Here is a 120,842-nt window from a genome sequence, read left to right on the forward strand (position 1 = left end):
AGCATCCATCGCAATAGAATGCTTCTTTTGGATGCGAGATTATTAGTTTTGTTACCTCATCCCACGTGAATAACCTTTCAAAATCTCCGTCCGGCCATGGGTCCCACAGGTCATCTGTCAGGATCTGGTCACCAGCGGCAGATTTGGGACGTAGAGAGTCGGATGGTTGATCTGGACCGCGGCGTTGATTTGCTCGGGCTGTAGAAGGACTAGCACTTCGGGTACGCCGGTGTGGCATATGTTTTGTGTCTGTGCGAAGATCAAAGATCTCCTGGGAGTGGTGTCTCATGAGTCGAGGGAGGGATGGAGCGTTTGAGGCGGAGTGCACAGTTCTATGTGTGATAGGAGTCGTTGGAATGTGTGGAGCACCTATGTGTTAGCTATAGTGTCAGGGAGGCAAGCAGAGAGTCACTGAAGCATTGCTCACTTAAAGCATGTGATGGCCGAGCGGTCTGCACAGAGGCTGGAAGATAAGCTATTACATTACCTGTTCTACAGTTCGAATTTGAGTTCGCAAAGAGCATCAGTGGAACGGCGCACCGGAGCGGTCATAGCAGGGAATGAGGTCCCCAACCAGCGGTTGAGCTGGACGATTTTGATCCCCCCTCTCGCTGGGATAGAAAAAATTGAATATATGTTTGATTAATTCCTAGAGTATGGTTAAAACAAGTGCGCTCTGTATCTCAAAGCACTCACGATAGGCATGGTATATATAGATTTCCAACAGCGCGATACCGGTTCTGCTCTAGGCCATAGGAGTTGAGGGTGGAGAAATAATTTTTTGGAGTGCCACTGCCCGTAGAAATGCTTAGATTATGTCCCTAAGTGACACTGACAGTTATTGACGCGGCACTGAGGTTTGACGCGGCATGTATAGATGTGACGCGGGCAGTGATGCGGCATGGGTGAAGTGTGACGCGGCATGGTGAGGTGAGACGCGGCAGTGACGCGGCATTGACGAGGAATGGCCGCGTCACAACTTGCTTGACTCGCCTGTGACGCGGCATGTGCTATGCTTGACGCGGCATGCAAGTGGGCCTTGACGCAGCATAGATAAGTGTGGAGGTTTACATTAGTGCGGAGGCTGCGAATATGTTGGGGAGAACTTGTCGTAGTGTGAGTAGTGCTTGATCCAGCCTTACTGAAGCCTTGACATGGCATGGTTGGGGCTTGACGTGATAGTACAGAGCACAGAGGAGGGCTGCCGGACTTGATAAGGTGGGGTCGAGACTTGACACAGTGATACAATAATTCACACTGCTGTCTGAAAACAAACTTTGGATCAATGATTAGAGACCATACAATACAAACACAAGATGCACAGAATATTCCCAGTAGTACGAACACAGAGGACAAGCACTGTGAAATTGGTGAGAGGTGAATGCAGCATTCCAGGGCCTGTACACAGCTGAACATTCATATGTTGATCATTAGCGAGGATACAAAGTGTTTGGAATTCATTTCGAGCGACATAAGGTAGTGTTTGAACATAATCTGTACCCTAGTATTTGTGACGGAGCCACGTCACATATGCCACTTCAGTGCCGCGTCACAGGTGCGTCACGACCGCGACAGGCACGGCAGGACCGCGTCAATTTCACCTGGCCCTTGGTCCCGTGATGAAGAATGAACGTTCGAATAACCATCCTCATTCTATTTCAAAGTCTGCCTGCGGGACAAGTTGGTCCCCGGGAAACGGAAACAATGATGACTTCTTACAGTCCGGGAAAGATGGCCCATCGGAGTTGAAGTGATGTTTGTGATTATTTGTATCGATCGATCCATGTATCTTCGACTCATCTACCAACCTGGCCTCGAGCCCCAGGCGCGCCAAATCGATTCACAATGAATGCGCAGGACGGTGGTTGCGATGGTGAGCATTTTTTTTTAATAGCTCGAGCTCCCCTTGCGTTGTCCGCCTCCCCACCCACGACGCTTGGTATGGCCCGTCCCTGCCCCAGGCTGAGTGAGCGTGGCTTCACTGCCCCCTTCCTCCACACCCACGCCCTTAGCACGCAAGGGCCATGAGCCGCTCTCGTTTGTTGAACACGCCTCTAGTTGCAGGTGGTACGATGCATCCCTGCTTGCTGGACGACATCGGTGAGGAGCGCCCCCTACCTCCTCTGGAACGCCGCGCCTTACTGACCTCTTGATTGCTGTAGCAACAATACTTACCGAGCGGTGAGTTTCGCGAGGCTCGTTCACACGCATTGAATCTCAGTGCTTCGTACTCGCAGTAGTCGTGGTCTGGTACACTGACCAATGTTTCGGATGGAATTTTGGAGATTACTCTTAATAATCCAGGGTTCATTGGATGAGACGACGTCTACTTGAATATGTCTGTTTTTTTTTCTCACCTTTTACTTGCCTCTCCTCTCTAAATTTTAGTCGTCGCACAGGTTCAGGATGCTCCCTCTGGTGCAGAACGAGGCGCCAATCCCCAATCGGCACTTCAGAACACCGAAGGGGCCGTAAAACTCATAAAGCTACTTTCAGGACATGTAACATCTGGAGCATCCACCGTCCAAAATGCATCAGCGGACCTCGAGGCTGCATATAATTTCCAGGATAGATATCTTCAACCACTCAGGATATTCGACAGTGTTATCGGGACGCTCGCGGACTCCGAGGTGTGGACCATATATCTCGATGGAACCGAACTTCCTGCTCCATAGGTACATCCATATGCAAAGATGGCACTGGGCGTGTTGTCTTGGGCCGCTAAAGTATGTTTGGTTTGGTCTCATTCGTATCTTTATCTCAGTCGTTATGCGTGCAGGTAGTTTCTCGCTCAAGCGGATCGCGATACAGCGATACGCGGCCTTCTCCAGAAGTTGGGTGACATTCATTTACAGAAGACAAGAGGCTTCACCAGATTTCGTCGATGCACATTATCCTTGGACAGATTTCTGAGCAGACCCTTGAATGTGCCCATTTTATCAGAGATTATTCGGAGACCATGAACTTTTGTGAGTCTTTGCAAGTCACTGCGCTTTTCACAGTCTCAATGTTCTACTATTATCGTAGGGGGTAGAGCTGGAAAGAACATAGGCCAGGAAACAGATGATGCAATTCGAGGCTACGGTGAAATGTTGGATAAGCTGATGGACAACTTCCAGAAGCAAGTTACTCGCGATGTAGCCATCTATGTCCATCTTACAGGTAAGGGTTTGTACGTTGTTCTGACTTGACGTCTATTCATACGTCTCCAGGCGAAACGCTAGATCTAAGCAGCATGACGTATGCGGATGGCGCGGGATGAGATACTGGGAAACAATGCCTACCAGGCACGTGCACAGAAATCATATCCGAGATCACAGACTGGGTCAACACCGCCGGAGATGATGTTCAGCGTGTGCTCTGGCTATCTGGCCCTGCAGGCAAGGGCAAGTCGGCCATCGCCCACACGATTGCTAACTGGTTCAACGATGTGGGAGGGCTCGGTTTATGTTACTACTTCGATCACTAGCGAGATGCCGACCGTGATCCGGAGATGAGACGAGCATTGGCAGAGGCAGTCAAAGATGCGAGTTCGTTCAAGACTACAGCGGATATCGTCCAGCAGTGGGACAAACTACTCATGAAACCACTGGGGAAGCTCTCAGGGTCAATTGTAAGACCTGTCGTCATCGTAATAGATGTACTGGAAGAGAGCGGTGCAGTCGAGAGACGGCTCCGCCTTCTCCGAATTCTTGCGGGCAAACTAGGCGTTCAACGAATCACAGAACTCCCAGCCAACTTCCGGATCATCATCACTTCTCGCCCGCTTCCTGATATCGAGGCTGAGCTTTCAGGTGCTCAGCATATCCGACGGATGTCCATGGACGATATTTCATCAGCTGCCGCAGAGCGCGACATCCGCACTTACGTATCGAGGAGCTGGAAGGGCTCCCGCGTTTTGGGGACAGAGAATTCGCAACCCTGGCTGAAAAAGCTGATGGACTTTTTGAGTGGGCGCGTCTCGCCTGCGGATACATTCAAAAGCCAATTATTGGATCATCACCAATCGCTTGCTTGCACACTTGATAGCGCGCCGCCCTAGGGTGGCCCACCCTCTCCGACTCAGAATATAATCTTATTGTTATTACAGTCACGAGCGAAAAAAAATCTCAAAGTTCCCTCTATCCTCATACCCGCACAGGGCTCCCCCAATCATTTCGTATCTCTCTATTATCTTACAGAAGCGCTGAATTTAGCGCTACAAAAGAAACGTACCATGCCACACTGCAATTGACCGTCATGCACTGCCGTTTTCGCCTGACAGAGATCATCTTGCGTTCAATGCTCGATTTGTTGACTCAGTTTTCGCCAGGTATCATTTAAAAAAAATCTAATTTATGTCCATTGAGGTATGATAGTTATTATTTGGGACTGGTGTCTGTAATCTTACCGTTTCCTAATACTGAAGGTCAACGCTCCGTCCTCAACCTCGCACTCACCTGTCGCGACCCAAGACTAAACGTCATTCACTCACACATGAGTGAAATCTAGTTTCTAATCAAGTCCCTGCGTAATGAACTGGTCCTGTCACCCAGTCCTTCCCCGGTTCACCCGACCAGTTCCGTCCATCAGTCCTCTGCACACGCATTGCTCCTAGCGAGTGCACCCAAAGACGCCCCGCTCTTTTCAAAGCTGCGCTCTCTCTTATGGTACGACTCTCGTGTTGCATCCATCCGCGCCCTCAACCTCCTCCTGCCCACCGTCGATACCCGCCCTGAACATCTCAGACACTCCATTTCGCAAGGCCATTTTCTAAAGCTCTGTACTGCCTCGGCACGCCTCAAAGCTCTTGAGTTCGTAGACGGGGTTGACACCTTGGAATTAGTGTCATTCTTGCTCAGTTATCCTGAGGGTTTCACCAGATCCTTCGGTGGCGATATCTCAAACGGCTTGCTCGAAGCTATCGCTCTATGGCCACGCCTCCGATACCTCACCCTCCACATAGGATTCAAAAGCACGCCTCTCCATGCACCCCAGGCTTTTCAGGCACTCACCGACCTGCATATATCATGCGATAATCTCACAACTTTGCTGCGTTCTATCCCCAGGACGGATTCCGATACCCCAAGATGCCCAAACCTCAAAATAGTTTACATTATCGCACACAGATGCAGCCCTACCAGCATCTGGTCCGAACTCCTCACTATCCTCACACGCACCAAGCTAGAGCACATCTCGATCATCGAGAACTGTGACTATGAGGATGTGCCCTGCCACACAAGGCCATCGTCCTTTGAGCTCCGCCCCTTCCTCGCCCGCCCTACCGCTCTCGCAGACCTCAAAACTCCCCCACCCACAACATCTCACTGACGCTGATGTCCACATGCTCGCTCGCGCATGGCCCACACCTATTTTGGCCTTGGGTTATCCACCGAGTTATCCACGTGGATAACTGGGTGGATATCTACATCGGTGGATAACCAGGTGGATTTCCACGGAACACTACGAAGAAGTACAGTCAGCATTCGACCGGGGTGTACGCTTTGAGGGATTGGCTAAGTTGACCTCATTGGAATCGGAATGTACGGGAGATGAAGCAAGTAACGGGTATGTGCAGGTCTTCGTTAGAGCAATACCTGCGATTGTGGGCGACAAGGTACGTGCAAATATTTGCATGGTGTTGCGGGCTCATTATCCTGTGGTATAGTTACTCATGAACGACGAGCTGCGAGATCTTGTCAAAGGCTACCTGGGAACTCTCGAAAGCGAGGGATCATCCCCTCCTAACCTATCGCAGCAAAAAGATGCCGATAACACCAAGGACGACGAGTCGCGGTGGCTCAAGGCTCTTCGCTGGTGTCCACAGGAGCTTCTGGATTGATCAACTCAAAAACGTGTCGAGGTATTGACGTCAAGGTGCTCTCGATACACTTTTACTCATTACTTGATCACTCAGGCGCGGTCATGTTCAACGATCCACTATCACTGGAACAGTGTGAACGCCTTGTGAGACATCTTGCTGCGACTGCGTTTTCATTTCAATGCGCCCATGGAAGGCTAGTAGTATCTTTGATTGTCTTCGAATCACGTGTATTCATTTCTGCCCCTCTCCTAGACCTTCCCTCGTTCCTTTGACCCATGTAAGTATCAAGAGCGGCAGGCGATCCACACCGGTATTGGCTTGGACAAGGCTTAGCTGACTCGCGGTAGGCTAAAGCATCATTATTGTGTTCGCTTTGGAGACCTTTATTGAGAGCCGGCCGTATCTTGAACACCTTCGTTACATACCTGATGTCTCAGACCACGATGAAGAGTCTAATGACTCTAATCAGGCCCCCCTGCAACGTAAACTCAAGAATCGTCACATCGCCATGATCAGGTGTGTTGACTGGTCTTCTTTCTCCTGGTGAATTCTCACCTCTGTCAAGTATTGGTGGTGTCATAGGCACTGGTCTTTTTGTTGGAACCGCAGACTCTCTGATGTATGGGGGCCCCGTCGGTCTGTTGCTCGGCTACATGTTCATGGGCACCATCGTCTATTGCGTCATGATCACTTTGGGAGAAATGGTATGCTTGCTGCACGTCTCAGGCGCAGATTGCTTTCCTGCCTATACCTGGTGGTCAAATGAAACTGGCCGAGCGCTTTGTTGACCCTGCATTCTCTTTTACCACGGGTTGGAATTACTGCTATAGCTGGATGATTACCTGTACATTCCATTCTTCCTCGTTCATTTTTCGCAATTACTGACCTCTTACTTTTTAGCACCTAGTACTTAGGTTTAATGCATCTTCTTAGCGTGTCCGCTGACATTGGTTATCGTCCCAGCCGAAATTTCTGCTGCTGCATTATTGATAAACTATTGGAATGATACTGTCAATGACTCAGTATGGGTTGTCATGTGTCTTGTCGTCGTTCTCACCATTAATATGCTCGGTGCTGGCGCTTACGGCGAGACGGAATTCATCTTCGCGTGTGTACCGAGTACTATATCCCGATCTCGTATTCTGAGATTACTACAGATCCATCACAATCACCGGTCTTATTATTCTCGGTATAGTCGTCGATTTGGGAGGTAGCCCAACCCATGACCGTATTGGATTCCGCTACTGGAAAAATCCCGGACCATTCGTTCGGTATAATGGCATCGAAGGTGCCAAAGGACGATTCCTTGGCTGGTGCGCTGTTTTGACGCAGGCCGCTTTCTCGTTCATTGGAACTGAGATTGTTGCTGTACGTTGTATTCTAGGCCTATCAATCTATTGATCACTAATATCACCTAGATTGCTGCTGGAGAAGCAAAGAATCCTCGTCGTACCTTGCCCAAAGCCATCCGTCGAGTATATATCTGTATATTGGTTTTTTACATCGCTGGCACACTCGTCATTGGTCTGCTTGTGCCATCCAACAACCCATTACTCAAATTGACCGGTAGCACTGCCCGGTCTCCATTCGTCATCGCTATCGAATTAGCCGGAATTCAATATCTTCCTTCAGTAAGCCGCACATGTCTCTCCTTTTTTACATCGAAATTTCTCATCGCTATTCGAACCAGATTGTCAATGCTTGTTTGTTGACCTCGGCATGGTCCGCCTCATCTAGTGACTTGTACACTGCGTCTCGTGCAATTTGTACGTATACTTATCTGGCAGCCAACTCATTGAAATTAATGCACTTCGTAGACGGTCTTGCAGCCTCAAGAAATGCTCCGAAGGTCTTCCTCAAAACTACACGCAACGGGTTGCCTTACGTTACTGGCCTCTTCTGCGCCACTTTTTCCCTTCTTGCCTTCATGGCTGTGTCAACAAGTGCGGGCTCAGTGTTCGTTTGGTTTTCCAACATGACAGCCGTCGCTGGCCTTATATCGTGGTTTGGTATTTCGATGACATATCTCCGCTTCTACAAGGGCATGCAGGTCCAAGGCATCGACCGCAAGACGCTCCCTTATTACACAAATCTCCAGCCATACGCAGCGTGGTGGGCAGTCGTTTTAACGATCACCATCTGTTTTGTATGTTAACTTTTCATATCCGCTAATACTGCTTAGACTGACTATTCCTATACTCTCTAGTTCAGCGGATGGACCGTCTTTCTCTGGAGTACTGTAACCTTCGTCACCAACTACATCCTTTTTATTACCTGGCCAATCCTGTATGTTGGCGCTCGCTTCTACTATGGTGTCAAGTACAGTTTGGACAGGCAGGGAGTATGACGAACAGCGATAGCGAGACTGCAGATGCCAGGAACAAGGCTATGCGCGAGGCAGGCTTCATTGTGCCCGCCACCTTCGATCGGGTCCCAATGCCGTTTCTGCAATGTCAAAAGCTATGGCAGGGTTAGAACAATAGGATTGCTGCATCGAAGTGCTAGGGTAATGAACGGTAAAAAGTATATATCACACAAAAGAATGCATAGTGGTATTGTTCGCCCATCCATTGTGATCCCTAAGCCAGGCCGCAAATTCTCTATCGGTCTGGAACACCAGGGAAGCCCTTGCCCCCCTGTAGTTGAGATTAAAATGAGTAACCTCGCTGGACCTGAAGAGGGCGATATCACCAGACCGTAACTCAAGGACGAGCCCGTTTTCCAGCAAGCACAGGGCTCCGCCTTCAAACTGACCAATAGGTATGACCAGGCACAAATGTCGATCAGAGCTATCACGATGGGCTTTGGTACAGACATTGATGTTGATTACCAGAGATATGAAAGGGATAGTGGGTGACGTGCAATTGCCTGGTAAGGTGGCTGCAACCTCCATGAGCATTTCAAATTCATCCGTTAAGTAAGTTTCCATCTTACAGAGATAGTGTCAGGGTATTGGTTGCGCTCAAGTGTAAACCGCTTACCAGAGTTCGGACCCACTCAAACAGTTGAGCGTATACCCTTGTCAAGGTCTCATAAATCTGTTGGTGTTGCTGAAGATCCTTAGAAACATAAGGTATCATCTGGCTGTAGTTGGTGCGCATGCCCTCCTTCTCAAGCAACCAGGGCTGGACATGGGAGGGGGCGTCATGACCCTGATACATCATTGATCATCATCAGCTGTCAATAATATTGGGGGGATCGAGGAAGCTTACAGAAGTGCAGTGCCTATTGTACCATGACAGGTGCATGGCCTGAAATGGTTGGCCGCCAGGTAAACTTGAGTCGTTCCCTTGCAGTAAGTCAGGATTTCCCAGAGCGGCCAGCAGGTTCACATCGAGCAAGGATCTGATATGATGGGGAAGCCCTGTTGACACAAATGCCATCAACGACCCATCCGCATTCCTTAGCTCTAAGTGATGGCTGAATATCTCGTGTCAATGAGGGAAGGCTTGAGACAGCGGTTACACACTTGGGAATAATTGACATTGGGATACGCAAGTATGCGTCAGGTGATTTCTTGACACCTCCGCAGTACATCTGTGCAAGCTGTATAGATTGAGAATACCGAAACACTGCAACCTGAGCAGAACCGTACACACCTTCCCGCGCAAGTCGTTGATGCTTGCCGCCTTCTCACCTGACTCAGCATATGACCTTTCTTTCACAGTCCATTCGGCATTGAGAGCTTTATCTCGAGGTGCCTTTAAGCGCTTATTGGAGGGAGATTGTGGATTATATGATGTATGAATGATGATGTGTTCAATTTCGTCAATTTCGTCCTCTGCAATGTCAGACAAGCTCTGCAGTGGAACTCTGCATACATCCGCTAGTACCGGGGTGGAGCAGGTAGCCCAAACACTCTGACTGCGTGGGAGTGGTATAAAAGAACTTAAGCAATAATTGTATTAGTTGATACCTGCTATACCACAATATCAAAGACGCACTTTAGTATAATGGTGTCGAAGAAGCGGTCTGAAACTTCAAGATTCGTGCAGTCAATGTGCCTGCGGACCGCAAATTTCTCAATCATTGCGCTATGGAACATGGAGTTCATGCTGAGCGGGAATGTGTGACACATGAGTGCGATGGTGGGTGCAATGTATTCTGTAACAAGTTTCCTTTGAGGAGAGCCTGCATGCGTGATGGTGTCACTGAACATCCCATGCTGAAGAACTGTGGCAGCTTACCTTCTGGAGGCGAACGCAGCATGTTTGCCAACTGCAAATGAACAGTGCCAACCATGGTTGCAACGGAAACCCGGAGGCCAAGTCCAGCGATAAGCACCAGCGCATAGATGGAACCGCCACTAGCTATGGCAATGAACTTGCTGCCCGTGGCATGCCAGTTCACAAATGTGCGGTATGTGATGTTGGTAGTTGCGGGACAAGTCTGGAGTTCATTATCGTATATCTCTTTTACTGACCATCCAGTCTTGAGCCGCATGCTGTGAAAGATGCCCTATCAATAACAGTGAAGCGAATAAAGCGGGAGATGTACATTTGACATTTGCAGACTAGGGCCATGCAGTTGACCATGAGCAGGAAGCTGATTCGAATGTCCTTACTTGCCACCCCTCTACATCTGACAGCAACAGATGTTAGTGATTCATCTTCCACATGCGGGGTCTGCACATGATGGGCAATATCCCTCAACCAGGTAAGCGGTTTGTGGACTGTTGACAGAGAGTGAGCCGAAGCCAGTTCCGCAATAATTGTGGTGGCTTGTTCACTATATGGAATCATGGGGCCAGAAGCCCGCATTCGCCAAGTGCCTTGTCCAGTTCCCTCCTCCCCCCCCTCCTCCTCTTCCTCCTCTTCTTCTTCAGGGTACAGAATATCATGCTCAGATGCACTGGCAGGTGCACCGTTAGCACGTATACGCAAAGGGCGGGCTCCTCGAGGACAATTGTCCTGGTTTGCTCTAAGCGGGGGATTGAAACCAGGTTCGGGAGGTTCGGAAGGTTCCTCAGGAGTTTGCAACCTTGATTTAAGGCGTTTTGCGGGAGGAGAATCATTATCATCCGAACCCTCGTCATCGCTTGTTCTACGGCGAACAGCTGATGTGGGGTTGTAAACTTCAGGAATGGGAGATGGCTCCGGGGTTGGAAGCACATGTCTTGGATCTCGAGCCTGCAAAACCATATATCGATGGAGGCGATGCAGTTCACCGGAGAGAGGTATGTTGTCTTCCAACAGCCTTAAAAGATTGTTGGCCTCAGTGGGACTGAGAACAATAGCCAGATTGCAATGAAAAGGCGATGTCATGATGAACACGTCCTGTAATTGTAGTGTGATATTAAAGGTGGACAAAACTGTGACACTGTGATGCTCGAACTGTGACACTAGAACTAGTCTAGGGTTCGGAGTGCAGCGGCCTGCACTCCGAACCCTAAACTAGGATCATCTAAACTAGGATCATACAAACTTGGTCACCCATTCCCATCCTTTCTGCTTCCTCTTCCTTCCTCCCATGTGCATCATCCATGATAGAGGTGAAGGTGTAAGTGGAACATGGTCTTGGGGGTGAATTGAGGATTTCACTGTTGTTCTGGTTCACTGATAGAGGTAAAGGATGACACAGGGACTTGGACTGCCAGATACTTTTGATATCACTTTGGTCACCCCCTTACAGACACCTCTTAGGTTGATTGTCACCTACAGAGGTTTTCACCTAAGAGGTGCTTTTCTGCTGGTCTGCCGGTGTTCTGTGGTCTTTCCCTGTTGTGCTTGGGGACCAAAGGCCATGGACCATACATGAACCAAAGACCATTGGGAATTATGTTATGGGAGTACCACAGGATGATTTGGACCACTTGAATTCTATATGATACAGGGGTGTCTGGGGTCCTCAAATGCCAATTTCTTTGGAAAATTCTCACTATATGTATTGCATCTATGCTCTGCACCCTCCATAAACCTAACAAATATTCTTATATATAATTGAACAATATATCTGGTGGGTATATGGAAAAAATGAAAGTCATTACTTTAATTGAACTTCTTAATGAAAGTTGTAGTATGTGTTAAGGCGAGTCTATATGTGATCATACCTTATCAAAATTTTGAAGGGAAGGTGAGATATGGCCATAACAAAAATTGTTGTCAGGCTTGTTTACAAAAAACAAAAGTCATTATCCTTGATGAAAGTTGTAGTCCTAGTGAGGGTAGGTCTATACCTGCACATATTTTGTCAATTTGCTATCATTTGGAAAAGATATAACCTTTGTGCAAAAACAATAAACAGGGAAGACCATTTCGCAATTTTGATTTTTTCCCAGGGAGTGAACCATCAGGAGAGGGTGGTCACACAGCACCACAAAGGCTTCACCTGCTGTCATGAGCTGCTGATACATTGTTCATAATGTTGAACTGATGCTGGGGACAGTATTTGCAACTACATATAGCTATAACTATGTAGATCCCCCTGATGAAATCTGATGTAATGATCCTGAAATTGCATAATCATGCTGTGTGGTAATGTCCCTGACTGTGGGGTGACTTATGAAACTATGGGGAATGACAAATTAAGGAGAAATTCCCACAGGTGCCTGAAATTTCGAAATCTGCTGTGTGGTAATGCCCCTGACTGTGAGGTGACTCATAAGAATGGCAAAAATAGACTATGTGTTCATAACATAATAATTTCCCATGGTCTGATGCTTTGATAAAATATGTAGTACTACTTGGGGTGGGAATGTATGTTGTATTATCTAAGCAATTGCATGTGATTTCAGCAAGTTATAAGCAATACAAAAAATTGTTGTCGGCTTGTCTTTTAGACCACAAGTGAGTTACTGTGGTCTTTAACCAAAGTGTGGTCTTTCCCATTAAGCATGCGTTCTTCCCTATTAGATGAATATTATGCCTATGGTCTTTCCCATTAAAAATGTGGTCTTCCCTATTAAATGAATATTGCACCTGTGGTCTTCCCTATTAAATGAATATCACACCTGTGGTCTTCCCTATTAGATGAATATTATGCCTATGGTCTTTCCCATTAAGCATGTGGTCTTCCCTGTTTATTGTTTTTGCACAAAGGTTATATCTTTTCCAAATGATAGCAAATTGACAAAATATGTGCAGGTATAGACCTACCCTCACTAGGACTACAACTTTCATCAAGGATAATGACTTTTGTTTTTTGTAAACAAGCCTGACAACAATTTTTGTTATGGCCATATCTCACCTTCCCTTCAAAATTTTGATAAGGTATGATCACATATAGACTCGCCTTAACACATACTACAACTTTCATTAAGAAGTTCAATTAAAGTAATGACTTTCATTTTTTCCATATACCCACCAGATATATTGTTCAATTATATATAAGAATATTTGTTAGGTTTATGGAGGGTGCAGAGCATAGATGCAATACATATAGTGAGAATTTTCCAAAGAAATTGGCATTTGAGGACCCCAGACACCCCTGTATCATATAGAATTCAAGTGGTCCAAATCATCCTGTGGTACTCCCATAACATAATTCCCAATGGTCTTTGGTTCATGTATGGTCCATGGCCTTTGGTCCCCAAGCACAACAGGGAAAGACCACAGAACACCGGCAGACCAGCAGAAAAGCACCTCTTAGGTGAAAACCTCTGTAGGTGACAATCAACCTAAGAGGTGTCTGTAAGGGGGTGACCAAAGTGTTGGGGTGACCAAAGTGTTGATATTGACGTTGTGTACTCCAAACATTGAGTCTACTAATCTACAATAGTTGATATATGTATAATCTGCAATGGCCTGGGTAGTCTGTATTTGCTCCTCATATTTCATGAGTTCTGTAGCATGCTTTGAAGCGGTGGCATCAGTGTCATTGTGATCTGGGATTGATTTGATCAAAATATATTCAATACCTGAAAGACAAACACTCTGAATGGATGATTCAAACAGTCTACTGCACCGGACTCATCCTCCACCAAGGAGCCAATCCATTGTCCATGACCTCGAATACCTGAAAAAACCAGATTGCAACTTAATTTCATCTAGCCAGAACAAATGTACTGAGTTAACTGCAGAGTGCAGTTTCCAGTGCTTCTGCAGCTCCCTACCCAGTGGAGGATTTGAGTGAAGGAGTTTACTGATGGTTGTAGACATTTGTGCGCTTTCATCATGAATGGCAGTCCACAGACAACAAACTTTGATGTTGAGGTGCTTAACCTCTTCATGCACACCATGAAGCTTGAAGAATTTGACCAGGGCTTCTCTATGCATCAGCTTGGTCCAGTCAAGTTCACGAGTGTCAGTGCATGAATATCGGAGAACATCAAATTCTCCTAGGAAGCTATACTCGGTGATATCCCTCCATGATAAGTGTGGTCGGAGGATTAAAGGCAGTAGCCTGTGCATTGTACTTGTTGATGGCATTCCGAATTGCATCCTAGTGTCTCTGTAACACCTTTCCTATTTGTTGTTGTAGCTTGCACCCTGCCAACAGTGATCAGCTTCCCTCAAACACAATATCATTTACTTACTCATCAATGAAAGTGAGAGCTTGGATAGCTCGAATAAGTGCATGACAACAAGATGTTCTAACTCATCAAGAGCTACACGATACTTCTGGAGCAATGACTTTGGATGTCGTTACCTACATGGATACCTAGAAGTCCGAGATTGTTTTGAAAGAACAATCTGCTGTATTCCTTATTTGCTCATAGGGGCTAAAGGCTCTGGGCTCAAGATCTCAAGCTTGTGAATAAATATATCCCATCAGCTGGACCTTTCCACAGGTGGGTCATGAGTTCGGATGGCAGATTGCTTTGCCTACACCATGCTAGGAAGGTATATCGTGCATGGACCATTTACTCCCACTCGACAGGCTTAAAAGGGAGCTTCCTACATAGAACTAGAAGTACAAGCAGTCGGAGCAGTGGTAGCCCCCTGACGAGAGCTTTCGCAGGCTCGAAACTGCTGCCCTACTGCTTTACTAGCTTCTCGATGCCCTACCTACCAGCGCTTTATCTTAGGAGACAGTGGTCTGCAGCACTGGGTGCTGGAAGTGGTCTGCCTAGTACACTAATTCAAAGTCAATATTCTTTGCCCTCGCTGTGCTTCAGGCCGAGAATTGCCACTTCATCCCTGTACTTGTTATATTCATCGCCTCCGATTGTCCACTACTCTTCAATTCTAAGCCGACCCTCAATATGGGCAGTGAAAGTTTCAGTGTGCTATTAATTTGGTGTAAGTCACCAACAGGGATACACGTCAGCACCTGATTGGCAGCTTCTTAGGCCTTCTCCCATTCTAACCTAAAATTTATGAATCTAGTAAAGGAGGAAGAATATGCGATGACTACTAGAGTCAAACTCACCGCTGTTCAGCCAGATCATCAAGAACCTTGACATAGCGAATTTGAAGTCTGTCATTGAGAGGCTGCTCTTTCAGAGATTTGAGGTAGGATCTTTCATCAGTATGGAACTGAGCAAAGTCAGCATCAGTCAGGTTGAGAGCTTGTTTAACAGCCGACACTTCAGTGGAGACTTCATGTATGAGAGTTAGCGCTTCTCTGTAATGATTTCGTAAAAGGATGCCTATCAACACTATTAGTTGACCAAATGTTTGGCAGTGTGTGAAATGAGATGTACTTAACGCTGCATATTTATCCTGGTCCCAGAAGGTGAAATGCTCCTCGATTATTTGATGGAGATGAAATGGAGACACATGTCTGGTGCTCCATGCAAGATTGTTTGAAGATGAAAATATATGTTCACATCCCTCACCCTTGGTCGGTCCGGTCCCTTCAATGTACATAGGGTGCCAATCTAGTTGGCACATTCAGTTATGAGCATGACCGTGAAATGTGCCAACCATCATGCGCAAATTGAGGTTTGGGGCAAGGGGACCAACACTGCTGTTAGCTAGAGTCTTTGTGAACATACACCCAATATTGTAAGCACATCCACCATTCGTACCAAAATGGATAGCAACTGGTTTATCAAAGCTAAGGGGTATTTTGCACTAAGGTTAAATTTAGCATAATGCATGGATAACGAAACTGGAACCTACAGTTCACCACTCTGCACCATATCGCAAGCAAGAAGTACAAACCAATGCCAACATGCTGCAATGAAGATGCCAGACTCATCAAAAACAGAAAACATTTTCTTGCGCTGCTCGGGCCCAGCATTTCGCCACTGCTGTGTGCAATTGAAAGTACCCTCAGACTCCACTGTCTCAGTTACTGAATCTTCCCAGTCATCTTGTAGATCTGAGTTTGATTGGCTCAGCTACTTGAGTTAGCTTACCATTGCTACACATATGAATAATACATACTGCCGATCTTCAACCTTCATCCTTGAATATATCAACACTTGTGCGATCAACCCAGTAGTCAGAACAAGGCTTTCGAGAATCTTGCAGTGGAGTAACACCATATGTTGAAGATGCCCATCTTTTGAGGCTGTTGTTGCCATCAATAGAGACAAGCCACTGAAGTGCTAGCGGAGGCTCATCTTTGAGTTTGTAAGTACAACATGGACATCCATTGAGTAGACGCCAATTGGGCGTGTTGCGATGGAGTGCTTCATTCAAGTGGTGGTCAACGTGATGCAAAATTTCAAGATAAATGTTGTATGCATTGGAGAACTGAGAATTTAGGTATGGTCGATATGGCATCTATAATACAAATATTGGTTCGGATGTAAATAATGACACATACAAGCGCATACATTATGAAGATGGCATAGCGCCTTGCATTGTGCCTCAATACTGAATTAAGGACAAGTTCGGTGGCATTGACAATAGTTTGCAAGGGTACAAATCGAAATTGCAATCATCAGATATAGAGGGGAGCACCCCAGGTAACCATGGTAGATGAGCATCTTGTTGGGATAGCAATGGCATGGTTGAGGTTCCAATGACATCCATTGATGACCTGCAGAAGGTCAGGTGAGCATACCAGAATAAACAAATACATACCAAACAAATCAACGAGGTCAATACCAGTCAGTGACAGCCAATCACTACCCTCAACAGCTGGGGCAGCATCTGCAATGCTTGGCATTCCATCACTACAATTGCATAAACAGTAGTCCAGATAGGAATCAACCAATCAGTTGATTTGGTTGTGCCATTGCTCAGTTTGAAGTTCGATGTGATCATGCCTTGTGCGAGGATCAACATAGCGACTGAAAATGAAAATGAGAAGTAAAATTGATTGCCTACTGACAATACTCACACATGTGATAAGGAAGCAACTTGCATTGATAGACCTTCAAAAGCTTCATACTCACCAGAGACAGGACTGTTGAATGATACTAAGTCAGTAGATAGGTAGGTATAGGCCCTAGAGTAGCGACATACCAATAGTGCTGATATAACTCTCAGTGTAGGTGTCGTCTGCGAAGCGGGAGAGGAGAAAGGACTGTTGAACAATACAAAGTCAGTAGATAGCTAGATATAGGCTTCACAGTAGCGACGTACCTTGCCAGCACCAGGTTTGAAGGATGGTTCAACAACGGTGAGCTCCAGGTTGAGGAATGGGCGTTGAAGGGAGACAAGTCCACAAATGATGGTAAGCCCATCAAGGGCAATGTCCGGGACCAAGCCTACATATCAGTGGAGAGCTCTGACTGCCTCGAGATCACAGACAACGATGAGGGAGGGGAGGGGAAAACCATGAGAACAGTTCATATAATGGAGCAGAAGGATTAGTGACGAAACCGGCACAGAACAGAACTTTCCCGCACCTTATGCATAGATATACCTAAGGACGTGCAGGGTTTGGGGCAAGGTTTATGGCTGGCATTGGCATTTGAGGAGACTGATGGTTGGTCTTCATGACCTCTGGTGCGCTTGCCAAAGCTTTTGGCACCGGTCGATCATCAAACCGGTCAGTGTCTTCAGCATTTGTGCGGCCATGCAGGTGTTGTTCAACTGCAGGCAGAGATGCCCCTGCTTTGGTCTTGTCAGATTTGTCCTCAGTTGAACTGATGTAGGGTCGCTTGGTGGAACTCAGCTACCCTTTGGGAATTGAGGTTAGTGACAATGTTGTGGTTGCCAATGGCTTTCTTGTCGGCCTTGCACTGGTACTCACATCATCAGCATCGCCATAAGATTCATCCTTGGCAACAGGAGAACGCATTCAGCCCTTTTCATCCATCCAGGCTTTGAATTTGAAGGTTGGTCCAACCTGGGTTTCCTGTCGGTCCCACCAAAAGTCCAAGATTGCATTGGCATCAGTGTGGAGCATTTTGGATGGCTCCAAGATCTTGGTATCATCAGGTAGGTATATGCTGGAGATAAATTTGAACTGCCCCTTCATGATGTTGCTCCAGGGCACTGGGACCTTGGGCTTTCCACAATATGTTCCTGTTCCAGCCAGCATCAGATGATGAAATGGGTATTGGTCATCTGGCTTACTGTAATGAATGGTAAGGAATGACCAAATTATTGCCTTCTTGGTCTCGAGGAATAAATCTTCCATCTCAGGCAACATTGGTGAACCGAACAGTCCAGCTCAAATTTATGGTATGGTTTTGGGACCCGCCAAGTGCCTCTGAGCAGTGTGGTGTCCTGGTCTTGATCTTGGCCTTGGAGACATGGATTGAATACAAGTCCTTCTGAAAGGACTGGAGAGACTCACCAAATGCATCACCAATGAAATCTTCCCATACTGGTAGGATGGCCTGCTAGTCCTTGCCTTTCATGAAGCTGGATCCCTTACTAAGCTGCTCATTGAAGTCAAACCTGCAACAAACAAAGTTAGCACAATGACCAACAAACCAACCAACCAACCAACCAACCAACCAACCAACCAACCAACGAGTGACTGGAAGAACTCACCCAGATGTAAGCAGCCCCCCCTTCTCATCCTTCCAGGAACCCAAAACAAAGACTCTCATACCGGCCTGAGTAAACATTTCTTTGGCAAAGTTCTTGACCATTTTTTCACCCTTCTTCCTAGCTGTCTTGGCCTGGACAGCAGCATTGGGGGCTTGATTTGTCCACTTATCAGCCTTTGCCTCAGCTTCCTGCAACTCCTTTTTGTCCAGCTGGTACATGATTGCTGTCATGGTCGGCTGATACCTCCTCAGTACTTCCTTGTGAGCAGGCTTCTCTCCAGTCTCTTCCTCAATTTCTTCCTGAATTTGCTGAAGAATCTTGGCCTTGCACTCTTCCTCAATGACTCACCGTGCCGTCCATTTCTCTTTTGGCTTGGTGGGTGCTTTGGAATCGGTCTGGACCTTCTTGTGATTGTGGAACCACTGTCGGTATCTCTGTCAAGGGTGACTGAAATGCAGCATGACTCGGTATCAAAGACTAAACACTTACATATTTCCTTTCCTTCAACAGCTCTTTGTCCATCTTTGGAGCCAAGACCTTGGCCTCCCTGGCGGCTGCTTTGAATATCAGTTGTTGTTCCTTCCCACTTGCCTTCTCCCAATCCTCAATATGGACTGCAGAGTGGTGGTCTCTCGGTCATTCAACTGAGGCTGAACACCTGTGCTCATCTTTGTCCGAGTCATGTCACAGCAGGTATGTAGGAGGAAAGGACCTGAAAAAAGGAGACCATTGATATGGTGGATGGAATGAATCAAAAAAATGCAGATGTGTCATGTGAGTAATAAGTGACATACCCAATGTCATAAGTGCACGTAAGGGTTAGATTGTGCCGACAATAGATGAGTCTGAGTCAGACATGAGCATCTCTCAAGGATATAGGATATGAGTGGCTAATATCAGAGATAAGAGGTGTGCTGGCATTCCTTGCCAAAGGTCATGTGAGTAGGTCACCTGACACATAAATTGAATTCTCATTGCGAATTTCTTTTTGAATTCAATGTCCAAACAGACTCCAGAGCCTTAACAAGTTGTTAACAAACATGTGACCCAAAATTCAAAATTTTCTCTGAGCCTCTTCTCTACCAGTTGGCCCACTCGGTGTCTGCATCCTCCAAGTCACTAGTGCTGTCAGTACTACAGCCATCATTCTCTAGAGCCTGGTCAGGTACACTCTCACATTCATCTGACAAGATCCTTGTCACAATTGGTGCATGGATATCCACTTCGGCCTCAACCTCGAAGGCTGAATCTTGAGCTTGCACAGATGCAACTACCTCATCCAGCCAAGTGTATTCTTCATCAAGCACCTCTTCCTCTCCATCAGCGGTGTCCACGGATAAAGAGCTCCCTATTGATCCATGCTTTTCTGTCCGGTCCACAGGGGACTTAGTAGGTGCAGAAATTAAAGACTTGATGTCACAGAATGCAACATCAGGTCACCGTCTTTCTGCGATTTTCTGTGTATGGTTGGTTCCAGCTTGAATTAGCTCAACACAAGACTAACCTCAGGATCATACATGTGCCACTGCCGAAATTGTGTCATATCAATGAGGGTGCGGACTTGTTGACGATTTCTTGCAGGCGTGTTCATCTTTGTGAACACAGACATGGTACATTTTTCTGCCGTCCAGTGACTGTTGTTGATGTTGCACAGGAATGCAAGAGTTTCATGCTGGCAATCCTGGAATAACCCCTCTGCAGCATTGCGAAGGCACTGTGTCTCCCGTGAGGAGAGATAGGTGCCCTGGGCACGGTCATGGTATGCCATCAACAGCATGGAGACAAAATATGTCTGCTCAAAGGTATGCTTCTATACTGCGTCCTAGCCTGCATAGATAATATCAAGCATCATATTTAGATTAGTATCACTTAACCATTCCCTGCATGCAAAGTTTGCGAAAGTTGGAAAAATGATATTGCAATACTTTTCACTTGCTCTCGCTGTTTTCTTAATACAAATCATTGTGAGTTTCCTTGGCCCCATCTTCTCTATATCTTTTATATCGTCCACAGGGGCTGGAGACAAAGAATACTTCAACCCTACCTTTCTTTATGGAACTCATATATCACCCACTCAACACATTTAGTGCTGCTGCGGTCTGGTTTGATCTGGTTCATAGAGGGTTGAGCAAGAACTGAGAACTGAACCTAGGTCTGGTTCTACTAGACTCGCCGAACCTCGAACTGGACCTTTGTGAATGGTTCAAAACGGTCAGGTTCGTTTTTTTTCAGTTCGAACGTGAACCAAACCCAATTTTTTTACAGCTACCAGAAAAAACATAGACAGAGTATTTGTACGAATAGCTACATGTCCAACAAAGCTGCATGTCCCTCAGCCTCTACTGCTGCAGAAAGGTGCCCATTCCTATATGCTCCCTTCAACACCTGTTACACCATGAATGTGGAGGTCGCGAGTGCATTGTGTCACACAGTGGAAGTGATTCCTCCACTTGAGAATGCCTGCTCGGAGAGAACGGAGCTGCCTTGAATAGGTAGATAGTCTTGTGCGATGCATGCAAGTGTAGGGTACTGTAGCGAGTGAAGCTAATAAATAGAAGTTGAAAATGGCCTTTATTACTGATAGATATATCATATCAGTGATCAGTTGAGAGAAAGAAGACATAAACTTACCGACAAATGTGCGTGCGTAGTGTAGAGATACCTCTGTGAAAGGTTGTATTTGCTTTCAAGTTCACCAGCATCCCCACCGAACATCAGCAAGTAACCACATGTAGTACTAAATACGTACTTGCAAGGTTTGTATACCCAATGTTTGCTGTCGCAAGTGAAGATGGTGCGAACATCAGCGGTACGCTCAGTCTTTGACAATGCGGCTCGGAGAGTGGTGTCTAGAAGATCTTCAGGTTTGTCCTCAGGTTTATCTGGTGCATCTTCATCTTCGGCCTCATCTGATTGACCAGCACCAGGAGCACCAAGATCAGTATCAATATCCGTGTCGGCACCAGCCAATTCATTGTCAGATAATGGAGCTGAGAGCTGTAACACAACCTTTTTCCTAACTAGCTGCTCAGTTGCACTAGATAACGCGCACTTGCGGCTTGTTGAAGAACAAGCATTGTCGGCATCACAGAGGCAAGCAGAAGGTTTGGAGGTGCAAATAGAGCATCGAGAACCTGCAGTAAGTGGCGCCGGTTTGCGCCCAGTCTGCAGTAGCACAGAGAAGGTGTCTAAGCCTGTGGGAGTAGTACTAGTAGATGAGGCTGGCTGGGCAGAGGAGGGAGCGCTAAGTGGGACAGTATCGTCAGGATCGTTGTAAAAGACCATATCCTTGGCATCCTTAAGAGAGCCGTCCACATTGAGGGCACACTGTGCATCAGATTCAGACATTGTATGAGTAGTCGAAATATCACTCACAGGTAGTGATGTTCTGGCCTGGCTTGGCCTAAAAGTCACGGCTTTGGCCTGGCTTCAGACGGCTTTGGCTTTGAAGAACTGCAGGCCAGGCCAAAGCCATCAATGGCGGCTTGGCTTTGGCCTGGCTCGGCCTGAGCCGCAGCCCAATACAAGTAAACAAGAACATAATGGGTAGCAATGAGTAGTGGCAGGTAGCGGGAACATGAAGCACGAGACTTTCAAGGGATCAGCAATGTGTTTGGTCAGCAAGGCCCGAGTTCGTCAGAAGATCAACACACTCACTTTCTGTCAAGGGATCAGCAATTCGTTTGGTCAGCGAGGCCTGAGCACAGAGGATCAATACACTCACATCCTGTCAAGGGATCTGCGACACATTCAGTCAGCGAGGCTTGAGCTCAACAGAGATCATACGCCAATATGCACGAACACTATGTGCTGGTCCAGGGGCATGTCCTTGTCATGAGTCAATGAGTGGACCACTTGGTACAGCACTTGGGCAGCTCCTTTGGGATTCATTTTGCCATCCCCGCACAACTTTCTGTAGAATGCCTCGACTAAGCGCTGGACAGTACTATTGTTGACCACCCATAATGTTCCAACGACACTCTTAACCCCAGCGAATTGCAGGCCAGCCGCAAGGTGTATCACTTCGTCGGGCGTCTTAAAGTCACCGACTGCAGTTTCACAGGCAGAAAGAAATGCAAATTGATGGCGAGAGAGATCCATTTGGGCGATATCAAGGGGTGAAAGTGGTTGGTTGCGCATGAGAAAGGCTGGCTCAAAGGAGGATCAACATGTTACGGTCATCCATCATAGTCGTTCAAGTCCCGGGGTACATTCAAAGTGGGTGAAAAATCCGAGATAATATTAGGGTATGATGAAACATGTAGTTCATTGCAAGTGTTCACTGTACAGTACAGCATGTAATTGTGACATCCATGATGAAAGCGGGAGAATGGTATGGGCAAGATTTATATGAAATAAGCTGCTGCCTGAGCTGGCAGCTTCGGCTTTTCATAACATCAAGCCAGGCCAAAGCTGTCACAAGGCCGTGACTTTGGCCTGGCTTGGCTTTGCCTATTCAGACCCGGCTTGGGCTGGCCCATGGCCTGAGGCCGGGCCATGCACATCACTACTCACAGGCTGGTGGGGCTTGCTCCTTTTATGTGCAAACAAAGCAAACAACCAATCTCTAAAGCCATATGCATTGAAGCATCCTAAAAAATATATCAATGTAATATATCAATCAGTTTATTGAGTTTATTGCGGTTGATTTGATGGTTAATTCATACCTGGAGCTTTATTGGACAGCAGGAGGTGTGGGATGCAAGCCTCCGGACAGAATTCAAAGTCAATACAAATCTCGAGGATCCCAGAAGTCAAAGTGACCATGGGGAACCAGACAGAATTCAAAGTCAGTGCAAATCTCGAGGATCCAGAAGTCAAAATGACCATAAGTGTGTGCCTCACCAATGTCACAAGGAAGCTTCGGTTCGCGGTTCAGAACGGTTCGGGAAAGTCCGAACCTACATCCGAACTGTCCGAGAGACAGCAGACCACCAACCTCACTCCAGTTCGGTCCACACAAAATGCAGAACTGTGGACCAAACCAAGGACAAACCTGACCATTGGTCAGGTTCAAACCGCAGTTCGGGACTGGACCACAGCAGCACTAAACACATTGGAACGCTTGTCAGAGGCATTTTTGCTGTGTTTTCAGTTGTTCACCATCCATATACTCACAATTCCTCTTCTTCCAAATCAAATCCTGATCTCGTCACTCACAGCCCTTTCAGAATGTCTGTGATCTGGCCACTCGGGGGCCAAAGTTTGGGGCCCTTCGGCCAGTGCGGCTGACCTAAGCGGAGCTTTAACTTATTCGGACATACCTTTGCAATGCCACCACTACCATCCTGCCTCCCACCAGTATTCCTCCCACTGCGGATGCCTGCTGATGCACTCGTCATCCCGCCCACTACATGTAGATGGCACACTATATTCGTGCTCTGATCAAAATGCACCACCATATTGTGGTTGCTCATTGCCCATCCCACCTCATCTTTCCTGCCGGCCTACTTTGTCTCTTGCCCGCCCACCTACTCTTCTCTCTGGCCCCCTCTGTGCACATCATATCTCTCGTTATGGCCATGTCTTCCTTGCAGCAAGCGGACATCGTGTTTCTGGCCAGCTTACATAGCTGTGCGTGAATCCCTGAGTGGTCTCACCTTCAATTGTGCAGTCTGTGGAGGTACTCTTCCGCTCACCATCTGTCGGAGTGATAAGAATGGGAACTCAGGGAAGCCAATGGTCAGGGTATGTGATATGTATATTGTGCTATCGGCCATCATGTTAACCTTCCTTGTCAGCATCCATCCTGTTCCTTCTTCCACTGGTTTCCTCAGATTCTATCGCATCCAGATATCATGGCTCTCATCCCAGGAGGTTCTCCGACTCTTGGCGCAGCCTCTGCAGCTCCTTTCCCTTCAACACAGCCTCTAGCCTTGGGTTCTCAGCTACAACCCAACAGCAAGAAGTTATGCAAGTGAGGTGCCCCATGCATCAGTGCCTTTTATCGCCGAGCTCGTGCGCTGCGATACCCACATGGAAAGTGTCTTACCCATTGCACTACTGAGGATGGGGGATGTCCGGTGCATGTCGCTGATAGCGCAGACAACCAGCACCCTCAGGCTGATATGCAGCAGGAGTGGGATTGGGGATTTGATCAGGAGAGTTTTGCTGACTTGGAGACCAACTGGCACGATTCGTCACTCGACACTGGAGTTGAGATGAATGATGGGTTGAGGGCGCTTCAACATGCACTTCAGTCTGCTGGCACTGAACAGCCTATGTTCCCATCATTCCATTACATCTTGACAGCTCCTGCGCAACCACCTGCACCATCACAGCAGTCTGGTTTACCCTCACTGTCGCAACCCCCTCATCTGCCCCCACTGTCACAACCCCTTTGTCTGCCCCCACTGTCACAACCCCCTCGTCTGCCCCCACTGTCACAACCCCCTCATCTTCCGATGCTCTCTCAGAACGACAATGCCTCTGCCATGCACGCCTTCCCGGTTCATAAGGTATCAAAGGCCCCCCACATAACGGATCAACTTGATCTGCTATGGGCAGGTGATCTAAATACACGCGCACGAGAGGAGATTGAGAGTAAGAGGGTGGCAGATCGTCGCAAGGAGATGGAACAGGCAGCTAAACAGCACTTTGTCTTGTACTGGTTTGATGCTGTAAGTCAGTTCTTAGGTTTGCTTTTATGGCACTTACTCAGTTGATATCTAGGACGATACGCCAGTGTTGATGCAGTGGGTTGTGCACTGCCCATACTTCCTGCAATACCAGCTCTCAGACGATCCCACCCTCATCGCATCCCTTGGCACCGACATCCAGAAGATTGATATTTTTGAGGAAAGCTTTATGCGGTGGATTCTATCAGCACTCACCCACCCCTTCACTCTTGACTCAGGATGTCATGTTTTCATCCGATGCCACAGCATCACTGACTGCAACGACTTTGACGACCTATTCAAGTCTTCCAAGCTGTTGGCTCGCCCCTCCCACATGTGCTTCAACATGAAAGGCAAGCATGATAGTTTGCGCAAGATGAAAAAGCAGCGACAAGCATCTGCTACTGCTTCCTCATCAGACATTGAGATCATTGACGACACACAGCTCACACCAAAACCCTCCTTGGGAAAGCGCCACTGGGTGTTACGAACTAGGATGATTCTGACGTATGGCTACTCGATAAGAGTAATCAGCCAAGGTCGGTTCATGGCTCTGGCGTATACCAGAGTTTGATATTCAAATAAGACAAGACAAGGAGAGTGTCCTCAACTTGAATCAAGTTCAATACGACTTAATATTGGAGGTCTTAAGCGAAGGAAGTTCCAGGTAAAACCTAGTAAGATTAAAGTAAAGAACTACATAGTACAAAGCGAGTTTATATAGTGAACAATAACTGCTTTAGGGCCGGTACAGTGAAGTCGGAATGAGTCAGAGATAAGACAGAGTCAGAGATAACAAGAATAGATCATCTAGCGACGGCATGATGCGATCGTGATGGAATACAATGATGATAAGAGACGAGTCTAGCGATGGCTTTGATAGGGATCATGACGTAATACAATGTGAAGAGAAAATGAATAGGGGCGTACTTGATTGTAACACTGGGTTCAAAGCCCCAGCCGAGAGCAAGGGACACACATTGCTACCCGGGCACGACTGGCACAAGATGATTTCAATGCTCATCTTGCTACCTCGATGTCACCAACACCATCACTACTACCCACTCAACTATCAGACTCAGAAGACAGTTTTGATGCCTGTCAACTGCCAGAGGATGATTTCAATGCTCATTGTGCTAACTCAATGTCACCAACGCCACCACTCACCATGTCAGCGTCGTCCTCATCCTCATCCATTGAGTCTATGCCCATTCGTCGGCAATCAGCACCACCTTCAAAAACCCTCCATTTGGCTCAGGCTGCTCCATGCATCATTCCCATGCATATACTGATATATGATCTGGCCAAGCCACAGCGAAGGTGGCCACATGGGATGTACACAATTGATATGGCCATTGGCTTTCAGCAGATGGTCATCACAAAGCTTTGTGGTTTCTATGGTCAGGAGCAGCTCTTTCATCTAATCTTTGGTGATACCCCATTTGTCAAGACCACATATCATGATAATCACAAGGCATGGCGCGAGACGGAACTGACCATCCTTGAGACACACAAGCAAGCCAGACGCACTGAAGATGGCCTCTGGGCAAACTACCTTGCAGCACGGTGCACTGCCTTGGGTCTGGGCAGCAAGAAGCATAGTGGGCGGAAGTAATTTTCGTTATGTCAGTCACTTGTTACTCATTATCACTCATCCATTCCTCAATGTGCATCTTGGTTTGTCCGATTGCCTTAGCCACCTACTACATACTATACACTTCTCATATGTACCAGCTTGTCACAACCCTTTTAACGAATTAACACAGGGGCAGAGACTAGGACTCAAACGAAAGGTATCACAACAAAAAGATGATAGTGAGCAGGGACGTCCTAGGATTGCTAGCAGTGAGCTAATACAAAAGAGGTTTGAACTAAAGAACTACTGACTACAACGGGCTACCTATATACATACATTGAAGCGGAGACTGAATCTGAATCTGAACTAACTAGCCAATCATAAAATAGAAAAGGGAATCGTACGATGATCTAAATATAACTACCTATGATGTCATGAAACGTGTAACAGCTGTGCAAGTGTTCTCGGGGGTTCTAGAGTCACGTGACTTGATCGCTTGAGTAAGGAAGTCGAAATCAGGGATGTCGGAGATAAGGGTAGTAGGCACTAACGGAATAGAGAAGGTCGGGTATGTAAAGGATGGGTTCGGGTTAGGGTTTGTGAATGTGATAGGTACAGACGCTGACTGAGCGTTAACGACGGGTGCTTGTGATGGGCGCTTAACGGGTGTCTTACTAACGTCTCTAGAGGTCTCACGAGTGTTCAAGAAAGAATAGTGATTTGTGTTAGGAATTCGTGACATTACCCCCTCTCTAGGATGAGCGTCATCGCGAATGTAAGATGGTCGGATATTTCTCTTTCTCCACTGAGCGAATTCTTCTGTGTCGAGAATAGATCCTAGAATTCTTTTGGATTTGGCAGCCGTGGGGTTCTTCTTATGGAATTCTGCAATTAGAATCGGGGAGTTTTTAACGTTCTCTTCTGGCTCCCGTGTCGACTCTTCTATCGGATATCCTTCCCATTTTACTCGGTATTGCACTTTTCCTCGGAATTGTCGGCTATCTAATATTTCTTCTACGACAAATTCTTCCTGTTCGTCAACAATGTCTGGAGGTGGTCGGGTGGGTTGAGAATGAGGGATCAATTGAGATGCATAGTATGGAGTAAGCAATTCCACATGGAAAACCGGGTGAATCTTATAGCTCTCTGGCAATTTCAATTTGTAGTTCACTTCACCGGTCTTCTCTAGTATTTCAAAGGGCCCAAGACGACGATCTGACAACTTTTGATTTGGACGACGTTGTTTAATATTCTTTGCGTCTAGCCAGACCTTGTCTCCCTTTTGATACTGAGGTGCGTCTTTAACTCCTCGGTCATAGAAGTGTTTCATGCGTTCATTAACCATCTTCAGAGTGTTTTCCGCATCATCTCGTGCTTCTCTCATCTGATTTGCTCTCTCATCGGCGGCGGGAATAAGGGATGTAGAGTTCGGAGATACTGTGAATTCAGGATTATATCCATAGAGGACTTTGAACGGACTATGACCGGTTACTGTGACTGCATTGTTGTGTGAAAACTCTGCTATTGGCAGCCAAGATACCCAATCATTCTGTCTGTACGAGGCAAACATGCGCAAGTACTGTTCAACTTCTTGGTTTACATGTTCTGTTTGTCCGTCTGTTCTGGGGTGATAGGAGGTCGACGCAGACCATTTCGTTCCTAATCTATTCGATACTTGTCCCATAAACTTCGAGATGAACTGTGTTCCTCTATCTGAAATCACTTTCTTTGGTGTACCGTGATGTTTCCATATATTTCGTAGAAATAGCTCGGCAATTCCCTTCGAGTCTACGTCTTTGGTGGTGGGAATGAAATGTGATTGTTTCGAAAATCGATCAACGACAACGAATATACTGTCACATCCTTCACTCTTCGGCAAATCCACTATCAGGTCGCATGAGATCGTTTGCCAAGGTCCTTCTGGGACTTCATTTGGCTGTAAAGGTCCCGTTGGTCTACTGGGGAACACTTTCGTTTGCTTGCATCGATCGCAACCGTCTACGTAATCATGGACATACTTCGTCATTGAAGGCCACCAATAGTTTCTGGAAATCAATTCTAAGGTTTTGGCACGTCCAGGATGTCCAGCCGGTGGAGAGTCGTGAAACAACTCCAATATCTCTCGGCGGATCTCTTTATCGTTTGGAACGTATACCAGTCCTCGGAATAACACCAATCCGTCCTCAACATTCCATTCTTCGATTCCTCTGCGCAATTGTACCGGTGCTGCTTTTAGTGTCTCTAGCGCTTTCATTACTTCGGGCTCTCGTTCTGTGCTCTTTCTTATCTTCTTCATGAGTGAACTTTCTCCTTCTATGAGAATTTGGCCTCGTTTAGCAGCATTGATCTTGAAAAATTCCGGTTTCAACAAAATGCGGTCAGAATTATTGTTTTCTACCCCCCCTCTGTGGTCTTCTCTCCGAGATAGACGGTCGGCTTTGTCATTGACTACACCAGGCTTATGTTGGAGCGTAAATTCATACTCCGCCAGGAACAAACTCCATCTGGCTTGCCTTCTTGTCAACTTCTGACTCGTCATAAAATACTCGAGATTCTTGTGATCCGTCCAGATCTCCACATGTTGGGGTTTTCCCTGCACATAGTGCCTCCACTCTTCCAACGCTCGAATGATTGCTAATAACTCTTTGTCGTGGATGTCATAATTTCTCTCTGCATCATTCATCGACTTTGAGTAGTAAGCCACTGGGTGCCATAGATTATCTTCCATCAATTGAGATAGAACTGCTCCTGTTGCGTAATCGGAAGCATCTGTTTCTATTTTCATTTTCTTCTCAACGTCAGGCATGACTAAGACGGGAGCTTCTGTAAAACGCTTCTTTAACTCATCGAAGGCGTTTTGCTGTCTCTCTGTCCAATCCCATTTGGCATCTTTTCTCAGCAAATCATTCATTGGTCTGGCAATGTCTGAGAACCCAAGTATAAATCTTCGGTAGAAGTTGGCAAAGCCCATGAATGCTTGTATTTCTTTTACGCATTTGGGAACAGGCCATTTCAATACTCCTTCTACCTTGACGGGTTCCATAGACACACTGCCCTTTCCACAATCAACCCAAGGAACTCGACTTTAGACTGCTCGAAGCTACATTTCTCAGGCTTCAAGAACAGGTCGTTCTCTTTTAATCGTTTGAGTACTTCTCGCACGACTTTCTGGTGTTGCTCTCTACTTCCATTCGTAAAGACCAAGATGTCATCGATATAAACGACCACTGTTTTGCCGTCTATTAAATCTCTGAATATCTCATTCATCATGGTCTGGAAAGTTGCTGGAGAGTTCGTCAACCCAAAATACATTACAGTTGGTTCGTGGTGACCAAAAGGCGTTTTGAAAGCTGCCTTCCACTCATCTCCTTCTTTCATCCGAATATTGTTATACCCCCATCGTACATCCATCTTGGAGTACATCGTGGCACCAGTAAGGGCATCAATCAGGTCTTGAGATCTCGGTAGCGGATACGCATTTTTAACCATCTTCTCATTAAGCCTTCTATAGTCCATAACAGGTCTCAGTTTGCCATCCTTTTTGGCCACAAAGAAGAAAGGTGCTGCAACTGGAGATTGTGAATCTCTAATACGTCCTAGTGCAGTCTCAGCTTTTAACCAATCTTTCAAAGTGTCCATCTCCTTCGGTGACAAGGGATAAGGTTTCGCATTCGGAGGAAGATCATTGTCATCCTTAAGATCCACAGCATGATCCCATTTCTTTCTTTCAGGGAATCGTTTGGACTCTTCTTCTGAGAACACTCCCAGGTAATCATGAAGCCAGTCTGGAACCATCTCTTCAACAGACTTCTTCTTCTTTGTAGCTTCTTCTGCTACCTTCTGCTCCGTGGCAACCGAGGCTTTGTATCTAATCCATCTTTCAGGACTATCCTCGTCTTCTACCTCTTCACAGGTCGCCTTCCTCGTGTTCATATCTTCATCGTCATCCTCTTCTGTGGGAATCAGATCTGGGACCACATCTGTCTGTTTTTCTGTTTTTCTGTTTTCTCTATTTTTTTGTCTTTGCTCCTTTTTCGTAATACATTTAAGCAGACATCTAGATAACGAAAACTGTCCTGCATTCCAGTCTATTTCTGGATTATGATATCTTAACCAGTCAATGCCGATAATAACATCATCGCTTCCCAAGTCTGTAACCATGAAGGCTGCTTTGTCTTCTACATGGTCACCGATCTTTAGACCTAGTTCGGCGAAATGAGTCATCGATCCAGCGGCGTTTAAAGAACCATCTATGTTCTTGACCGGAATAGGTTTTAATAATTTACGACACCGTACGTCATTGTCCAACACAAACTTCCTATTAATAAATAAGGTAGATGCCCCACAGTCTACAAGGGCTCTAACGTCCACAGTCTTCTTCTTTCCTTTCAGCGTTATTGGAATGTAGAAATGTTCTGATTTTGATCATAGATATATTTCTTCTACATCCGCAAAGTTTGATAAGATCGAATATCTGCTTCCAGACACGTCTTCTTCTACTGTTTCTTCTAGGATCTCTTCTTTCCTAGTGGCTACCCAATCTCTAAACCATTTCGGCGGTTGATTTCTTTCGGCCTTTTCTTTTGCCAAAAATTCTTTGCCTTGTGGTGAAGCGGCCAAATCTTTGAACCACTTAGGTGCTTCTCCTCTAACTTCTCCGTGAGTTAGGGATTCTATGAACCAACTTGGAAGGGTGTCTTCTTTCGCGGGAATGTTATGAGGTCGTACTGTTGTCTCTCTCTGTGGAGACGGAGTTCTGCAATTTCTCGCAATGTGATTTGGTTTTCCGCAACGGTAACATGTAAAGGGCTCTCCGTTGAGCGCTTCTCCCATTGCATTGAACTCTCGCAAGGAATACGTTCTTCTTGTCATTGTGCCAGCTGTATTCTGGAACACGATTCACAAATGACTGGTGGTAGACTAGTCGTAACGGTCTACCCGAAAAGGAATAATGAATGATGAGCTAGTCGTAACGGCTCATCCGAAAGGGAATGGTGATGAAAACGGAAGGTGAGAAAGTAATACGTAAATGGAAAACTGAAGCGGTCCCCGATATCTGATCGGATCTACCTCGTACTTCAGGGTCAAAGGGTCCTGGTAAAACCCAACTGACTCTTCCCTAGATACTAACTACAAAGATGTGTACGTAACAACTATACTCGCCAAGTGAGAGAAACTAGGTGCCTTTGCCAACACTTCCCAAGGGAACACACTAGAAGGACACGTCCGCTCTTCCAGCCAAAGCTTACAAGCGACAGTTCTCGACTAGATGCGTTTCTAAATCCTCGGTAGGATCTGTGCGTAGGACTTATCGCTAGACAACTCTTCTAAACTTGGGTAGAGTAGCCTACGTATCATACAAAGAAAAGGTGATAGGTAAAAAGAGAAGTTATAGTAACGTTGAGCAGGCAGGGTCTTGGGCCAGCACTCAAAGTTGCAGTGACACGCCTAATGTCGTGAACACCTCCGTATACTGGCGGCTGCAATGTAAGGCAGGGCCTGGTATAGGACTACTAACTACGAAAATGGATAGGTATGAATGCGCTCAAGCGAGCAAAGGGGAGAATGATGAAATCAAAGGTTGCAGTTGTTAAGCCGGGCAATATAGAATGGTTTTTGTCGTTTAACCGTTGACTCTATGAGTATAGCAGTCAAGGATTAAAGAACACGTGAAATGTTGATGAAGAGTAACGGATCGTTTGAACGTTTATCGAGCCTAACTTGGCTGGACAAAGTTTCAAAGGATAAAGGTGTGCAAGCGGTAATGCGAGTCGGAGTCCCCTATAGTTCAAACCTAATGTCACAACCCTTTTAACGAATTAACACAGGGGCAGAGACTAGGACTCAAACGAAAGGTATCACAACAAAAAGATGATAGTGAGCAGGGACGTCCTAGGATTGCTAGCAGTGAGCTAATACAAAAGAGGTTTGAACTAAAGAACTACTGACTACAACGGGCTACCTATATACATACATTGAAGCGGAGACTGAATCTGAATCTGAACTAACTAGCCAATCATAAAATAGAAAAGGGAATCGTACGATGATCTAAATATAACTACCTATGATGTCATGAAACGTGTAACAGCTGTGCAAGTGTTCTCGGGGGTTCTAGAGTCACGTGACTTGATCGCTTGAGTAAGGAAGTCGAAATCAGGGATGTCGGAGATAAGGGTAGTAGGCACTAACGGAATAGAGAAGGTCGGGTATGTAAAGGATGGGTTCGGGTTAGGGTTTGTGAATGTGATAGGTACAGACGCTGACTGAGCGTTAACGACGGGTGCTTGTGATGGGCGCTTAACGGGTGTCTTACTAACGTCTCTAGAGGTCTCACGAGTGTTCAAGAAAGAATAGTGATTTGTGTTAGGAATTCGTGACACAGCTATCAATTGATTTGTCAGAGCAGACCTCTTAATGCGAAAGTAAGGACTGAAGAAAGGGAAGTTAACAAAGAAAACTCTGAAGGTGGAGCCTGAGGCAGAACTCTTAATGCGAAAGTAAGGACTGAAGAAAGGGAAGTCCATGCCGTGCGCTGCAGGTAAGGACTGAAGAAAGGGAAGTCCATGCCGTGCGCTGCAGGTAAGGACTTAAGAAAGGGAAGTCCATGCCGTTGCGCTGCAGGTAAGGACTGAAGAAAGGGAAGTCCATGCTGTTGTGTAAGGACTGAAGAAAGGGAACAGACCTTTGTCATCTCGGCTCTAACAACGCCTCCTGAGGAAGGTGAGGAATGGGTGTGAATAAATGACTGCCATTGTGCTATGATACAGAAAATATTGAGATAACTACAAGACAGGTGGATGGTGGGGGAGTTTACCTTGTGTCTGAAGGGTAGCAACAGTTATATGGTTTTGACGGAGGATCATCTCGTCAAGGAAAAAATCATACTTGACCGGCGTCATCTCTCAACAAATGTTATGAAAACCACCAAACCAAATGTTCATTTGCTCTGCGATTGATGAGTTGAAATAGTACTTCCCATTGTCATCAAGGAGTTCAGGGTATGCCTTCATGTCACAGCGCTCACGGCAGAGCATATCGCTAGCCTTGTGCTTCGTTTTGTGATGGAAGGCGTCTACACACATACCCATCCCCTCAAAGAATGCGATATTGCGACTCTCCACTTCACGCAATGCATTACAATTGGAGTCATAAATCATATGCTGGGGTTTACAAGCGCATGGGAGGGTAAACATTTTCTTGATCATGATCTGGCGAAACCTTGGTCAGCATGAGTTCTCCAACAATGAGACTTGAACTTACCAGCACATTTGAGACAGCCTCGTGGTGGTACATTGTGCCACAGCCACAGATGACTCTGCATGGGCGAACAACAAGTTGTTCGTTGTTCGTATGCTGACGGCGAAAGGTAGCCTTGAGTTTAGGTGGCGTGTCCTTGGCGCTGCACCCATCGGCATCCAAATCAGAAGCAACACAATGATCTGATACTCCAGTTGAGGTTGTTGTGGGTGCCTGACGAAAAGCACAGCGCCAGAGGCCTCATCATGCTCATACCATTCTTCAACATCTTGAAGAGGGACATCTTCATCTGCTGAAGTCGCAGGGAGGTGGACGGTGATAGCATCGTTTAATTTGGTGAGTTTTTGACATTGTGTCTTGCTCTTTCCATGGCGTGATGAGTCGATGTTGGCAGCTTCCATGCGGAGATGAACTGGATCGTCGCATGCCTTGCGATTTCTTCTGGTCTCAGTATCAACCATGACTGGCCAATCACAGCCATCGACGGCACAGACAGCCTCAAGGTGATGATGCTCGGCACAGAACCGGAGCCGATTGTTGTCGAGAGGGCTTTTGCACCGTGGAATAGCACAGCAGGGGCGTCCGACGGTCACGCCATCGGTGACGATGACCTCAGTACGGTGCAGTGTACCGTCTGGTCACTCGAAAACGCGCATGCATCCGAAGCAAGCATGAGGGAGTTCATCTTGTCCTTGAAGAACCATCCGAGTGTTGCGTGCGTACATAGCGCCTGTGAATCGATTTTTCTGTTCGCCATCATGAGGCACAACAAGCAATTCATTACGTCGTTGATGATCGTTGAGCAGGGCAAGAAGCGTAAAACAGTCCCAGACTTGCTCTGTTGTCAGAGCGTTGCCAAACTGCCAGCGATCATGATCATCATTGTTGCAAAGGTTGTGACGGGTCTGGGCAATTGCATATAGGTTGGCATAGTTTGTCACCGATACACTAGCGAATGGACCAATCACAAGTCAATGTCTGCACCCCCAAGAAGTAAACGCAAAGACGTACGCAATCTGCATCAGATCCTTCCAGTGTATGGTGAGCTGTAGCTCGACAAACTGATGATCAGTGACCTGTATGTACTGCAGCATGCCTCAGTAGTATGTTTGGAGGCCGCCTTTGACGCTATAGTTGGCCTGATAATTCGTATTGCATTCTTCATCAAAGTTAGCGACTAGCGCATGGACTTGAGTACAGTGGACTTACCTCGGCACTTCAGGTGTACTGTCCAGCCAGGCTTCGCACCCTCACCATGAGTGAACAAAACAATGCGACGTGGTTCCTCCTTCTTCAACAGCGATCCACGCTGCCATGCAGCGCACTCATGGTTGGCGCATATCTTGATGGGAGGGTATAATGTACGTTTTGCTGTTCATCACGTCAGAGAAATCAAGAAGTGCGAAACAAAAACAAACTTACTGAGTCCTAGCTCATGACCATAGGTCCTGAATGCATCTTCATCATCCGCACTTGCCTCAGCGCTACTTGGGAGCTCCCATACAATGTCCTTTGTAAAAGACCACAGGACATCAACTACATCCAACGGCATGTCAAGAGAGGCTGCAAGGAAGGCTTTAACACTTTGTGGAAGAAAATTGGGAGCACAGAAGATTGAGACATTGTATGGCTGAGGTTGGAGGATGTCCTCCTTGAGTATCTTAGTACGGCAAAGGAAGGTGGCGAAGTTGTTGAATGAGAGGTTAGCCAGCAATGTATGACTTTGTACTGAGGCAAACAGTTCACTGATGTCGGGTGGGTCTGCAGCTGTCGTCAATGGCGCCGACATCGATGGGGGCGGCGCAGTGGCTGACATGAGGGCGGCGCAGTGGATGACATCATCCGCCGTTCGATTGCTTACGTGGTACGTCAACCTCACCAATTTAAACTCCGACTAAAATACTCACGTGCCCCGAACTCTGACCCCGGAGTGGCCATTTCCTGGATGTCCTCAGCCCTTTCCGCAAAACTTCCTCTATCTTCTTGTCAGTCTTGTCGACTTCTATTGCTGACCTTGTCTCCACAATCCCTCTCCAATCTCATGTGCATCTCATAGCCAACCTGTACGCTTTTACCTCCCCAAGATATGCGATTCTGCCTACTTCGTCTTTGAAAACATATCTCCAGCTCATGACTGCTTCATTGAGCATCCTCCCTGTGCACGCGCTCAATCCACCATCAGCATCCGATACTCGCGCCCCCGCAATGTCTTGGGCCGACGATGGTGATTCGGAATCAGAGCAACCGCAAGTCACAGTTGTTACATCTTTTGCACCGACGCAAAGGCTGCCCCCGCTGGATGCTCGGACACAGAAACGCCTCCAGACTCTTCTGAGTCCTTCGCACTTGAATGCCTTGCTGAAGGCAGCTCAGCATGATCGTGGCGCACTTCCCGATCTCGTATCATGGCTTGTTAACTTGTGCACCGTATGGCCTACCCGGAAGGACAAAATACTCAGTACGTTGCTGCTATATGGAGGGGGTGGGCTTGTGTGTGAGATTTACCGTGTCTATGTATGGAACTCTCCACTTGGGAAAGATGAAAATATGTCATCTTTGATGGATTCGTCTTTGTACCTCCTGCGGTGAATCATACTGATCATAATCAAGACCCCTTGCTGGCATCAGCGTGGCCACCTCTACTACTGCTCACCGAGCTTTGTACTCAATCGCTCTTGACGATGGGTGATGACGAGTTTTTCTCCAACTCCCGGACCTCGTTGACTTTGGACCAACTGGTGGCCTTTTCTCGTGCACTGTTTAACGTCGCGTTTATTCTTTACTGGCGGGATGACCAAACGAAGATTCAGGAGAGCGGTGTACCGGGCCTGAATCTCCGTTGGGTAGGTGTACGAGACAAGATAACGAAATATCTACAGGCTGTACATGCACGGGAGTAAGTCCGTACATATCATCGCAGTCGCTCAGTAACTCATATCAACTTGGTGTCTTCCAGCTCCCGCAAACCGTTCATGCCCGAGATCCACTGGCATGTAAGCTCTCAAATCGACATGAACTCTTTCATAGATGCTGCTGTGTGCGTCGCACTTATGAATCTATCATCCCTAACTTGTGCTGACCGACGTCTTCACAGGTTCGAAGAACAGCAACTTGATGAGTCCTCAGTGCCGCGGGCCATGACGACGAGACAGCTTTCACACTTTTCCCCTCGTCTCGGGGTTCTCAACGATATTCCATTTGCTATCCAATTCGAGACTCGTGTATTGATTTTCCGGCGCTTCGTAGAAAACGATAAGTGGAACTGCAATAGGGACACAAGTGGGCGGATCGATGTATCCATTCGAAGAGTCCATATCGGGCAAGATGGATATGACAGACTGGCCGAAGTAGATCTAAGGGTCCCGATCGCCATAACATTTATCGATCAGTTTGGAGTGCGTATAAAGCATAAAATTATTCAATGTACAGATGCATACCGATGGGAGTGACCATTCGTTATGGCCGGAATTGACGGCGGTGGTGTGTTCAAGGAGTTTTTTACTTCCTTGTGCAAGGAAGTATTTGACACAGACCGCGGACTATGGCTGGCGAATAAGAGGAATGAGATTTGCCCTAATCCCCACTCGTACGCCACAGAACGTAGGTTGTCCGCAGATTTGTGCTTTGATACTCACACTCACGTTCATATCCGATGTAGCGCACAATTTGAACTGGTATCGCTTCATCGGACGAATTCTGGGCAAGGCACTTTATAAGGGCATCCTAGTCGAGGTCGCATTCGCAGGGTTTTTCCTGGCCAAGGTAATCGCCGTGTATTTGATAACAAGCTGCCACGTTATTGATTATCGATAAAGTGGCTAGACAAACAAAGCTTTCTGGATGACCTTGCTTCTCTCGATCCTGATTTGTACCAGGGTCTGATATTCCTCAGGAACTACACCGGAGATGTGGAAGCCCTCGCATTGAACTTCACAGTTGCGATCGAAGGTTAGTCATATGTGCTCGAATTATGGTTTTTCTGATGCGGGATGTCGCCAGAGTTTGGAGTTGCCAAAGCTGTGGACCTCATACCAGACGGCAGCAATGTTCCGGTCACCCGGGAGAACCGACTGCAATACATCTACCTCACTTCTCACTACAAGCTGAGCAAGCAGATCAAGCTCCAGAGCGAGGCGTTCTTTGAGGGTCTTTCTGATATGATAGACCCCAAATGGTTTCGGTATGTTAGGTTCAAATTAACTCTGCCCTGGATTGTTGATGTAGTTCCTTCTAGAATGTTCAATCAGCAGGAACTTCAGATATTGCTAGGTGTCGTGAACGCACCTGTGGATGTGCAGGACTTGAGAGCACATACCCAATACGGGGGCTTGTATGATAATAACGAACCCACCATACAGACTTTTTGGAAGGTCAGTATCTTCAAGGACTGCGATTGCATTATTGATATCAATCTTCATCTGCAGGTTTTGGAGGATTTCGATCAGGAACAACGACGGCTATTCCTGAGATTTGTGACAAACTGTAGTCGACCGCCATTTCTGTGAGTTCATGGCCTCCGCTATTTCCCCTTGATACTTGTTTTTGCAGGCGCTCATTATTTTCCAGAGGCTTCAAGTAGCTAAACCCCCTCTTTGCCATACGCGACGCAGGGAGTGATGAGGACCGATTACCAACTTCAAGCACCTGCGTAAATCTTTTAAAGGTGAAATAACTTTGTACTGACATTTATAGCGTGACTGACTGGTTACGAATCAGCTGCCCGGATATATCAGCGAAAAAAAGCTTCATGACAAGCTCCTGAAGGCAATCTCCTCTGGTGCTGGTTTCGATCTCTCATAGTACCCTTCTACAATCACCGATTTCACCCACTGCATTGTTGTCGCTGTACCACGGATATATCTAACATATGTATGTACGAAACGTTTGGTTCCGCGGAACCAAAACGCGTGACTCTCCTGTCTGCGCTCCACTTGAGCTCCACCTGATCTGCCTTTTGTGCATCTCTCTCCTGTCTGTGCTCCACCTGAGCATCACATGCCTGCCTTTTGTGCGTCTCTCTCCTGTCTGTGCTCCACCTGAGCGTCACATGCCCTCCCGTTTATTTCAACGCTCGACGTCGATATCACATGTCGTTAGCATCGGTTTCACCTCTCCTGTCTCTCCTTCGCGATATATTCCGTTCACTGCCATCTTTTCTTCAGCATTGACTACCATGGCATCCGCATGCACTTATCACGGCATCATTGGCATTCAAAACGCTGCTCGCTATATTCTCGATCGATATGTGATGGTATTCAATCACGACAGCACTGCATGTTCTTCGTCGAAGGTCGGCCAGGTAGGGGAAAAACATTCATGGTCAATGCATTGTCGTCGACACTGCGCGCTGAGGGTCATATCATACTCATCGTCGGAAGCAGTGCACTTTGTGCGACTGCATATAAACGCGGACGTTCTGCTCATTACTTGTTCGGAATTCCCGTCACGGAGGACAACGTCGACCTACATTCCACCATACATCCCTTTTCAGCACGAGCAGATCTCATTCGCAATGCAAGTGCAATCATTTGGGACGAATTGCCAATGGCAAATAAAGCCGCATGGGAATGCGTCGACGACCTGTGCCGTCGAATCATGAATGTATACGACAAACCTTTCGGTGGTATCCCGATCATCGGCTTGGGAGACTTTCGTCAAGTGGCACCCGTCGTCAGTGGAGCAGGGGAGGTTGCATCCCTAGCAGCATCCGTCAAATCGTCTCCTCTATGGAAATTCATGCGCGTTTTCACACTCACCACTCCCATTCGAAGCATCGGCGACCCGTGTTATACTAACTTCGTCGATACCTTGGGGGAAGACTGTTCAGGTGCCCGTCAATCTCTCGATCTCATTCCCAAACTTCACGGCATCAACGACGCCATCGACTTTCTCTTCCCTCCTCACATTCTCGACGATCCCGCATCTTGCATCCAGCGCGCGTTCCTTTCTCCGCTAAACATCTTCGTCGACGAATTCAATGACATTATGTTGGAAGCTTTACCCGGAGATTTTGGTGAGCATTGATCACTGCCAACCGCAACGAACCAACTCAGGGAGAACACAGAATCTTACTTCAGCTCCGACTGTCTCAAAGAAGCTGAGCAAGCTCCTCCAGATGCTCCAGAACAAACTCTGGACTATCTCGCCATGTTGACTCATCCAAACACGCCACCTCATCGATTGGATCTTAAAGTCAACGCCGTATGTGCAATACAGCGCAACATGTCCGTCGAAAATGGACTTGTGCGTAACGCACGTGTGCGCATCACTGCACTTCATCGAAGATTTGTAGAGGTACAGATTCCTAACACTGGCGAGATATATTGCGTGCCTCGGATCACATTTGCTTTCAATCCACCACGCTCAAGCTGGACAGTCAATCGAAAGCAGTTTCCACTGCGACCGGCATATGCAACGACTTTTAACGGTTGTCAAGGGCTGACGTTGGAAAAAGGAGTGCTCGACTTGCGCACGGATTCGTTCGCGCATGGTCAACTATACACCGCCGTATCGAGAGTGCGTTGTCGAAGAGACATTCGCGCACTATTCGGAGAAGAGAACGAGGAAAAGGCGACAGCGAATGTGGTTTATAAACATCTATTATTGTAATCATTCGAGTCATCTGTTAAAATAAGACTGCTAAGGGACGTCCGAAGGCGTAAGGAACGAATATTCTTCCAAGTCATATTTTTGCTCGTATGGCTCAACAATAATGGCCCGTTCACTTGTTCCTGATGCAAGAAACAAGTGCCACAACAAACTACCAATTTTTGCATATCATTTCCATCGTTACATGTAGGGCGCCATCGCGGTCCACATGAACGGGATTCCTGCCGCAACACAGTCAGTTAAATTCGACAAAGAAGGAGTCACAATATATGTCGTTAATACGATTGCTCCAAGCACATCATATAACATGGAGCGACTCGGAGCTAAGGAACCTAAAGACTTACTCGTGCATCACCCAATCGCCCAAAGACCACTGAAGGCAGTTGGCAGCCTTGCCAGCTACCCCGCTATATATCATATCGTAATAAGGTCTGTGCAGCCGGCACGGGGACAAATAATAGCCCACAGGAATCGTAAATCCATCAGTACCTTTGAATGAGTCAGAGCAGATAAAGTACAAACTTACACATCTGGCACAACCGTCTCGACGAACTTAGTGTCTGTTAGGTGCAAGGATTTGCGGCCGGGTTCTCCATCGTCTTCTATCCGAAAAGAAGCTTTTGGGCAAGCTGGAAGGCTGGGCGGAGCAAGGCCAAACTTGATGCGCCACTTCCACTGACTGTCCATAACAAAGCGGAACCACCATATACGTCCTGCAGGTCGTAGTGTTATTATATCAGCATGGCGAAAACCTCAAGAGGCCTGCGTCACATACCGCCTGCAACAAATTCATAATTTAACTTGTGCGTAATGCGCAGGCGTTTCTGGAACATCCTGATGCGGACAGAAGCGGCGAACTGGTAGTCGTTTCACTCTCGGGTAGGCCGCCATCACCGATAACTTACCATCAATATTTGCCAATTTCAGCTGCGTAAACGACGCATGGTCGCTAGCTAATATGCATGCGAGACGTAATTCGGAAGAGCATGCAGGCGAACATTCGGAAATGAATGCAGCAAAGGCCGACAAGACCTCTCGCTTGTACAGCTGTATGATATGGATTTTACAATTTCCATTGGATTACTATGAGATTATTTTTCTTCCTCCAAGGGCAGCATAGATACCGTTTTCTCCTTTGTCACCAAGCCTTTCCTCCTTGAAGTAGTTCGATATAAGGAAGGCGACGTCTGTCAAATGTGTCAGCTGAAACTAATTCTTTCCTTAAATTTGGCTCTCCATACCTATTGATTGCTCGAAATTGAGTTGGGGGTCACAGAATGACTTCGTTAAGATTGAGGGTAAGAAGAGCAATTGAATACGAACGTAGTCTGGCACACATGATATCTGAGCCCCAGTTGTTCTTCGCTGAGCTCCATGCTTCCGCCAAGACACTCTGTCACGCTGAAGCCTTCGTCATTAAGCTCGCCTGTGAACTCAAGACTAACTCCACCAAGCCGAGAACCACATGCAGCATGGATACGGATGCAGGAAGTCAGCTCACTTATGACAGTTCCAAAGTTGCGTATTTTGAAGCCGCTGCTGGAAGTAAGCGTGCTCAGAATGGCTCAGTCCGCGTTCCACAACATCAAGGATATAAACGTACTTTCCATGCATGGGATCACACACCCATGCGACCGGGTGTTGAGAGCACTTAACGGCTTCGATGTGGCCAGCGAGGTGGTCCCCGATCTTGACAGCTTAATCAAAGGTTGTTTGAGACAGTTGGGAATGAACAACGCACTTTTCCTGCTCCATATCTTGTGATGAGTGTCACGCGACCACTTTCTTTGTTTGGATTTACGACTATGAAGACGCATGTGATAAGTGCGTTCTGCGAGACGTACGCCATGAATTAAACATACTTTGTAGGAGCCTGATTAGTTCCTCGTTTTGTAATGAAGGTCCGACCTTGATGCCGATGGGATTGCGGATACCTCGGAAATATTCAATATGGGCGCCATCCAGTTGTCGCATACGGTCGCCAACCCATAGAAAGTGGGCGGAAGTATTGTAGAAACCCCTTTCCTTCAGAGACGATCCTGACCCAGTGATATCGACTTCCCGTGACATTGCTTGTTCCCAGTCCAACTTTAAACCTTCATGGCTGCAATTTCCGATACCATTAACTTGATCCACTACACTATACCATGCCATCAGGGAGCTGACCTTGTATAAAAGTCAACCTCGCCTAGAACACCTCGACCACCACCCCGGTCGAAGGGATACACTTTCCCTACCTAAGTCAGCGCCTATCGTGTGGCTGAAGTCAAGCGCGTCAGAAAGACCTCGGGTGATTATTTCAAACTCGCTCCTGCGGTGGAGACGATATCCGAGATCAGGCGTGCAAGAGCATGTGCGAAGATATACTGACCGTAATGCTGGCGAACGGACATGTGAGAGGAACCAGTCCCACGGGTGATGAAGCGAATCCGGATGTGAGGAGGCCACGAACGTAATTGAGGGTAGCGGTGGAATGAAAGTAGGCACTAATATGGGGGAGGATGTTCGTGTCGATTATGATGAGGTAGTCAAGCACAAACCTGAGGAGCCTTTCAGGATCCGGGGTTCGATCATTGGGATCAAGCCTGATAAAAGTTTAGTTTTCAATCAAGATAGGTTCTCTTGTTGTACCCATTGACGTTGTCACCACTGTAATAGGAATTGGAATCAGATGGTGTCCGACTTATGCTTGTTACTAAATTTGTATACCATTCAACGTAGTGCTTTTCTCAGTCATGTGACAGCTGTTCAAACGTGCCAGCGATGTCAGAAAACGAAACTCAGAGCATCAAATCGAAACGCTCAGAACACTGTCAGAAAGCCTGGGTGCGATACAATTTCTCTAACAACCGTTCCTCTGGCTACAACCAGGCTGTCCTCAGGGTAGAAATCGGAGTGGTAGAGGTCGAGAATGAATCCATCCGCACTCCAGCCTGAGCTCGAAGCAATGGCAATGAAAACCGATAAGCTCGATCTTCTGCGAACCGATCCAATTCATAAGGGTCGGGAGATCTGCCAGTGGCTTGGGAGCTGAGCTCCCAATCCGAAACCACTTGCTAAGCGCAAAGGCAATCGCATGATCGTGAGAGAACGTACAAATTGTGTCTCAGCTTTCTGCCCACTTCCAAGAACGAAACACGCGTCGTCATTACTGAACAGATTATCAGAATCGAGTAGTAGTAGATCAGTTTAAGGAGCATACCTTCGACTGGCAAGTGAACAGAGTCAAGCCCAAGAATACACCGAGCGTGATCAGTCTGACGGATTGCTCAGCCCTGAGTGGAACGAAGAGATCGATCGGGATATACAGTGCTTGCAGAACGATGATGTTATCAAAAAACGCAGTTGCGATACTGAGCATGAATACTTTCATTACCGTGAAGGTGGCCAGGATTCAGCAGCACTTACCAGGTTACATAACGGGATGCTATGACGCTTCCAGTACAGCTTCGAGGTTGAATAAGGTACCAAAAAGGGGGACATAGAATAACCAGGTGGTGAGAAGCATCACAAGTAAATCAGAAACATAAACTGTGGAACACGCACCCCCACTCGGGATCAGTCGACCGGTAATCGAGCTCTTCTTCATCTCGATGACTCCCAGTAGTACGCTCCGTGTAATATCTGAAAATCTCTGCCACTTCCTCCATCCGGCCCATATCCAAACTCACAGTAAAATTCATCCATACGGTACTATCGGGCGAACAGATGAATCCACCATGCTCATCCAAAGACGCAGGAAGGCCTAGGTGTACTTCGAGGAACGCCTGGTCACAGCCAGATACAATGTACACAATATTGTTCGGGTCAGATGTAAGTCTCGCGAGCACTGTGAGTGCATCAGGGGAAGGAAGCGCCATCAACGGCATCTTGACGATCAGCATGAGCGTGCCCTATCCACCAAATGTCAACGTCCAGCACCATATCCCTCGCCCACCACTCATGTAGTAATCGAACAAGAAGAAATGCTTCCCGGCGTTATCGTATAGCTCCTTGATCTTGTCTTTGGGGATGTATGGGGTCTGACGCATGGTGTTTTATCTGTTGATATGAGAGAGCAGCATCTTGGCAAGGAATGCAGCTCACGTGTGGGATGTGTGAGTTGTTATGACCTTGTGTAACACCGCGTGCCTTGACGCTTTCTCCTGCTCCGACATCACCAGCCCGCGGTTCATCGCAGCCGTTACATCCTACCCGCCACACAGCCGCCAAACGCAGAAGCCCTGAATGAGTAGATATTACGCACCCCGAGATCTCAATGGTTCAACTGGAATGCATCAGCCATATGCTGGCTGATCCCCATAAACTCGCTCAAAACGAGCGGAGAGCACTTCATGCGCCCTTGTGCGATCACGAACTCCATCGAGGTCGTGTTCATTCCATCCCTGAGGGGCATAATCACTCCGAGGTCTGCGGCGCTCAGTAGCATGTAGAATCCGTCCTTTCTGAGAGTTTGGTGGCTGTTGGGAGTAGCGTTACAGGGGTTAGGTGTGGTATACAAAATGATAAAATATGCACGCACTACGAGGTCGCCGGGTTGGGCGATGCTGGCGAGGCGGATTGCGAATGCTAGGTTGGCCTTTTGTGCGTGGTGTTTGATGTGGGGGTTAGATCAGATGGTCGGTTGGATGTGAGCATTGGATAGGATGATTGGATGTGCGAGTGTTAGATGTGCGTGTGTGATGATTAGATGTGTGAGCATGACAATTAAATGCACGGTAGATGAGTAGATGCAAGGAAAAATGATCAGATGCGAAAAATCTAAAACAAACGAACGCACCTGCTCGTAATACTCATAATTAGTGTCAGCACTTGCATGTTCTGTCGCTACGTCGTGCCAGAGGAGGTAACGGAAGAGAGGCCATAGAGCTGTGCGAGCGTCGGCGTCGTGTTGACTGTGTGTCAACAGTTAACGTTTGAAAGGAATGATGTTTGGAAGGAGGAATGTCATTTGAAAGGAGGCATCCCCGGGTCGGGATTATAAAGAAGCGAAAATCTGGTTGGGAAGTCGAAGGAGAAAATCAAGGGATCGATTGGTCGAGATGAGTGAATATCAAACAAGATCGGAACAGATCAAAGTGTAATCAAATAAGAATAAGAATAAGAAAAAGAACGAGTAGATAGAAGCGTAAAATTATGTGAGAAAGACGCAATTGGAACAAGGAAGGAGGACCGAGTATCCAGGTGATGGAAAGAGAAACGAGGACCAAAAAAGAGGGCAAGGAAGGATCGGAAATGAAGGAAGGAGATAAGCGTCAGAGCCAAACAAGTAATTGGTAATGAGAAGCGAGTGAGAAGGGCTAAAAGTAGACGATGGACGTAGCTCAAGAAGAGGTGTGCCGGAGCTGCGAATGTTGAAGAAGATGGTGCTATGTTGAGCGCAGCCTGAGAGCACATCAGATTTGTACGATTTATGTTATTTAGCAGGAGTGTAAACCTGCCAATTCTGGCCTGCGAATTTAGCCAAAGCTTGCTCCAGCATTTTCTCCCTAATCTTCACCCTAAGGGTCTATGACAATGTACCGTCTTGAATGAATAATAGGCATGCACGTATGTGCTCACCTGTCCAGCTCTGCCATGCACCTTTCATTCTGTCTCTGAGTTCCCTGCAGAATCAGATCAAGATTTTTATGTTCTTTCTCCAGCTCTTGGATCTTTTCGATGGGTGGCCTCAAAGCCAGTTGTTGTAACCTGTTGTGGCGTTGATATCGTTGATTGAAGCTTGAATAAGTCCAACTCAGCTCATTTTCGCTGCATAGATCGTCGCTCATGACTAATTAAGCTCACCTTATCATTCTCGCGATCTTTGTCTAGGAGCTGCCGTCGCAATACATCTTCGATAGCAGGTTCGTCCCCCTCACGAAGAATGCCAAGGTCATCCACAAGTAGTGCAAGAGGCGTTTTCCGTAGTTGCGCACACTCTGTACACGGCACATGTTCACTATCTGACTTCAGGTCGTTGTCCAATGAAAAACCCTTCTGAGAACGCGTGTTGAGGGAAAACTGGTCATGGCAAGGGGACCGTTGTACCCCTTGCCATGAGTCATGACGCAGCTGCCGCCCCCTTGTGTCACGTGACCGTCTTCGAACTTTCACTCAGCCTGAAATATCGGTGCTCTAGCTCGTCACTGCAAATGACACCCAATCCCTTGAGTACTGGATGTCGCCTTGCTCAACTACAATAACTCTCATGGATGTCCGTGGCGCATGTTGTGAGAATGTTGTCGGTTTCCTCTTGGTATTGCCGGCCAATCAACATCGATGGCGAACTCGTCCGAGTCCACTTTCCTGTCATGGCTACCACTGAGGTTGCTGCATTACAGCAGCACGGGATATAGTTTTTTTCTGTCAGGTATATAATCGCGGACGATGTCTCGATTGGCTCATGCATCTAAGTATCAGTGAGCACATGCCCAAGATTGCAGCGCACCGAGAAATCGAGGCGCAGTGAGACTTCCTATCTATCTGAGTTGTTAGCTATGGTCCCCTAACAACTAGACCTTCACGCAGAAGTTATATCCGCGCACCTGATGGCGCGCCGCCCTAGGGTGACTCACCCTCCCCTACTCAGAACATTAGCCATCAACTTTCTCCTGGGAGCCGTGAGTACCTCTACGTGATATCTCTTTCTATGGTCCTGATATGCAAACCCGAAGGGCATGCTCAAAGTCCTGTCCAACGCGGCAGGTATTATTTCGTTCCGAGCCGTAATGAAAAAGGAGATAGAAGTGTATGTACCATATCTCCATCGCGTCTTCCCCTAGAATCCCCTGACATGCAGAACACAGGAAAAAGATATGAGCGGTGAAGAAGCCATGGTGCTCGGTCATATCCAAGCTTCCGCAAACGAAGGTGAGTTCTGCGCCTCGAATCGGACACCGAACGTCAAGACTTATCTGATGTCGTGTAACGCACAGGAATCTGGACCAAACACTTAAAGACTAAAACCGAACTGCACCAAACCGTCATCGACAGGTGCCTCAAATCACTCGTTCAGAAGCAGCTCGTGAAGGCTATCAAAGCCGTCAAGGTATGTTTCACCTTTCAAATTTCTGGGCACCTTTTTTCATATACGGTTGCACTAGCACCCAACGCGCAAGATCTACATGCTCGCGCACCTAGAACCTTCAGTCGAACTTACAGGTGGGCCATGGTACACCGACAACGAACTTGACACGGAATTCATCAAGCTCCTCTCAACCGCATGTCTGCATTACATTCGTGACCGTGTACGTCCCTCTCCTTCTCCCTACAATTCAAACTTCAACATTATTTTCTGGCAGTCCTTCCCCCAAACAAAGCTCCAAAGCCTCCTCCCAAAACGAAAACAGACTCTACTCCATAAGCGCCGCACCCACCTACCCATCTGCTCAGCACATACAACATTTTCTAAGTAAAAGCAAGCTCACGGAGACGCAATTGGGCGTCGAACATGTCGAAATGCTTTTGAGAGTACTGGAGTTGGATGGGGAGATTGAGAAGGTTCGTCACTTGCTTCGCTTCATTCCACTTGTTATCTGATGGATTGATTGATTGGTTTATAGTTACCCGCATTCACAATGCCATGGGACGCTACAGTCGACTCCGACAATGCAACTTCTTCAGACTCGCACTCGGACTCAAGCTCGGACTCAGACTCGGACTCGGACTCGGACTCGGAATCAGACTCAGCTACTCGCAAGAAACGTAAACGCAGCTCGTCCGAAATCCAAATCCAAAACGCGAAAACGGCGTCGTACGGACAGTTCCAGTGACAGCGACGATGACGACGAGTCTGAAGAAGAGCATTTCTGCACCCTTACTGCAATTCCTGTCGAGATTTTTCACGGCCGTGTTTCCTGCATTGGACCTGCACATCGTGACTCAGCTGCAGTCTACTGCACGAAACTTCGTATGAGTGCCTTCTCAACATGACACCAGTACATATTACTTACTTCTTCCCACCATGGTCAACACTATCTATTCGAACGAGACCACGAACACGACCAAAAGTCTGGTATTTAACCAGTCTTCGGGTGCGGTTAGTGCAGACTCCGCTGTACATTTTAGCGCCAAAGGTCTATCCGCCCTCGCCCGGCGCCATGTTACATCATCCCCCAATCTCCTTGTTGCCCGCCACGTATCTGGTCATGCCCGCCACGTTCTCCCAGGCACCTTCACGCATGACCTGCGGGAGATACAGTGATGAGGGGCGCCCTTGTGGCAAGCAGTATAATTATGGGCATGATGCCCGGCGAGCAATTGGACCATAAAATGCACAGTAAGTGGTGTCTACGTCTTGTTTGCCTTATCGTTTCTAGATGAAATGAGGCATCTGCTGACTTCTGACAAGGACAAATGTGCAACAGGGTACTTTATCTGTCTAAACTGACATCGAACCACAGTATTACCACTTCATCCGCTGCTCCGGATCTCACGTATTGCTTGCAGACATTGCCACGTACTCAATTCTCCGCACGAGGTGACAAGCACTCTGTGCTGGCCACGAGTTTCTAGCAAGCCACGCCTGGCAAGAGCATCATTCGAACATCTATTTCTCGCCCGACATCTTGTCGGTAGTACGACAATGTTTCTATGGGTTTCAAACAATATGGTGTCGAGTGCTGGCTTGACTGCCCTCTGTCACCACAATAGGATGTCCCAATACTATTGGACCAGGCGAAGAGGAATGTACTGGGTTGGACACAGAGGAGTGGTGGATGGCAGTGAGGTCAGGAGGGCAGCTAGGCTACTGGGCGGGGTGGTGGGTTGCAGCGGGTCGTGTTTATTGTGTCTCGTTCGGCATCGATGTATATCCATCTGTAGCCCTATTTTTTCCTGATGTATATTACCTGAACTTGCAATCCATATATTGTCCTCGCAAATTTGAGATACGTGTTGATTGTGTATCAATGATTGACACGTAAAGTACATGCTAATGATCACTCTTGCAAAGACGTCTATCACAGACGTGATTGAGGACTTCTCCATGACGACTCCGAGTCACTGCAAGGCTGGTCTGCATTGATACACAGCTCATCAGCAATGATCATCGCAGCCTTCTCTCCAATGAGAAGCGCTGTCGAATATGTGTTCTAGAGAGACGGTTAGACTGCACATCAATAGTCCCTGACCAGTACCCACTGTGCCAACATTTTTCGGCGCAATAGACATGTCCGCAACTTTAATGTTTGTCACGCCATACACGTTTAACCTAGCGTCAACGACCCCTTGATCTGCCCTCGGCTTCATGGCGCAAGTTCCGAGCTACACACGCAAGGTTCAGGTACCTCATGTGAAAGCATGAACGTTTCAGCTGTACATACCGAATGCCCTGTCGTTTGCACTGAGTATAAATTCAGTATTTTAACACTAGTAACGATAGGGATACGACATACCGCGGTCACGATGGAATCGATCGATCGCCTCGTCATCTTCTGCTGTGTAGATCAAGTCAGGCGCATTCAAATCCACCGGCCCGGATGTTTCTCCGCAGACTGCAGCGCTCCCCTCTTGGAAACAAGGATGGCTGGCGAGGGGTTCACCACAGTATGAAGGCATGCGTCGGCAGATTTCGCGCATCTTTTTGTACCCAAAGTTAAGAGGTATGATATCGGATGGACTGTGAATTATCGTAGTCACATCGGTGGGATGAAACTGCCGACTCACTCATCCAGGTAGCCTGCATTGAAGTCGATTCCTTCCTGGCCGTTCTTGTCCAATTTGATATGAACGCTGCCGGCAGATGTAGGGTACAGCTATTTGAAAGTTCAGAACAAGATCGCGGGGGTAGCAGATGGGGGGTATTACTGTACAATAAAAAGCAGCCAAGTAATTGCGAGGAGGAAGGATACTCAAGGGTAACTCAGCGTATCTGGTTATCGTGAGCATTCGTACGTCAAAGCAAATTAATGTGCACACACCCCTCAAAAAGGGAAAATATTGCAACAGCCTTGTCTGGGCGGTTTTGGAAGAACTCTTTCCATCGTGGTTGAAAGGCTGGGCCCATGGCTTTCAGCTCATCATTGTCAGGACGCCATTTGATTTTTACATCGCTGCCACTGAAATGCCAGTCAATACGTCACCGGCATCGAAGGTTTTGTACCAACTTTTGGGCAATAAGTGACTTGCCATTAAGTTTCCATTGTGCCAGGTTTTCTATAATGTTTGGGTGGTTAAAGGGGCTCGGAATATGGCAAGAACATGTTTACCCTGGACAACACTCTCCTTCCCACGCCAGAGGGGGTCCATAGTAACAGCTCCGTCACCAGCAAAGTATGGAACAAAGATGCCGTTGTGATCTAAGACTTAACCTTAGGTTAACATCATGAGATAAATGGTTGAACATGGACCTCGATAATTTTCTACGACGCCAGGTAGGTCCACCAGTTGCTCAATATCGCACCGCTTGAGAATCGCTTCGGCACCAATCCCAGACCTCTCGAGAATGGCCGGCGAACCGAACGCCCCAGCAGAGACAACAACAAGCTTTGATGCTCTCACGATGCTTGATGACTGACCCGCGTCTGGGCAAGATACTGGATCGCTCGACTCCTATGGCACGCTTATCTCTTTCATTCGAAACAGGCATCAGCAGTTGCAATCCAACTTGAATGTGCAATACTCACTGGAAGATCACGCGCTTCACTTGCTTGCCAACCCATATTTGCAAATTTGCATTGTGAGCTTGGTTGTAGACATAGTGGTGGGCCGCATCAGAACGCCTTCCAGTTGTCCCGTCAATGTACCTTCTCAACTATGAGCCCAATTCACAATAGATGACGAGTACAAGCTCACTTCGCCCATGGCTGAAATGGATCTTGTTAGCGGACTCCGCACACGGAAAAAGAAAATCAGTGGCGCACACTGTATGTGTTACATGTTTCTAAATCATCAGTGTCTTCCATATATTGCCTCTTGTGATACGTCATGCCAACACGGATGAACTCTTCGCTGGCACCTAGTTTGCATCCGCCAGAGGACACTTTGATAGGTCCACTGTACCCGTGGGTTGGGCGATCGGGTTTCACCTCATATGTCTCCAGCTAAGCAATGAATAGTTCAGCTTGAGAAATATGGAGATTATTCAATGAAGGACCTTCTTCATGAGGGGAATCAAGTTCTTAGATTCCCACCCGTCGGCTCCCCAGTCATCAAAATCTGAGGCAGGCGCACGAGTGTAAGCCATAGCTGACCAAGTCAACGTATCAGAGCCATGTTATTCAGTGCAAGAATACTACGAACTATTCACACTTGAGCCTCCACCAATGCAATGGGCGCACGGAACGATCGGAGCACGGCCGTTGAGACGTGGACTTGGATTTCCAACATTGAATGTCATGGTGGTACCCGTAGGCGCCCGAAGGCTTAGAAATCGGTAAGGCTGTGCATGCGCAGCTTGATTGAGCGTGTGTTGGCCCCCTTCGAGAATTAAGATACTAAGCGAGGGATCCCATGCAGCCAGACGGCCTGCGACAACACAAGCTGTGGTACCACCTGAACCGCGATACAGCGTTACGTCAAGAGAATCGCCACCATGTAAGATATATCACTCACCTCCAGCAAAAATGATATCGAATTCTGATATGATTGGATGAGACATCGAAGGGTGCTTCAAGCGGGAAACCAATCGTCAGCCTGAGTGCGTCCTGAAGTTTATATCCGGTCACTCACTGAAGCGAACGACAAAGACAGCGCTGACGTTCGAAAAGATAAGAGCGCTACTAGTGCGCTATTGTGATGCATTGTGCTCTCCCGCGTTCATACTAGGCCTACTCAGCTACTTCACTGCTACTCTTTCTTCTTCAATATCAACGCCTTCAGCATATCAAAACCATTCCCATCAGGCTGTAGATCAATGAACTCCCCTCCACCCATTGGAACCGTGCGCAACAACCCATGACCGGGAGTGATACGACGATGCGGACGCTTCGGTGGGGAGTCCGATTCGTTAGTGTGACGAGCTGGCCTCTGTCCGAACCACGAATAAGTACGAGTAAGTAAACGGACGTAAAGCAAAACATAACAGAGACATACGAATGCAACCATGATCGGAGGTATTGGTGAACGGGTGAAACTCCTGTTCCTCATTCTCCAAAAAAGAACTCCATATGCGCTCAAAGAAGGTTAGAACTGCTGCTGCTACGGATTATACAGAGCCCTGGGGTAGGTGTAGATGCGAGTTGGGCGAGTGAGGCGAAGGGTGGTGCATTTAGGACGTTGAGGCCACTTCCTATTTATCGATGAGCATTAGCCTGTAGGTCACGATAAGAAGGGGATGGACGGTACCGTACCGATTGTCACATCTGCCACGCCCCCGGCAAAATTCCTGTTTACCAGTATCTCCCAAAATTCCCCGGTTCTGGTTTTAATGTTGGTTTGGAGGACGGGAAGAGGGTATACATGTCGTTTAGCCATTTGAGACGGACTTTGTGGACCCATCGGGAGGTGAAGTCTACGTGGCATGCGTTGATGATGGCTAGTACATAGAGGTATTGAATGGATACGAAGTTGTTAGGCCTGGTACTGCTCAATATCAGATAATCGAACACTAATGAATAAGAGGTGTGTAAGTCTCACCTGGCCCTGGCGAAGACCCTTTCAATCCAATACAGATCTTAAACAACATCTGCAAGCACCCTGCAGGCGAGAGCCACGTGTTACCACCCCTACCGCGTCCTGCTATTTAGATTGTGGTGAAGGAGACGATGGGAGGGGGAAGTGCACAGAGGAAGGGTGGGTTTCTGGGGGTGTCTTAGTGGGTGTTGCGATGGACGTGATTGAATAAGACGCAATTATCAAACATTGATTGTGTGCTGGAGACTACTTCGCCGTATATGAGTGATGAGCCAATGTACCAGGAGTCTGTGCTTGTGCCTTGGTCGGTGATTTCTGTCCGTGAGCGGAACTCGTCTATGGCACGGAAGAAGGCTGTGGGAGAGAATTGAGGGGTTATGAAGGTACGACTGCGTGTTTAACTTTCGGGCTTGTTCGAGGATGAGAATTATGAGGTCGAGTATAGAGTGATCTCACTAATCTGTGGATCCAGTATCTACGGAAGGGAAGGATGAAAAGTGGAAGTGGAAATCGTCGTTGGCTTCTTCGGACACAAAGGGCTCCCGAGTCCCTCCCGCATTGGGATTCCTTACCGATAGCCGAACATGGATTTACACGATCGAGAAGTGCCACGACGACACTATGCTGGACATGCCACGAATCGGGGCGAGCCAGAAGAAACTGGGACAGAAAGTGAGTTCAAGACCGAGATCAGCTTTGTGAAAAGCGCAGGCTAAGTTTGACAGCAGGACATCGGGAAGGGGTAGTGTGCAATTCCATATCACGACAAGCCCGCTTTGAGATATGGTACCGGCAGGTGCATTCCCTTCAAAGTGACAACCGAGGATGTGTGCGTCCCGATCTAAAAGACATGGGGGTAGTCTGGATACATATAATGTCGTGTCGATCCGCGCTTGTTCCAGTAGCAGTTGGGAATGAGATGTAGAGGAACTCATTTCCATCAGCAACTCTGAGTTACATTTGAGTTACATAGTGGTTCTTTCACCATGCCAAAGCCAAGACCCGCGGATAACGATCCAAAGTTATGACTCGGTCCAAATTGAGTGCCTTTTCTGACGCCGACACCGAATGCTGAGTCCTGACATCCTCCGGACTCGGAGTATTTATGGACAGTTGTATGAGTGAAGTGAGTGCTCAAGCGCTCACCCTCGGCAAACACCGGAAAGTCGACCTAGACTCCAAGGACTCCAGCATCTGAAGGTACTCTGAGGTGTGATCACTCCAACCACCTACGTAAGAGTAGCCTGGGTGTCCCGTTTTCGCGAATACAGTGACCTTGTCACCTTTGTTCTAGGCGCTCAGTGTAATCTCAGGACAAGCGTCTATCGTGCCGACCAACCATCAGTGGTATGCAAATGCACGTGGAGTATGCCTCATACCCTCACTTCCAACAAGCTTGATCCCCAGTTCATATCCCTACCTATCATTGTTCCACCACTCATTCCGTACCTCTCAGCCCATCCACGTCCTTGTGCCATTTGCTTCATTGTGTCATTATGACTGCCAGTACATCGGAAGGCCAATCTATCAGACTTGAAGGTGGGCCACTCCGTATCACCTTGTTCTATTTGTTTTACGATCTTCACAATCTATTTACAGTCATTAGCGGAAAAAATCTCTGTGCACCCTCTAGCCGCATACCCGCAGGCATTTACGTGTCCGTCAACGTCAAACCGAGGAGATGCTGGAAATCAGGCACCCAAGTCCTACATATTTGGTGCGTCGGGCCCACCCCTGCAAGTGTCACCCTATCACCCCTACGGATATACAGCTCGCTCCCGCGCTACTCCGCTCGTCTCCCGGGTCAAAACTGCTGGAGCTATGCCCCAAAACTTCACTCTGGGTGGCTTAGGGGGGGAGGAGGAGGTAATCCATCCATATCTTTTTTTCATCGCACTTCCTGACCTCTACCTTTTGTCATCCTACTCTACAGACCCATAGCTCGCTCCCGCTCCACTCCGTTCGTTTCCCGGCTCAAACCTGCTCGAGCTATACCCGGAAACTTCGCTCTGGGTGGCTTAGGGGGGGAGGAGGAGGTAATCCCTCCACAACTTTTTTTCCGTAGCACCGGCTGACTTCAATCTTTTGTCATCCTATTCTACAGACCTACAGCTCGCTCCCGCTCCACTCCGTTCGTCTCCCGCATCAAAACTGCACGACTGGTGCCCAAAACATCCCATCCCGGGTCCTGCACGCTTGGACTTTGCAACCAACCAGACTCAGATATCGACGTAAACTTCCAGCCATTCGTCACGCATCGATCTATAAGTCCACATTCATCATTCCTCATAGACACGAGCCCTCATATGATATCTAGCCCGTGCAAATCTCACCCAGACACTCGAGTACTCGGATATCCCCACGCACAACTACGACTACTCCCGTGTTCTCCGCTCGTGCGTCGTCTGCTACATCCCTATTCCTCTTAGTGTTGCCGGCCCACTCAACATCGACGGCGAGCTCGTCCATATCCCCGTGGCTACTGCTGGGGGTACACTCATTGCCTCTACTTCAACTGTCCTTACCAACGACGCCGTGACGCGTGGACCTGCCATCGACTTCCCTTCCATCGTCGTGGCTGCAGGAGATGCCGAGAGCGAGAGGCACCCAGATTGGGGATTGGAGGGAAGAAGCGAGGCGCTAAAAGGCTGCGTGCCATGAGCATTGGGGTTGGAGATGGAGAGGATATTATACAGGTGTTGGGTAGGGAATCAGGATGGTTATTTTGGTTATCGACTAGCCCTTGGAGTTCCGTTCCTGTAAGAGTAATTATAATCGAGGCGGGATGTAGAGATCGTTTCCAGAGACGAGGTTAATCGATTGCCGTTGCACATGTCTCTGAAATAAAGAAACTCTCTGCAGAAGGATTTCAGTTTGCAAAGGTCAGCGTGATAGTGACACGTCGATAAAGTTAGTCGTTGATCTTTATAACGTGGGCACAAGGGGATGGCAGGGTGGATATCATATTCGATTGATGCAAGGGCACGCTACCACAGACCTAAATTACATGTAAACAAAAGGTGACCGTAAGGCTTTCAAGAGTGAGGCTGCGGTAGGACTCGAGAAGTTGGCTGTATGCAAAAATGGGCATCTCTCGTACATAGTAACGGGTATGAGGCGAGAGAAGTCGCGAGGGCAGATACATCTGCTCGAGGGTCGCTATGGGCACGACATGTCAGTCATTATCAATCACATCAGACAAACAGGGGCCTCGGAAGTGGATTGTGGGCGCGAAGAAACGTACCAAAGTCGTAAAGGTTGTTTAAGAGGTCTCCAAGGATCGGAACTTCGGGCAAAACAGATATAACTTCTGGTGCAGTAATGAGCTACAGGAAATATAATCAGCGGCGGAAGATACCAGTTAGGCAAACGAGCATACCCGTTTCTTGATATCTATACTATATATCTTGCCCGTCTACAGGCCTACAAACGCCTAAACAGAAAGATAGAGCTAACATGAGAAGTTCCAGCACGGTGGATGACATTAACTTGAGGGTGATATCGGACGGGGTGTCACAACACGTGTCTTCGTCAAGGAGCTCTTCGATAGTGGGTTTCTGGAGAGTCACCAAGAAGGATCTACAATTGAGTTCCATAAGTCTGCATTGAACTCGTGATAGATGCGTGGCATTGCATGAGGCTAGGAGAAGTAGACTGCGTCGCTGCGACTCACGAAGCTGTTGAGAGGGCCTTCATAATACACTTACTACGCGCGTCTGAGTTAACGCACGCAGGTCCGGAGTCCTTGGTCGCAAATTATAGTTATTGGGTGGTGCATATTGACAATTTCTGTGGCCCACTTCATCCTCTCCAATGCAAAAATAGGAGGGTCGGCGTAACGGTGTCTTCGTTTCCGCTCCGAAGGCAGGTCAATACGAAAGCGATCATCGTTGGAGGAGAGAATACGACGGTCTTGATGTCTGCGAAGTTTGACGCGTCGTAGTTTGGGAGGAACTGACAGTGATGCTGTGGAGTCAGAGGATGTGGCAGCGCCGTAGGTTCAGGACATTAATTGATGATGCGTATATCGCGTTCGGTGGGTGCGATGAGGACGGGGAGAAGGGTGAGAATTACGATATCGATAATGGAGCTTATAGGCTGTTGATACTCGCGAGAAACTTGAAAGCATTCCAGGACCGACATCTCTAAGCATGCATGGTTACTTGTAGGGCGTAAAAGATGAAATGCGTCGGGGAATGTATACCCTGGCCTTAGCAAGGACGTCGGGTGCCGGTGCACGTACGTGAAGTATTGCATATGTAAATCTCGTCAGATTCAGAACGTCGAAGGAATCAAGAGTCATTTATTTGTCTTTGTTTGTCCAGAACGAACGTAGTGGGAGCCTGTGCACTGCGGGCACATCACTGCCCTTCAACTGAAAGCTCGACATCTTCAGCAAGTGTTTCTCTCCCCCAGCTAGGCATATTGATATCAATGACAATAGTATGTATTACTCTGGCAACCCATCATGCACATTTTAGATTACTACATAGCCAGTACATTTCGTACATACAGTATACCTTCTTCCTTTAATAGTAAGACGAATTGTGTCGCGGAGTTCGATTTTTACTGGCAGACACAAGTTCACAAGTTGTCCGTCCTGCAGAACTTGGTCCAGCTAGGATTTCGAAGACTATCATGTTTTGGTATGGTTTCAGACCCAGGAGGATGCGAGGACTCTCACATCGTGTGGTAATGGTCATATTCATCTGTGCTACTGTGATCTGGCTCTGGTCAGCTTCAACACCAGTCTCGAAACCCAAGAGCGCTGCCTGGACTGTGGCAGCAGAGATACTGGACACACTGGATACCGTTGTGGATGACTACGTGCGTTCTGCTATGAATCCGTCCGTGCAAGTGGGAGAGATCTTCTCGACCCGCCTCCTCGAGCAATGCGACGCAGCTACTCAAGAACTCCTACAATGTTTCTCTGACCTCTCTCAATGTGGTTCATGCTCCTTGTCATCTGCATCGCCTGTCCTGCCATCGATAATGCCCCTTTGAGATGACACTCAGATCCACGTGTCTGGTTCTCCCATCAAGCCCATTTCGTGTCTGTGCTCTTCCCTCGCAGGAAAAAGACTGACAATAGTAGGCGGCAATCATGTATACCGCCTCCACAACCTCCTCCTCGATCACCAGAAGAGATCCGAAGGCAAACGATTTCCATGCCTCGGGAAGGAGTTCTGTACCCACCACCATCTATGCTTACGGGCCACCCGCAACAATCCCCTCCTTAAGGAGGAGCCTATGCGCTATATCAGTTCGCCATCCGTCGAAGAGCTCGTGCAAACTGGTTCATCGCTGGATAATTACGTCTTGTCGGATACCCTTCTTACCTTGCCCGACCCTGAAGCACCAGAGTATTCTGTCCCATACATCCATGCCTTCAGTGGTGTAAGGTCTCGCGAAACATATTGGCTAACTTCAGCGAAGAAAGCAGACGTTCTTATACTGGGCAGGGGGCCGTTTAGCGCACCGCCCTCGATGTACACAGGGAACTGGTCATTGCTTTTAGATTTTCCGTCTCACGTGGGGAGTTATCATGCGAAGATCCCTTCATTTGCTGCATCAATACCGAACCCCCTTCAGATTGTGGATGCTGCAGTACATGCCACTCTCTCGGTGTTTCTCCCTGAGATCAAGCAGACGCTAGGCGCTCTCCGTGTTAATGGTTGCTTCAACAGGAAAAAGAAAGTCATCTGGTTGGTCAACCAGCCGCGGTTTCCTGGGGACGGCCGCGGTCAGAAAATCCCTCTCCTTCGTACATATTTCCTCCCCAATGGACAGGATGAGCCATCGCCGGGCGACTTGAAAGCAGTTCTCCTTCGCCTTGTTGCATTATCGACCAATGAGCGCTTAGATGATCCCTGGACACTATACTACAACGTTCAAGGTATGTTTTTCAGTCACTCTAATCGTCATCTATAGACTTATGAAGTCATGTCTTGCACTTTGCATGTAGTTTACTTGCAAGATCGTCTCCTTCGTCAAGTTCTGCCACGCTTCGGAGTTCACCTCTTGCAAATTGAGAGTTTTGTTGAAGCTGGTTCGAACGTCGCTGGACCTCAGCTACAATATCGACGTTCACACACATAACGGGCGCGACTACCTCTTTTCAGGATCATGAAAAGCGATAACGATAGTAGTATATCTCTTTGTGTTGTAAACCCTCCGAATATTGATGGTAATTTTCTTCTTCCTATTGATGTGGATTTGGAAGCGACAGGCCCGTCAGCCTAAGGAACGTCGCGGCGTGCCACATAAAGAATCTATTTGTCTCCAACCATGAGAGCTTAGCTGTACTGCCCTCAGAGCTGACTGGACGAAGTGATGAATTTTTGATCAGTGACCACTACTCACGTCTTAGCCAGCCTAAAGTGACAATAAACGGAATAAATGCACTCAACGCAGAGTTCTGCGCGAACAATCGTAGTATCATCAAATTTATTAGTGTCCGTGACTGAAGCTTGAAGCATGATGAGCACACTTAAGCTACATGGAATTGCTCGAATGATAAAAACATTGAAGACCCCCTTGGGGAACTTAGTGGCTTGAAGGATTAATGAGTCTTGTACTACAACCCGAAACGCCAAATCAACCATTCACAGCCCCTTAAAGGCGCTGTCAATGACAGCCAGCTGCTGTGCCCCATACAACTTTCCAATCCCTGGCGCAGCCACTGCGTCTTCCTTCCTCCCCCTATACGCCACGCCACCATCTATGCCCAATCCCTTCAATACCTCCTCAATACGCTCCTGTACATGACTCCACGCGCCCTGATTCCTAGGTTCCTCCTGCACCCATAGCACCTCCGATTGCATATTAGCATTGACATAAGGCGCAAGCGCTTCACTAAGCGCAGCAAATGGGAACGGCGCGAGCTCTTCGATGCGGATGAGGGCGACGTGCGATTGGAGGTTGCGTGTTGCGCGCTCTTTTGCGAGGTCACAGTAGATCTTGCCGCTGAGCAGCACGACGCGCTGGACAGCTTTGGAGTCGGTGACAGTTGCCAGGTCCTGGAGAACGGGCTGGAACACTGTTCCGGGGCCTATGTCAGTCAGCTTCGACGACGCGGCCTGCGTGTCTAATGTTAGTAACGCAGGAAGGGCATTGGGACAGCACGTACAGGAAGTCGAAGTAGTCCCTTAGGAGCAGACGATGAGTGGTTTCCTGTAGCTACGTTTGATCTGGCGGCGTAAAATATGGAAGTATTGTGCAGGCGTGGTCGGGAACACTACGTGCATGTTTACGTTCAATTTCCCTTGGGCAATTTATGAGTCGTTGGTGAGCTAAAACAAAGTGTTGATAGATATTCATTAGAAACCGAGAAACGGATTTACCTGCAACATCCGCTCTATACGGCAACTGGAATGCTCAGGGCCAGCACCATCTAGACCATGAGGGAGGAGCAGGACGATACCGCTCTACTTCAGCCATTTAGCTGAGTGGGGAGATAAGCCATTAACGAAAAACAAGCAAGCACAAAGACGTACTCTCTGAACTCGCAATGAACGTGTCAATAATGATTTGTGCGCCGTTAAAGAAGTCACCAAACTGAACCAAAAATAAAATTCTTTAGCTTCGAGTTTGGCAGTCGCAAGGAAATAATGACGTACCTGTGCCTCCCAGATGGGCAATAGATCAGGTCGTTCCCAAGATGCTCCATATTCAAACTACAATACTGTTAGACTGAAACTAGGAAGGGAAAAGAGTCTTACGCTAAGTACGGCCATCTCGCTGAGAGAGCCTTTCAAAAAAAAATAAGACAACATCTCGAAGAAAAAAATTGATACTCACTATTCGCTAGTTCCAGCTTGCCCTTCGCCTCTGTAAGAGCGTGGTTCAGCGGAACAATCACGCCCTCTGTCTTCTGGTTCACCAACATCGCGTGGCTACAGGTGTGTCAGTTTCCCTTATACACGAATGTAGCATTGACGGCACCGATGACTAAATGTCCCCCTCCCAACATCCTGCCCCGCGATACGCACATCGCAGCCCCCAAGCATCAGCGAGCCGAATGCCATCGCCTCCACACTTGCCCAGTCGACGCCTTCGCCGACCTCAATGCTTTTGAGGCGGTTTTTCACATGCCTGTTCAACCGCGGATGGGTTTCCTGCATCGGGCGGGGCCTGTGTCACTTTTGCTCGTACATGGAATACACAGCACTTACGAACTCCTCAGGGACATGTACGCTGGCTTTGCCAACGTCCTTGAGCACAGTACTGCTCATGCCTGTCTCGTCTTGACGTGCTGCAGGAGATGCTGGCCAAACCATGCCTTTCCACGCTCCCTCAAAAGTCACGGGAGGGAGGAGATACGACGCTACATCCATTAGCGCAGCATTCAGCGAGGCTTTGTAACTGTCTCGGACAGCTCGTGCTGCTTCAGCCGAGATCACACCGTCCGACTGGAACACACACCCGTCAGCACACCCTTCAAAAAAAATACAACGGAACCAGACATACGATGAGCTTATCCTCATACAACTTCGGGACAGAACTCCTGGAACGAATTTTGTCGTACATGAGCGGCTGCGTGAATGCCGGTTCATCAGGCTCATTGTGTCCCCAGCGGCGATAAACAATGAGATCGATTACGATGTCCTTGCGGAAGTGGTTGCGGTACTTGAAGGCGATGTCGACAGCGCGAACCACATCTGCGTGAACTCAGATGGGGATTGTGAGTAATGATTGAGGTAAGGACGGACCTTCGAGGCAGTCTCCATTGACGTGCAGAACTGGACAGTTGATCATCTTGGCAATGTCGCTACAGTAAAAGGAAGAGCGGGCGGAGGAGGCGGGAGTAGTATATCCGATGCTACAACCTATGTCAGTATCAATTCAAGGAAGTATGTATCAATTGACTTGTTACTGTGGGTAGAGATTAGAACAGTAATTCAAGAGAGTTGAAAGACATACTTGACGACAATGTGGACACTTCCGCCGCTTGTGAAGTGTGGAAGACCACCTGTGAATATCACGTTGAACTTTTACAACTCGTGAGACCTGTATTGAGGCTACGAACTCAAGCCAAGGGTTTCCATTACTACTCCTTGTCCTGTGAAGCTGGCATCACCATGCAGCTGGACGCACATAACTTAGCGGCCCGTGTGAGCACTTCGACCAACAAAAGACACCCCATAGCAATACCTTATCACCAAGCATGCAGTCTTGGTTATTTTTGTCGTCAGATAGGGTCTTGAGCAACCTAAATTGCTTCGCTCTGGCTTTTCCAAGCGCAACAGGGCTCACGGCCTCCAAATGGGATGGATTTGGCAGCAACGAGACTTTTATGTCATCAGCTTCGCCGTACTGCAATGTCGGGGATGCAACTTGAGTGATAGTCAGAACTTCCGCAGATATTGGATGTAGGATGCGCACCAAGATGACTGAGGACGTCACCGGAAACACCCAAGGATTCGTCCACTTCACAACCGCCCTTGACTTTGTGAAACAGGGAAGTAGGGTTGTATTCCAGGAGCCCAGTAAGCAGATTAAGGCGTCCTCTGTGAGGCATAGCAAGGATAAGCTGAGTTATGCCAGCTACATGCGCGTTAGCGATAATATCAAAGAACGAAATGAAACCGACCCTTGGATGCTGCCTCAAATAGGGCGTCCAATGCAGGCAGCATGGATTCCCCGCCCTCAAGACCATATCTCTTCAAATTCGGAAACTTGACCTGTAAGAAATTGTCCAACACCTCTGACTTGGCGAGCAAAGCGTGTATGTTCTTCTGTCTACCCGCATCGATGACAGTCATTGGCTCTAAAGCGCTCTGAGACTCCAACAGCTTCGCAAACCACAGCCTCTCCGTCTTGCTCGGGAGGTCCATATAGTCATATGCGATACGGCCGACGTAAACGGAGTTGAGGAAGGAGGTTATGTTTTCAAGGGTCCATTGCTGTTGGTCCTCACCGGTCCAGATGATACCGTCTATATCACATGTATGATCAGGGTCGTCGAGGCCATAACGGATGGGATCGAGTGTGGCAGCCCGCCCGCGACGGAGGAGATCAAGAGGGTCGACCGACGCTGCTGTGACCATGCGTGCGCAGAGAGTCAGCATACCTCAGCAGGGGAGCATTGGTTGCACGGTCAGTAAGATGGTCCGAGGCATCTGATCAGGGATTCGGGTGAGTATGTGAAGTGCTAACTACTCAGACAGCATACGCAGTCTGGGGTGGTAGGGTCGCGTGCTTTGCGGAATCCGAATGATTCGTCATGATACTTCCTGCGCACTATGCGCACGCGGCTACTAGGGCGTTGCGTGAGGCGGGCAATTGCAAGAGCGTTCCAAGTCGGAAGATGGACCCTAACGCAGAGACAGAGTTCATGGGGTGATTTATCGGTACCGTTAAAGACCTTGTCGAGTCTTAGCAAGACAATGGGAATGAATGCGGGGAAGAGAAGGGAAAAGAGTCCTACTAGTAGTGAGCCCGCAATTTTCGGTCGGAACATGCCGATGGATATGTATCACAAGTACTTCAGTCCAACTCTTTTAAAATTTATAAACATTTGAATATTCCAACTTTTTAACAAACCAGTTTCAGTCTAGACTGGTGATCACACTGTGGGAAGTAAAAACACTGAAGGTCAGTGTATAGAATCCTGAAAGTCAATGTTCAAAATACTGACTTTCAGGGTTTTGTGCATTATGACCGCAGTCATAGTCAGAACAAAAAGTTAAGCTATGCCAGAATTCAGTGTCTAGAGCCCTGAAAGTGACATTTTTCAGTGTCAAAAACACTGACATTAAATGGTATTGTTTCGCAAATAAATTCACAAATAAAAAAATACAATTAAGTGGGGTTGAACTCACAACCTGCAAAGCACTGGAAATACCACGGAGAATTCCGGCTGACACGCGACCCGTTAAGCCATAAGGCCTTTAGAAATTATGGTAAGACGTAGTATATATGTGACTCGCGCGGACTTGGAAAAAAAAAAAGACGAAGGCAATACCTTATAGAATAATTTGATCAAGTAATTCAGTGTTTTAAGCCCTGACGGACGTGAACACTGAAAATAACGGGTTTTTTTTCCAGTGTCTACAACACTGGGATTTGTCATTCAGTGTTTCTCACACTTACTTTCAGGGTATTTACTTCCCACAGTGACACCTTTCCCGACCGTGGTTTATTCTCTTCAAACACTCGTTATCCCACCACTAGCCAGATCCATAAATCCATCCTTTCGACCTCTTTTTACGGTAGACTTGGGTGAAGGTGAGTATTTTTGAAAAATTTTCTGAGTTGTCGTTTCATGCTATCATGATGGCAGAACACAACACAATCAAGCTCAAGCTACCTGCGCAACTGAAAGCTTTCAAATTCACTTGCGGGTGCAAAGCTTCTCGATCTTCTTTTCTGCTGCATCAAGACACTCTAAGACTTTTTGAAGGCATGCGTTCATTATCATATATTACTGACATAAATATAGGTACTTATCTATCCTTCATTGGCTCAAGCAGGTCGAGAAAGACGGGGCTACTGTCAGGTTCTAGTGTTCAGATAAAGAAAATCTGAACTCTGTGAACAAGTGGTAAGGACTTAATTACGCTTTACCCTACTTATATTGTTGAACTAATGTATAATCAATACAGACCCATACATTAGGGTTCGGAATGCATGCTGCGGCATTCCGAACCCTAAACTGTGATTACAGATGTGGAAAAGAACCCTAAAATTTTTCAACACGGTATGCATGTCTTAGATTCATCCAACTACATTGCAGCCCACTGACATTGTATTTCACTGGCAGGCCATACTACCAACTCTGATAGATGAGACTTGAAGACGCTAAAACAGTGTGAATAACAGTGACTTCTTGAGACTCTGACTCACCCACACCTCGCAGCTCAAACTCAGAGGCCAGTGACACTGATGTGGTGCCAGTGGACAATCCCTTGCTGCAGGATGAGCTGAACCCTAATCCCATGCAGTAAAAAGAACAGGCGGAGGCTGATGAGGTACAGTTCAGACAGGACAGTGGTGAACCCATTTCTACTCAAGCTAAGAGCGCTGAATATCCATCTACACCAGATATTGTTGAAGCCACAGTAGGATATTGACGTGGAAGAAGTCCTTAACCTTAGAAGGATGCTGTTGAACTCTTTGAGAAACTCTACCTGTGGTGCTGAACATGCGCAATGTAGATCCGGCCTCATCAACCGCTCTAACCTCTGGTAAGTTTTAGTACTTCACTTTTGTCTTTAGTTCATCATCCTTCCAGGGGCTGCCGCCGTCGCATTGCCATTGATGGAAAAACTCAGCGCCTCTGTTGCCATTATAGACTTTGATTTATTGCCCCTCACGCTTAAAGTTTATTGTTATTGTTACAATGTTATACGCATCCTTCACCAGCAGTTTCTTCCTTTCTTACAAGTTTATTGTTATTGTACAATGTTATACACATCCTTCACCAGCAGTTTCTTCCTTTCTTTGTTATTGTTACAATGTTAGACCATCTTCCGCTGCTTGGTCACCTAGAATGAAAGAATATTGAAATACTGGGTACGTTTGTAAATCTTGGCATACCTTTGTAGATGTTGCCGATGCCGCCCTCTGCCTTTTCTAAACAAGATGATATTTGAGATGATTGGCCATATCATCATGTCATTCACATACCTTTGAAGCGTTCACCATTTGTTTCTGCTTCTCCCCTGCATTACGAACCCGAGTGGGGTCATTAGAAGAATTGAATCTTGCAACAGATTGGACACCAGCCGCAGTGATCTGTACTGAAGTGCCCCATCTTGTCATATCATTGGTGCTATGACTCTGCATGGTGCAATGAAAATCTTTCTGACCCCTCCAGAAAATTTCAACCAGTCCAGCCGCCCTTCAGTTAGAGATTGTCAGAAAGTGTTCAGATATTAGTATTTGTGAAATAATAGGCTTACTTGGAAAAGTTTACACCGATGTTGTACTCACCCCAGAAAAAGGAACCACCAGGAATGCGATAATGATCGGCTTGGGGATGAAATTGAAATGGGCCTCTAACATTTTCACGCTTAGATACCCACCACATCCCATATGCGATTGGGATGTGATCACGATCAGTGTGGAGGTAGTTTGCAAAATCATTGTGAGTTAAGGTAAGGGAATTAGCGAAAGGTCGTTGAGGTGTTGTTCCTTGGTCAAGAGACACCATATCAAATGAAGGAATACCGCCTCTATTGATATTGTAAAAATATTGACAAATCGTCCAGGAAAATATATGACTTACTCCATAGATTCAGATACAATTTGGCGTCCAGCATGTGGAAGTAAAGTGAACAACCGATCACGATACTCTTGAGCAACACCAGGTAGTTTTGTGAGACAAGTATTGTAGCTGCAATGAGATATTAGTTTGTAGTCACTGCTTAGTAATGGAATTTACATTTGTTCTTTTCCAGGTTTGGTGGCATAGAATGCAACATCAGTTGCGGGGTCAAATGACCTATGCCACCCAACAGCCGCCATGATACCATACTGATTTGGCTTGCCAGTTGTGGAGACCTTGATACGCCGGTCACCATGGAGTTTAGGTCCTTTCGAAGCCTACAATTGATAATATTAGTTCTGAAATTTTTAGAAAATATATAAATACCCCATTGTTTTTTATATCATTGACGCATGTAGTCCACTCCATTAACACCCCCAAATTTGCCTGAGTGACTTTCCTTTCTTCAGTCTTCATGTCACGCCAAGCACTAGTAAGAACCGTTATCATATCAGTGAATGTCACTCTGAAAGAGTTGGAGAAATACTAACGTTATTCTTACTGCAAATACAACTTCATTATTACCATCAATACCGATATGAATGCCAGGCCGATAAATCCAAGTTGTGTTCAAGGCCTTGAACTCTGCATCGTCTGCATCAAGAGGTGCATTTTTAGCTACTTCGATCTCTTGAGCAGCTCTCAGTGATTCCGGTGATTTTTGAACACGGTAAAGTTTGACATGATCGCCCTTGTAAATGATGCCCAAAGCCTTTAATAATCCAATCAGATGATATCAACTAGTACAAAAAATATATCATGATCATTGATCACCCAGACGCACCTTTTCAATGTAATGATCATCATCATACTTTGAATCAGCCGCCGCAGCGGCAGCCGCCTTTCTTTTATCAGCTTTCTTGCGTGCTTTACGCAGTTTCCTACTCATCGCCTGATAACAGACTCGTCATCCTGATGCCATGTTAGACTGATGGCGTACTTTGGATGGTTTAGACCTTATTGTCTCAATTTCACCTTCTTCCACTTCATCATCCTCTATGCATTCTGTCTCTGACCTTGGTGTATCCATCGGTACCAGGTCCATAGTAAGCTCAGTATACTCTGCAATATCATGATGAGTAAGACTGGGAGATCTGGTAGGTCATCTATCATCAACTGGGAGGACATACCGTTAATCCCTAGTAACTCGCTTAATGCAGCTGCACGTATATCCTATCAGACATGGTAGTATGCATATCAATCACTGTGTATTAGTCAATCAAGTTTTTACTCACTGCGTCATCCATGCTTGATAAATGTTGGGTCGACTTGAAGAGCAAGACTGAGTCACTGGCAACCATTAGTCATTTCAGAAGGGAACAAGTCACAAGACCTGCTGACTTGCCATATTGGCCATATATTCCGCATTATCTATTTCCAGACTTTTTGGCTCGTCTATTGCAGCACCCCTTTACATGATCAGTGTCCATTGACTCGCTATTAGTATTACTAGTGACTTTCCATCTGCCAAAAACTACATAGATTGCATGTCAGATACATGATGGAGGGGCGAACTGATGCACTGGTTGTTGCTGAGGTTCTATAATCTCGCTGTGTTGTCATAAGATGCAATTTGAGGACCTAGGCATTCAGTATGGTGGATCTTTGGTGACGGTTCAATTTGGTGTCATGACATCCTATACTCCGCACTTTAGCTGCCAGAGAGACAGCTGTGTACAGTTGGAGTTATCAAGGAGTACCAAAACCTTGGGCTTAAGTGAAGCGGACTCGAATACATGGCATCAACTTGAATCTGCCATCGGATTCAAGACTAGCACAGTACAAATTGTATAACAGGTAGCACAACTTTGAAAGGGTTTGCACATGCTCATAGTAGCATTTTGGAACAGAGGAATTTTCCTCTTAAGCTTGTCATATCATCGGCCCACACAAAGAAAGACTTAGAGGCATAATGGTCACTTAACAAAGAGTAACCATGACTAGCGGAGGGTAGCCAGAGGACACACACCACTTCTGAGGTAAGTTACAGAAGTAGATGATCATGATCATCGGTGGGTCTCAAACTGACTCTTCACATCTCGCATACCTGGTACACCGCCATGGCAATGTAGGTCCAGGGCCAGCAAAAGATGTGGGGGAGAATCTAATGTTGCAAGATAACCAAGTGACTAGCGGAGGGTAGCCAGAGGACACACACCACTTCTGAGGTAAGTTACAGAAGTAGATGATCATGATCATCGGTGGGTCTCAAACTGACTCTTCACATCTCGCATACCTGGTACACCGCCATGGCAATGTGGTCCAGGGCCAGCAAAAGATGTGGGGGAGAATCTAATGTTGCAAGATAACCAAGTGACTAGCGGAGGGTAGCCAGAGGACACACACCACTTCTGAGGTAAGTTACAGAAGTAGATGATCATGATCATCGGTGGGTCTCAAACTGACTCTTCACATCTCGCATACCTGGTACACCGCCATGGCAATGTGGTCCAGGGCCAGCAAAAGATGTGGGGGAGAATCTAATGTTGCAAGATAACCAAGACTGTCTTGTCTGAGCAACAGCTCTGAGCTCCAACAAGGAGCTACAACAAGGCAAACAGGTGGGAAGAGGACAAGAGAGTTGTGGAAAAGACCAAATGTGCGACTGTTACAACAGACAGAGACCTAACAAGGTGCGCAACACATAAAATAACCAAGAATGCCTTGTCCGAGCAACAGCTCAGAGCTCCAACAAGGAGCTACAACAAGGCAAACAGGTTGAGAAGAGTACAATGGGAGAAGAAGGAAGGAGAGAACGAAAATCAAAAATCAACCACTTGAACCATCATGTGACCTTCCCATGCCACGCGTCCATTGCTTACAATGCTACCTTTATACAACTGTCACAACATCACACATGCTACAAGTTCTATATAACTTTGTACGAAGCTGTATTTTATTGTACTGAAACAATGTTGAGTAAATGAATTAGTTAAGTGATAAACTTTTTCATTATGTACAGGTTGTTACATGACCAGGCCTTCAAGCTGTCGAGCTTTTCATCAAGCGTTTAGAAGCTCACGCTTTGACTAGGGTAGGTCTACAGTATAGAATCCAGGTCAGACCTGAGTATCTCTATTGAAGTTCTCATATCCATCCTGGTCTTGATGGCCTGCCTTCCTCCATTGGGTGACGGTTTTGCCATGGAAATGGGGATGTGGAAGAGAGTGTCAAGCAGTAGGATGACGTCAGGTTTGATAGAGACACTATCGAGCAAGACAAGTTGAGGCTCATCACGGAGTGCTTTGAGATCTTTGGCATCCAGACAGGTATTGACCGCAAACAGGAAGACAGAAGGAACCTGAGGTGGATACGTAATGTGAAGGTGTGTGGCGAGTGTCACGATTGCATCAGGAAGTTCATCTTGAGGAGGGGGAAGTGAAGCACCCAGCTTCAGGGTATGTATTCCATAGTTTTGACATTGGTTGAGTAATATAATGGAGTCCAAATTGGGACGGTGAGATCCCTCTGCGAGGGTTGGAGAGGTACTGGTGGTGACTACAAAGAGCTTGTTCATCCAATCACCCAAGCTGTCACGAACATCCACAATACCTGGGGTTTCCATCCCCTTGCCCATTCCAGATCGCACCAGGTGACAATCATGTATGATTTCGGCCAAAGAATCTTGGAAAGTAACAAATGAGTCAATGTCGGCCACTTTGACACTGTGAGTGAACCTAGAGATAGCTTTGCTTGCCCATAAAGAGATGTCGGATAGAGCTAGGATATCTATAACTGCTCGCAAAAACGTTGAGACCGAGAATAGTGGCAAGTTATTGGAAGGGATTATGTCAATGTTTCTGGATATCCATTTAGCGAGAAAATCAGCAAGGTAGGATACATGTCCTGAGCGTATGATTGGGGGAGGAGAGGTCATGGGCATGAAGGCAATTTTGAGGACCATGCTGAGCAAACAACGGCAGAAGAGTGCTGACAAGCATGTGGTGGTGCAGACAAATTGCTAGCACAATGGAAAGTGCATGGGATGCGATCGAATGTCTGTAGGAGACGATGAGACCGTGGAAACACATCGCCAGGCCCGCTTACCTTCGATAGTAGGTTGGAATAGCACCAAGACTTGCATGCTAATCAGAGTGGAGGTAGAGCAGCTGCAATCTCCCTTCACTACCTATCAGTCAGAGCCTGCCGAGGTGCAGAGCATCCTTATGGATATTCTCCTCTCTCCGTCGGAAAACTACTCTTAAACTTGGGTTTCTTCCTGAGGGTGGGAATGTGATGACAATCTCAGCTATGAGCTTGCATCTTGGGTGAAGATGGAGGAGTTGATGGTTGGATGATATCAGCTGCAGGTGTAGGACTCAGTGTTGAGGGGTATGCACAGGATTATGAGCGGGTAGAGCATCTAGAGGAAGCTCCTTCATATTGAGTGTCATCCACAAGTTCAGATATTGGTGCAACGGGCAGAGCATCAGCATCATCCTGGGATTCGCACATGCGCTCTACCTCCTCTGTGTCAGAGTCGACAGTACCCTTGGCTTTGCCTCACTGCCTCTTCATGCTCTCCTTTGATTTCCCTTTGCCATGCTCACAAACTGAACAAACTTCCACTGCTGTTTGGGCTTGGAGAAGAATGTCGATCCAGATCTGTAGGGTTTACGGAGATGAAACAGGGATGTACACATAGATCCTTCAGATTGTGCAACACCTCTAGACCCCGTGACACGACTTCAACCAATGGTGAGAAGTTAAGGCTACACAACCACCTAATGTTAACGGAGTTACTTTCCTTTTCAGAACTATATACACACTCTTGTATTCATTTCTTTTCCTAACTGTTATATAGAACTTGTGAAGTGTCTCAGGGCACTAGCAACGAAGCTGCTTCCAGTAGAAGTTGATGAGGCAAGCATCAATGATCCCACAAGCAGAATTATCACTCCAAATGCAGTCATATCTGCTTTCTCGGACGCAGCAGGTGATTTTGTCCAAGCGGTGAGCAACTTATAATCGTGCTCAAGTGTTTGATGTGCTCATTGTGCCAAAAGCTCCCATACTCTTTGCTTTAGTGTATTACAAATAACAAAATGTGGGATGCGCTACTGGTGGTTCAACAAACCAGTAGGAGGATGGGTACTATCCACCAGTGCGACAGTTGCAGGCTCGGTTGTTACAGAAACTAACCAGCCCGACCCAGCGGTGTTGCCCTTCCTCACCAACTGACCGCTTCCGCTACTAGTTCCACGATAGCCTTGTGAATACAAGATTACTTTTGACTCTTGATGCTTTGTGTAGGTGATTTCATGCTTGCATTTCCGGCAAGTGAATTGGATCTCATCCAGTGTGGAGGCGGTGCGTTCCCAAGTGCGGACACACTTGCATGTTGAACATTGATAGGGTAGGGTTCCGCCAAAGGGACGATTATTGTCATGAAAAAAAGTGTACGTAGACACAATCGTGGAGACCTCGGCACCAGGAATGCGAGCCAGTCCTTGAGTGTACTCGGCAATAGTGGGGAAGCGGCGGCGAAAGATGTTCATGACGTGAACATGGATGATGGATGCATGCATGGCGAGCCGAGGGGAAACTATGAGTAAATCTTGAATGACATCTTGTACCTCGAGTCCTTCCACGAGCACACGGTCGACGTAGGCAACGATAAATGAGGTGGTGAGACATGCATGAAAGAGCTCCGCACTAAAAGCAAATGCGTGCTCAATTTGATAGCTATAATGAGTTACCTCAGTGAATAGGGTCACATACTCGGTAAAATCACCTACTGTTTGAGGCATGCTTTGTAAACATTCAACGCATCCAGTTCCCGGACCATGTGCCCGCATACGAGCATCCACAGGGTAGCACCTTTGAGATACTCCTCGATTCCACCGACAAAAAGGGCTGCAAAAAACTGGAGAGAGCCATGACAGACCGCAACAAAGAGAAGAATCTAACTTACATCATCAATGGAGTACGCGATAGGTTCGCCCTGTTTTATAACTTTCTTCCTTCCCCTTCCCACAGGCTCGGCATCTTCAAACCCTCCCCAGATATCTCCCCGTGTGGTCTCTGAGTGAGAATAGACAATGACTTCTACTCGTTCAAACTTGATGGGGAGGCATTCCAATTCTGCGACCAGTTTTGCCATTGACAACCTGTGCTTCTCGACCTTCTCCATTGTTCCAATATCGAACATGATTTCGTGGTATTGGAGTTTATCGTTGGGCTTATATGGCCGCAAAATCTCCCGCATGACACCTGCAGGGGACCCAAGAGGGTCCACAGTCTGAAGGACAAAATGGAGGATCAGGATGGGGTCGCTGCATATTTGCGACCGACTCGTCATTTCAGAGTGCCCATGGATGGTGACAGGAGCACCCAGAATTGGATTCCCTTTGATGTCCTCAAATCCCTATGGGCGAGAGAGGGTGTTGAGAGGGTTTTGAAAGATGGGCAAACACAACTTACAAAGTATGCCCTTATGCCATCATCCCCGCTATGCTTTCCACGTATTTCGTGACAGCCTGCACAAATAAAAAGAACGTCGCTGTCTTTGACCCGCGCTTGAAATTCTGCAGGAACAATAACACAAGCATCGCACACCGACCGTGAGCAGCGGGAGCAATCATAAAGATCACCACCATCTCGGCAAAAGAAGCAATACTAGTGATCCGTTTATGAGCTACAGAACAGAGCCAAGAGAGCCAGATACTTACTATGTTGTGAGAGAGAGGCATGGGCTTCTCACGCAGTAAGGTTGCCTTCGGGAAGGCTGCGGCGGTTTTCATAGTCTGTGTACCAGCCGTCCATGAGCTACAGAACAAAGCCGAGAGAGGTGCAACCTGAAGTACTTACTGTATTATGGGACGACTTGATTGAAGGCTTGGGCTTCTTGCGCGATAAGGTTGACTTTGGAAAAATAGATTTGATAACATGCGGCGTGCTGATATTGAGGGAGACCTTCTTGAATTGCGGTAATTCAGCACGCTTTGCAGGTCCTCCAGTGGTCTTCTTAGCAGTTGCCTTTGTGCGGCCCATGGCTAGATCTGGGTGAACTGGGTGTTTGGAAGTGAGTTAGTTTGTTGGTTGGTTGGTTGAAAATAAAAAAGAACTTGGACGTCTATATACCGAATGAGTTTGTTAATTCCTTGCAGCTCAGATTCAACTCAGATTAGGTCAATGATTAACACGTTAACAGTTGGTTCCACGGAACCAATGTGTGTGACCTAAACCCTTGATTATGTAAGTTTATCTGCTGCTGTATATTACAAGTAGATCGAAGTACTGAGCACCCGCGCAAGTAATTTTGTACAATTTCACGTTTTGGTCTGGCTTGCGGTTTTACAATCAGCCTATCAGACAGCGATGGATCACGTGATGGCATGTTCAAAACCACCAATTTGCGGCAGGATGATTTGTGGGATAATAGAGTCAGCTCTGCAGACTACTCTGATAATGGGCATTGTCATAGTGAAACCAAGAAGGATCGTCATGTTGTGTCATCGCAGCTGAGGATGCAGCAGTCCGCAACAAATCATCATGAGTTGCACCGAAGTGACGAAAGACGCTGCAATGGGTATAAGTTTGAGATTCGAAGTGCGACCGTGCAAAAGTCTGATGAAGACCACCAACACCAACAGACAAAAATACACCATTGAACACGACTGTAATGTAAGGATTGAGATGATAACCTCGCACACACGCGACAGAGTGAACCAAAGAGTTCTGTAACCACAAACAAAAGTTAAAGGCTGAAGCATATACAGCAGCGTGAAACTGTGAAAAATACAAGGCATCATAATAAACAGGATACATTTCTATATCATGAACGGTAGAGTGGGGTGGACAATTCTCAAAATCAAGTACGTGTGCCACAACGGACAGTTTTTTGGTCAAGAAGACAGCCATACTGGTGTTCATGCATGAGAAGTCAGCAGAGCACAACATAAACACAAGGGAAGACAATGGACGTACTCTGATTGATGATGGAGAGAGGAACAAGAGATAATGGACAGGAAGGGGGAGAACTCTTAGGCAGGTTCTAAAAGCACGCTCAGACTGATACGCCCCGCCATGTCTCACTTTGAACAATGAACAAGTGAAAACGGTGAGTCAGCAAGCAGGTGTATGTCATGCGGAACACGTAAGCGACAGCTAATGTACAGAAAAATGTGTGGGAGTCGGGGATCATGTACACGTGACATCTTGGAATCTGGTTCATTTCGCTGTCAGCTTCTGCTCTGAAACTTGAACACCACAAGCTGTTGGGATTGATCATTGAGGTCATCTGGCCCAAATTTTGGAGCTTCTGCTCTAACAGCACGAACCAAGGCCGTCTGGCCCAAATTGTTGAGCTTCTGCTCTAACACCATAAACTGAGGCCGTCTGGCCCAGATTGTTGAGCTTCTGCTCTAACACCATAAACTGAGGCCGTCTGGCCCAGATTGTTGAGCTTCTGCTCTATGCCGTCTGGCCCAAATTGTTGAGCTTCTGCTCTAACACCACAAACTGAGGCCGTCTGGCCCAGATTGTTAAGCTTCTGCTCTACGCCGTCTGGCCCAAATTGTTGAGCTTCAGCTCTGACGCCACAAACTGAGGCCATCTGGCCCAGATTGTTGAGCTTCTGCTCTACGCCGTCTGGCCCAAATCATTGAGCTTCTGCTCTAACACCACGAACTGAGGCCGTCTGGCCCAATTTTGGTGCTTCTGCTCCAATGCCACCTGTAACTTGTTGGGGTTGGAGCCATCAGGCCCTTTGGAGTTTCTACTCTAATATCACGAACCATTGGCCCAAAGCTTTTCTAGGAAGCTACTGACTATCTACAGAACTTCAAACCAGATAAGGTATGTGACGCTTACCCTGAGCACCACTGTAATCTGATGCATACTCCAAATCCTCTAGTACCTGCTCGCAGTCAAGACAACTCTTTTTCCCCTCGTGCTTTGCTGAGGGCTGAGGACATAATTCTTAATGAGAATCATCAGAGTGTCTGTCTCGTGTACCCCTCAAACAGAGTGACGTGCCTAATGTTGGTGTCAAGCTGCTTGCAGACACTCTTGTGGCCTACACCGCCTTCTTGTATTTAGTGGACCTCCTATACCTAAATTCGAATCTGGAAATAAGTACGACAGAAATAGAAAAAAAATCATTTCAAATATTAGCAAGTGGACAAGCGAGAGTCTGTTTTGCGATTTTCACTGATAAGTTGGTGGTTCCGCCTAGCATCGGTCGGTCTGTTCAGGGCAGCACTAAGTGTGAGCGCACCTAACAGGTTCAACAGCTCCTTGATGCATAGATTGAGTGAACATCACACAAATTAGACCAAGTGCTGAAATTTGTGAATCCTGTTTATGGTCTTCTGCTTCATCTAGCATCGCCACATGCTAAGCGACCGTGACAGACTCGGAGTCCTCCCCTGCCTCCTGTCCTCTCAAGATTACTATGCACAACAAACTACTATCCTCCACGTTCTTGTCCCTCCAGGTCATGCTCCAAAACTGGTCTCGTCCTCCATATAGTGATGATATCCGTTTCTGGGACAGTATAAATAGCAGTCTTGCCAGTTTTGAAAGCATCAGTCTCGAGCTGGGAGAGGATGGGTATACTAGTACCTCTATATATCTCGGGGTTGACGTAGTTTTCTCCTCATGCTCGTATGACTTGTTTTTGGCGCACTCACAGGGTTAAATTGACATGATATCCACCTCATATTGGCGCAAGGCCTGTCACACCAGTAGCCTTGCATCGCCACTGCTGCACTATTCACACAGCTTTGAGCCATGACCGGGTCCATTGAGGAACACACTGCCGCCTAGGTATATTGGATACAGGACGTTGACCCCATCATTGACAGCTACATAGTATGCTGATATTCGCGATGTTGATTGCCTTTGGTGAATAAAGATCTTGGCACCAAGTACTACTACGACATACTCATCAACAATACACTGGAGTCGATAGAAAACTGGATGTGACCGTATTGGGGATTATGATTATGAATTTCGCTACTGAGGAAGCAAGTGCCCTTTCTACTACGAAAGAATTTGGTTCGTCTGAAATGAGACATATATTCTCGCTGGTATTAACGTGAGTAACACAATGACATTGCTAAAAACTATTACGATGACAGGTGAACGAAGGTCCCGCCACCTGGCAGCTCCAACTGCTTGCATTCCATACCCAACTACACTCGGGTCAAACACTATGCAATCATGTCGGCATATGGTTCCCAAGGTTAGACGCCACTTGGTTTGAATACAGTATGCCCTACTCATCATTCTAATAAAAAACAGAAAGTATAGATGTGCGAGGTCACAACAAGCAGTGCGATAGTGGTGATACAGGCAATTCCTAGTTTTCTTTTTGATTGAATGCAAAAATCACTCATATTCAAGGTGACAAAATTCCACTGATCATTACCACCCTCACATGAAAAGTACAGACCTGCTAAAAGACAAAATGCAGCGCGACGGCACTAATGTATGTGTTTCCTCACCTGCATTCTCCTCCTGTGGTAGACCATATATAATTGTGAGGTGATGAAAAATCCTGCTCATCATTCCTATCTACAGCGTGAAGTATAGATGCGCGACAGGACAAAAAGCAGTGCGACAGCGGGTGCTGTATATAATTTGTAGTGTTCATTTTACTTACAGGACAGAAAATATTGCATATTGGGAGGTTGTCATGGATGCTTAGTGTTGCCACAACCCGCCTGTGTATGTTTGTATCATGCTCGAATATTACATCACATTATCATTCAATTTCTCATCATATATTTTGATATCGTGCGTTCCCGTTGACTTCAATGATGAGCATGTGCTCAGTACACATGTTAAAAATCACCATTATAAGAATGAATGCAGTGCCTATATAAACAACATGATTGTCTATATATGACTGATAGAAAATGAGACATACAGGTACGGAAGGTTGAGTGATGTCATGCTGTTTGCCCTACTTTAACAAACATCAATGAGTGATCCCAATCTCCATTCGCTGAGAAATGCTGAGAGGCCAATTGTACCAGACACGCCCAAGGTTTTCACCACCACATTGATGTATCCATGTCGGAGCTCGTATGCTCTTGCGCTTCTCCCCGCAGCTCAAGCATCTTGTCTTCATACATGTTTGCAGCCACTTTTGCCCATAGAACTGCCTTCCATCAGCATGGAAGACCATGTTGTGAGCCCTAGCACCACAGCGAGCGTTCGAACATCGATAGATATCGAGGCCCCATGGCCTTGCGTCCTTGAAGTTCGAGTAGGCTAACACTCGGGTCTTGACAACACGTTCCCTGGTATTGTGCTCATCATCGATCTTCTGATATTCTGCATACGACAGCATGATGGGAGTACTATTCAGGGCACGCTTGTCTTCTCCAAACGATGCTTCTAGCGCTGCCCATGTGCCCATGTCGTACACAAACACATTTTCAATGAAGCGACTTAGTGCTGGGACAACAAGAGAATCCACAGTTGATACCCCTGCAAAGGAGAAGACAAAATCGAAGATATTCCTGGTGTGTTTGTCTTCAGCTACAGCATCGAAGTCATTCAAGCAGTCACTGACATTTCGACCAACCGTTTCAAGCGGTCGACACTCTCTGTTATTCTCCCAGAAGAACCACAGGAGGAAATCACAATCCCACGCATGAATGGTCCGGCACTTGAGGTGGTGTTGATTTTCCCAATTTGTTGTGTGGCCAACCGAAGGTTATCACCTAGATAGTTATGTAGCAGCTAGGCAGAAATCAGTAATAATGATCTACATCTACTATTGTATGATGCCCAGCAATTTACCTCATGCACTGGAACCGAATTTGAATCTGCTGCATTGCCAGACACCACAAGGTTCCCTGTGTCGGTATCAGAATGGGTGTCGATAAAAATCAGTAAGTTTCCTTCATATTTGATGTCTTTGAGCCATTCAAAATCGTGTGACAGAGCACTTGGACGGTTGTTTCCAGCTTTCAATTTCCGGGATGCTATACGCAACTACGGGTGGAAGTCTGAGGTCTGAATATGATATTTGTGTCAAATAACTTACCCTGCTGGGGACACCATGGAAATGTTCCATTAGTGTCCGCTGGATGACATCTGAAGCATATTCGCGTCTGAAGCCACTCCATGACAGGAATATGGTGAGGAGGGGATAGTAATTGCGGAAAGTAAATTCCTGTCTCACTGAATATCCACGAATCTTGTACTTGTGTCATTCATTATCAGTATTTTGAAGGTATTCAGGAGGAACAGACGACAGACTGGGAGTGGTGTTTCAGCTGCACGATAACATTGCGGACAGCGAAATGTGCTGGCATCTACACTGACGAGGTTCGTCAGCTCATCTGGGGTCGCATCAATGCACCCATGATCGCCTTGTGCCTTTGCAACGCAAGCCAATAGTCCACAAGCCGGATTTGTGCACTTCCAAATGTATGTGCCGATGTCTTGGCAGTACATGCAATGCTGATATAAAGGTCAATGTATACCGATCATGAACACTATATTACATACCAAGACAGGATCCTTCATATCAGTAGACTCACACACAGGTGTAACAGGACATTCCATGTCGATCTCCATATCAATACCATCATCTCCTTCGCTCAAAATCGGAGTCAACATTTTATATGGTGAATTGAGGGACTTTGCATCTGATTTCTTTCGCTGAAGCTCCCCTTCTATAGCTGCCTTTCGTCGTGGTCTCCCATATTTTTGTACGGGTGCCTGTTGAAGAGATTGTGAACGAGCTTCAGTCGCAGATGTGGAATGAGATTTCTTGGACAGTTCTGTGTGAGCTTGAGAGGCAGCTGATGGGACAGCCTGCACTGAAGCTGGTGTGCGAGCTTGGGAGGCAGTTTGAACTGAAGCTGGAGCGCGAGCTTCAGAGGCAGTTGGTTGGTGAGCCGGCAAGGAAGCTGATGTAACAGATTGGACTGAAGCTGGTGTGAGAGCTTGCGTTGCAGCTAATCCAACAGTTTGGACAGTTCTGACTGAAGTTGGTGTGCGAACCTTTGCGGGAGCTAGTGCGGGGGCTTGCAAAGAAGCTGGTGTGGATACTTGCACCAGCGCCGATGCGGAAGGCTCTATGTATTTGTCAAAATCGCTTAGGTTGATCATGGATGTGAAAGAATATGAAACTTCCATATTCGGTGCTGTGTAGTCCATTCCTCAAATGTACTGTACAATCTGCGGAAAACACCGGTAAATTTATGTTAACCTTAACATCAAAACATCAACAATATTAATGCCTGTTTAATCACATTCTTTGTTGATACACATGATCATAATGAAGTCACCTCTGCCAGTGACAAATTCATCAATGAAATAATACGACGTTGCTTGAGAGAGTCTATCACATGACTAGATGCAAATAAGGACAATTACATGCCAAGTGTGACCGTTAACAAAGTCTTTTCACTGAGTGGCACATCACTTCTATTCATCCACCATGAATCCATCTGCATATTCTACTGAACATCCGATTGTTCTGAACATCAAGTCACATGATTCCACAGTGACACACGAGGTTATCACCAAATCCATCGCGTTGGACGTCGATCAAGCTAAACATACACTCAAAATGACTATTGATGAGGAATCAGTACGTGATGATGTTTAGGATCGCTTTGAGAGTTCTATAAGATGTAAAACCATAGTGCAATGTTCCACATCAATACTACGATGCGTTGTGGCTCCTTATTCATCATCTGCGCGTATATCAAATGACTGCCATAAAACTAATGGAGCATCCACAACTGGACGCCGCTCAGGATACATACACTTCCATCACATATTATTATTGTGAGGTACTGTTAGCGTTTGTTAAAGAAGTGAAGGATGGCTGGCGACGCAAGAGCAAGACATGGCGCTCAGCACATATGGACTATCACTTCACCATGGCAATACACACTAACGCTTTTATCGAGCCCATGCAAAAGGAAACGCTGAAAAAAATTGATCTTACCTGGGATGATTTTAAAAAGAAGAAGATCTATCAACCTGTTGTGGAGCGTACGTTACTACTACAGCCTTTATGTCTTACTGCATGCTAATCATGTCTTGAAGTGACAATGCACTCATACCACAATGATTTCTGTAAAGGAAAGGACATGTGTGGCGTTCCTGATACCCATCATGATCTCTCAGTGGAAGATATGGTTTCATCCATACTGCAACAATCAAATGAACGGCTCGCAGAGGCAATTAAAGCGGATAAGGCAAAGAAAAAGGTTCGTCACAATTGTGCTGCTACAGGGCATCGGGAGTGGTGCACTAATTCACCAATGTCAATTTTAAAGACACCATTGGGGCCAATAGATTCCGCAACATCTGCAAGCACATCCTCTCATGTACAGGACAATGGGATGCATGAGGCAGCCAATATGGCTGATACCCATGAGGATACATCGAGCTCTAACACAACTGAGACAGGCAGCCGTCGAACAAAGGTTTGCCTGTCAATATAAAGGAACTCTACTGATTATGATATTGATTGTCATTCAGGCCAACCACATAGCCTCCCCCAGGGTAGATAATGTGACTGATATGGCTGCAATATCGTTCAAAACACGTAATGATGTACGAAAATCGCGCATGATTAGCAGACGTGGTCGTAAAGCAAATGCAAGTGTCATCTACGTGCTGCTAATTTACTAATGTTATGTGTCATGCAGGATTCACGCAGTATGTCCCCAGTGGATGGGGATATGGTTGATGAAACTGCAAATGCATTCCAGGAGAAAGAGGATGGACAGAAAGGACGTAAAACTCGGAAAGGTGGTCGTAAAGATAAGGTTGGTTGTATTCACATTCTCTGTGTTTCATATTGATGAGTATGGATTCAACCCATCAGGGTTGTTCCAAGCGTCCTTCAAAAAACCCAAAAATGACGGCAAAAAGCCAGGCAATTGTTATCTCTGATGATGAGGTTTGTTTATCAACACCAGAGTCACGGTTTATGGGATTCACCTTTATCACCAGAATCTCAACAGGCATGCGACTTCACAGGAGATGGATGACAATCCTGACCTTGCTATCAGCATAGGGAGTACTGCACATGCATGGTGAGCAGCAGAATCGCAAGATGTTTTCGATGGATGCTAAAGCCATTGAATACAGTATTGCAGTGACTGAACAAGAAGAGGTAAGCATGACCGTATCTGAGAAGGAGCTCATGTTGCTTATCATACCCATCAGGATATGGATGGCATTATTACAATACAGTCCTCACCAATATCTATGCATCCAAAATCTGGTCCACAAACAGCTGCCCGGAAGGGAAAAGGGAAGGCGATAGTACTGTCTGACGATGAGGTTTGTTGAGCAATCTATAAGTCAATCCTTTATTAATGTCCCATGTTGACAAGGCTGATGGTGATAATCCGGAGCTCCCTCCCTGTGGACAGAGTAAGCAGCATCTTGGAAAGCCTCAGGTAGGTTCTATATTCACCTTTATCGGACTATGACTATTTAATTCATACAATCTTTGGTAGCATATTGATGATTGTGGTGATGCACCTGATACCAATCTCCCTGCAGCCACCTCTGTGAGTCGTAGCTAGATTTCTAACATGTGAGATATCATCTAATGCTAGGGAGGAGGATATTAACTCCGAGGATACAAACCTTCCGTCAACATTTGAAGACTGGGAGAAATGGAATCATATTGCGTTCCAGAACGGTAATTCACAGATATTCCTGAAACTCGGGGCCTGGATCCTGGTTCGATTCAGACAGCTCACACAGACTCCGATTAATGGAGATGTCAATGGGATCCTGATTCCAGACCATCCTAGGTCCTTTCACATCAAGAGCGAGGCAGATTTCAATGAGGCACTAGGGATGACACATCTCTATTCCGCGCTCACCCATGTGGACACACATCCACAATACCTCGCACATCTGTTTCATGAGCTTGGCAAGGCATCATCAGAGGGTCGGCAGGAATGTAGTCACCCTGACTTGAGACAACTTCCAGAACTCCCAACTCCCGTTCTTAGGTATGTAGTTTCATGGTATACATCACATGACTAATTCTGCTCGTAGTATGATGGCTAATGAGCAATTGCCATGGTTAAAAGCATTGCCATTCGAAGAATTTGTTGATTCTGTTGACATGGATGCTGATGGGGATGAAGATGAATACATATCAATGGCGCTCGATGACATGGTCATTTCTGGTATGCACGATTCAGCGGAAGTCTCGGGCCGTCAGGATGTACTGAAGAGGAAGAGGACCACGTCCAAAGCATTATCACCACCTAAGGTAATGTTGTATAGTTGCAACCCTGCTGAAATGATCATTGCTTACAATAAATACATATTCGTTGTACAGGCTGATGGAGGTCGAGGATTTCCAAAGCGATCCAGGTCAAGTCATACTGAGTCCTTCCATCGTCCCTCTTCACCCATTGTGCAATCCACTTCAGAACGAGCACGTATCAAACCATTGCACAGCGTGTCCACCCAGGACAAAGGTGTCCCAATCCAGGTCATCCACTTCCTAGAGCACCCGCATGGATTCACATTTCCTGAGTCTGAGGGAGATGCAAGCATGCCAAGATCCGAGACAATTGCAGATGGACAGAGCATTCCAAGTCCTGCTTTTGGTGATACAGGCGTTGTCAGTGACATTAGTACCTGGGCTGCCAACAGTGAGGTGGAATCTCGGACTCAAATATCATCTCACTTGGATGGTAACGAGGTTGCGGTGAATACTGACTACCGCACTGATGACATGTCTGGGCTTGGCACAGAATATATCAATGATGCCGATGGTCAGAACGTTGGTCACGTTGTTGACAAGGTTGATGGGGCAGCTGGAGAGGAGATTAGTAGATCCCATGCACTTGATGAAGATGTGAGGGTCTTTGTTCCTTCAATGCTGGAATGACTTCATATAATCTGTAGGAGTGGTTCATGAACATGTCAGGCATATCATTGCCGAACTAATTTCTTTCCCCTGTGTGATGGTGTACACATTTAATTCATACACTGTCCTGCATGACTGAATAGCCTTGTGTATTACTCCATGTATGTGTATGCTATGATGGTATAGAGAATTTCAGCTACTTGGAAAAATTAGTGCTGATGTAAATAGTGTTCTCTCGGCACAGATTTCAGTGAGGATGTTAGAACTGAGAATGAACGATAGTTCTTCTGCAGTGGGTATCATCAATTACAAAATATGATGTTAGGTACATCGTAAACATATTCATAATGGGCTCAATAAACAACCAAGATCACAGCCCACAATCACTTCATGAAAACCCGGTGCGTTAGTGTAGAAATAGTCCTAAATCCCCTTCATGACTACAGGGAGCAGAAATGAAACCTATTACATTCCTTCCGTGCAGACTGGTGAGATAGCATGGGATAACATGCGTTTCATCCAATACATTCATTCTTGTTACAACCATTTTTTGGCCCCATCAGCCATTAATCTTCACCTTATTAAAATCTTGCTTACACTCACAATAAACCAAATTCAAATATCACATAAGTTGGTTTTATTGCCTCATTTTACCACAGGCGTGTAAAACGCCAAAGCACGTGACCCCGCTGACACATCAGCAACGCGACGCGTAGTACTTACCAGTACTATAACGCGCAGATCTGCAGCTCCCGTTCCGTTCGTCTTCGCATTACAGGATGCACCGCGCCTGTACCTGCACTTGAGGACCACTCGCAAGCACAGAAACCACTCACCAACGGAGCTCGCCGGGCCCCTTGTGTCGCCGTGTCGCGTCCATTCAACCTCGCGCTGTTGTTGCTACGCGATTCCGTCGAAATTTCACGTGCGCACACGCAGAAAGATGGCATAGTTTATTTTTTTTTCTCTGTCCATAATGTACAGCTGTATATATGTGCCGTGCACCCATGCCATATACATGTTTGAATTTGCTTAATTGTATGGTGAAAATGAGCTCGTGCGCCCGCCCGCTCTATCCATGTAAAATTCCGCCGCCGGAGCTCTCAGCCACCCGTAAAATCCCAAGATTTTACGGTAAAATAAAGTGCGGCGGGCACTTTACCCCGACTTTTCCGTTCTTTTCTTGTAAAATGCGGCGCGCAGCGTGGCGAAAATTTGCATTTCTGGTTCCCTTCCCTCAAAATTTTGCTTTAAATGTAGCCTTACATTCTCACTACGGTTTCTGCTACTCTGAATGTTCCTAGAGGTGTGTAGTTCTTACCCTTTCATTAAATGTTGCAACGCGCCTCACACTCAGACCAGGGGCTGCCCTAACGAGGCAGTGTGACCGTTTGTCACAATCGCGTTGCTCTTTGTCCCGCACTAAGACTAGATCTAGCCGCACAATTTGTTCAACACCAACGGCCCTCGACACCACCCCATACAACTCAGTTCTATCGCGGTCTTGTTCATTACTGCGGCTTAGTATGACTGAATGGTGCTCGCCAGTCCACAGCTGCATCTAATGTCAATGCCGCTTTGGATGCAGCGGAGCAAATAGGCTATCCCGTCAACCTTCGGTCTGCATTCACTCTTGGTGGTCTCGGTTCCTGTTTCGCCAATCACTTGCAACCTCCTCCTACTCCTACTTCAGCAACTAGTCCTCCACCCCCAGACCAAACAAAAGGCACATTCAGCGTCCAAGCATTCGTCTCGCGCGTCCAAGCACTTGTCATAGACGACCGAGCCCTAGTTGAAAGACTGATACGGTCCGCCCAAGCACATGACCTACTCAAGAACGCCCCCACCCTGAAAACAGCCAGGTTGCAGCCAGAGGAACGTTCATTAGAGGATATGTATGCACCACGCAGTCCTTCACAGGCATCGCACGTTTGCGATACAGACATTCGAAGCAAATGCGAGGAGCTCTAATAAGTCAGAAGAGTGAGTTCCTCGATTTCAAGCCTCCGCGGGGCTAATATCGGGCTACACATGTTCAGACAATGAACTTCCTCCAAGTTCGGCTGGGGAATGACGAAACGGATTGAGAGCCATGGACTCGCTCGGTTCAAGGCTCACGTTCAAAGAGTTAGCTTATTTTGTTGTCTTTCTTCGTTACTGTCGTCTGATCTCCTTGTAGTCTCGGCAGGGCGTCTCCCTCTTCCTTGACTTAATTCGCCAGGCTCGATTGCAGCCTATGGCGTTAGGCTCGTATATAATACATCTCCACTCAGAACGTTCTTTCACTTCTACGGATACTCCGGCTTCATCCCACAGCTCAGACAATACTGGACATGCGCCAGAGGAGTATTCTTCGCCCACGACTGAAAACACTTGGTTGGGGCAAAATATGGGGCAGTAGGACCCCAATGTCAAGGAATACTGTGGCATTGAGGTTAATGCTCGGTACGTTTATGGTTCTTTTCATATTTTTCTATACTTAACACGATTTCTTTCAGTCTAAGTCGCTCAAGTGCCCTGGCATCTAAAGCTACTGGTTATCCGCTTGCTCGGAGTTCCAATGGGACCTATACCGTCAGTCCTGGCCTCCATAATGCCCACAGTCTACCATCACTCCCGCCACATCCAAGTCATTGAAATCAAATCAAAAAGGAGAAGACCACTACGCGGGCAGGGCAATACATCTTTATAATGCCACAGCGCTCCTGAGGAAGATTATATTTCTGTGCACATCCGTGTCGTCGGTGACTTCACCGCTGCGCTCGCCAAGGCTGTCGGCTGTAACTTTGACTCTAAGGATTCCAAGGATGTCAACGCCAGTGGTGGAAAGGTTATTGGCACGAACGCAAATCCGCCGTTCAACCGGGTGCTCCCTCGTATCAATGGTTGACGGTCCGTTTGGTAGTGCCAGTGAGGAATTCTTAAATTACGAGACTGTTTACCTTGTTGGTGCTGGTATTGGTGTCACACCCTTCGCTTCGTGCGTATCACATCTCTCATTTACTCGATGACGACATTAACCATATCCATTCAGTATTCCAAAGTCGATCTGGTACCGCATGGACAACCTGAACAACTCCAAGCCTACCCGTCTCTCCAAGGTCTACTTCACTTGGGTCATCCGCGACTTTGGCAGCGCCGAGTGGTTCCATTCACTACTGCAGGCTATCGAAGAGCAGGATCAACATCTACCTCACTGCAAAGATCAAGGAGGATGACATGAACAACATTATAGTGCGCGGTACCCATTTTTCTCAGTGGTTTCCGTACTAATTGTATTTTCCTTAGGTCCAAGATGTCGGTGCAGAGAAAGACGCTATCCCTTCTTTGCGTGCTCCCACTCATTTCGGCAGGCCAAACTGGGACAGGGTGTTCGGTTCTATAGTTGAAAAGCACCCCGAAACTGATGTCGGCGTGGTTTGTAGCTCGTCGTTGCTTTTTAACTCATCTGCTTACCTGTCCTTTTCCAGTTCTTCTGTGGCCCCATATTTTCGTTTCGCGGTCTTCACGCGAGGACAAGATAGGTCCCGTCTGGTGGTCGATGCGGTAACTGGCAACGGTTATTGCTGCTCTACTGTTATAAGTGACCCGACAGTGACCCAGACGTTTTATCATAACGATGGTCCCTGTATCACTTGGACCACTGGATTTCTCCCCGGAGCCTGATCTTCATCCTTTGTATCCGAGTTCAAGTCTCATATCCCACTCGCTGTCACCCGATTCGGGCTTAGCACCCCAAGCATGCGTATTTGGGGATCTATCTCTTCTCCATTATCTTTTGTCTGACCATCAATCACAACCTTATATCGACCTCAGCGCACGCGGCGAAGACCGGCTTAGCTTGATCAGTCTTGCAATCCTAGGTTTCGGGTCTGAATCGGAAAGAGATGTCGAAGTGAAGAGTGTGTAGCGCCGAGGAAGTCCTAAACAAACTAACACATGCTCCAGCCTCATCCTCGTATTCCTCACCATCGCCGCCACCATCACAACCTCCAATCTTGATTTCGACCTCAGTCTCTTCCTCCCAGTATCTACAGCCAACCCTGTGCCATCAGGCCACAGCTCCTTCTACAACACCCGCCCCGGTTCCCATGGACTCGACCTCTTGTCCCTCGCCTCGCGCCATTCCTACACCACAGGTGCCACCCTCCAACAGCCACCGGCATAGCGCTGCAGCAAAAAGGCAGCTCCCATCCCTGGCGTCGGCATCCCAGACCTCCCACGTGGACCAGAGGCGTGGTGCACTGCCGTGAAGCAGTGGGAAGACCCTGCTGCATCCATCGGCGGCAAGGCACTTAAGGATTGGCCCGAAGAGTGGTACACTGGCCCCATGCGCACGGTCACTGGCGTGAAGCGGAACATCCGCAAGGTGATCGCTGTCGAGTTCTACCGGTGAGTAGCCTTTCACGCCGATTGTGGGTTCAAGAGCGGCGCTTGGTTGCTTGCAACTCATCACAGGCTTCGACAGGCTGCAGCAGGACGAGGGAGTATTTCTGGAAGCATACCCTGAGGCGACCCGCGGTGTCAAGCCACTTTTCGATGCGATTCAGCGCCAGCGCGAGGGATGCGGAGAAATCACTGGACGAGCAAGTAAGAACGGCTGCCCAGAAGTTCGAGCATCCTCCTCCCGCTGAGACTATAACACCACGGCCCCACATCACCATATTTCTGGGTCCGCATACCACCAACACTTGTCCATGTATCAACCCCATCCACATTTGTAGCACACACTCACTGTCGCTGGGCCGGCATGAACCACACACACAACTGGATCTGTATCTTTCTTCGAACTTTGCATTCTTCGATGTTGTGTAGTTTTTGCTTTTGTAAGAGTTGTCGTACGTTTCACACCGAAGGTCTCGTTTTTGGGCCTCCGCAAATCCGATTTGTTTTCAAGAGACACGCAGCGCGTCATTGAGAGAACAAGAACACTGCTAGAGGGAAACAGCACCGTGTGGGAAGGAATCCGGCGGAACCCGAAGATCACGTGACCGTAAAACGGCGTAAAATCCTCGACATAAGTACAACTTCACTGATGATCAATAATAACAATCCTGGCAAAGCTATTCAACTCACAATCAGCATCACACTGACACATTCTACGGTAATATTCCGGCTTATATTTCAATCTCCCATAAACCTTATCTGTTGTGGTGTAGCCGAGCATGACAGCGGCCAGCATGAAAGATTTGACCATTGGACCTTTGGGGAAAGAGGTTAATAAGAGCAGTCCGAAAGTAACGTGGAATTGTGATGCTGAAGTAATTACAGTCCTCCCTGGAGATATGTTGTAGGTGGTATTCAATATTAGCATATGTTGGCTGAGACACCGCGCTGTAGAATCATGCCACCATGTTCGATACCACATCCACTCCTATAGGAGCTCTGACTCTAATGACATATGCTATGGCTGAAATCATACATTCACTGCACATCATGATCTCACAGGGGGTGGTGTCATGTTGACACCATCAGACACATGGCGGGATCACCAAGAGCTACCAGTCAAGGCCAATGTTATAGGTCTGGATTACAACTGGTTGTCTGTGCAGTTTTGGCTGGGGTTCATAGAGTATATGCAAACCAGGTATGGGCTATCATATGACATGCAGGTAAGTGGCATGATTGAATGCCGGTTGCAAGTCACCTGTTGAGGCACACTGCATTATAGGCACAAATGAAGCCATTACTGTATGTGTCTTCATTGTGTTCCATATTTCACAATCTGGATCTTCATTTCCAGCGTTCAGTGTGTCCTGCATTTAAAGAAAAACTATTTCATTCACTGATATGGAGCCTGCTGCCTCAGTGCCTCTGATACTACTTCCTTTCAGTGCGTGCCATCAGTCATTGATTGATACATACATACATTCATAATACATATATTTTAGCTACTGTAATATGTCATGTCAGGTTGACAAATATTGTATAAAGGTAGCATTGTAAGCGATGGACGCGTGGCGTGGGAACGTCACATGATGGTTCAAATGGTTGACTTTTGATTTTCGTTCTCTTTTTCGTTTCTCTCTCACTCTACCATCGTACTCTTCTCAACCTGTTTGCCTGGTCGTAGCTCCTTGTTGGAGCTCTGAGCTGTTGCTCGGACCAGGCATTCTTGGTTATTTTATGTGTTGCGCACCTTGTTAGGTCTCTGTCTGTTGTGACAGTCGCACACTTGTTCTTTCCAAGAACTCTATCTTCCTGTTCCCACCTGTTAGCCTTGTCATAGCTCATTGTTGGAGCTCAGAGCTGTTGCTTGGACAAAGGCATTCTTGGTTATTTTATGTGCTGTGCACCTTGTTAGGTCTCCGTCTGTTGTAACAGTTGCACACTTGTTCTCTCCAATAACTCTCTCATCCTCTTCCCACCTGTTTATTACACCTTGTAGAATATTGAGTCTACCTCATTAATGTACATCTTCCTGTATTATCCATTGTGCCTCCTTTTATCCAAGGCATGGTTAAGATGAGCATCTTTTGTCTGAGGGTGCGAGGGTCAAATTTTTATTGCTTATAAAGAGCCTCCCGAGTCGGAGCTGTTACCATGCACGCTTTGACCGCAAATTCATCAAGTAGCAATGTTGATTCAGAGTGACAATCGACGGCACTAGTTATGCTGATTTGCCAGTGGAATGATATTCCATGAGCTCGGACAGAAGCAATAATTCGTGGTGCCCAGGTTCTGTATGAGTTAAAAGGCCAATGGGTTGTGAAGAAATGCAGAATACTACTCACCCTCCTCTCATGCACCTCTCAAAGAAGGCTGATGAGTCTTCCATCCAATCATACTCGTCAAAATCATCTTCGCTAGCATCATCTCTGAAGTCTGTCAGTCAGGCAGTCAAGAAGAGTGTGGATGTGCTTACCCATCCTTTGAAGAGAGTCAAAACCGCCTTGCTCTCAAAAAGAAGCGCTCATCGTCATCATCGCTCAAACCATCAGTAATTGATGTCGATGCCATTGACACGGCAATGAAGTCTGACAATGAAGAGGACCTGGATGCGGAACTTCGTAAGATTTTTGCTGATACTACAATGTCATCCTGGTCTCGCCATGATCTCATAGATACGCAGGACTTCCTCAGGGTGGTGACGAAGACAAAGAAGAGGAAGCACAGTAGTTAAGTTACTTGTGTATACAAAGGTCTCTCAAATACTGTATGACGCGCGGGTCTGTGAACAAACCGCGGTATACCGCAAACACTGTTCATACCTGCAGAATTGGTGGGTTGGTGTTGACCATACCGTAGCGGGTGCGGTGTATGTGGGTATGGGTGCGGTGTAGCTTCAGAGACCCACGGGTTCACCCATGCTCATCCCTAATTGGGGGAGATCTCGATGATCAACATGTGAGGCAGAGCTGGTGATTGACAGACGATGAGACATTGAGAGAGTGACATGAAAATGTGAAAACCAACTATGGCCTATCAAGGTCTGGAACTACAACATTAAGAATGGGTGCAGGTGGTGGAAGGAGTGTACCTGGGGGATGTGAGTCGAGAAATCGAGCGGTTGTTTGTCAAAAAAAAATCAGTTTCGTGGTAGACAACAAAAGAGAATAGGAAAGTGTCACCTCTCTTTGTGTGCTGTGAACCTTTTGGTATTGCAATCACACCAAGCATGCCTTCCATACGAGTCACCTACTCCACTCACTCCAATATCCTTCTGTAGGTGTATCACATTGGTTTCTTTGTCTGTGTGGAACAGCACAAACTTGTTGCGTGGCTCCATACAGACAAAGAAAATGACATGCATCCCTGACCTCCACAGTTAATGGGAGCAGAGCTTTTCGCACACAAATGTTGAGATGTCCCTCTACATTTCTGTGCACCCAACTGTACAGATCATCCGGCAACTCCCGAGTGGTTGAACCCTCTTGACTATGGAAACTCGGACACCTGTTGTTCACTGTTTATTATTTTTGAGACTGTAGTAAATGCACACCAGTGTCAAATACGCAGACTAAGTAATAGATGTTCTATATGTACAGCAAACCGGGAGGGATGTCATGCCTGAGGTTCTGGATGGAAGACTTTGACAGTACATGAATGATCCCTTGTATAATGTGCATGTACTGACTGTGCATGACATGTCAGTTATGGATCTCATTTACATGGGGTGAGCTGCCTGACATTTCCTGCTGATGAAGCCCAGATCTCTGTCAGAACTATTTTTAAGCACCTGTAAGAACTAAAATTGAGGTCAAGGAAATTACAATATTAATGTGTAGGCAATATTAATTACTGTTAACATCACCTTAGGCGAACCTGCATCGGCATGGTCCGGTATTAGAAACCCAGATCAATACCTGAAGCCTTGAAGGCTGACAATACCAAATCAGTCAAGTACGTCCTGGTCTAATAATGTCTTACCGGGTGTTGGTGGTGTTAGATCCTCAGTTCTCCCGTGCTTTGGTGCGGGATTCTTATGGATGTATCGACTGGGTGACCCATGACTATCCTGCTCTCTTGGCTGCCGATCTCCTGGACAGTCCGACCCTTTGCGGCTTTGTCTTTCCTGGACAATCCGGCCACCTTGTTGCACAGCGACCAGGCTTTGTGCCAGTGCGGCTTCATGAAAAGGTTTGGATGTCGAAAACTGCTGCTGGTTCCAGACTGATCCCTGTAACCCATAAGTTATTATTTTGGCTTAGAATTCGGCACAAAGGAATAACTGTAGAGTTCATGAAGTTTGAAAATTTTCGGGATATACTGATCTCACCAAACTCTGACTTCAAACAAACATTTCAACAATATCACTCGGTCTGTGGCGGCCTAGATCTTATGGTGGACCCAAGGCAGGTGATCAGCATCCGGTTACCTTATTCAAACCATTGACAATCAGGATAAGTGAGCAGGCTGGTGGTTGGGGCAGCTCAGCCCAGCTGCAGCAATACATATATGGCCTACAGATGCTGGAGTCCATTGTGCCGGTATGGCCTCCATCCAGAGAGATCCTACGCGCCTCCATAAAATTCAATGTAATCATCAACCTTGACCAAATTGCATCCAGAATGGTTAACTCCCCCAGACCACGGACCACACTCCTTTCTCGCAATGATGTCTCACAATCCTTTGCAGGCTGGATTCTGAAGCGTGAAGGCAGTGATTGCAACCGTCATGTTTTATTACCAGGAAAAGTGGATCCATTGAATCTACCCCCAGACTGTGGTCATTTCAGGTGGTTAAAGCAGTCATATGTACCCACCCTTCGGAAGCTGGGAGAGTGGCGAATTATCTTGGTAGATTGTCTACCATTGTGGGTGGTGCACACAGCTCCTGGAAATAGGCGAGAGGAGTTGGTCTTTTTGCATCGGGATGCAGGTCTGTCTCTGGCAGAAATGACGTGAGTTCTTCAACTGACCCTCCGTCACAATCCGATTGGTCTTAACCTGTAGGCCGACCCAGCCTGCGTATTAGGGAACCTTACGTCTTTGATGATATCATGGATCCTGTAGGGGGCACGTGCTCCGAACGCCGCCAAGCCGATCAAGAACTGGAGTCCTTTGCGACAACCGTATTGAGTCAGCTCATAGAAGTTGAGGAAGATTTGCTGGGTGCACCCAGCTCCTTGAGGCTGATGGTCCGACTGGATATTGGTGTCATGCATGGTCCTGATGGACAATTAGGCTATTTTATCAACGAGGTGGAACGCGGAGTGGGTATTGGTCTATTTACCGCCGGGAATCCAAGGTGGACCTTGCGGCTGGCTGATGAATTTGGGTGCTCATTCTCCAAGTGGATGACCAAAACCTGCCTGGCTATGGAACGCTTAATAGAACCTGTGACATAGTTCCGACAGGATCACTTCACATTTTTAGTCTCTGGCATGCAGTCTCATAATTCATGGCCGTGCACAAACATTATCACCCAGTTCATCTGTACCCATCATATTTATACTTAATTCCTTAGGCTTGACTCGCCAGTTGTGTGGTCTTGGTGACTTATCAAAACGTGTCACTGCGCAAGGCAATGCAGCTCCTGCACTCGGAGCAGGAGATTGCTGGTCACACCACAGGAATATCCCTACATGCCTGAAAGGGGTTTGAGATTGTAGGACCACACTGTGTATACATGTACAGACACAGCAACAATGCGCCAAGGAAAAGCCTGCAAATCAACAAAACACCCGGGCTCGCTGTTGTACATGACACGCACGAGTGGCCGCGTTTGCCATGTGCGTTGTGCTTCTAAAGGAGTGGTTTAAGTTAGGCCCGGATCAGCTCGCAATAAAATATGATCCCAGATCCAGGCCCGATCACAGGAAAAGAATCTAACTGGTGGCTACTGGTAGGGACTATAATTATAATGTACAGTAAAATGACATATGGCACCGCCCTATGGAGATCGTGTAGAATGACCTTATGCATGGGGAACATTGGACTGGTCTTGGACTGACCTGCCACGGGTGAGCATCAGACTGATTCGTGGAACTGTTTTGCCATATATTTTTTTTGGTTCGGTCTAGGCTCCACCTTCTAACCATTTTACCAAGGCTTGCGCCTGTGGCTGTTGCCGTGCAGGTTTTAAAATTCCCACGTTGACTCCGATATGATTGTCCATTTACTCAGCCTCACCCTGCACATACATACATAATATATGTAAGATACCTTCATTTTAGATCAACAGACCCCGATTCTATTGAATAGGATAGACGGCGAATACAAATTGTTGCCGCTTCTGTTGTCGCTTCTGTTGTCGCTTCTGTTGTCGCTTCTGTTGCCGCTTCTATGACTTAACTTGACACATAATTAATTCTTTTCGGAGCCTGAAATTCATTTCCAAGGACTATCACCAGAATCCTTCACACTAGTACCTACCCAGTGACCGCCTCATGGATGTTTCGGGAGGATTGCCTTGGCAAGGTGCCTGGGATGGACATGTCTGGTCCAAGTTGGTGAGGATATCTCGGCCCAGTGATCATACTACAAACACCTATTTCATTTCGTAGCTGTAGGCTGCAAGTGGTGTGGACATCCTCCTGAGGCTCTGCTCCATTTTGTCCACTGTGTAGCCTTGAATTCATGATACACTTACGGGGCTCCCTCACAAGGTCCATGCCAGTAATGAAGTCCGTATCCAGCAGGTAAAAAATCTGGGAAAATTGCTGCAACTGATGCTTAGTATAGCTTAAAACAGCGGAATGATGGCCTACATACATTAATTTGTGGCCCTGGGCCCCGGATCAACTGCTACTAAAATTTTCAAACATCTGATCCAAGGGTAGGAGCTAAAATTTGTGTGTGTTCAAAATTTAAATCATGGTACCGGGATCAGACAAACTGATCCCCAAACCCTAACACAATCTTGGAACCCTAGCTGGCCACACCATTTTGGTAATTACGGTACGTGTTTCTATTTGCCTTCCATCGCGTCGCGTCAAACCGCCTCCAAAGCACAATGCAGGCACCCGTTCCCTCTCTCAAGCTGATAGATCTCAACTATCACTGGAACAAGGCCGGTGAGATGGCGAAAGATAAATATTGGGAACCGGAACTCTATCACTGCGGTGCTTATGAACGATCTCTGGACTGTTTTCCGGTACTGCGATCCCACTCCTACATTATATACATTCCTGCTTCATCAAAACCTATCTTTCGGTTTTTGCAACATGCGATGTATGCCCTGTGGTACATGTCACTTTCCGGACGCTTCAACGAGTACACCAGATCGAATTTCTTCCGAGGATCCGTGTATTTGCACCTTCTGCGCGAGGCCTTTTTTGACGAAGTCCGGGAAAAATTCTATGGTTCTTCAGATCATAGCCAGGGCCAGGGTGCACCCACATGCAATAAAATGACGCGCCAATGGTTCTCCAGTGTCCTGTTCTCATGGGCACAAGCCACATATCACAATCGCAGGATATCTCCGCCGGATTCAAACTGGCTGCCACCTAAACCAAAAAATGGGCAAACTGTGTCCACAATATTTGGTGAGCATCCAATTTGTTCAGCCTGCCTCTGTTATGAACAGGAGCACAGATTGGGCAAGTTGGTCTATGTCGCCTGAAATCGATCCCGTTATCCGATCGCTATATGGTTCTTTGCCTGATGAGACCAGCGAGTCTATGGATTGGCTGACGATGGACCAGGAGGCCACACTAAGTGGAAACGCTCGAGCTCCGATGGTGGAGACGGATGTGAAAAGCTGGCGCAAGTGCCTGAGGATCGCCCTGGAACTGCTGGAAGCAAATATCCAGAAGGCTCAGGCTGAAGCCGCCACAAACGGCACGGCACAAGCTGCAGCCGAGACCGAGTTTCCAACCCCCATGGATCTGGATACCCAGCCTCCGATTCCCGGATCCTCCAAGCGTCCGGCTGTAGGTTTATCATCCGGATGATAAGACTGTAAACTAACTAAGTGACCAGTCTCCTGCAGTTGCTGATGTGCGGAAATCCAAGAGAGCCAAAACAAGCAAGGTGCGTTTATGGCTCTTGTCCTTCCACTTTTTTTTCTCATCACGCCGTTGGGTGCAGTCAATTCCTGAAGGTGAGAGTGACAGGAGACCCCTTGGTCCGATTTCCAGCCAAGACAAAGGCAAAGGCAAAGGCAAAGGCAAAGGACAGGGAAAAGGAAAAGGAAAAGGAAAAGAGAAGGAGAAAGGCAAGGCCGTCGAGTCTGCAGGGCCATCAGGGTCTGGACCGCAGGTGAGCAAAAATATTCCTGTATCTCATTTCTTCCCCACGCCTGAGGGTATCAGTTTTCATTCCCAGATGCCTTGGGGTCTGGACCCGGACCTTCGTCCAGTGGCGGGAACGTTGCCACATCTGTACTCGGTGAGGTGACCGCGTCATCCACAATATATTGGAATGATATGTTAACCTCTGCTACAACGGACGGTTGGACCCAGGAGGAACAGGTCTTTGAGGTAGAACGCTTCGAAAAACAAGGAGATCAGAGTTGGGATGCATTCTGTTCCAGGGTGCCAGCCAGGCCTCCCTGATGGCCTGCCATTAGATTATTTAATTGCCCTGATGTTCAGGCGCATAATGTGATGAACACTTCGTTATACACACATCGGCTGGGCTGGGATATCCTGGTGTGCATAGGCGCTTTGTTTAATGTAAAACATATTTGCGCATCTGAACGCACGTACTTGCTCCCCTTGCCAGACAGTTGAAAATGTGTGTAAATATGCTTGAATAATATTGGGCACCATAATAGCTGGCATACATGTGCGGCTAGCAGAGGTACAAAAGCGGCACAAAAAGAGGTCAAAAACAAGGACGGTGGCATGAAAATAGTGTAGGAAATGTGAATGTCCAGGACGTCTAAGGCTGCCCGCGGTGAGCAAATGGTTAAAATAGCATCAGCAAACAAAAGCCACATACCAATGGAGTAGCCTTGGTTTCATGTTTCTGGTGTAAATGAGTTCATCAATAAGTGGGCGCATGTGAACTGGTGTCTTAGCTCGCACTGAAGCTGGGTTTCTGTCAAAAAGTGTCCAACAAGTTCCATCATCTCCTCATCAAATTTCTGCAATAGACTTGAATATTTGTGCGTGAAAATGATGGTCTGACATACTGCAACCTCACCCCATCCCGGTACAGTAGGATCCCTGTGATACAGAACTAAACATGACAATCATCCAGCCGTTCCAAACCCATGGTTAGTACGATCATACCTTCGGATAAATGACATACGAGGCGCTCACAAAGCAGAACCGGTGGAGGAGATTGGCATGATCCTTAACTCAGAGGTAGGAATATGATGGTAGGAAGAAAGGTGGACAACAGATATTTGGCCTGAACAATTTATGTGGCCTCAGGGTGCCACACTGCCTCCATAGCTTGCAATCCCCTACTCCCACGATTACTGGGAGGAGGGTTTTGTCAGACCTCGGCGTGCAGGCACCTGTATCAAAAAATGTCAGCGTGAGACAAAGTTGCCCTGTTTGACTAGGATGTTCCAGACCCTCCCAATTTCGACGACAGACAAATTGTTTGAACACTGGCTTTGTCTCTTTTCACTCAAATGGCAAATGCCAAGCCCTGTTTAAATTTCACTGTGTTTTATCTGCGCGCTCTCTCGGACTCATCGACTCGGACGGTCGGACTTCGTCTATAATCACATGGGCATCTATTCCTTTAAAGTCTTGTACCCTTTTTGACCAGGATGTTCCATACCGTCCGTTATATACTTATTCCGCTGACCAGTATCCTCACTCGCTCGCCTTCCATCCCCCTTCTCGCAGCGTTTGTTGAGTTTTCTCGCTCACTTTACCTCTCGCTGATTTTGTCTGGCAGGTGTTGTGCGTTGGGATTCCATCACGTTGTCTCACCTTCAACTTGCGCGTTGTCGCTGTGTTTGTTGAGTTTGTTCATTCGCTCGCGCTATCTCTCGCTAAATTGGTTTCAGCTGTTGTCCTTTCATTCAATCATGCCAGCGTTTTTGTGCAAACGCCCTTCCACGAATCCTCGTGTACTCGATGTCAATGATTGCCCACCTCACAACCTTTTACATGTTACATCGTCTTATCCTTTATTTTACGATCCTTTGTACTATCCGAGTGCCCATCCTGCTGTATTCGCAACATGTGAAGGATTTTGTGCGTGGCTAGAATCCTCACTTGTCTCTCATAACAAGTTGTGTTCGAAATGTTGTTTGGGCCCGTGCGTCATTACTGTTGGTTCGGATGCCTTAGATATTACTGTCTCTGTCGACGGTACCTTCATGTCGTTTTCTCCGGCCCACTTCGAGTCGGCTACCGACTGACATTGTAGCGTGTTTGACCGTTATGGGACATGTCAGCGCCTCATCTCTGTGCAGACATGTCTGCTTTCTTCCCTTGGTCGTGATCCTCCCTGGTTCTCGTACCCCGTTGACCACCCTCGTGAGGCTTTGTCTCTCTTACCTGCTAACATTGCACAGTGGCTCGAACTTCAGGTTGTGATCGAGCCCAGACACGCGTCAAGGCTCTCGGCATTGACGTCATTATCCGTCATTTTGATGCGGTGCATGTTGAATGTTCGCTATTGTCGGACGATGTAATTGCAGAATGTATGGATTATCATTTACCTCAGAATTGTCTTTAGTCAAGAGCCATGCATCTTTCCGCAGGGTTTGTCCAGATGTATGGCGCTGAAGTCGCTGCAGCCCTTCGACGTCCCCCAATCAATGTATCTAACGACAACGCGTTGAATCGCGCTTTCAATGACACCTTTGCGTCGTGGATCTCACTTCCTCTTGATGAGTTAACTCGTCAGCTGGAGAGGCTCCTGAGCAACGACATTCACACTTGTATCCAAGGTTTACCCCGATCTCTACACAATCTATGCAGTTCACGGTCGCATCGCAAGTCTTGCAACGCTCTCGCTAATTTCGCTCGTCGGCGTGCAATGTACCTTACACAGGCAGGTGTGGATATGTTGTGTACCATCTTTCTCGCTAGATTACAAAGAGTTGGGTAGGCCACATTTGTCTATTTGGTATTGTTGAAGTTTCGTACTGTTACGACGTTTTAATCAGTATATCAAACACGATCAAAAGCTATTAGGACCAAGCTGAAGACAACATCGAACTCGCTAAAGACCAACCTGTTAAATTGCTTCAAAAAATTCCTTATCGCAGTGAATAAAAAAAAAAGACCAATGCAGCGCCAAAGAACGACAGACAAGAAGCGTGCACATGTGCAAATAGCCTTAATGTGAAAAGCAAGGTCATCAGTTCGCACGGCAAACCCCTGGTAACAAAGGTATCAGTTTATGTAAGCAATTGGCCGGACAGCGGAGTCGGGGACTGGCGCTCGCCGCCACTACGATGACATAATTATGGACTTTGTTAGACAGATTTGGTTGCGCTCAGTGAATCACTAGGGGTTTGCCGTGCGAACTGATGACCTTGCTCCGATTGCAATTTCTCAAGGATATTTGTACATGTGTACGCTTATTGTTCCTCGCTCTTTCGCGCTGCTTCAACCAACCCAAAAAGACATATGCAATACATTCAATCAATAAGGCTTTCTTTGAAGCAATTTATTAGGTTGGTCTTCAGCTTGTTCGATGTTGTCTTCAGTTTGGTCGTAACAGCTTTTGATCGTGTTTGACACACTGATTAAAACGTTGTATCAGTACGAATCTTCAACAAAACCAAACACACAAACATGGTCAAACAGACAAATGTGGCTTTGGAATCGCGGACTACGGTAATACATTCAATACTGCGTCTTCAAGTTGTACTCAGTCTTTGGCCAAGCAGATATGTATTGAACCCTATCGGTGTTGACAACGTGTTGATGGTACATGTTCAGTGGTATTCAGTAGGGTGTAAAGGTGTCTCTGTAATTTTGTACTTGATTGGTATGGCACGCATGATTGGTCAGGAACGCGTGAGGTTGGTGCAAAAACGCGTGATTGCACAGCATGATGTTGATGTCAGGTGACTGACAGATTAGCCCAACAACATCATGATCTTGCTCCGCAAGGTAATGGAAAGTTTGTGGTTGCTATGCACAGTTTGCACTTTGTGACAATATGGAAATTGCACTCTGTGACGTGGTTTGATGCAAAGATGTGATGCAATGCGAACATTGCAAAGACAGTGTTGAAGAGACGATGCCTGGGCATGGTACTAATGAACCAACTCGCATCTCAACATACCCTGTCCGCTATCCCGAACTGATATTACCCAGATAGATCGAAACATGAAGGCCACCGATACCATTGCTCCTACCTGCATCCACCCACCCTGAAACCCCACCGTAATATACTGGACCACTCCCTATCATCATGTAACACCACCTCACATTTGCCTACACAGAGTCGTATAAGCTCCCTATTGGTATCAGTCAGCCAGAAAAAAGGGGGCCCTCCTGTTAACCGTGGGCACTCATTAACAGGAAGGGCAGACTGATGGGGGTACACCTCATACCAGGGCATTCACAAGCCCAGAGAGGTGTTAGGGACACAGGTGTCTCATAGACTAGATTGTACTGTCCCCCTTAGAGCGTAACTCTCCAAAGAACATTAAAATTTAAGATTTAAAAAACATACCATGTCCTCTCCTGTTGCAGCACATTAGTAAATTTACCGAGATGGCTTTGTGCAGCATGCCACACTCAAGATTTTGTATTTGAAAACCTTACATCATGGCTGGAGATTCTGCTCCCACCAGTGCCAGAGGGGACCAGCGCTTTGGACATAGAAGAAGGCAAGGCATTCAAATGCCCAGGTAGAGGCCTCAGAGAGGCGCCCCCCCAGGCTTGGTCCCACCGGCCCCAGAGGGGCGCAGCTCTTTGGACATAGAAGAAGGCAAGGCATCCAAATGCCCAGGTAGAGGCCTCAGAGAGGCGCCCCCCCAGGCTTGGTCCCACCGGCCCCAGAGGGGCGCAGCTCTTTGGACATAGAAACAATCAAGGCATTCAAATGCCCAGGTAGAGGCCTCAGAGAGGCGCCCCCCCAGGCTTGGTCCCACTGGCCCCAGAGGGGCGCAGCTCTTTGGACATAGAAACAATCAAGGCATTCAAATGCCCAGGTAGAGGCCTCAGAGAGGCGCCCCCCCAGGCTTGGTCCCACTGGCCCCAGAGGGGCGCAGCTCTTTGGACATAGAAGGCAAGGCATTCAAATGCCCAGGTAGAGGCCTCAGAGAGGCGCCCCCCCAGGCTTGGTCCCACCGGCCCCAGAGGGGCGCAGCTCTTTGGACATAGAAACAATCAAGGCATTCAAATGCCCAGGTAGAGGCCTCAGAGAGGCGCCCCCCCAGGCTTGGTCCCACCGGCCCCAGAGGGGCGCAGCTCTTTGGACATAGAAACAATCAAGGCATTCAAATGCCCAGGTAGAGGCCTCAGAGAGGCGCCCCCCCAGGCTTGGTCCCACTGGCCCCAGAGGGGCGCAGCTCTTTGGACATAGAAACAATCAAGGCATTCAAATGCCCAGGTAGAGGCCTCAGAGAGGCGCCCCCCCAGGCTTGGTCCCACCGGCCCCAGAGGGGCGCAGCTCTTTGGACATAGAAGGCAAGGCATTCAAATGCCCAGGTAGAGGCCTCAGAGAGGCGCCCCCCCAGGCTTGGTCCCACCGGCCCCAGAGGGGCGCAGCTCTTTGGACATAGAAACAATCAAGGCATTCAAATGCCCAGGTAGAGGCCTCAGAGAGGCGCCCCCCCAGGCTTGGTCCCACTGGCCCCAGAGGGGCGCAGCTCTTTGGACATAGAAATAATCAAGGCATTCAAACGCCCAGGGAAGGACTCATAGAGGCGGCCTGCTCCCACCGGTACGACTTAGGTAATGGTTACAAGTGGTGCATAATATTAAGTCGATTTAAGGGTATTGAAGTCGAGATGTGGACAGTTTGAAACTTATTATAGCGTCGTTCAAACTCAGATTCAATTCTGTTCACTTTTGAAACTCCGGTAACCGCCGCAATGAAACCGGCCTTAACCCTCCACAAGGAGTTATTATATGCAGTTTGGAGTCCATAATTCACCGGGCATCCCAATAGCTCCATCAGATAATCGCAAATTTGTGTGTTGAATATTGAATGGATTATATTCTTTCCACTGCAGAATCCATTAGGGTAGTCATCCTAATACAAAGCGTCCATGGACGGCACTATCCCTCACATAAGATCATTATCGCTCGTAGCACAGTGCTAGAAACAACCTCGCCACAAATGCCTTCCAGATAGGTCACATATGATGAAAAGCCTGTCCCAGTCCCGGATGCTCACACAAGTCTTGCTGCAGAGGTCAGCCAGGAGACCCGTGGCACATGCTGAGAGTCTGTTCATGGCAACAACACTATGCCGTACTCATCTGGACTCCAAGGGGAAGAAGCATCGGCGTCCACAATGACTTGCTGACCCTCAAGTAGTGGCGGCACCTTGAGCGGATTGGTATCAATCAGTTGGGTGCAGAATTATATCCGTACTGAGGTCTGACTCACAAGGGCGACGCTGATCATCAAGTTGAATACACGGTCGTGAGTTTGCTAAGGTAGTACCGACCAAATCACAAAGTTGTCGACAATCAGGCCAGACAAAGGCATGGGATCTGAAGTGATCATTGAAGCAGGGCACAAAGTCAGGGGGGTTGGGTCATCATCGCCAACAACTGCATATAGGCAGGGAAATAAACATATCAAGTATCGGAGGCCCCTGGCAGGTAAAAGTATATAAAAGAAAGAAGTGTGGTAAATGTCTGTGAGATTTGCTGTCATAAAACATGCAATATTTGGCGTATATCTCACACTCAAGATCAACCAAGCACTTTCTGTACCTCGCGTGGAGCTGTAGAATGCCGGATCGCGAATGGGTTATTACACATGTGACGTGATAATATGGGTGTGCAAGCCCTTAGGCTCTAGAACTCTGTCGATACCAGCATTATTAATCAGAATAGTAGAGGCATGTATGGTCAAAGACTGTTGGACGAGGGAGGGTGGCTTGACCTTGGCTGGTAGTTTTGCGATTGGACGATTATAGATGTGTCTGTAAGAAGTTGCCTCCAGATGGTAAGCAGCTAATCGAGCACGCTAAGTTTGGTAAATGAGTTCAACGCCAGATAAAATTGGTATACCATCTTACATGGGAAGCTGGGCCGAGGCTCCGACCGTGGATGGAAGCTGGGCTGAGGCTGCTGGCTGGGCTGAGGCTGCCAGCTGGGCGCGGGCCCACGAAACAACGCGACCCACGTCCACAAAGTCTACTTCCCGCCGAACTTGCCGAATGTCGTGCAAAACAGCCAAACCAACCCTGTGCCGATGGTCAGAAAAATCCTAACTTGACAATAACACCCGGTGGGACTTGGGATCACCTGGATCGAACTTTCCAGTGATCCCATATGGTTCCGCGAGCATAGGACCTCAACTCCTCATCCTGGGAATCCTTGTCTTCCTCGGAAACATCGCGAAACTCCCGGGCAATTCCTTCCATTAAGGACACCGCAGCATCCTGGGTCCCCCTCAAATAGATGAAAGGACAATTCCCTGGAACCGAACTGTTTGACCGGCAGATCGGACATCTGTCAAAGCCTTGGCGCAAGGATGTTTGCAGCAAGCAATACACACAGACCGCATGCCCCTCTGGGCAGTATGTCACCGGCGCTACACTAATCAAGTATTAGTCAGCCGAATTGATGACACCAGGACCTGATGCTGACAGGACGTCCCAACATCTGGCCATAACATGAATAAGGCAATCCCGGAAGATCTGTGAAATTCCTCACATGGGGCATATGAAGTTTGCCTGAATCGATCGAAGAAAGCTTTCAGCAAGCGCGTTATGTTTAGGCATGGCCTGTTTCATCGCCGGTGTAGGCAGGGTAGGTTCAGTCTGTACTTCTTGTTGAACCTGAAATTCTGGCTGAGAGTCCAGTACAGGCAACTGAAACTCATACAGGACCGGGGCTCCTACAATCCAGGTGTGTCAAGCAGTATTGTTAGATGTTCTCACACAAACCTACCATGATACGTGACGGGTGTGGAAACCATAGATGGCGATATGATCCAGATGATATCGGGGCCGTATTGGACACAAAGTCAAAATGAACAAATAAATCCAAGTTTAACTTACATATCCAACACCCAAGAGAGGGTTCGTAGAAAAATAAATGTCAAGCCGCCATGCGTGGAAAATTCTTTCCGGTAGCCGATGGTCATATGACCCTTTCCCAGTAGATTTGACACTGTTTCTGGGATCAGAACGCACCGGGAAAGTAGCCTTAAGACTTTGGATGCCAGTCTTAGTCTGTCCATTTGTCCTCTGTGCTGGCCAGCATTTGTCTCAAATCTCGTGTCTTGAACTGTAAACTACAACCACTCCATTATGACATCCACGATTGGTATGCCTTGAATTGTACCTTGCAGTCCTCGCCTATTATGATCCTTTGTATTACCCTCATTATCATCCCCAAATCTTTTCTACACCTGAAAATTTTTCAAGCTTGCCTTTCATCCCATGGTGTTGTGTGTGGCTCTTGCCATTCTCTTTACAATTGGACCACGGTCGTCTATGTTATATGATGGTTCAACCTTGTGTGTCCGAGTCTACAACACTTCCATGACGTTTGCCCGCCCCCATTCACGAGTCTGCTTTGTATTCACATTGCGGTGTGTTTTGCCCTCATGCGTCTTCTCACGTCGCAGCAACTAGGGCTGATGTTAGAAAAGGTCATGGTCGACCTGCGCACAGATTCGTTCACACACTGACAGCCATGCATCACATTTTCAAGAGTGCGATGTCGGTGGAACATTCAAACACCATTTGCAAGTGGTGAAGAGAAAAAGACAACGGCAAACATAGTGTATAAACATATCTTATTGTAATTTGGGGTAGAAAACGTCTGAAGGTGAACAGAACGAAGCGCTTGTTAGACAAGAGTATCTGAAAACTTGAACGTACAAGTGGCACTCAAGGTGAATGTGGAGTTCGGCCAGACGGACGGCCGGGATACAGACGGATGTAATCCTCCTGCTCTGCAGTGAGTGGAAAGTGATGAAAAAACAAAGAATGTTGCGAGGAGAATGGAAGAAGCCAGCTGGGTTTGGGTATGTAACCGCCTGAATCCCAGCTGCAGCGGTTGCACCGGAACCTAAAGAAGTTGGAGCCTTGACGAGAGGATCGTTTGGCTTTAATGTCCCCAGGCCCAGGATTGCACAGGTTATTGCCACACCGGGGGGGAAGACCCCAGACACAACCAGAGGGGGTGGAAGCTATGTATCTCCGGCTAATCAGATCTCCTTGTAGATTCCAACAAACCAATACCACAGGGGTATGGTTCAACAGAGTCCAGTGAGCAATCTCCTGTTCCAGGGCCTGCTCGACAGGCATTTGATGGATGTAGACCTGTATGATCAATCGCAGCATGAAGGGCATGACCACAGAGGGTTGAACCGAATGGGCAGTAAATCCGATGACAAACAGCAGGCGCTTGCTGAATCCACCAATGTCATTAAAAAGACACCAGGGCCGAGGGGTATCATACCTGGAGACCAGTGTCTTGATTGTTTCAAAATGCGATTGCTTCGTGAATGCCGGACCACACGCCAGCAGTATCATTCCTTTGGTGCCCATCATGTCCAGGGAACGCTTCCACAATTCCGGACCCAAGTAATGGCGGACCACCTGAGATCCAAGTCAATAAAAGAAATCGGAAAGAGTCAGCCGAGGCCCACCTCCGAGGCATTTTGAGTCCAGGCATCTCCGTGTTTGTCAACACTGTGGACTAGCTCACCATTCTCATAATCACTGTGTGTATCTATCAGAACCAGCAAATCGGTCTCTGGTTGGGCCTTCACAAAGGCCAGGGCGTTGCGGACGCGGGCGCGGACATTGGGCAGGCAAGCAGCTCCAGTGACCAGTTCAATGTTGGTGCATTGCAACTGCCGCATACTTGACCTTAGTCCTGTGTCATTTTAGGTTCAATTGAAGCAACACATACCACGTTTTGGCAATGCGAGAATTCTTCCTCCAACTGACAGCGCAACAAACGTTCAGGGTATGTGTCAAGTTTTAAGGCAATCGTGTGAAACACGAGTGGGTGGCGGATGTGACTTCGGCCAGTAAGGTAGGCACCTTGTGCAACCACTGAGTACTACCGACATGTCAGAGTCACCGACAAATCCAGGATTCGTTTAGGAGACCGGCTCACAGGCAACGGAGTGGAGCACCTGCGGCTCCAGCATGGGGGACACCAAAATTCACCTGGGCCTATATTTCTGACACAAGGGTGCAAATTCGACTTCTGGAAGCACAGAGCGTGAGGACAACCTGGTCGGGCACATTTCTTCAACTGGCCAACATCGGAGCAACTGCTGCATTTGTTCGCGGCGCCATCATCTTGCACCAGTGAAGACGCCTCCAGGGCCAATGCCTCAGACCTGGGATCAGCTGACCATGCGCCGGTGGTCAGAATGTTGCCAACTGGTCAGGTCATGCCAGGTAAACTGGACACCCACCAGGTAACCCCTCTGTCCAACATTGGGTCAGCATACAGGGGAACAACCGGAATATGACTGATATCAAGACCTACCTCCAGTGTCAATGGTCTGACTTCGACCATGAACGATACGCCCATCTCCAGCAGCTACCACAACATCACTGTCGACATCTAATCATGGAAGTGTCAGCCACACGTGCGGTCCAGCGAAATCATTCTATACAGCCTACCCATCATGTCATCGGCGCCTGGAAGAAAAAAGTTGAGGATTGCCAGAATTTACTGCACACCGGACTGACCACATAATATTGGGCGTGACCTGCCTTTCAAAGCCCGGCTCTGGGCCACAGGTAGCTGTTCTAGGGCGCCCCCCCTGGCAACTCCTCTTCCTCTTCCTCTTCCTCCCCCTCCGCGCCCCCCGCCTCCTGCACCTCTCCCACCCCCTGCACCTCTCCCACCCCCTGCACCTCTCCCACCCCCTGCACCTCTCCCACCCCCTGCACCTCTCTCACCTCCTGCACCTCTCCCGCCCCCTCCGCCCCTTCCACCTCGTGCAACAGCAGATGTTGTGGTTGCAGCCCCGCTACTATGGTCCCTTCCTGCTCTTTCGCCATCGCCTTCATCCTCGTCCTCGTCCTCGTCCTCGTCATCACCATTACTTTGTTCTCCATCATCAGGCTCATCTTCATCCTCGCCATTGTCATCACCGTCCTCCTCCGAGTCTTGAGCCCGATTGGCACTGGGAGCCCTGAATCGTGCGCCCATGTTGACCACATGACCATCGCCAGCATTGGTGCCAGGTGCACCCTGCCACTGCATGAGATCTGACATGATTCCGAGCTTCTGTGTAACGGCAGGTTAGTGCTCACAACTTAACTGACTCTGGTATATTTTGCCATCTAAGTAGCCGTTTTACGGTCACGTGCGTGACGCGTCCACGCGTAACGAATCCGTCCAAAGGTCAGTCCACAGTTCCCTCCGAGAATCTCAGGAGCGTCCCGGGACCTACGGGTGTTATCACCAAATATGGAAAAGTCTCCTGAATTCTAAATTTTGAGTGGCAACACCACGGGTATATACCAGTACAAAACTAGATAAGTTGATGCGTAATGGAAAAAAATGCAGAGTTCAAATTTCTCCAAATCGCCAAGTTGACTTTGTAGAGAATATTTGCAGATGAGGACCATGTTCCAATACCTTCTGGTGACTAATTTCAGCAATAATATAGGGCGCAAAGAAGCACTCCGAGGAACCAGCCCGACATCGCGATCCAGAAGTGTTGTTATTCGCCTTACCAATCTGTGACAGACACTGGTCACGGTCACACAACACTTGGCGGTGCATGGTAGACCGTTTTCTTACCATAAACCGATCGACTCAAATTTCAGGCAGAGTCTCCAAGATCTCCAGGTTCCAAGTGTCAGTTGGCAATGCCCACCAAGATGGACTCTCCCTTGGGCGATAACACTGCCAGGTTGCATGGTCCCCACAGGTTGGCGATTATGTGAATCTTAAGTGGGGTAGCCCGGAGTATCTGATGTTCCTTGTGTGAGGTAGTCTCTCAACCCGCAGGCCTATTGTTACCAGAGCTAGACGCGCTATCATAGACACTCCCTTGGGCGATAACACTGCCAGGTTGCATGGTCCCCACAGGTTGGCGATTATGTGAATCTTAAGTGGGGTAGCTCGGAGTATCTGACGTTCCTTGTGTGAGGTAGTCTCTCTACCCGCAGGCCTATTGTTACCAAAGCTAGACGCGCTATCATAGACACTCCCTTGGGCAATAACACTGCCAGGTGACATGGTCTCCACAAGTTGGCGACTATGCGAATCTCAAGTGGGGTAGCCTGGAGTATCCAATGTTTTTGGTATGGGGCGGTCTGTCAACCTGCAGGCTCCTATTATCACCAAAGCCATACGCCTCCAATTTTTGCTTTAACACCTCCCTTCGGGGTTGACTGTCAGCGTCAGAATGTGTAAATATGTTATGTAGCAGCCGACACCATCTTGCCCGGCGCAAACATTTGCATCACTACTGGCATGGACACTGGTCCCGGCCGCAACCCGGTCTACAGAGGCTTGGGTAGAGTTACCTCCACTCCAACCCTACACCACTGCAGAGTATTTCTTTCCTATGTTGATTCATAATCGGATCTGAGTTGGATCTTCTGTCCACCTTACAGCGTCATATTTTGATGACTGTTCATGCTGGATGATTGGACTGGCCTCTGAGAGACTGACTCTCTGAGACTGCTCGTTTAGGACGTTCAAAGTTGGGTTCTCGAGGGTTTTCAACACCGTTAGCCTCGAGTACTATTCCTTGACTATTACTCACCTCGTCGTATATCTTGACCGTCGCTTCCCTTGTCTTCTTCCTTCACTTCACTTTTCTTATTCCTTCATGTCCCTCTCATCATCGAAAGTCGATGTGTTTTTTTTTTGCTTGTGGCTCTCCGCTCCCTAGTCTTTTCCCTTATACTCCTCCTGAAGTGTTGAATTGCTTACATAAGCACAGTGGGACCAAATTGTGGCGTCGACAGAGTGGTTGGTAGAATGAAATAGTTCTGCCAGTGGCAATTGCCAGGCGGCAATTGCGACTCCTCGATCTCAACTTTCAATCACCATGTCTGACATTTTCACGGTGTACTGCTGGGTACGAGGGTACCAACATCAACCAACATTTCGGTGTCAAAATTTCATGCTCTGAAACTGTCGATACCCTGAAAACGTTGTTGAAGGAATCTCAGGCTATCAATGTACCCACTTCAAGTCTTCGACTCTACCAGCCCACGCAGCCCGTGGCCGAACCCTATGCTGAGAATCTTCGCGGTGTTAGCCTATCTGAGCTTGGGGCACCATTGCCAGCATCGCGTAAGCTATCACGCTTGTTCACAGAAGCACCGCTCGAAGAGCACATCCATATCATTGTAGGTATGTAGCGGCGACAACCAAAGCTTGTCCTTGCAATTGATTCTCGTTCTCCAGATGCGCCGTACCTGGAGATTCAATGCTGGTTACGAGGAAGCACTGGCGAGGACCGCTTTGACATTTCAATCAGATCAGATGCATCAATGGGAGAACTTAAAAATAAGATGAAGGGGGAAGAATCACAACTCAACAGTGTGGACCAAAGTCACATGCGCTTATACAGGATATCGCAATCTGAGGATCAACTCCGGGAGAGTCTTGATACCCTCAATGCGGGTGACTTGCTTGAGGTGACCCGATTCATACGTCCATCTGATTATTTCCTGTGTGTACCGGTTCTCGAGAGTCTCCTGGTCGTTGTCCAAGTTTCCTCTGACAACAATAGTGAGTGATTGTATGGCCTCGTTGAATTATACTGATTTCCGGCTGGCAGGGTCGACGAATCCTCCTCGGCGGGTTAACCGCGTCGTCGAAGGAGAGGACCCGATTAAAGTGGCACGGGCCACCTTCCTCGCAAATTTCGACGACCATTCTAAAAAAAAGAAATCTCAGTCGAGATCAAAAAGATCACATTCGCCTTCTCATAGTTCGCATCCTTCATCGTTCCGTGAACGACAGCGGGACGAAAAGTTACAGATAGCCTGTGGTCGTCCTCGCGATCTTGAGGAAACTATTCCGGCCACACTGCTTCATCCAGTCTTCGGCCAATTCATCGATGACTGCCGGACTCATACAGTAACAGAAGAAGATAACAATCTTGTCGATGAACTGATGAATGTCATGTCAGCCCTGTATGAAACTGAAAACAAGCGAATGGATGCGGTTAGTGAGGTGCTCGCAAAGTACCGCCTCAGCTTTCGCCTCAACGCCAAGGTCCCAGGAACTGCATATGTGACGGATGCAGATATGTCCGTCGACGTCCATAACAGTCATCACCCTTATGTGATTGCCGAGTTCAAGAATGAAGCGGCGACCTCCAGTTCGGAACCATATATGCAGGCTGTCGCTTACTACCTGGAGTCAACCAGAACATCCGCGTGTAGGATGTCGGGGTCCGCTCTACCGTGTTTTCTCTTCATACTTTTCGGTCAGTGGCGAGATTTCCTCAGGCTTAGAATATGACATGTGAACTACTCTTTTCTCCAGGGCCATACATTGTCTTCGCTGGTGCTGTTTGGACTTTGCGCCCTGCTGTGCAAATCCTTTCGAGCCCTCTGGTATTCAATTATCACTCCACCGATACCGAAAATCAGATCGCCGCCGCACGTCACATGGCTGCATTCCGCAAAGCTGTTAAATTGCTCGAGAGATATTACGAAACGCTCCCTCCTGAATCTGAACTTACCAACACGCTATCTCACCCTATACTGTTCCCATATCCCACAAGCTTCACATCTCTCGACGACGACAGCAAGATATGTTTCAAATATACGGAACAGCTCGATGAAGATGAGGGAATGTCGAAAAGACTTATCTTCTTCGGGACCCTTACTGAAGGACCTGTGATCTGCATCAAATTTGTCCGACGTTATTCACAGGATGCTCATTTGCATTGTGCTTCGTCAGGCTTTGCCCCTAGATTACGAGGATTCGAAAAGCTCCCTGGAGGTTGGTACATGGTAGTCATGGATAAACTTGTCGGCTACGATGTATTGGCCGACTTGCCCAATACCGATCGCCTTCCCCGATCGGTGTTCGAGGCCATCAGGAAACAGCTGAAGACACTGCATGCTCAACGTCTGGTCCATGGCGATATACGCGATACTAACATCTTGGTGAAGAAGGATGATAGGACAAAGTTCATGATCATCGACTTCGACTGGGCGGGGGTAGAAGAGGTCGTGCGGTATCCGCCATACGTGAATTACACCAAGATAAAGAGACCAAATGATGCGAGAGACGGACTACTCGTTAAGGCGGCTCACGATGATGCGATGCTCGATGACATCATTGACATGAGGGCCCAGGAGTAGCCATACCACATGTCACTAAACAAGAAGCAAATGTACATTTTTGTAAATAGACTGCAGTGTATAAGGTTTTTGTAAGTGTGTTCGCTTCATATACAGTCTGTATCTATGATACATGAGGCGTGTGGCTTTGAGTCATCAAGGAATGCCGCACTGGCATATGCTGTCTTGGTACTTTTTGAATGTGGTCGGTGATTATGCAGAGCATACTATCAGGCACCTAACCTACAGGGAAAACCTGGCAGTGATGCTAATTTTTACGGCATATACAGTGTGTTGCATATCAAACTGCAGTGCGAATTTTTGAAAAATTCGGCCTCGCTGCCTTTGCCGGGACTCTTGTATCTAAATGTGGTCAAGCGCGCGGGAAGTACGACACTACTTTGCCTAATTTGGATGCAAAAGCCCCGGTAAAGGCAGCGAGGCCAAATTTTTCAAAAATTCGCACTGCAGTTTGATATGCAACGCACTGTAAGTAGCACGACCGCCGGGACTAGGAAATTCGGAGCTCGATCATAACCTTTGTCACATAGCTTATGTAATTATCGGTGTCTATGTATGCGTCCTTTTTGTTACACCTCAGGCGCTCTAAGGTGAGTATGCTTGTTGCTTGTGCTTGAATCAAAGTAACTGTAGCCTAGACCCGTTTATCTAGGTACATAATACCAGCGTTGTTTTATCATCCACTGAGACTCATGTCTCTCGCTTCATGTGCAAACAGAGTCCTTACACCACCAACTACCCAGAGATGGCTCCGGTGCTTGCGCAGTCGAATATCGCATCCCGCCATGCAGGTTCACGTGTGTTGGCTGGTTTGACATGGGTGTCACCCAATGCCTCACTGGACCGGTTGGACCTGAATGCGCTGGAACGCTGGACCGGTCCCATGGCTGAAAAACCAGTCGTGCCCTTTGACAGTCTGCAGTATCCTGACTGGTATGCCCGGGAGAAACATTGGCATCCATGGGTACCACACAACCAGGATGAATTGTGGTGGCGCCAACTCCCCTATGACAACATATTTCGACCCCTGGATGATGAAGTCAGAGCCAAACAAGAACTTTCGACCATGGTCAAAATTCTGGGTCTCATATATCAACATATCCAACCTAAGGGCCCAAGACCTGACAATGCATACCTCATTCACAATCTCAATCTCAGCCTCCCTCACCCACAGGAACATGCCCGTAGATTCATGCTTTCTGCCAGTGGTTATATCCGATGGTTGAAAGCTCATCGTCAAAATGATATGGATAAATGCTTGAAGGAACGCCTGACATCTCAGGATGTGGAGCGCATGCTGGCCTGGAGGCTGGATCAACCGGGAGGAGTGGGTGTTATTCTAGACCTGACGCGGGACCAAAGAGAAATGAACATCGGGCTGTACCTGCGGCACAACATTCCAGTCTATTATCCATGGACCTTATCTGCGGCCGGCGACAGTGCATTGTACTGTCTGTCCCCCTCCTACTTGTTATCCATGGATGGTGAAACATCCTCAATCCCATCCCCAGATGTCGATTTCTTTTTCCAGCCACTGTTGCCTAGTCGGATGGGCTTGGCTGTGACCGCCCCAAAACTACCTCCCTTGACCCATCAGGTGTTGGACTTCCAGGGTTGGATACCCAGATCTATCTCTGGCAAGGCGCGCCGACGTTGTTTCCACTTATTTTACTTTGAGGAACATCTATTAAATAGTGGTCTGACTCAGTCACACCTTCGCGTCTATCATAGATTTAGACTCAATGTCTCACCAAAGCCAGAAAATTTCGCCACAGATCCTATGGATGTTTGTATCCGGGAGAGATGGAAGTTTGATTATGCCCCCCCTGCTGGTCAATTTTATGACATGGCCACCCGCCAGCTGAAGATCACTGAACCCACCACCCTTATGCCAGTCCCATCGCCAGTGCACCCCTCATGGGGCTTGATGATCCCCCCATTATCCCACAAAGACACCGGGTGTCAGGGTCCAGCCCGGTCTGAAGCAGATGATCTGGCAGCCGCAGATTCTGAGCAATGTACAAAAGACATTGTCGTTCAGGTGGACTTCAGGAGTCATAATGGCCTGGATCCGCAGATACAGAATTTTGTTTTGAGGCTGCCGGACCAATTTTATGTACCACATGATGGTGGTTTGTGGTCGGCCTAGGGCCTGTATATCTCTTCCAGAATGTACACTTAGGTGTCCTGTGGGGGGCAGTTAATTTTCTGATGAAATGGTGCCTTGGCGCCATAGTTTTCAGGCCACTTAAGAAGTCTTTTGTTCAACAGCAGCCACTGATGGCATCAGGATGTCATTTTGTACAGAATATATATTTCATGCCGAAGGTGGTCTGTGTGAACATTCGGATCCATATAACGTATAAATGCGCGGTCGTCAGTGAGCAACAAATAAAGTATAAGTGCAGTCATGGACGGTGAGAGAGCAGTCAGCCGTGTTGAAGACGCGACATCGAAGGGTAACACCAAAGTGTCAGAAACTCCTGCCCTTGGCGTCGATCGACGATGGGTTCGAGTAACACGAGCACGACAAGAGTTGCGTGCGACGCAGGGTGATCCGGTAGTTGCGGGAACCATATTTGTCCCTGTCAGTCATTCTCGAGCCTGCCGGAGAGTGCATAGGAGCTCAGGTGGAAGACGGAGTCCCAGGGGAGTTGCGCGCATTGCTTCCGCAGGCCCAGGATCAAACGTCCCTTCCTTACATATGTTGGTTTTTGCTTCTGGTGTATGTCTGATATCAAGAGAACTTCCCTAATGTTATTCTCCAAGAGTGAGCCCCAGGCCTGGGCCTGTTCATTCATCACCTTTTTCTGATCTACGTTCTCCATAAAGTGAGGCAAGGTGCATAAATTGCCGAGGAAGACAGCTTGGAGACGGTTAGTTATGGAATAATTGTATGGAGGGGACTAAGGTGTCAGCAACCGCAGGATTCTGTGCAAGACACCGCCTGTGTGGTGAAGATGCCAGAGTTGTTGGAAGGATTATCTGGGACAGTCAACCAGAAGCAATTCTACTGTAGTAGGGTGTGCTAGGAACTTGAAAGGTAGGGTGCCTGTTGAGGTGTTGCTGTGTCAGGCACGTGACACTTTCAACGGCTTTGCCATGGGTGGAATAAAATATGGTCCTTAAATACATGTGCCTGGAAGTCAGAGCAGCGCAATGTGCTTCAGAGAGGTGCAGAAAGGTAAAGTAGAAATAAACTAGACAATGCATCCTATCCGTACTCATGTCGATGGTGTGGTCTGGGGACGTGGATCGCGTGGAGCAATCCAGCATTCAAAGGGATGCGCAAACTCTAGTGCATATCTCCGGATGGTGTGGTCGTCCACTGAGCCATACAACATCATACCCGGGCCTCGCGAGATCCCAGTTACGAAGTAATGGAGCTCCTGGCTTTCGGGATCTGTAATGACGGAGATATCTACCCGTGCTGAAACTCTCAAGGACGATGGTCGCAACCTGTTCTCGATGTTCGCACGGTCCAACATAGTTTCTTCTCCCTTGATGTAGACCGACAGCGTGGTCACCAAGAAACGCTGGATTTCTGTATCGGCCGTGTCAATTTCTGCCCGTGTTCCGCCCTCGCGAGTCATGAAATTGTATTGATCCGGATTTGTTTTCCTGAGCCTGGACAATGGGGTCAATGAGAAATACAAAGATGGGAGCACGAACTCCTACAGGCCCAGTTCCTTCAAACTCCAACCACCCTCTCGCAGGCTGGGGGCCAAGACATGGGAATCAGGGCAGGCCAACGTGGAAGATCCGGGGTGAATGAAGATACAGAACAGGGCCTGGTTGACCATGAGACAACGCCACTGGCCTACCTGGTCCCATTCTAGGACATACGGTTGCATCAACAATCGATATTCCCCATGTTTCTCCGTGGTACTGGGCATCTTTTTATTCCAGGGATATTTGATGAGATGTCTCGAGGCACTGGCTTCATGTTTCACGACAACAAGGTTATTAAGATGTGGACCGGGCTTTGTCCCTGGAGTGATCACCTGTGTCGTGGGGCGATGAGATTTGGTGATGTCCAGAGCGATGGAATCCAACATGTCAATGGTGTTGTAATCATGTGATGCAGTCCGGCACTCTAAGGTGCCCGGCCACACCGGAAGCACACCTTCCAACCTGCGCAATGCCCGGACGTATTTTTCAAATGTGCAACATAAGGTTAAATCTCCCTGATCCCTTGAAGAACCGGGAGGGCGGAACAACAATGGGGCCTCTCTGTCTTTCACCAAGGTCTGGGATCAGCCTGTCCAACTCCATCCTAAGTGATGGATTCACCTGTGATTTTTGGTCAAATCCAAACCTCCCCATACGGCAGCAAAGTTTTTCATGGCCTCCTGAAGCTTATCCAGGCGCATGTGAATTATTTCAGCGAATGTTTTGAAATTCATGTAGCATGCCTGCAGGCAGCTCTTGGGCGATATATCAATCGTGTGCCACATCAACAACTGCACGTCATAATAGGAGTCAGGGTCATAATGCATTTCATAAATACCATTGCGGCTTACTTACCACTTCATTGATATGCACCACCTTGTGCCCTTCAGGAACCTCCTTACCAAGCGACTGCTGGGGTGTAGCTGCGAAGATCAGACCTTCAAGGTCCACAATACCCAACAGGTAGTCGGCCTCCTGGTGAGGTAGAGAGGTCAAGACCCAATCGGTATAGGTCTGTTGTTGCACTTGCGACCGAGTCTTCTTCCGCCCTGGGTCCGGTACCACAAGAATCACTTTGGTCATTATGAAAGATCTGCGGTCATGCCAGTCTGAATTTCAGCCTGACACTCAACAAGAAACCAAACACTTACAATCGGCCAAGGTGCGAGATGGTATAATGGATGATATGAGAGATCTGCCAACCGTCCAAAGATCGAAGATGCCTGTCACAGGGTGACAGTCACAACAGTATCGCCAACCCACCGGCATACGGAATCTGGACAAGCCCAATGTCTATAGACTTTTTGTGTGAGGTACACCATACAGGTCATGTATGTCAGGACTTTCAAACGTCGTGTGGCACAACAGATTGTGTCACAGGCATACCAGGAGTGCCTTGGCTTAGTAAGCTTGCCATACTATCGTGGATTTGGCTGGTAGATTCCAGGAGCTTGTAGGTACCAGGGAGAGGTCTCACCAATAGGCAACTGTGACGCCCTATCCAGAGAAGCATCGACCATCGGAACTCTACATCATGATAGGCTAAGGCCGGCTAAACCAAAAAAAAAAAGAAGCTCTAATCAGTCTCACTTTGTCTCGCAAAAGCGCAGGCTGCGAGGATTAACCAGCAATAGGATTCTCCCAGAGGTGGGCTCCGAGAAAATCCCATGAATATCGGACTGGCTAAGACAAAAAAACAACAGACCGCTGTAGATAGACTTTGAATGGACACGGGATACCGTACCGTCTGATGAAAAAAATTAAATACTAGTATGACGATGGGCAGGTGAGAAGAGGCGAAGAACTCCTGCATGCCTGCGGCACCAGGCAAAATCTATGCTACGTAGGAAAAAATTGCCCAGCATGTGCGTCATGCCCTTAAGAGTGCCCGGAGCGCACGCCATCAAGGCAAGGAATGGACCCTGGGTAAGCCTACACATAGAAACTTGAAAGTAGTAGTGTCACCTTATGTATATATACATACATACACATATATATAAGGGCGGAGAGTTTGATCCCGCGGAACCAATTCATTCATGTCATCGCCATGTGCGCGCTCCACCTGAACCTCCACTTTGGCTTAGCGGAAACCAATTTGCGTCGCGGCCTGCATATGCGACAACGTTCAATGGCTCGCAAGGTCTCACTCTCCAACGCGCGCAGTGCTTGATCTTCATACTCATGCATTTGCACATGGTTAATGGTACACTGCGCTGTCAAGAGTCCGGAATCGACGCGACATTCGAGTGTTGTGGTCACCACGAATGAGGAAATGGATACTACGATGAATGTAGTTTACTCTTAGTTACTGCTGTAGGGAGATCTGAGAAAAATAAAAGACCACAACAGTCCGCAGGCGATCGGATCGCTTGTACGTAAATATATCAGGGAAAATTAAACTCGAGCCAATAAAGTCCTCCATTAAGAAGCCGCGTATCTCACCGGGTCTTTAGTAATACAAACAAGACGGGCCCAGATCTTATCTTGGTCTTGTGCCATGTCTTGTACAGCGGCCTGGACGAACCACTTGGTATCGAGGGCTGTGCTACAACCACATTTCACAGAACTAGAGGCCTCTAGGTGGGAGGATGAAACCATGTCTGTACTTCTATGCGAAGACCCAAGGGTGAGTGCCCATCATGCCTTAGTCTAATGTAATAATGCTCTCTTAGATGCTTGGACCAAAAGCCTGGTATCAAGACCATCATCAATTACATTGGACCAAGCTGCCGGATGAATTGTTATGCCGAGCTTATATTCAGTTCAGTTTAATGAAGATGTGTCATCAACAGGAGGCCATGAATGTTTTGCTACAAGGAGTAGCCAAGGGCCTGGTCTTGCAAGGCTTGTTGGTGAGTGGCCCAAAAGCCTTCCCACTTGTCTGCCGCCAAAATGATGTTGAACGCTCTCTAGTTGACCACGCGTGACCAGCTATTCGAAGATGACACGCCCCTGGAACCGATTGATGCCGAGGATATAATCTCCGGTGGGCCCTGTGGAGCTGAACAGTGTTGTCTTAGATGGAAATCTGCATTTGCCAACTTCTTCGCCCAAGGAACTCAGGTCAGTAGGGTTCAGATAATTCCTAGGGAAAACCAATCTGTGTCCGCTGTCAGGAGCTGGAGGCTCCGGCCATAACCGCACTGCGGGAGATGAGGAAATGGACACACGACTTGAGGGCCACAGACAGGTCAGAGATGGAATTGGTTATCTTGGTAAATGCCACGTTTTTCATGTCCGTTGGCCTGTCTTGGTCTTTGACACTCATCTCAGCGTTCTGGCCTGGGTCATGAAATCCTCCGGATCGCCAACCCGCAGGTGGGTTTGGAGAATAGGACCCCTTACCTGTCCCTGAGCTTCCAGCGATATCGTTGGAAAGAGAGTTTGCTTAGTTGTTTGCTTGGATGGGTCGATGGAGTCTTACCTCCCAGGATTGAAACCAGCAAGTCAACAGTAGCCAACGCTCGAGAATTTCTGCAACTCCTGTCCCGGTATCGTGTGTGTCCATTTCGGTCCAATTACTCCTCAGTATTTGCTTTTTCATCCGAGACATACTTCCTGTCTGAAGCTGTTAGATGGATGTTACCAACCCTGGTTGCTAAGGCGCCATCTATGACATGGGTGGGTCCACTCTTCATTTATACTGACAAGTACATCGATTTAGCATATTTAATAGATACCCAAGGCCTCGTTGAACCATCTATTCCGCTTGATCTGTTGTTTTCTTCCGCCGTCGATCTGGATGCCCTGCATTTGGATGAAGAACTGCTTTTGGTTCTGAAGCTGTCTATTAAGCTGAGGAGCCTACGTCGAGAATTGTCCAGAGGTTTTCATACGAAGTCTCACAAAAATGTGGATCCGGTTACCCAGGGTTGTCGTGTGTGCTATCATAAGCCTGAGGATTCCAAATGTGTCAGGTATTGGAATATCAAGCCCAGTTGTCACTCAGAGCTCCACGGAAAGGTTGTCACGCCCTACCCTGCCAATGATCCTGACCGACTTCCGCCCACAGGGAAGGTGAGGATCTTGATGTGGATATTCCTGCCTGTCTTTAAATTCTTTCATCCGCAGGGAGGGGCGGTCCATACTGACTATATTCCTCTAATGGAGCTGGGGTTGAGAAAGATTTCCCGCCGTGCAGATGTGCTGGCACATTGTGGCCAGGACGTGACCCTGCTGGTTCATTCGGACTCACCAAAAACTGTGTTGGCGGGAGTTTCCTTTGATGCGTTTTCTTATGAGGACCTTCAGAAGATCCATTGCGACCCCTCCTCTGCTGGAAAGGAAACCAAAGCTATCAAGCGGGGCAGCCAGTTCCGCCGATTTGAATGGGGTGAGATGCATCCAGTAGGCTCCAGGAAACCTACTGGGGAAAGCCTGGAGACACATATACAGGCTATGCTGGTATGGAGGTGACGGATACATCCCACATCAGGTTGCTTTTTGCTCATGCTGCCGTATGTTTGCAACTTCTTCTTCCTCTTCCCATCATTATCTCCAACTGACACATGAAATTCCAGGATGTAGAAATGATGGTGGCTGCAATCACACGAGTTCATCCACAGGCAGCCAGGGAGCTTAGGCAGTTGTCTTCTGAAGTCAATTCTTTGGGGGGCATAGGTGCGACCGCATATTATTGTTGGAACTTTGTGGCCTCAGCATGTTGACCGTGATGCCACCTGGACCATAGCCCTGCAGACCTGCAAAGAAGCACTAGCTGATGAGTTCAACTTTGTCATGATGGACCTTGGATGCTATGTAGAAACCGCTGAAAATGTGTGGTAAGTCCCGACAGTTGGAGTTGGATCACTACTCAAGAACCTCAGGTGGTTCCAGGGTTGCCACACACATGGCACTGTGGTTCCCCGGTTGTCATCCATGTTATCCAACAGAAATTTATCGCAAGGCATAGGAGTCACTTTACCCAAAACTTCGTTGCAGGCTGCCCAAACCCAAAATCTGGCACGTGCGGCATTTGAAACTTTGGCCCAAAAATGGCAGGTGGATGTTTAAGTCACATTTATATGACCACTGAGCTGTTCGTCATAAAAAGTATGTGAACATATGGATGTATTCATCAAATGAGATCTTTCTATACAAGAAAAATATTTTCCAGTCATCATATTCTTAACCCCGACACCCACCATAGATTTGGAGGGACATGCTACATGGCCCATTGCTTCAAAGTCCGCGTAGGAAGTGAACTCTAACCAGCCGGATTTCTGGCTCCGCTTTATCCCCTCACACTAAACCACTCAAACCCACCGAAACCGGCACCCCCAGCTCAAAAAAAAATTGTCATGGCACGTGCTGTATCTCCAGAGCGCAAGAAAGAGTATAACCGTAGATACGAGCGCAAACTGCCACCCGAGGCTAAACAGAAACGTCGAGATGCCCAAGCCGCCTGCAAAAGAAAATTGCGTCAGCACAGGAGCACCGCCCGGGAGCTAGCAGAACCAAACACTTCGGCCACAGCCGGAGTACTCTTACCTGCATTTTCATGGATACCTTCTTCAGCCCAAACAGATAGCCATTCGCATACCGACAGTTTCTTCCGGCATTATGTGGCGTCATTAAATGATCCAGGATCAAGAGGGCTGGATCTGGCCTCATGTATGCTGGGTACACAGGTTTCCCCGGAAACAAAGGTTGTGACATGGGATGATGGCCATATCACCATACTGCCCACTGTGATGCGTGATGGACAAAATGTATTGACCGAGGACCTGCACCTCACAAAAAAATTCGCCGCCGTTTCTGCCTCCAAACCAGGGTCCAGATTTGTGACCCATCTCAACGGGCCCTTACTGAAAATGAGTTATTATTAATCGAGATCCGGTCTAGCCTTGCAGCAGGAAAGTGCGTCATTGTGCATGAGGCGGTGAGGCCTGGCCCCCTAAACTTAACGATGGAGTATATGGAAAAGCGGTATGGCATTCATGCCACCATGCCTGTGGATATGCATGGTAAGGTTCTGGACATTCAATGTTCACATGCGATCATTTCTCACCCCGGTTGCTCAGATATGGAACTTCGCGCAAAAAATCCTGCTCAACCTCATGTTCCTGGCATAATGAGTGATTGATTTCGGGTATAACAATCC

At 47.4% G+C, this 120,842-nt stretch overlaps 34 protein-coding genes across 34 annotated transcripts; 14 read left to right on the forward strand and 20 right to left on the reverse strand.

Moving 5' to 3' along the window:
* Positions 1-5,337: 5,337 nt before the first annotated feature.
* Positions 5,338-5,821, forward strand: DFJ58DRAFT_733805 (uncharacterized protein; the record flags this gene model as incomplete). The annotated part of the gene is made up of 3 exons (XM_041386347.1): positions 5,338-5,424; positions 5,459-5,596; positions 5,648-5,821. 3 exons carry the CDS (start codon positions 5,338-5,340, stop codon positions 5,819-5,821), a joined length of 399 nt encoding a protein of 132 aa, XP_041238126.1.
* A 160-nt stretch (positions 5,822-5,981) lies between these two features.
* DFJ58DRAFT_908177 (amino acid permease) lies at positions 5,982-8,150 on the forward strand (the record flags this gene model as incomplete). Its single annotated transcript, XM_041395095.1, has 11 exons — positions 5,982-6,080; positions 6,273-6,319; positions 6,369-6,507; positions 6,536-6,647; positions 6,704-6,709; positions 6,767-6,911; positions 6,961-7,171; positions 7,222-7,434; positions 7,494-7,569; positions 7,621-7,949; positions 8,010-8,150. 11 exons carry the CDS (start codon positions 5,982-5,984, stop codon positions 8,148-8,150), a joined length of 1,518 nt encoding a protein of 505 aa, XP_041238127.1.
* Positions 8,151-8,600: 450 nt separating this feature from the next.
* Positions 8,601-10,398, reverse strand: DFJ58DRAFT_619939 (uncharacterized protein; the record flags this gene model as incomplete). The annotated part of the gene is made up of 8 exons (XM_041381025.1): positions 8,601-8,732; positions 8,785-8,955; positions 9,016-9,223; positions 9,273-9,349; positions 9,403-9,691; positions 9,748-9,934; positions 9,991-10,247; positions 10,301-10,398. Coding segments are annotated over 8 exons (1,419 nt in total), but the record flags the coding sequence as incomplete, so codon positions are not given.
* A 4,630-nt stretch (positions 10,399-15,028) lies between these two features.
* On the reverse strand, positions 15,029-18,238 carry DFJ58DRAFT_733808 (uncharacterized protein; the record flags this gene model as incomplete). The annotated part of the gene is made up of 11 exons (XM_041386348.1): positions 15,029-15,050; positions 15,113-15,332; positions 16,720-16,811; positions 16,850-16,928; positions 16,979-17,044; positions 17,104-17,164; positions 17,224-17,348; positions 17,515-17,758; positions 17,837-17,863; positions 17,933-18,111; positions 18,163-18,238. 11 exons carry the CDS (start codon positions 18,236-18,238, stop codon positions 15,029-15,031), a joined length of 1,191 nt encoding a protein of 396 aa, XP_041238129.1.
* A 193-nt stretch (positions 18,239-18,431) lies between these two features.
* On the reverse strand, positions 18,432-20,362 carry DFJ58DRAFT_733809 (uncharacterized protein; the record flags this gene model as incomplete). Its single annotated transcript, XM_041386349.1, has 6 exons — positions 18,432-18,489; positions 18,586-18,884; positions 18,934-19,032; positions 19,075-19,139; positions 19,763-19,994; positions 20,090-20,362. The coding sequence occupies 6 exons, from the start codon at positions 20,360-20,362 to the stop codon at positions 18,432-18,434; spliced, it is 1,026 nt and encodes a 341-aa protein (XP_041238130.1).
* Positions 20,363-20,889: 527 nt separating this feature from the next.
* DFJ58DRAFT_733810 (uncharacterized protein) lies at positions 20,890-21,933 on the reverse strand (the record flags this gene model as incomplete). Its single annotated transcript, XM_041386350.1, has 4 exons — positions 20,890-20,970; positions 21,016-21,129; positions 21,217-21,268; positions 21,335-21,933. The coding sequence occupies 4 exons, from the start codon at positions 21,931-21,933 to the stop codon at positions 20,890-20,892; spliced, it is 846 nt and encodes a 281-aa protein (XP_041238131.1).
* A 432-nt stretch (positions 21,934-22,365) lies between these two features.
* Positions 22,366-22,725, reverse strand: DFJ58DRAFT_733811 (CHAT domain-containing protein; the record flags this gene model as incomplete). The annotated part of the gene is made up of 1 exon (XM_041386351.1): positions 22,366-22,725. One exon carries the CDS (start codon positions 22,723-22,725, stop codon positions 22,366-22,368), a length of 360 nt encoding a protein of 119 aa, XP_041238132.1.
* Positions 22,726-24,101: 1,376 nt separating this feature from the next.
* On the forward strand, positions 24,102-25,776 carry DFJ58DRAFT_733812 (uncharacterized protein; the record flags this gene model as incomplete). Its single annotated transcript, XM_041386352.1, has 5 exons — positions 24,102-24,159; positions 24,200-24,273; positions 24,327-24,502; positions 24,626-25,205; positions 25,258-25,776. The coding sequence occupies 5 exons, from the start codon at positions 24,102-24,104 to the stop codon at positions 25,774-25,776; spliced, it is 1,407 nt and encodes a 468-aa protein (XP_041238133.1).
* Positions 25,777-26,238: 462 nt separating this feature from the next.
* DFJ58DRAFT_733813 (uncharacterized protein) lies at positions 26,239-26,817 on the forward strand (the record flags this gene model as incomplete). Its single annotated transcript, XM_041386353.1, has 1 exon — positions 26,239-26,817. The coding sequence occupies one exon, from the start codon at positions 26,239-26,241 to the stop codon at positions 26,815-26,817; it is 579 nt and encodes a 192-aa protein (XP_041238134.1).
* A 6,863-nt stretch (positions 26,818-33,680) lies between these two features.
* On the reverse strand, positions 33,681-34,496 carry DFJ58DRAFT_733816 (uncharacterized protein; the record flags this gene model as incomplete). Its single annotated transcript, XM_041386354.1, has 3 exons — positions 33,681-33,986; positions 34,039-34,177; positions 34,225-34,496. The coding sequence occupies 3 exons, from the start codon at positions 34,494-34,496 to the stop codon at positions 33,681-33,683; spliced, it is 717 nt and encodes a 238-aa protein (XP_041238135.1).
* Positions 34,497-35,132: 636 nt separating this feature from the next.
* Positions 35,133-35,873, reverse strand: DFJ58DRAFT_749256 (uncharacterized protein; the record flags this gene model as incomplete). The annotated part of the gene is made up of 3 exons (XM_041387642.1): positions 35,458-35,873; positions 35,245-35,406; positions 35,133-35,212 (listed from the first exon to the last, which is right to left on the reverse strand). The coding sequence occupies exons 1-3, from the start codon at positions 35,849-35,851 to the stop codon at positions 35,133-35,135; spliced, it is 636 nt and encodes a 211-aa protein (XP_041238136.1). The 5' UTR covers positions 35,852-35,873.
* Positions 35,874-37,172: 1,299 nt separating this feature from the next.
* On the forward strand, positions 37,173-38,835 carry DFJ58DRAFT_718731 (uncharacterized protein; the record flags this gene model as incomplete). Its single annotated transcript, XM_041384517.1, has 10 exons — positions 37,173-37,291; positions 37,316-37,430; positions 37,527-37,635; positions 37,694-37,797; positions 37,851-37,983; positions 38,035-38,215; positions 38,270-38,405; positions 38,460-38,507; positions 38,615-38,698; positions 38,752-38,835. The coding sequence occupies 10 exons, from the start codon at positions 37,173-37,175 to the stop codon at positions 38,833-38,835; spliced, it is 1,113 nt and encodes a 370-aa protein (XP_041238137.1).
* A 384-nt stretch (positions 38,836-39,219) lies between these two features.
* On the forward strand, positions 39,220-39,468 carry DFJ58DRAFT_668368 (uncharacterized protein; the record flags this gene model as incomplete). Its single annotated transcript, XM_041382694.1, has 1 exon — positions 39,220-39,468. A coding segment is annotated over one exon (249 nt), but the record flags the coding sequence as incomplete, so codon positions are not given.
* Positions 39,469-40,719: 1,251 nt separating this feature from the next.
* On the reverse strand, positions 40,720-41,667 carry DFJ58DRAFT_125239 (uncharacterized protein). Its single transcript, XM_041378748.1, has 5 exons — positions 41,550-41,667; positions 41,420-41,501; positions 41,171-41,357; positions 40,989-41,075; positions 40,720-40,865 (listed from the first exon to the last, which is right to left on the reverse strand). Exons 1-5 carry the CDS (start codon positions 41,550-41,552, stop codon positions 40,796-40,798), a joined length of 429 nt encoding a protein of 142 aa, XP_041238139.1. The 5' UTR covers positions 41,553-41,667; the 3' UTR covers positions 40,720-40,795.
* A 60-nt stretch (positions 41,668-41,727) lies between these two features.
* Positions 41,728-44,528, reverse strand: DFJ58DRAFT_749258 (DAHP synthetase; the record flags this gene model as incomplete). The annotated part of the gene is made up of 9 exons (XM_041387643.1): positions 41,728-41,831; positions 41,886-41,925; positions 41,982-42,180; positions 42,248-42,333; positions 42,386-42,447; positions 42,507-42,810; positions 43,016-43,229; positions 43,276-43,293; positions 44,191-44,528. 9 exons carry the CDS (start codon positions 44,526-44,528, stop codon positions 41,728-41,730), a joined length of 1,365 nt encoding a protein of 454 aa, XP_041238140.1.
* A 1,532-nt stretch (positions 44,529-46,060) lies between these two features.
* Positions 46,061-46,524, reverse strand: DFJ58DRAFT_668352 (uncharacterized protein; the record flags this gene model as incomplete). Its single annotated transcript, XM_041382691.1, has 3 exons — positions 46,061-46,145; positions 46,207-46,385; positions 46,432-46,524. Coding segments are annotated over 3 exons (357 nt in total), but the record flags the coding sequence as incomplete, so codon positions are not given.
* Positions 46,525-47,174: 650 nt separating this feature from the next.
* On the forward strand, positions 47,175-48,891 carry DFJ58DRAFT_917174 (RNA polymerase Rpc34 subunit-domain-containing protein; the record flags this gene model as incomplete). The annotated part of the gene is made up of 7 exons (XM_041395514.1): positions 47,175-47,246; positions 47,301-47,374; positions 47,426-47,496; positions 47,562-47,674; positions 47,730-47,873; positions 48,019-48,126; positions 48,189-48,891. 7 exons carry the CDS (start codon positions 47,175-47,177, stop codon positions 48,396-48,398), a joined length of 792 nt encoding a protein of 263 aa, XP_041238142.1. The 3' UTR covers positions 48,399-48,891.
* A 695-nt stretch (positions 48,892-49,586) lies between these two features.
* DFJ58DRAFT_861153 (GMC oxidoreductase-domain-containing protein) lies at positions 49,587-52,225 on the reverse strand (the record flags this gene model as incomplete). Its single annotated transcript, XM_041394036.1, has 16 exons — positions 49,587-49,718; positions 49,768-49,890; positions 49,950-49,969; positions 50,022-50,245; positions 50,293-50,381; positions 50,434-50,497; positions 50,547-50,684; positions 50,733-50,781; positions 50,835-50,924; positions 50,976-51,177; positions 51,263-51,371; positions 51,421-51,431; positions 51,489-51,668; positions 51,722-51,813; positions 51,868-52,119; positions 52,180-52,225. 16 exons carry the CDS (start codon positions 52,223-52,225, stop codon positions 49,587-49,589), a joined length of 1,821 nt encoding a protein of 606 aa, XP_041238143.1.
* Positions 52,226-52,413: 188 nt separating this feature from the next.
* DFJ58DRAFT_733824 (uncharacterized protein) lies at positions 52,414-52,671 on the reverse strand (the record flags this gene model as incomplete). The annotated part of the gene is made up of 2 exons (XM_041386355.1): positions 52,414-52,593; positions 52,660-52,671. 2 exons carry the CDS (start codon positions 52,669-52,671, stop codon positions 52,414-52,416), a joined length of 192 nt encoding a protein of 63 aa, XP_041238144.1.
* A 2,024-nt stretch (positions 52,672-54,695) lies between these two features.
* Positions 54,696-56,051, forward strand: DFJ58DRAFT_861158 (uncharacterized protein; the record flags this gene model as incomplete). Its single annotated transcript, XM_041394037.1, has 6 exons — positions 54,696-54,738; positions 54,806-54,916; positions 54,971-55,065; positions 55,133-55,235; positions 55,304-55,330; positions 55,517-56,051. 6 exons carry the CDS (start codon positions 54,696-54,698, stop codon positions 55,858-55,860), a joined length of 723 nt encoding a protein of 240 aa, XP_041238145.1. The 3' UTR covers positions 55,861-56,051.
* Positions 56,052-56,197: 146 nt separating this feature from the next.
* Positions 56,198-56,895, reverse strand: DFJ58DRAFT_846060 (uncharacterized protein; the record flags this gene model as incomplete). Its single annotated transcript, XM_041393239.1, has 5 exons — positions 56,198-56,358; positions 56,444-56,525; positions 56,579-56,597; positions 56,656-56,778; positions 56,873-56,895. The coding sequence occupies 5 exons, from the start codon at positions 56,893-56,895 to the stop codon at positions 56,198-56,200; spliced, it is 408 nt and encodes a 135-aa protein (XP_041238146.1).
* Positions 56,896-58,449: 1,554 nt separating this feature from the next.
* DFJ58DRAFT_668359 (uncharacterized protein) lies at positions 58,450-59,298 on the forward strand (the record flags this gene model as incomplete). Its single annotated transcript, XM_041382692.1, has 2 exons — positions 58,450-59,095; positions 59,165-59,298. 2 exons carry the CDS (start codon positions 58,450-58,452, stop codon positions 59,296-59,298), a joined length of 780 nt encoding a protein of 259 aa, XP_041238147.1.
* A 506-nt stretch (positions 59,299-59,804) lies between these two features.
* On the reverse strand, positions 59,805-63,248 carry DFJ58DRAFT_733827 (thiamine diphosphate-binding protein; the record flags this gene model as incomplete). Its single annotated transcript, XM_041386356.1, has 17 exons — positions 59,805-60,278; positions 60,329-60,346; positions 60,543-60,626; positions 60,676-60,756; positions 60,819-60,875; positions 60,921-60,949; positions 61,000-61,094; positions 61,144-61,316; positions 61,374-61,610; positions 61,669-61,859; positions 61,911-62,020; positions 62,068-62,073; positions 62,122-62,170; positions 62,228-62,285; positions 62,353-62,534; positions 62,584-62,745; positions 62,792-63,248. 17 exons carry the CDS (start codon positions 63,246-63,248, stop codon positions 59,805-59,807), a joined length of 2,463 nt encoding a protein of 820 aa, XP_041238148.1.
* A 2,569-nt stretch (positions 63,249-65,817) lies between these two features.
* On the reverse strand, positions 65,818-66,711 carry DFJ58DRAFT_668370 (uncharacterized protein; the record flags this gene model as incomplete). The annotated part of the gene is made up of 4 exons (XM_041382695.1): positions 65,818-66,043; positions 66,105-66,377; positions 66,431-66,538; positions 66,587-66,711. Coding segments are annotated over 4 exons (732 nt in total), but the record flags the coding sequence as incomplete, so codon positions are not given.
* Positions 66,712-69,509: 2,798 nt separating this feature from the next.
* DFJ58DRAFT_733829 (uncharacterized protein) lies at positions 69,510-70,373 on the reverse strand (the record flags this gene model as incomplete). Its single annotated transcript, XM_041386357.1, has 1 exon — positions 69,510-70,373. The coding sequence occupies one exon, from the start codon at positions 70,371-70,373 to the stop codon at positions 69,510-69,512; it is 864 nt and encodes a 287-aa protein (XP_041238150.1).
* A 1,893-nt stretch (positions 70,374-72,266) lies between these two features.
* On the reverse strand, positions 72,267-73,595 carry DFJ58DRAFT_125776 (uncharacterized protein). The gene is made up of 4 exons (XM_041378749.1): positions 73,280-73,595; positions 73,141-73,215; positions 72,893-73,087; positions 72,267-72,836 (listed from the first exon to the last, which is right to left on the reverse strand). The coding sequence occupies exons 1-4, from the start codon at positions 73,460-73,462 to the stop codon at positions 72,375-72,377; spliced, it is 915 nt and encodes a 304-aa protein (XP_041238151.1). The 5' UTR covers positions 73,463-73,595; the 3' UTR covers positions 72,267-72,374.
* Positions 73,596-77,396: 3,801 nt separating this feature from the next.
* DFJ58DRAFT_668364 (uncharacterized protein) lies at positions 77,397-78,079 on the reverse strand (the record flags this gene model as incomplete). The annotated part of the gene is made up of 2 exons (XM_041382693.1): positions 77,397-77,943; positions 77,997-78,079. The coding sequence occupies 2 exons, from the start codon at positions 78,077-78,079 to the stop codon at positions 77,397-77,399; spliced, it is 630 nt and encodes a 209-aa protein (XP_041238152.1).
* Positions 78,080-79,877: 1,798 nt separating this feature from the next.
* On the forward strand, positions 79,878-83,380 carry DFJ58DRAFT_846067 (uncharacterized protein; the record flags this gene model as incomplete). Its single annotated transcript, XM_041393240.1, has 16 exons — positions 79,878-80,030; positions 80,086-80,440; positions 80,531-80,658; positions 80,728-80,877; positions 80,933-81,067; positions 81,103-81,222; positions 81,282-81,356; positions 81,410-81,492; positions 81,548-81,572; positions 81,626-81,742; positions 81,796-81,861; positions 81,922-81,975; positions 82,007-82,428; positions 82,475-82,694; positions 82,764-83,288; positions 83,339-83,380. The coding sequence occupies 16 exons, from the start codon at positions 79,878-79,880 to the stop codon at positions 83,378-83,380; spliced, it is 2,670 nt and encodes an 889-aa protein (XP_041238153.1).
* A 2,496-nt stretch (positions 83,381-85,876) lies between these two features.
* DFJ58DRAFT_125787 (uncharacterized protein) lies at positions 85,877-86,626 on the forward strand. Its single transcript, XM_041378750.1, has 3 exons — positions 85,877-86,280; positions 86,335-86,534; positions 86,589-86,626. Exons 1-2 carry the CDS (start codon positions 86,108-86,110, stop codon positions 86,516-86,518), a joined length of 357 nt encoding a protein of 118 aa, XP_041238154.1. The 5' UTR covers positions 85,877-86,107; the 3' UTR covers positions 86,519-86,534; positions 86,589-86,626.
* Positions 86,627-87,507: 881 nt separating this feature from the next.
* Positions 87,508-87,850, forward strand: DFJ58DRAFT_643304 (uncharacterized protein; the record flags this gene model as incomplete). Its single annotated transcript, XM_041381379.1, has 2 exons — positions 87,508-87,692; positions 87,769-87,850. Coding segments are annotated over 2 exons (267 nt in total), but the record flags the coding sequence as incomplete, so codon positions are not given.
* A 3,811-nt stretch (positions 87,851-91,661) lies between these two features.
* On the forward strand, positions 91,662-93,090 carry DFJ58DRAFT_733834 (uncharacterized protein; the record flags this gene model as incomplete). Its single annotated transcript, XM_041386358.1, has 3 exons — positions 91,662-92,099; positions 92,156-92,621; positions 92,696-93,090. 3 exons carry the CDS (start codon positions 91,662-91,664, stop codon positions 93,088-93,090), a joined length of 1,299 nt encoding a protein of 432 aa, XP_041238156.1.
* Positions 93,091-94,697: 1,607 nt separating this feature from the next.
* Positions 94,698-96,240, forward strand: DFJ58DRAFT_733835 (uncharacterized protein; the record flags this gene model as incomplete). Its single annotated transcript, XM_041386359.1, has 5 exons — positions 94,698-95,229; positions 95,279-95,616; positions 95,666-95,716; positions 95,774-95,944; positions 95,998-96,240. 5 exons carry the CDS (start codon positions 94,698-94,700, stop codon positions 96,238-96,240), a joined length of 1,335 nt encoding a protein of 444 aa, XP_041238157.1.
* A 5,775-nt stretch (positions 96,241-102,015) lies between these two features.
* On the reverse strand, positions 102,016-103,719 carry DFJ58DRAFT_846071 (uncharacterized protein; the record flags this gene model as incomplete). Its single annotated transcript, XM_041393241.1, has 10 exons — positions 102,016-102,111; positions 102,175-102,184; positions 102,236-102,341; positions 102,478-102,517; positions 102,553-102,718; positions 102,815-102,982; positions 103,044-103,250; positions 103,297-103,332; positions 103,455-103,638; positions 103,692-103,719. The coding sequence occupies 10 exons, from the start codon at positions 103,717-103,719 to the stop codon at positions 102,016-102,018; spliced, it is 1,041 nt and encodes a 346-aa protein (XP_041238158.1).
* A 919-nt stretch (positions 103,720-104,638) lies between these two features.
* DFJ58DRAFT_733837 (uncharacterized protein) lies at positions 104,639-106,997 on the reverse strand (the record flags this gene model as incomplete). Its single annotated transcript, XM_041386360.1, has 10 exons — positions 104,639-105,161; positions 105,213-105,352; positions 105,403-105,609; positions 105,669-105,821; positions 105,879-105,971; positions 106,029-106,117; positions 106,186-106,197; positions 106,260-106,337; positions 106,397-106,414; positions 106,466-106,997. 10 exons carry the CDS (start codon positions 106,995-106,997, stop codon positions 104,639-104,641), a joined length of 1,845 nt encoding a protein of 614 aa, XP_041238159.1.
* Positions 106,998-120,842: the final 13,845 nt, after the last annotated feature.

The sequence above is a fragment of the Suillus subalutaceus genome, assembly GCF_016647625.1.
Source record: "Suillus subalutaceus strain FC151 chromosome Unknown DFJ58scaffold_158, whole genome shotgun sequence".
NCBI classification, from domain to species: Eukaryota; Fungi; Basidiomycota; class Agaricomycetes; order Boletales; family Suillaceae; genus Suillus; species Suillus subalutaceus.

Excerpts from the sequence above, each read along its gene's own strand:
- DFJ58DRAFT_125776 (XM_041378749.1), bottom strand. The coding sequence starts at position 73,462 with ATGGGCCGCACAAAGGCAACTGCTAAGAAGACCACTGGAGGACCTGCA. Across the intron at positions 73,088-73,140 it reads TGCCTCTCTCTCACAACATA|TATTGCTTCTTTTGCCGAGA; the intron begins GTAAGTATCTGG and ends ACGGATCACTAG. Across the intron at positions 72,837-72,892 it reads ATGGCATAAGGGCATACTTT|GGATTTGAGGACATCAAAGG; the intron begins GTAAGTTGTGTT and ends TCTCGCCCATAG.
- DFJ58DRAFT_125239 (XM_041378748.1), bottom strand. Across the intron at positions 41,358-41,419 it reads TTATGAATTTGTTGCAGGCG|GACGTATATGGTGGTTCCGC; the intron begins GTATGTGACGCA and ends TACGACCTGCAG. Across the intron at positions 41,076-41,170 it reads GAGACGGTTGTGCCAGATGT|ACCTTATTACGATATGATAT; the intron begins GTAAGTTTGTAC and ends CCGGCTGCACAG.
- DFJ58DRAFT_125787 (XM_041378750.1), top strand. The coding sequence starts at position 86,108 with ATGTCAACGCCAGTGGTGGAAAGGTTATTGGCACGAACGCAAATCCGC. Across the intron at positions 86,281-86,334 it reads GGTGTCACACCCTTCGCTTC|TATTCCAAAGTCGATCTGGT; the intron begins GTGCGTATCACA and ends ATATCCATTCAG.